The sequence below is a fragment of the Podarcis cretensis genome, assembly GCF_951804945.1.
Source record: "Podarcis cretensis genome assembly, chromosome: 17".
NCBI lineage: Eukaryota > Metazoa > Chordata > Lepidosauria > Squamata > Lacertidae > Podarcis > Podarcis cretensis.
The window spans coordinates 16,498,209-16,641,649 of record NC_137187.1 but is presented as its reverse complement, the minus strand read 5'-3'; the positions used below and the strand labels follow the sequence as shown (position 1 = coordinate 16,641,649).

At 42.9% G+C, this 143,441-nt stretch overlaps 4 protein-coding genes and 1 long non-coding RNA gene across 20 annotated transcripts in view; 3 read left to right on the top strand and 2 right to left on the bottom strand.

The window, feature by feature from the left end:
* ECPAS (Ecm29 proteasome adaptor and scaffold) overlaps window positions 1-38,437 on the bottom strand; it is a 67,599-nt gene extending 29,162 nt beyond the window's left edge. For 2 of the 5 annotated variants that reach the window (XM_079959100.1, XM_079959099.1), the window contains exons 1-24: window positions 37,614-37,766; window positions 31,230-31,360; window positions 30,675-30,791; window positions 29,247-29,365; window positions 22,018-22,167; window positions 21,135-21,306; window positions 19,940-20,079; window positions 19,202-19,283; window positions 18,295-18,414; window positions 17,521-17,606; window positions 16,323-16,401; window positions 14,456-14,505; window positions 12,777-12,843; window positions 12,554-12,676; window positions 11,561-11,664; window positions 9,527-9,650; window positions 8,818-8,898; window positions 7,720-7,939; window positions 6,228-6,320; window positions 4,707-4,798; window positions 3,491-3,625; window positions 2,841-3,006; window positions 889-1,061; window positions 379-480 (exon numbers count right to left, since the gene is read on the bottom strand). In XM_079959100.1, coding sequence (XP_079815226.1) covers window positions 379-480; window positions 889-1,061; window positions 2,841-3,006; window positions 3,491-3,625; window positions 4,707-4,798; window positions 6,228-6,320; window positions 7,720-7,939; window positions 8,818-8,898; window positions 9,527-9,650; window positions 11,561-11,664; window positions 12,554-12,676; window positions 12,777-12,843; window positions 14,456-14,505; window positions 16,323-16,401; window positions 17,521-17,606; window positions 18,295-18,414; window positions 19,202-19,283; window positions 19,940-20,079; window positions 21,135-21,306; window positions 22,018-22,167; window positions 29,247-29,365; window positions 30,675-30,791; window positions 31,230-31,360; window positions 37,614-37,650 — 2,763 coding nt within the window. In that variant the 5' untranslated portion in view covers window positions 37,651-37,766. Of the gene's footprint in view, window positions 1-378; window positions 481-888; window positions 1,062-2,840; window positions 3,007-3,490; window positions 3,626-4,706; window positions 4,799-6,227; window positions 6,321-7,719; window positions 7,940-8,817; window positions 8,899-9,526; window positions 9,651-11,560; window positions 11,665-12,553; window positions 12,677-12,776; window positions 12,844-14,455; window positions 14,506-16,322; window positions 16,402-17,520; window positions 17,607-18,294; window positions 18,415-19,201; window positions 19,284-19,939; window positions 20,080-21,134; window positions 21,307-22,017; window positions 22,168-29,246; window positions 29,366-30,674; window positions 30,792-31,229; window positions 31,361-37,613; window positions 37,767-38,291 lie in introns of those variants that run through there. The other 3 variants (XM_079959101.1, XM_079959102.1, XM_079959103.1) reach the window with 3 other exon arrangements.
* Window positions 38,438-41,806: 3,369 nt separating this feature from the next.
* On the top strand, window positions 41,807-47,503 carry DNAJC25 (DnaJ heat shock protein family (Hsp40) member C25). The gene is made up of 4 exons (XM_079959680.1): window positions 41,807-42,205; window positions 44,544-44,696; window positions 45,114-45,584; window positions 47,203-47,503. The coding sequence occupies exons 1-4, from the start codon at window positions 41,864-41,866 to the stop codon at window positions 47,323-47,325; spliced, it is 1,089 nt and encodes a 362-aa protein (XP_079815806.1). The 5' UTR covers window positions 41,807-41,863; the 3' UTR covers window positions 47,326-47,503.
* A 3,726-nt stretch (window positions 47,504-51,229) lies between these two features.
* On the top strand, window positions 51,230-60,317 carry GNG10 (G protein subunit gamma 10). Its single transcript, XM_079959910.1, has 3 exons — window positions 51,230-51,425; window positions 57,294-57,425; window positions 59,288-60,317. Exons 1-2 carry the CDS (start codon window positions 51,345-51,347, stop codon window positions 57,417-57,419), a joined length of 207 nt encoding a protein of 68 aa, XP_079816036.1. The 5' UTR covers window positions 51,230-51,344; the 3' UTR covers window positions 57,420-57,425; window positions 59,288-60,317.
* A 2,929-nt stretch (window positions 60,318-63,246) lies between these two features.
* Window positions 63,247-109,608, bottom strand: SHOC1 (shortage in chiasmata 1). 11 transcript variants are annotated; one of them, XM_079959115.1, is made up of 28 exons: window positions 109,409-109,608; window positions 107,528-107,600; window positions 106,204-106,333; window positions 105,646-105,733; window positions 101,212-101,384; window positions 100,419-100,599; window positions 99,997-100,108; window positions 98,612-98,708; window positions 98,335-98,439; window positions 97,037-97,426; window positions 90,643-90,747; window positions 89,671-90,060; window positions 88,647-89,117; window positions 82,168-82,293; window positions 80,736-80,912; window positions 79,673-79,780; window positions 78,039-78,223; window positions 77,558-77,630; window positions 76,064-76,133; window positions 75,762-75,946; window positions 74,919-75,036; window positions 73,996-74,107; window positions 72,674-72,795; window positions 71,413-71,506; window positions 69,600-69,731; window positions 68,083-68,232; window positions 65,113-66,052; window positions 63,247-63,591 (listed from the first exon to the last, which is right to left on the bottom strand). In XM_079959115.1, exons 2-28 carry the CDS (start codon window positions 107,570-107,572, stop codon window positions 63,488-63,490), a joined length of 4,983 nt encoding a protein of 1,660 aa, XP_079815241.1. In that variant the 5' UTR covers window positions 107,573-107,600; window positions 109,409-109,608; the 3' UTR covers window positions 63,247-63,487. The 11 variants fall into 11 exon arrangements, with proteins under 11 accessions (XP_079815241.1, XP_079815240.1, XP_079815243.1 ...); XM_079959114.1 differs by lacking the exon at window positions 109,409-109,608 and adding an exon at window positions 107,957-108,031; XM_079959117.1 differs by lacking the exon at window positions 109,409-109,608 and having other exon boundaries at window positions 63,247-63,588; window positions 107,528-107,713.
* A 921-nt stretch (window positions 109,609-110,529) lies between these two features.
* On the top strand, window positions 110,530-117,567 carry LOC307206566. Of its 2 annotated transcripts, XR_013834351.1 has the most exons (5): window positions 110,530-111,815; window positions 113,586-113,668; window positions 116,149-116,250; window positions 116,625-116,900; window positions 117,276-117,567. It is a non-coding gene; the product is annotated as an uncharacterized lncRNA (long non-coding RNA). The 2 variants fall into 2 exon arrangements; XR_013834352.1 differs by lacking the exons at window positions 116,149-116,250; window positions 116,625-116,900; window positions 117,276-117,567 and having other exon boundaries at window positions 110,530-111,138; window positions 111,600-111,815; window positions 113,586-115,467.
* Window positions 117,568-143,441: the final 25,874 nt, after the last annotated feature.

Here is a 143,441-nt window from a genome sequence, read left to right as displayed (position 1 = left end):
AACATGTCACTCAAAGGGCGAGGCAAAACAAGGTGGAGCACGCTTATATAAGTTGCAGGGGCCGGGAACCATGTGAAATGGTCGCCGACTCCCATCAGACATCAAGGAAACAAACAACTATCTGACTTTTAGAAGACATCTGAAGGCAACCCTGTTTAGGGAAGTTTTTAATGTTTGATGTTTTATCATGCTTTTAATATTTTGTTGTATTATTATTATTCAAAATCTACACATACGAAAGCAAGCCTGCTACACCAACTTATCTAAAAAAAGGAATAAAATTTAAGATGCTAAAGCATACCCCTTTGAAAGTGTGACACAAATGACTAAATACCAATCTTAACCCTTCATATTTAATGTATAACATTAGAGCATTACCTCTACAGAATCCATCAATCCTTGTAAGAGTAGCTTCTGGTGGGGGAAGTTTCCATCCCCTACTGGAAAGTAACCCAGCGTTTGTATAGCTCGTTCCTTCATCTAAAAGAAATCAAAGGAATTTTTTAAAAACACCTGTCCATGTATATAGATGGGAAGACAAACCTCCTAACCTCAGAAGTACATCAAGCTAGCTGAATGATCACAAATTCTGCACAAAACATTGAGTCCTGTGCAAATACTGTAAGATGCATGAACAGCCAACAGAAATGTGTGTTTGCCATGAGCTGTACAATTTGCCTATCCAAAAGATTATTCTAAATCCATGCTCAACTGATTTGCTCTCAATAAAAATAACAACATAACCCCCCCCCTTTTTTTATTTGGACATAAGTTTTATAAAAGTCAGTCTTTTATCCATAAGAAGATGGGCTTTATTTTTCTGCCTCCCATGAGCAAACCTATAAACACACATGCATAAAGAAACAATGAACCGTTGCAAAACATTACCTTATTAGTTTCCTTGCCTGAGGGAATTCTGGCTAGCAAACTTTCAACAAGATGAAGCTTTGTAAATCCAGTCCCTTCATTCGGGATGGGCAGAGGCGCATTCCTGCCTATTTCCCCCAGTGCTGTACAAGCAGCTACTGCCAAGAGGGGTGAGGTACTATCCAGAAAAGAACCTAAAATAAAAACAAACATGTCGACTGAATATCTCCTTTAAAAAGATGGTAATTCAAAAATTTAAGGAGGCCTAAAAGACAGTAAGACTTCCAGTCTTCTCCAACAGATATCATCAAGAACGAAGTCAAAATATTCGCCTGGTACAGGCACCCCCAAACTCGGCCCTCCAGACATTTTGGGACTACAACTCCCATCACCCCTAGCTAACAGGACCAGTGGTCTGGGATGATGGGAACTGTAGTCCCAAAACTTCTGGAGGGCAGAGTTTGGGGGTGCCTGGTCTGGAATCACAGAACTGTAGAGCTGGAAGGAACTACAAGGGTCATCTGGTCCAAGCCCCTACAATGCAGGAATCACAACTAAAGAATCTCCGACCGATGGCCATCCAACTTATGCTTAAAAACCTCCAATGAAACGAGAGTCAACATGTTCCGAGGGAGTCGGCTCCACTGTCAAACAACCCTTACTATCAGAAAGTTCTTCCTCATGTTTAGTCAGAATCTCCAAAACTGAAGTAACAGCTTATGTGCAAAAAGAATATTACATCTACAGTGCTTGAGTCGCTTCTTTATCTAGTATCTCAGATGACAGAAGGCTAATTTCTGTATTCATGGGACCACTCAATTTATATTTTAACGGTACAGGCCTTCCCCCCACTTACATGGGGGTTAAATTCTGGGCCCCCACACGCGTTAAGTGAAATTGCATAAAGTGGGGAGCACCAATTAGTTCGCCATTGTAGCCACAGATAATGAGCACTGTCATAGTCTCACGTCTAGAAAAATAATGATACATTTCTCATTTCTAGAATTCTTCCAACTGGAATTTTTTATGTGGATATCTTGGTTGCAACTGGAGAAACCTTGGTTATAGTTTGCACCTCACGCTAAGCCAAACCATAGCTTAGCATGAATGCACAGGGAAGTGGGTTCTGGGAGAGAAGATCTACAGTCTCTTTGCTCCTCCTCAGTTTTGCTGCTGTGCTCTACTGAGCTAAACCATAGGTTGGCTTTGTGTGCTGTCCAAATCCAGGCTTGTGGTTTAGCTCACGGCTGTAAACCATAGGACATATAAAGCTCATGGTTAGCCTGGAGAAAGCTACATGAAAAGCCCAAATTCAGATGACATATTAAGCCAAACTATGGCTTAGTTCAGGACGCGGGTGGCGCTGTGGGTTAGACCACAGAGCCTAGGACTTGCAGATCAGAAGGTCGGCGGTTCGAATCCCCGTGACAGGGTGAGCTCCCGTTGCTCGGTCCCAGCTCCTGCCAACCTAGCAGTTCAAAAGCACGTCAAAGTGCAAGTAGATAAATAGGTACCGCTCTGGCGGGAAGGTAAACAGCATATCTGTGCACTGCTCTGGTTAACCAGAAGCAGCTTAGTCACGCTGGCCACATGACCTGGAAGCTGTACGCCGGCTCCCTCAGCCAATAAAGCGAGATGAGCGTCGCAACCCCAAAGTCGGCCACAACTGGACCTTATGGTCGGGGTCCCTTTACCTTTAATGGCTTAGTTCAGGGCAGCAGCAGAATAACTGGGGAAAGATGAAGTTCCAGCAAGTTCATACCAGTGTATGGTTTAGTGCAATGTGCAAACCAGGCAACATGCCAAAGCAACAAAGAAAACATAGTGCCCATTCCTAAGTAGTGGGTTTAAGATTGCTAACGTGTAATGAGAGCTTTGTAGCACAGCCCCCTGTTTGTCCACACAGTGTGGATTAGAGAAATGGAACCAAACAAGTCAAGAATATAGGCAAAGTACAAAAGGTATAAACTGACCGATTGTTTCTGTCGTTGACTTTATCAACTGGTCTTGTTCTGGGGCAACAATGGTATTTGGATCTTCCAAGTCATGCAGTTCCACCATCCTCATTTTTCTCTTTGACAAATACCGTCCAACTGTAAATCCCAGAGCCAACAAGGATCCATGTTGCATTTCCAGATTCTGCAGATAAAAAGCAACAATCTCACTAAAGTAGTTGTAAATCACTAAAGGATATCTACCAGGGCATCATAAGCTCTCCATACAAATAAAAGCAGGGATGTGACTTTCTATTGGTTATCTAACTCATCTAAAACGACATCCTCCATTAATTCAACAACACTTAAAACCCTTTAATAAATATTATCTGTTACAAACAGAATTGTAAGGATATTTTAAAATATCTGGTATACAATTAAATTAAATTCAAGTTAGTGACATGATGCATTCTGTTTTTTCAAATCATAACTTGCATAACAAAATGATTCCCCTCCCGCCAATTTGTTTGCCTATTTTAATTAGACAAATCACTGCTTTCCAAAATATTGGTTAGTTCAACTTCTTTAGATTAAAAGAAAATCATCTGGGGCCTACAGTACCTTTACTATTTGTCACAGTCATTAATAAAAGTTAACACAAAATAACGGACAAGGAAGACTAAGCTTACATGATTGTCTTTTGCTGTTTTTATCAGGTGCTGAACTGATGTTTTAAATTCGTTTTCTGACACTGTCGACAATACTACTGAATAAAACAGAGCAGCCAGCTCCCGCATCTCTTCCTTATTGGTATTCATAAGGCTCTGAAAAGAGAATGAAAGATACATATACAATTTAACCATGTTACAGTATGTATAAAAACTTCACTAGAATTTCAACAATGAAAACACTGATCCAATTGACCTAAAGGTTCGATTTAGGACAGTTCTTAGGACAATATGTACCACATAGAGACTAGTGACTAGTTACAGGGAACCAGGCAGAGGGCCTTCTCGCCCTGTGGAATGCCCTCCCTTCAGATGTCAAGGAAATAAACAACTATCTGACTTTTAGAAGACATCTGAAGGCAGCCCTGTTTAGGGAAGTTTTTAATATCTGGTGTTTTATTGTATTTTTATATTTTGTTGGAAGCCGCCCAGAGTGGCTGGGGAAACCCAGCCAGATTGGTGGAGTATAAATAAACTATTATTATTATTATTATTATTATTATTACTACTACTACTACTTCTGAATGGCATTTTTTCCAGAGTTGTAACTGCAAAAGCACCCCCCCCCCAAAAAAAAAGCAGAATCAAAGAACCGTGCACCAACATTACTTCTACAGGTAAGTTGGCCAAACCTACAAAGTTGTTCCAATACCATACCTGTGTGCAATTCAGGTAGACCGAATACCAAGTTCAAGAAGACTAAAGACAGCCTAGACAATATAAGTAATCAGTACAGACCCAATCCCTGAGAAGTCATTCTATTCCTGTTTTAATTGCTCTAGAACTGGACACTGTACCATTTTGCCTTTGAAAGTCATTTTTGAACGACTTCCTTAAAGAGAAATTGTCATAATCCCCTTTTGTATTTCATCCTTACTTTGTTTAGAACATTAATATTATCATATTTTCAAGGGCAATGCCATACCAATTTCCCAATGGCAGACCTTTAAAATGAATCCCTAAGTGATTTACATTGATGCCTCGCCATAAACAGATACCGGGCTAGCACGGGTGTGACACAGGTTGCATGTTAACCGTTGTCAACAAATCCAGGCCCCAAGCTTGGAAAACATGCATTCCATCTTTTGGGAGTCATGCAAAAGAGTCTGTCTAACTGGAGCAAAATGCATCATTTCCTGGGGGGGAAATGCACAATTTTCGTAGTATTTTAACATACCTTTATCCAATCCATTTTGTCTACAAATCTTGCAGCTAGCTTTTCAGGGTAGACGGAAACAACCTCCAACAGGCAGTACATCACTGGCAAACCTACACAGTATTATAAAAACAAAAATAGAGAAGTGGCAAGTTGACATATTATTTAAAGTCAGTACAAATACATAGCAGCTTTTGGTATGCTCTCTCCTTTGCTGCCTACAAAGTAAACATGCCAAGAACATTGAAAACAAAATATATAAAGCAACACCAAGGCTGATTTTCTTTTACAGATATACTTTGCATGTCAAAACATTTGGCAGAAATAAGAATACCGTTTAACACCAAAGCTCCTATCAAAGAAAATTGCCATCACATTTGAAAACTTGTCAGGAACTACATAAAAAATAAATAAATCTAGGATTCTTGGAATACTAAATTAAAAGTCGATTAGGCTGCAATCCTAACCCCACTGATCTGGGTTTAAGACCCAATGAAGTCAAGAGAATTGGTGGCACTGGGACGCGGGTGGCGCTATGGTCTAAACCACTGAGCCTCTTGAGCTTGCCGATCAGAAGGCCGGCAGTTCGATTCCCCACAACGGGGTGAGCTCCCGTTGCTCAGTCCCAGCTCCTGCCAACCTAGCAGTTCGAAAGCACGCCAAAAGTGCAAGTAGATAAATAGGTACCGCTCCGGCGGGAAGGTAAATGGCGTTTCTGTGCACTGCTCTAGTTTCGGTGTTCCGCTGCACCAGAAGCGGCTTAGTCATGCTGGCCACATGACCCAGAAAAATTGCCTGCAGACAAATGCCGGCTCCCTTGGCCTGTAAAGCAAGATGAGTGCCACAAACCCAGAGTTGTTCCTTTACTTTTACCTTTACTTTTACCTTTAGATATGGTTAGGACTGTGTTGCTGGTCCCCTAAAAGCATTGAGAACTCAAGCGTGCCAAATGTACCAAATAATGACTAGCAGAAAGATGAGGTGTAGCATCTCGCATGCATAGCGCCAACAGGTGTTTCTAACATCAGGATGCTACAAGAACACAAGAGTCATTCTGCCCAAGAGCAACGCAATACCCATGGGCTGAAATTTCACATGCACTGCTGGCAAGTCACTTCTGATGCTCCTAAATGTTTCAGGCAGCTGAAGTGAAGCAAGAAGCTGAAACCAAGTCAAATGCGACCATTCATGACATGCACCTCACCCAAGTCCAAGCCAAAGAGAGTGAAATGCAACCCAGAGACTAGACAGGATCGCCAGCCTCTGGAGTCCAGAAAGCGATGCCATAAGGTGTCAATCTGAGGTACACCTTGAGATACAACAGATTATTCCAAAACAGCGCAATAGCTGAAAACTGGAAAATGCTTATCGCCAAAGATGGTAATTTGGTAATGCATTAAAAAAATCATGAATTGTGGAGAAAAGGAAAAAAACAAAACAAATTGCATTTCCTTTTCCTCTCTTAAAACGAAGACAGAAATCTGAATGCAACTCTCTCAAAACCGCATGGCAGTTTGGGAAGCCAAGCCACCAAAGACTCACCCAAACAGAACCAGAAAGCAGGAAAGATGGAGGAGTGAGCGGCACAGCTGCTGAAATCCCGCGATACTGGAAGTGATGCCACTTCCGGTGTCGCTGTGATGAGAGGAAGTGATGTAAGATGGGAGTGGGGAAAGCCCAGGATTTAGGAGGAAATGGAAGACATGCTGAACGGTGGAATTACAAAAGGGTCACACTCTGCTTATGTGGGTGGAAAGGCAAGATTAGAAAAGAGTTGTTTTGTTTTTTTTAAAAGGCATCGTACACAAGACAACGCATAAAAAAACAGTAATCACTCCTCCTTGTTCTTCTCTAGGAGTCAGACGTCTCCATATTCTCCCCAGCCCTAACACCTAGCTTAAGGTGACACATCCAGAATTCTTTTAAGACACACCGTTACCTTGATAGTTTAAAGCAAGGAAGGGGAATTAAACTTACGGAATTCCATAATATGTGATGATGGCCAGAAACATAAGATGCATTTTTGTAGGCAGGGGGGAAGAAGCAGAATCATGAGCGTTAGCCATGATACCTACATTGAACCTCTATGTACAACGGTGCTATACCTCTGAATACCAAACAGTGGAGACAGCGAACTGGGAAAGCCCACCGCTCTCATGCCCTGCTCATGAGTACCGCAGGCTGGCAATGGAAACAGAATGCCAGAGCACATGAGCATTGTCCTCCTGATGGATCAAAACAATTCTTATGTTTTCAGGAAGCAAATTTATTTGCTGCTGACCTAGTGACTGACAGCAGTCACTGCACTGACCTTTTCAGTGCTCATTCATTAAGACTTTTTAATGAATTTGGTAACAACATGGATTTATATAGGAGGGGGCCAATGGCAGGGGGTTTCAGACTACGTAAACAAAATGGCCTGAGGTCCAGCTCCGAGGGCCTTCTGGCGGTTCCCTCACTGCAAGAAGTGACGTTACAGGGAGCAAGGCAGAGGGCCTTCTTGGTAGTGGCGCCCGCCCTGTGGAACACCCTCCCATCAGATGTCAAGGAAATAAACAACTATCCGACTTCTAGAAAATATCTGAAGGCAGGCCTATTTAGGGAAGTTTTTAATGTTTGATTCTATTTTTAATATTCTGTTGGGAGCTGCCCAGAATGGCTGGGGAAACCCAGTCAAATGGGCGGGGTATAAATACTATTATTATTATTATTAGATAGTTGTATTGTCTATATAAATTTGGTATAATTAGAGTTCTCTTGAAGCCCCAATCTGGAACAGCATTGTAATATGTATTACCGCAGTTTAGAGAATATGTTTTATATTACTAATTTTATTCCCCCTTCCTGCATTCATACTGTACTACAAAATGTGGACCTAGTATTACTGGATTAAAGGGGAGGTTGGGGGTTCCTTCTTATTCTATACTCACTTTTTGTACTCGCCTTCATTTAAACCTTCAATAGATTAAATCAGAAAGGAAAAGATAGCAAGTGGAGTCTTTTCTTTCAACCTCCGCAGAGCGCTGTTTCTCACCTCCAACGCCAGACAGCAGTTGCTGAAGAAGGCTTATATAGATCTGCACAGGGTTGCTTTCACCTCCCTTTGAGGAAGAGGATGTTATGACGTGTCCAGAGAGGAGGTTTCTAATGTAACGGCCAATAGCTGGAGCATGATCCTGCATTTCGGCTAAGCTCTGAGAGGTGGGCACCACACCAGAACTGTGAGCAAGACACATTCGGAGGTACAGGACGATCTAAGCAGCAGAAGAAAACAAGATAAAAGGTTAGGGAAACAGGCCACTTGGCATTGGGAACAACAATCACTATCGGTCAGAAGGCTTCATTCCCTGAACCAAGATTCCCAATTTAGTAATACTGGCTAGCATTCCTATAGAGCTTCAGAAAGTTCAAAGCACCCCAAATATATTGCCTCAGCTTTGTAAGGTAGGTCAGTATAATTATCTCAGAGTTGCACATGGAGTCTGAGGCTGGCAGCGTGGCTTGCGTGAGGCCACTCAGTGAGTTCAAAGCTTGAGCTGAGATTCAAATGGTGACTTCCCAATTCTAATTAAGTCTCTTGGTTACTACACTATTCCAGCACTCAAATTCAGGCATTTCTTTCTTTTTTAAAGAAACAAATAAAAAAGTCAATATGTGCATTTCTGCAAGAACTGCAACTGTGAAAAACAACATTTTGTATAGTGCCTTGGCGCGAACGCCTGCAAAATTGGTTAAGCAGCCTGCAGCTCAAATGTTAGTCTAAGTATGATTCCAGAAGAGTGTTGTCCTCGTTGTTTCTATGGGAATGTGTTAAAATTAGCTGAACCATTCAGCTGAATCAATAGGACTTTAATTTGTTTAGCGTAGACTGCATCATGCGCAGGGCAATGTTCATGTCAGAACTCTATACAACCACACAGCTTGTCTTCTGAAGGATAAAGTTGGTGCCTCCCTCACCTGTTGGGCAACAGAGCTTCACAAAAGGAATGCCATCTCCCACCTAACAATCCAATGTGAGAAGCCAGAGGACATCAACGCAAATCTTAAATTTCAGGCAGGTTCATGTGGGAGAAAGGTATATGGTTAGAGCTATCAGAACGGACACAAAATTTTGCGAAAGTGATACACATACCTCTCCAAAAGCAGCTGGGTTGAAAGGCATGACTGTAGTCCCTGTCATATATTTAGCAGGTGTTTTCATTCTGTGAGAAGCCTAAAGCAGGGGGGGGGGGAACAAAATATCTAACAGATGTCCAGGCAGCTTGTGCTCAACAACTCAACAACCATAACCTAATTCCTGTGCAATTAAAATGTATCGCCCAACAACATTTGAGCCTTGCAGGGAGGCAAAACAGAAGCACATACTTGACTAGTTTCTAACAAAATTAATTCTAGCCTAATCACATACAGAGAAGACACCCAATGAAGGACTTCCCCAGAAGACCTTAACAAATGAGGTGTGGCCCATAGGACTAATGCAAATTGCTCTTTTTATTATTAGTATCGGAACAGAGCTGGTATCCAAAAGGTAGCAGAGAAACACAATTATCTCAAAGTACCTTGTCCAGGAAGCACTAAGAAAGAGAAACAGCTGTCTTTCATTGGTATTTCTCAAGGTTCTGCTTAATATTTACTGGGCTGGTGTTATATTTATCTTCTTCAGAAAGGCTTGCCAGGTGTTCAGCCATCGAGGCAGCTTATGGCACCAGACATGTTAAGCTTAAGCATCAGTCTTCACACCATTCTCTCTTTTTTGTGTGTGGGCTGTGTAAGTTGCATTATTATGACTAGATTCTGCACAGACTTTACTAGTCAACAGGAGTTAAGCTGAAATTCTGTACCTTCTCTTGAATATACTGGACCATTTCTGGGAAGGAAGGCATCTGTTTACCACCGCTCTCCTTCTCATTTTTGCCGGGAATCGTTCTCAGCGCGCGTTGTGCCTCTCCATGTACTTCTTCCCGTCTTTCAAAAATTAAGGGGGGAAAGCCAGTTTGTGCACACATACACACAGAGAGAGAGAGCAATGCAGAGCCTTTTCAGTGATGGCCACAAATCTGAGAAATTTTCCCACCAAAGAAAGCATGGACTGCCCTGTCAGTTCCCAACCTGTGGGTCCCCAGATGTTGTTGAACTATAACTCCCATCACCCCTAGCTAGCAAGCTCAGAGCTCAGGGATGATGGGAGTTGTAGTTCAACAACATCTGGGGACCCACAGGTTGAGAACCGCTGGGACCAATCAGTTTCAAATGCCCTTAAACGGAGATGAATTTATCAAGATGACAGTTTCCTTTTAGACTTGCTTTTATTGCCAATGTTTTTTATACACTGAACAGTATTTGAAAAGGTTTGTTTACAAAGGTCTGTTTAATGGTCTTTTATATTTATAATCTGTTTCACTCTGCATTCTGTTATTGAAATTAGAGCATGTCTTAATAAAACAGGGCAAATGCAAGACCAATTCTCTAAAACCGTACCAACTGCAAATCTTTGGTTTAACCCCCTCATACCATCTAGCCACGATGTGCAGCTACAATAAAGCTGCCGTTGGCTGCCATCCTCCCTTCTTGCCTTTGCCTGCAGGATGAAATGACAAACATTTTTACAGACTGACCAGCCTCTTATGCCTATGTCAGGGAACTGCCATCAGCTCAGTGGCGAGAGGTGGAAAGGCAGCTGGATTACAGAGAGCCCCTAAAGATCGTGGGAAGCAGCACTTCCTCAGCGGAGGAGGGAGGCCCCGCCTCTAGTGGGGAAGAGCTGCAGGGCTCGGAGGATGCAAGAAAGAGCCAGGACATCGTGCCTGAGCAAAGCGGGGGTGAGGCAGGTCCCCCTTTACCCAAGCCTTCCCTGCGCAGTAGGTTTTCACGCAGAGAGGGGAGGCGTTGGGTGGGGGGTCAAGAAACTACTCTGCTGGGGAAAGTTTAAGTACCGCCCACTCTCAGATTCTGCTAGTGACTGAGGAAGACATGGAGTTTAGGCGTTCTACACTGTAAATGCTTTGCACCAATAATAAAGCCTTTGAAAAGACCAGTGAGGGATCTGTGCGCTCTTGAGCAACCACCCGATAGGCATAACAGCCTACATCCCAATTGACAAACATTTTTTCAGACTGACCAGCCTCTTATGCCTACATCCCAATTCTGAACCATGTCCTAGCAAAAGACAGAGAAGGTGGAAAATAATAGGGAAGAAGAAGAAGAAGAAAATGCAGTCTGGAGAAGAGACAGGTAGAATCCCCTTTAAGCAGAGATGCTCTTGGTAAAAGTTCTAGGACCAAATGGTAGGCTGGTACCGTATCTTTAAAGGAGGAATGTATCAGTCCTAAGAGACCGCTGCACGGATTACAGCAGCCACTATCAGAGTGTCAGCCAGTGAAACTTCGAAGAGATCTGGAAACATGTAGAATTTTTGTGCCACTACTGAAGCCTTTTTGAACTGAAGGGGGGCTCCCCATTCTCTTTTAACTAAATCTTTGAAAGAAACAGACTTTCTTTTTTTTTTTTAAAAAAAAAAGAAAGTAAGAACAATAAGAGACTAGTAGTTGAGGGTAAGTAGGAATGAGATTACTGTATAGAAAAATGCTGAAATGCAGGAACTAGAAAACTGACAGAAGAAGAGATAAAGCAATTTCTCTGTCCAAGGTGAGACAGGGAAGGAAGTTAGTTGAAGGCACATCAGTTGGCCAATCTATACAAACCTTTGTCATGTGATCATGTCCGTCCCTAGAAGGATGGGGGAAATTAACCCATTGTTTTCTGGATGCCTGCTGGATGCCAGCCACAGAAGACAATTACGCCCTTTAAGTGTACCACTTATTATAACAGTAAATCTCTCCTTATAGATCTGACCTGCTGTGTAACATTAAACTTACGGGTCTCCTGCAGCTAAAAGAAGTAAGTATCTTGAAGGAATGTGATCTGAAGGGAACACCGTGCTGGCAAACTTTACAGCCACCTGACGTACTTGGACTTGAGGCTGAAAAGAAGAAATCATAGAACTGGAAGAGATCCCGAGATCATCTAGTCCAACCCACTTCAATGAAGGAATCTCAACACAAGGTTCTCCCCCATCTAATTTGAAACCATACTTCACCCTGCTTAGCTTTGCAAATGTGCTAGCAGTTTTATCGCTGCACCTCTAGGAAGACTACACAAATCACATCCAAGTTGTTTAAAAATGCAGGTGCTTATATGAAATAAACATGAAGCAGAAAGGCAGCTACTAGGGGGGTGGAAAACAGTGGAGCAGAGGCACTCCAGATATTAAAAAATGCTACAAGCTGCCATTTCTTGAGCACTTTTCCCCTTTTTGCCCAGTAAAATGTTTATAGAGGCCAGAAAGCAAAATATCACCAAAAGTGTTGGTATTACAAAGTGTAACACAGTACAACATCAGGTGTCTAGCATAAAGACAGATACCATATGGTCTTGCAATAATGTTCAACCTTTTGGATCGTATGCCAATGTTCATATTTTCTATCCAATTACAGAATTTGCAATACATGAACTCTCTTGTAGAACAACAACCATACTGAATTTTCTCACAGTCGTATGTAAATAATTCAGCTTGTACAAGAAGGTTCTATGGGGTTTTTAAAAATAAATTCTAAATTTCTACTGTAATTGCTTATCGTTGTGTTCAATTTTGAAACGACAGTGAATCAATATTTTTAAGGTCCTGCTAAAAGTAAAGGTAAACAGGATCATTAATAGGCAAACTTTGTGACTACTCTCTGCAGTCTTCACCTGCTACAGAACTGGATTTGAATAATCTCTCACAACAGAAACACTGGATATTTCTAAACACACTACTTTCAAGTCTTGAGGTTCAGTCATATTATATCTCTACTCCTTTGTTGACATACCTTAATTAGGTTTGAGGCCACAAGGGCCTCCATAAGAGTACGCGGGGCTCCTTCTAGATTTGTGTAGGCCCCAACCATCATGGACAAAGCCTCTTGAATAGCAAGCCTGGTGTCGGGATCTTCCTGAAATGAGATACATCCTTTAGTACCCAGCCTTACAAACAAGGAGAATTTTCTAGACAACCTATGTCCGTGCATGCATGTTATTAAAGGAATTACTAACCTTAGAAAGAGCCTCAAAAAACTGTTGGACTAGTGCCAGGTCCTTGGTGAACAGCTGAGGTATTCGGCTGAAAGACAACGTCAGCATTTTAAAAGATCAGTTTTTGAGACTGAAGCGAAATATATACCCTTGCAGTTAACATCTCTATAAAATAACAATATGTTGCCTGGTATTTGTGTACTGCTTTAGAAGCTTCAAACCACTCCACATGCAACTATTCACAGAAATTCTTTTTTTAAAAAAACTTTATTCCAAAACTGAAAAAGAATTACAAACATCAAATTCAAAATCCATATTGGTTTTGGAACATAAGCCTATTACATAGTTGACTAGATTAAAATATACCTAATTGCTATATATAAATGCAACACAATTAGAAATATTATATTAGAAATGTTTATAAATTCCCCTATACCCCCCACTCCCCTTCACCCATGTGTGATCTCTTTTATTTTTAACTTCTTCCATCTTGTTGTGTTGTTGTAGTTTAATAATTATTCATTTGAGTCTTTTATTATTTCCTTGTTTACCCCTGCACATTTTACACACTATCTATTGATATTCCAGTTCCAGAACCATACTTTTTCATGTATTCCTTCACTCCATCCCACTCTTTAATTATTCTCTGATTTGAATGGCCTCTAATGATTGCCATCAATTTTGCCATTTCCACAAACTCACAGAGCTTGCTTTGCCATTCTAATAATGATGGTATCGCTGAAATTCTTACGAACGATCTGTAAGGTAGCCCAGTATTGCTGCCCTTATGCACAGGTACTGAAAAAGCAAGTCCCACTGTGTTCAGTATAACTTATTCCCTAGTAACTGTGTTTGCAATTGCACCCTAGGGCACTTACTGGCATAACGCATGTCAGAGGTAAGATTTCAACCAAAAATGCCTTGGTTCATACCTAAGTGTCTTAGCCACTAGGCAACACTAGCTGTTAAGCAGGGCAGGTAATTACTTTTATAAGTAATCAGAGGCTAGATCTAAATTGCCTGCCTCTACTGGTAAAAGTTTATTTTATCTAATAACCACCAGAGATCATTTTAAAAAATCAAGAAGTTATAGAAATAGGAATTATTATTTTTAATTCAAAAAACATTTATTCAAAAGTTACAATACATTTTCAACCAATATATTCCCTCCACAGACACCTCTGTGGTAACGGTGGCATTAAAATATCCTGTTCTTCTTCAGTAAAAGAGAAAAGGGGAGACCAGAGCGTGTCAAAGGTATCTTTTTTGGAGATGTTTTTGATCAGTCACTGTTGGCATCTCTTCAGATCGTACAAATCTTTCCCCTTTTTAGAGGTAATTTTGATAGGGCATTTGAAGGGTAATTTCTATACACAGAACTTATGAAGCATGCCATCACAAGCTTTGCTCCACGACTACCTACCCAACATAGTTTTAAGCTATGTCAAAAACAGATAGATTTTCAACAATGCCCTTTTTTAAGAAAGTGGATTAGCCCAAGCATTCAATAACCACCCTCCACACCAATTTAACTGAACAGCTGTGGTGCAGTTAGAAGATCATTATCTATTCCACATTCTACACACCATTATGAGTTGTCATGTGATGTGGTAAATTAACTTGCTTGCCCACTGTCAGAGCAACAAATCGTTTTGCAAAAATCAACCAACATCTTACATGTTTCAGTGCATTTCTGTTACCTGGAAAGTTTTCCAACAGCTGAATAGGCCATTGACAACAATTTGGGGTCCTTGAATTATATAAAAAAAAAGCCAGTCAGCATAAAAGTGAAAGAAACAATACACAATCAGGTTTTCATTGCCCTTTATCCCCAACTATTACACTTGCATTTTACATCATCCTTCCCACTTTTTCTCTAACAAGTAAAGTTTCAGAAACACAAAAGTTCCAAAAATACAATAATCATCTACAGCAAGCCATTTGAGTGAAGGAACAGATGGGACTGTGTTCTTCACGCAGAGATGAAAAATCACAACATATGGCAGTGAAACTACTTCTAGTTCCTTTAATTTTATTTGTCAAGAAGGAAAAAGGAGCCTTGGCAAGTGGAAAATTGCAGATACAATAAGGCACCATGGCAAGAGCTTGAAACAGAACGTAGGTTTGGGCAGTGCAATCCAGGAATCACTTGTATAATTTGGATAGAAGAAACACTATTCAAATGATCCAAGGCAGCCCTATTTAGGGAAGTTTTTAATGTTTGATGTTTTATCGCTTTTTTATGATGATGATGATGGGAGCAACCCAGAGTGGGGAAACCCAGCCAGATGCGCAGGCTATAAATACACTATTATTATTATTATTATTATTATTATTATTATTATTACTACTACTACTACTACACTGACATGTGGATCTCTGGTAATCTCAGAGATGGGAGCACCATACCCATGAAACAGGGCAGGTAGTTTATCCTATTATTCCCTAACCATGCATGAGAAGATTGGGCAGAGTACTTTAACACCCCTAGCCATGCAACACAGGCTACAGATGGGTGGCTTGGAGATTCTGCATCTGCTCTGCCCAGCTGTCAAAACCTCCTGGACAGGAAATGACTTCCAAGTACCCCTTGGGTTTGATGGTGTTACACACATGTGTGCTGCTGCAAGGGAGGAGGCCACCAGAGCTGAAAACACCCTGTGGAATTGTGGCTGCAGGTATTAAACACGGGCTATTTACATTAGTGTAAAGCATGTTTAGGGACGCAGGTGGCGCTGTGGGTTAAAGCCTCAGCGCCTAGGACTTGCCGATCGAAAGGTCGGCGGTTCGAATCCCTGCGGCGGGGTGCGCTCCCGCTGCTCGGTCCCAGCGCCTGCCAACCTAGCAGTTCGAAAGCACCTCCGGGTGCAAGTAGATAAATAGGGACCGCTTACCAGCGGGAAGGTAAACGGCGTTTCCGTGTGCGGCTCTGGCTTGCCAGAGCAGCGATGTCACGCTGGCCACGTGACCCGGAAGTGTCTCCGGACAGCGCTGGCCCCTGGCCTCTTAAGTGAGATGGGCGCACAACCCCAGAGTCTGTCAAGACTGGCCCGTACGGGCAGGGGTACCTTTACCTTTACCTTTAAAGCATGTTTATTTTTTTAGTGAAATTTGAGTGAGCCAAACCATACCCAGGAATACAGAAAAAGATGCCCTTGTCAGTCCATTTGTAAAATCCAGGACAAAACCCCAAACCTACTTTCACTAGGTAATCCAGGTGGTGGCAGCCAAAAGAAATGGAGCCAAAATGGAAAGAAACAATTAAAAATCAACAGCCCAATGAAGACAGAGTATGCTCCATAGCTATAGAAAGATGAATGCGCAAAAAACAGAAAGGGGGAAGGGGAGCAAATGGCCTGTTTTGAGAGAATGCATGGCTGGAACCCTAAAGAGGAACATTCTTATTAGGGAGAACACACTGAATTGTTGCACTGCAGGCTTCCCCTCGTTCTCTTTCTTAGTTCTAGCAACAGCAAATATGAAGTAACTCCCCAGATATGAAAAAGACGGGCATGTTGACGGATTCCGCGACTGAAGTCCCTCTTTAGAAATAGCCTTTGAACTCACCTCTTTATACTCATTAATCAGTTTTGTCAATCCATTCAGGAGCATCGGGCCCAGTGGCTTTATCTTACCATCCGGGCAACTGAAATGCAACACATGGAAGAATAAAGGTTTTGATGTATTTTTAAATAAGACATCCTTATAACCATCCTTGATATAGAACAGGGATGGCCAGCTTCCAAGAGACTGTGATCTACTCACACAATTAAAAACTGGCAGTGACCTACCCCTTCTTTTGGGGTTCAGGTCAAAGTTGTTGAGGTTTTTTTTAGGAATACTATATTTCTCACTCTATAAAATGCACTTTTTCCCCTCCTAAAAAGTAAGGGGAAATATGTGTGCGTCTTATGGAGCGAATGCAGGCTGCGCAGCTATCGCTGAAGCCAGAACAGCAAGAGGGATCACTGCTTTCGCTGCGCAGCGATCCCTCTTGCTGTTCTGGCTTCGCTTCGCTGGAGAGGCGCTGCGCAGAGAGGGAGAGAATTTTTTTTTCTTGTTCTCCTCCTCTAAAACTAGGTGCATCTTATAGAGTGAATAATACGGTAGCTTTCCATTTGGGGAAGGGGGTTTCAGGTCAAAGTTGTTGAGCTTCTAGAGGGCGGGGCAAGGGGGCGGGGCTGGATGGGGAAGCCAGCAATTGAAAGCGATCTACCAAAACCTCCCAGGGATCGACACATAGATCAACCTGTTGGACATCCCTGATATAGAACAATATCTTGTGCCACGCCCTCCCAAATGAAAGCTTGACTGGCCCCAGTGACTGCTCACTTTTCGGTAGCCAGTGAAAAGCTAACTCTCCAAGGAAGCATTTAGGTGATAACACTGTACTAATGTGACAGTTTTTAGGTATCCTTCTGCCAATTTCATGTGTTTTTGTTATTTTAATATTCTACATTGCTTTGCTGTGTTTTGGTTTTCAGGTTGTATCCAACTAAGCTTTACTCTCCACCTTAACATAGTTTTAATCCAACTAATATACTCTCTTTTATTTTTCTTATTTGTCAGGACTAAAAGTGAAGCGTATGAAATAAAATAGAATATTAAAATAATAGTAATAAATCTCTCCTGGTGGCATAGTGCCGTATTGTTGCTCAAGAGGACAAAACCCTCAGAAACATAAATCTTCAGGCTTATCTCTATATTCCATTTCCCATTAATATGTTTCTGCATATGGCGGCATGACCAATATTAAAGTACTTACATTACACAAATATGATGCACAAATTGAAGAGACAGGGTTCTCAGTTTTGCATTGGTATTTGCACCAAAAAGTCCATCGTAGACCACCTAACAGAACAAAATAGCTCATTAGAAACAGTCGATATTATTGCCAGTTATTTTCTGAACCTATCTGTCCTATTTATGAAAGGAGGCATAATTAGGAACTGAATGTTTATGGAGCGACACTAAAAAAATCCTCTCAAAGTTTTCTGTGTCTCACTGAAGATCATATTCTATCAAATTATTTTTTATTCTTTTAAAAAATCAGTAGTAGTTCATGAAAAACAGTATCTAAGATAAATTGCTCTTAAGAAAGGTATCCTGTATGCTACGCTTCACTGCACCCAGTCTTGTTGAGCATAGAAGTGCTCTCAGATCCAGTACCCAAAAAGCTTTATTGTACAGCATTAGTCCAAGTATCACACTCCTTGAGCTAGTGTGATATAGTTCTTTGAGGGCTGGACTAGGACCTGGGAGATCAGGGTTCTAATCCCCACTCAGCCTCAAAGGGTGGCAACCTTAGGCCACTCAATGTCTCCCAGCCTAACCTCTCTCACATGGTTGTTGTGTGGATGAAATGGGGCGGGGAAGAATCATGCATGCTGTCTTGGAGGAAAGGTGGAATATAAATGTATTAATAAATAAAATAAAAACAAAACAAAATGATCCGGTAATCGCCATAGCCCATGATGGAAAGCCAGAGTGTTAAGGCCTGGATTCAAAGAGGCTGAGAATTATGAGGTGAAGACATTACCTGAATATTTGCAGGAAATGTTTCTGCAGCTTGCCTGGAGCGCAAAAGATGAGGGACTATCTTTAATTTTACCCGTGTGCTGACTGGATCACGTTTCAATTCTGGTTTCAGAACAGCTCCCTGTTATGAACAAATATGGGGTTACGGGTGACTTCAGGAAAGGCATAAAGATACTGATCGGCAAGGCAATCCTAAGTATGTTTACTCAAAAGTAATTCCCACTGTAGGACTTCATTTGTAGTAAGCATGCTTAGCAAGGCAGCAAAATGCTTCCATGAATTTCTATTCACAACAGTTTTAAGCGATCTCCATACTAGAGGCTGGTGTGAAAAATTCCACTCATTTACTTATTAATCTTGTGAACACACCAGCAGCCATGACTTAGGCCCAGAGAAGCACACAAGAAGTATGTGAAAGTAACAGCCCTTCCCCAGAGTCACTCTGAACTTGGCACTTCCATTACGACCAACAGCTGCCGCTACTTATTAATTTGTCAAATTCTCTTTCAAAGCCATTTAAATTAATAGCGGCCCCAAATTCCATAAAATCAATTGTGCCTTGTGTGAAGACGTAATTTCTATTTCTTGTGTACTGTGTATCAAATCCTTTTAAACTGCAAAATGATCTCATGAGTTCTGACCTTTCCTTAAAACTCATGGGGACGTGACAAATTATTATCTTTTTTTTTTTTAAAGGATTAACTTTCTTCTTGCGGCAACGGATGCGGCTTACATAGTGCTTTATTTGCATCTGGTTCTTTGCACACATGCAAAACCTCCATTCAAAGACGTGACGTTCTTAATAGGGAACGGCAATGTCTTTAATGGCTTGCTTTTTGTATCTAGATGGAAATGTCTAGTTCACAGGAATCAAAAAAGGAACGTGGAGCTAGGAAAGCAAGTCTTACCTCCTTGGTTTTTAGTGGTATGTCCCCAAGGTACACTTTATACATCCTGTTGATGATGGCTGGATTGTTCCAGTCAATCAAACTAAATGTTAAAAAAGGATAAATATTTGGTAAGGTCATAGGATTAATGATGATTACACAACATTTACTTTTCATTCCTCCTGCCTTCATTCCTTCCAGAAGCAGACTTAAATATCACACTTACTGAGTCTGAAATTGCTGTGAGCTCCCTTTCCTACGTCAAATGAGTTCTAAAGGAGCGCTGACAACTGGCTTAGTGGGGTAGGCAAAGCCATTTTTTATTTCTTTAGATACGCCTTTGGTTTACAAGCTGACATGTAAATGTGTAGCAACTCGCTCTTTTTTTAGTGATGTCTCAAATGCCTTGTTTTCAACACTACATTGGTTTTAATTTAATTATTATTGCTGTTCGCTGCCTTGAGCAACCTTAAGTGGAAATGATAGATACAAGTTTAACAAGTAACAATATAGAGAAGAAACTCTCAATAGTCATACGCCTGTAATTTGTCCAGCCTTATTTTCTTCAGAAAGTTTAAAACTACCCAGCTAAAAAAAAGGGGGGGTGGTCCTACAATACAACAGCATCAAAAACTTAGTAAATACCATTTGTCAATGAATGCCATGGTAATAAGCACAATTTTGCAATCGGTGAAAGGAAGGATACCTAATATTTAAGCTTTGGTTCCTATTTTTAAAAGAAAAATTCCAAGCCATTACCTTTGCTTGCTTTTGAGTTCAAGGTCTGCTGCAGTGGCTACACTGTGCCTTGTATCACTGGAGGCGATAACCAGGTGTATGATAGCTTCAAGTTCAGGCACCTGTTCAGCTTCGATGAACTTCACAATGCCCAGTTTACACTGCCCGGCAATGCAGAGAGAGGGAAAGGAGGGAAATCCGTTAGTCTAATGAGGAACATGTTCTTCAAATTGCAATAATGAGGCCTGAGATTCTTTTATGTGTTTAATTGCAGGATGGTAGAGCCAGATAAGGGCGGATGGTCAGTTTATCATAGGCTATGCTATGAGAGTGTTAATGGGGTAAACCATAAAATACCCCCAGTGAAAGTAAAGTACTATTATTAGCACTGGCAAGGTGGTTTAGGCTAGATTTGCAGCTACCAGATAAGCAGGAAGGCTTTCTGAACATTCTTTCTCATAATAAGGTTTAAAATAAAAAAGGTAAAGGACCCCTGGACAGTTAAGTCCAATCAAAGGCGACTATGTGGTTGCGGCGCTCATCTTGCTTTCAGGCCGAGGGAGCCGGTGTTTGTCCACAGACAGCTTTCTGGGTCATGTGGCCAGCATGACTAAATCACTTCTGGCACAACGGGACACTGACGGAAACCAGAGTCCACAAAAACACCGTTTACCTTCCCGCCACAGCTGTATCTATTTATTTACTTGCACTGGAATGCTTTCAAACTGCTAGGTTGGCAGAAGCTGGGTCAGAGCAACGGGAGCTCATCCCATCACACGGATTCAAACCGCCGACCTTCTGACTGGCAAGCCCAAGAGGCTCGGTGGTTTAGACCACAGCGCCACCCGCATGCATGCACTATTGTTTCTTTGTCCCTCTGATATTTTGGGTTGTACCAAACTAAGCCCAGTGAAATTCATGGGCTTGAGAGTTAGCTGTGTCCATCCATTTTAATATATTTGTGCTAGGTAGAGCTAACATTGGAGACAACCTTTTGTATTTTATATGGTCACCTTTGTAACTAGATCACGAGTGAGCCAGGCTTCAAATGGCTTCAAATTCCCCCTGCCGTTAGATCTCACATGAGTGAATGCGAAGCCAGGTTCGGGGGAAGAGAATGCAATCAAATATCAGGCTCCCAAGTTTGCATGCATGCATTTGGCGATATTTGCACCAATTTCAGACACAGACTTGCACTGCGACGCATTTGCTTTACCTGTTCCAGCTGTTCCGGCGTCCATGGGCTGTCCCCGATTACCCGCTTGGCCGCGTAAAAGCTCATTCCTGGAGGAGGCTGAGGGATCCCAGAACCTCCAGAACCACTTGATGAAGAAGACCCCTGTCCAGCTGGGACACTTTGGCGACTCTGGGATTCATTCAACACGTATCTAGAGGAAGAAGGGAAACACGTGAGGACGTTTTTGGGGGAATTTGGATTCCCAGGTCAGGGCTGGTGAGCCAGTGAACGGGCACAGGCTGTGCCAGTAACAAGTTGCTCAGATGGAAAAACTTCGCCAGAGTAGGCAACTTCAGAAGACTCTTTGTGTCACCTGCAACACAGCAGGGGACAGGCCAGCGGTCCCATCCTCCAGCAAACTCCAAGGAACTTATTCCATGTTCCTTTGGGAAGAAAGTATCACTTAAACACATCTAGAGAGCCTACTTTTTTGTCTAATGAATGAAAATGCAAACAAGAAAAGAGACTTACATATACCAAGTGTTACCATAAAACCCTACTGCAAAGTAATTAAACAGCTCAGAAACAAGCACAATGTATACAAAAAGGCAACAATTCTTCCAAAATATTAATATCATTGCTATAAATAAATAAACTTAAAAGTTATCAGGCATCAGTTTTATTTCAAAGTGAAGTTTTAGAGAGCATTCATTGTTGAGTAGTTAATCAACAAGAAACTGGAAAACTCTTGTTATGCAATAGTCTCTTCAACTACTATATAGTCTTTAACCATACACTGTGAAGGAAAGCAATTTAAATATGAGAGTTTTCAAACCCCAGCCCATTTTGTGATTTTGGCAATACTGGCCATACACTTGTATGAGAACAGAAACAGCAAAGGCTGAACTGCAACATTACTTACCCATAAGGCATAAGGAGGACATCTAGCATAAAATCCAAGAGCAGCTGCACAGTCTTTGGTTTCTCGGCAAGATTAAACGGAGAAGCTGCTTTCAGAGGTTCAACAGGGTATTTCATGTGAAAAAGGGTTGGTATTAGAAGGTGCATTAGGCTGAAAAACAATTATATTTACTGCCACTGTGAAACATGCCTTCATGATCTATTAGTTTTCACTTGATACCTATCACAACGAACACTGAGAGTGAAAGCAAATGCTGAGAGTGTTCAGAGGCTATTTTAAAAACCGCTCTTAGTTTGCTTTATGTGCATTTTCTAAATCTAGAATCAGGAGCTTCAAGAAATATAGCCCACATAAAAATTACGCTTCTCTTTCTACAGAACAATTAATCCCAGTGGAACTGCATTTTCAAAACTCCACTGAAATTAACTCAATCCAATGGCCATTTGGAACTCAAAAGATCATAACCAAGATTATGATTAATCCATATAGGTAGAAATGTTGCTTAACAAATGGAGCAAAATCAGTTCTAAAGTCCACATTTCCAGAAGTGCCTATTATGCAGAAGTTGAGTATGCCTCTTCAAAACAACAACAACCACCACAAAAATTTCCTGACTGAGAAAAAGGAGATAATTCTAGACTAAACTCTGTATTGAACTACAAAGTTGTGCTACTAGCATATTGACTCCCACGAGTTCAATAGGTCTTTCCCCCCCCCCTCCTCTCCTCAAGTTCTCCACAAAACAGTTGTGTGGGGGTTGGGCGAACAGCATATGGGGACAGGAGAGGGGAGACGTTTCCATTAGACAAGCAGAAATGACGGAATGATCTCCATAGTGCTATTCTGATTTCTACCCTTAGCCTTCCTCCTATTAGTTTTCTGCACACAAGAGATATTTCCACATTGGGAAACAACCAAACCAATGTCTAATCTTTTTTTTTTTTAATAATATTTTATTGAGATTTTTAAATACCAATGCAAAATTAGTAAACAATGTAACATATTTCATAACATAGTTTCATAACTTCTTTGGACTCCCTCACGTCTCCCACTCCCACTTACATCATTATAAATTTTTGCCAGCAATTTATCAACTTGTTTGCGTTCTTATGTCCCGCTCGTTTAAATATAATTAATAATTCTCCAAAAAATTTACATTTTCCTCAATCTCACTTATCATCCTAATTCCAACTATTTTAGTGGTGCTCAATTGTTTGTGATCTAGCATCCTTATTAACATTCAACCAAATTACAATATTTTTGTAGGTAAATCTTGAATTTCTTCCAATCTTCTTCAACCCTCTCCTCTCCCAGGTCTCGGATTCTGCCCGTCATCTCAGCCAGTTCCATATAGTCTATCAGTTGCATCTGCCATTCTTCCAGTGTGGGTAGATCTTGGGTTTTCCAATATTTAGCGATGAGTATCCTTGCTGCCATTGTTGCATACAAGAAAAAAGTTCTGTCCTTCTTTATCACCCTCTGGCCAACAATACCCAGAAGAAAGGCCTCTGGTTTCTTAAGGAAGGTATACTTAAATACCTTTTTCAACTCATTATATATCATTTCCCAGAAAGCCTTCACTTTAGGGCACGTCCACCAGAGGTGAAAGAATGTTCCTTCATTTTCTTTACATTTCCAACCTTTATTATCAGACAGGTGGTATATTTTGGCAAGTTTAACTGGGGTCATGTACCATCTATATATCATTTTCATTACATTTTCCTTCAAAGCGTTACAAGCAGTGAAGTTCAACCCAGTGGTCCACAACCTTTCCCAGTCATCAAACATGATATTATACCCAATATCCTGTGCCCACTTTATCATAGCCGATTTAACCGTTTCGTCTTGTGTGTTCCATTTTAACAGCAAGTTATACATTCTTGAAAGTACCTTAGTCTTAGGTTCTAACAGTTCTGTTTCCAATTTCGATTTCTCCACCTGGAACCCTAACTTTTTGTCATTTTTAAAAACTTCTTTAATCTGAGCGTAGTGTAACCAGTCTCACACTTTATCCTTTAATTTCTCCAAACTCTGCAATTTCCAATTGTCTCCTTCTTTTTCTAATATTTCCCAATATTTTGGCCATTTGGCCTCCATATTGGGTCTTTTTCGGGCCTTAGCTTCCAGAGGTGAAAGCCACCTTGGAGTTTTGTTTTCCAATAAGTCTTTATATTTTGTCCAGACATTAAACACTGCTTTTCTGACAATATGGTTCTTAAAGGCCTTATTGATCTTAACCTTGTCATACCATAAGTATGCATGCCAACCAAAAGCGTTATTGAAACCTTCCAAGTCCAATACGTCAGTGTCTTCGAGAAGTAGCCAATCTTTTAGCCAGCAGAAAGCTGCGGCTTCATAATACAACTTTAGGTCTGGCAGGGCAAAGCCCCCTCTTTCTTTCACATCCGTTAATATCTTAAACTTAATTCTGGGCTTTTTGCCCTGCCAGACAAACTTATAGAGATGTCTCTCTGCCACTTCCGGATGCACTCCGTCTTGTCCACAATCTGCAGTGTTTGGAACAAAAACAACATTTTTGGCAATACATTCATCTTGATAGCAGCAATTCGGCCTAACAAGGAAAGTTTCAATTTTGTCCAACTATCTAAGTCTCTCTTAATTTCTGACCAACATTTTTCATAGTTATCCTTAAATAGACTCAGATTTTTTGCTGTTATGTTTACCCCTAGGTACTTTACTTTTTTAACCACTTTTAATTCTGTCTCTCTCTGAAACCGTTCTGACTCTGTATCTGTCAAATTTTTTTCCAACACCTTAGTTTTCTGTTTGTTTAATTTAAAACCCGCCACCCGACCAAAGTCTTGAATCAATTGTAATACTCTTTTCGTACTAGATTCTGGCTCCTGCAGGGTCAAAACTAGGTCATCTGCAAAAGCTTTAAGTTTATATTGTTTCGCTCCGACCTGAATTGCTTCCACCAACCGGTCCTCTCTAATCACATTCAAGAGCACCTCCAGGACCAAAATAAAAAGCAAAGGGGAAATGGGGCAGCCTTGTCGTGTTCCTTTTTCAATTTTAAACTCTTCTGTAACCACATTGTTAACTATCAATTTGGCCTTTTGTTCTGAATATATTGCATCAATCCCATTCTCAAAACCCCGTCCCACTCCCATTTCTTTTAAATTTCCCTTCATAAATTTCCAGGAAATATTATCAAACGCCTTCTCCGCATCTATAAAAATTAATACTGCTTTTGTATTTATATCTGTTTGCAGAAGTTCCAAAATGTCAATAATGTTCCTTGTATTGGCGAACAAATGTCTACCTGGGAGAAAGCCTGCCTGGTCCTTGTGGATTACTTCATTTAGAACTTTTTTGAGTCTACTTGCCAAAATGTCTGCAAATATTTTGTAATCCACATTTAAAAGAGAGATGGGACGATAGTTCTTAAGTTGTGTCTTTTCAGCTTCCGATTTTGGTATCAATGTGATAAAGGCTTCCTTCCACGATTCCGGCGCCCTCTTCCCCTCCATAATTTCATTGCTAACCTCCATCAATGGTTGTATCAAGTAGTCTTTTAATGTCTTATAATACTTGGAGGTCAACCCATCTGGCCCTGGAGATTTGCCCAGTTGCATGTTCTGAATGGCTTGTTCAATCTCTTGTCATGTTATTTTACAGTTCAGGATTAATCTATTTTCTTGTGACAATTTTGGCAGTCCATTTTTTTCCAAAAATTGTTTAATCTCAACCTCATCTTGCGGCCCTTGAGTGTATAATTTTTTGAAGTATCTCTGGAAGCACTTTCTAATGTCTGCCGGGTTCTGAATGTTTCTTCCTTCAATCTCTAGATTTGTAACTGTATTTAGTTTTTGTCTCCTCTTCAACTGCCAAGCTAGCAGTTTTCCACATTTATTCGCCGATTCAAAAGTTTTTTGTTTCATTAGTTTAACCTTCCACTCTATTTCCTGATTTATCAATTTAGAATATTGAGCTTGATAAAGTTTAATTTCTCTCAGAATCGGCTGTGACTTCGGGTTTGATCTTAACTTCTTCTCTAATTCTTTGATTTTCTCCAAGATCTTATCTTTTCTCTCATTTTGTATCTTTTTCTTTACAGCATTCTGTTGTATCAAGAACCCCCTCATCACAGCCTTACTTGCATCCCAGATAATTCTTTTTTCCACCATAGTGTTCATGTTTATCTCGAAGTAATCCTTCAAGGCTTTTTGGGCCTTCTTAATAATCTCCTGATCTCTAAACAAGTTGTCATTCATCTTCCATCTAAAGGAACCGGTTGGTAATAGTGTCATATCCATCTTTACTGCGTTATGGTCGGAGCAGGTCTTTGGGCAGATTTCCACCTTTCTGGCCTTGGGTGCCAGACCTCTAGATATCCATATTTGGTCGATTCTTGTCCAGGTCAGCTGGGCTTCAGAGAAAAATGTTCCCTCTCTTCCCAAGGGGTTCTTTGTTCTCCAGATGTCAATCAGATCCATATTGTCTGTCATTTCAAAAAAAGTCTTTGGTAGTCTGCCGTCTTTTGTGACGTTTTGGCTTTGTGACTTATCCATGTTAGTTGATACGACCCCATTCATATCTCCCATCATAATGATGTTGTTGTAGTCCAGATAATCCAACATAGTCTCGTGCAACTTCTTATAAAATTCCGATTTCCCCTCATTGGGTGCATAAATTCCTAATATCAAAAGCTTCTCTCCTTGATGCTGTATCTCAATTGCCAAAATTCTTCCATGTTCATCTTTAAATAAAAATTTAGGTGACAGGCTCTCTTTTGCATATATCACCACACCTCTCTTCTTTACTCTGTCTGAAGATATAAATTCCTGGCCAAGTCTTTTGTTTATTAACACTTTTCTATGGAGCCTAGTCACGTGTGTTTCTTGTAAACAAATAATGTCCAATTGTTCTTTTTTTAATATATGAAATATTTTCCTCCTTTTTTCCGGGATGTTACAGCCATTTATATTCCAACTCAAAAGTTGCAGAGACATCCTGAATAAATCTGGTTAATTTCCTGGGGGTGGTATCTTATTCACTGGATCTTCCAGTTCCGAAGGTGCAGGTACCGCCGGTGCTCCAGGCCCAGGAGGTAATTCAATTCCTTTTTGAAGGTCCTCTCCGTGTGCAATCAGAAATTTGTCTCTATCTTCCAATGTTCTGATTTTGACCTTCTTCCCTCTGAAGGTAAAGGATAATCCTTGAGGAAATTCCCACCTGAAGATAATTAAGTTGCTCCTCAACAGTCTGACCAATTCCAAGTAAGCAGATCTAAGATCCAACAGTTGTTTAGGAATGTCTTTATAAATTTCAATTCTTTTGTCCAAAATGTTCAGTGACTTTTCGTAGTGTAGGCCCAAAATCTTATCCCTTTCCTCCTTTGATCTCAATGTTATCAAACAATCTCTGGGCTTCTCTTTCTTTGCCAGTCTTCCAAGCCTGAAAGCTGATACAGTTTTAAAGTTCTTTTCCTCTAAATTCCAAAACTTGGAAAATTCTTTGGTCAAAAACTCAGCTAAGTTGCCTTCTTCCGCTTCTGGTATCGACCTTATCCTTAGGTTACTCTCCCTATTCCGCAGTTCTATCATAGAGAGATAGGTCTGGTGTTCACCTACTTGTTTGCAGAGTGGTCTTACCTCTTGTTCTAAATTTCCAAGTCTTTGGCTAGTATCCTCAGCCAATTTCCGATTTTCTACTGTGGCCTCCGTCAATTCTCCAATTGCTTGTACGTTCTGTGATACTTGACTAGTTAATCTATTTAGGCATTCTGTGTTTTGGTCAATTTTAGCTGTTTGTTCGTCAGCTTTCTTATCCAAAGATTCCACTCTCTTATCCAAAGATTCCAATTTTTCATAAATTTTCTCTAATATAGAAGCAGTTGCTCCTGAGGCCATATCTTCCAATTGTAATTGCTCAATTTCTCCCTCCCCTGCTTGTGGCAGAGAAGCAGCTTCTTCCTCTGAAGGCAGAGTAGGTACAGATGATCTACGTGTCTGTAAGGCTGAGGTTAAAGTTGTTAAAGTTGTTTGTCTGGTTTTTGGTCCCTTTTTTCTTGCGCCACTCATTCCAGAGTTATCTAAAGTCAAGGTCAAGCTGAGTTGTTCCCATGAGAAAGCAACAGCCCAGATGTTAACAATCAAACAGGAGGCCGGGAAAAGGAAAGTAAAATGATGTCACTGTTATAAATCCCAAATCCTCTAGGGGGAGCTTAAAATGTCTTTAGGAAAGAGATCAGTTCTGGTAAAATTACTAGAGTCAAGTTTAAAATCCAGGAACCTTCAATAACAAGTTTTAAGCAGAGTTAATATTGGCAGTCACAATTGTTTCAGACAGTGCATGCTGGTATTCCAAATGTTACTTCAAAGTAGCAAGTCCAAACTCCCTCAGATTGTTGCAATTTTTAATTCAAAGTGTCCAAATCTGCAAACTGACAGCTCAGTTGCTCAGGCAGCTCCAACACCTGGGTTTCTTACTCAAATTATATTTCTAATAGAAGAAAGGTATCACAATGCAGATAAAGAGCATAAATCAAATGCTTAAAGTCCTTGTTTGCTTACAGGAAAATTCAATGGGTGCTCAGATCAATTAAGTTAAAAATTTCTTTCTTTGCCTCCACTCCTCCAGCTCTTTGCTTTGAAGTTCAGTGACAGCGGAAGACGGACTTCCTGTTTTTACGTCGCTCCGCTTTCAGCCAAATTCAGTAGTTTTTAGTCTCAGATTTTATAAAGTCCTTCTTTACTCACGGGTTGTTGCTTTTCCGAATCAGAAGTTTTCAGGAAGAGAGGTCAGCGCTCACCAGCAGCAGCAGCGCGGCTTCACTCCGCGGATCGCGAAACGACTCACAGCGCCGCTACCCCCTCCACGTTCCGGAGCCCCTTACGGGGTTCCTTCAGCGCTTTGGGGGTCGCTTCTGGCGCCCACCGAGTCTCAAGACCACAGGCTCTTGCTGCCTGTGGGTTTCCAAAGTGGGTCTCCGCTTCGCCGTAGCGGACGACCCAATTCCGCAGAGCTTCCTCCTCACTAGTGGAAGAGGACCGCCATTACCGTTCGCGCCGCCTCCGGAAGTCCCAATGTCTAATCTTGAAGTGGAAGAGCCCCCTAAAGGTTGTACAGCAAGACTTTTCCTCAACATGTAATCGCAGTCTAAAATGCAGTCAGACCCAGTAAAGGACATCAAAGATTTCGGAGTGGGAAGAGAATTAAAATTAAGACAATACAAAAGAAGTTGTATGCTTAGAACATCATACCTGTCTTGTTGGGGTTGAGGTTTTCCTTCCATTGCAGTAAGGAGAGTGGGAGCAAGCTCACATTGCTTTTCCACAGGCAAACGAGGGTAACCCATCTTAACGTATATTATGGTGAAATTCTGCAAAAGTACAAGATAAATCTACATAGAACCACTTCAAAGCAACAGCGACATGCAATGTCTCCACAAAGGTTTAAGAAATCTGTGCAGAATAATCCTCTTATTGGCAAACGCCATCGCAATCCCCATACAGTTGTATCTTGGTTCTCAAACATAATCCGTTCCGGAATTCCGTTCAACTTTCGAAAATGTTCGAAAACCAAGGTGTGACTTCTAATTGGCTGCAGGAACTTCCTGCATTCAATCGGAAGCCGCATCATGACGTTTGGGTTCCAAAGAACGTTCGAAAACCAGAGCACTTACTTCCGGGTTTTTGGCATTCGGGAGCCAAAACGTACGAGTACCAAGGCAGGGCTGTATTTGGCAGTCAACCAGTCCAGTTCATCAGAAGTACTATAACCTGATTCACCTTGAACAAGAGTGATGTGCTCTTAATGGGGCTGATTGCAGAAGCCCATTTCCTAACAGACGTAGGTTGCTAGGAGCACATTACAGCAACACTCCAGGCAAAATTCAAGGTTATAGCTTTGACTGCTAAAGCCCTTAATGGAAAGTGCTCATTAAAACCTAAGAGATTGCGTCCACCTCTGTGTCCTGCCACAATCAACTAGAAAAAGCCCTCCAAACCATCTTTGAGCTTTTACACAGACATTTGGGTGGCTGTGTAACCAACGTCAATCAACTACTGCACTGACTTGCCAAAGTTTCAGCCTCACCCTGAAATTTGTTTTTTTAAATCTGAGAATAATTTTGGCAATGGAATGGGGCAGGCAGTCAAAAGAAACGAATACAGGCAATCATCAGCACTCAAGATTCTGATAAAAAATCCAGGAAGTCTACGAATCTATTTATCTATCTTTAGTATTTAATGTCTAAAAGTTTAGGTTATCAAGCTCTTAACTATGTGTTTGTATATCTTCTAAGTCAACAGGACAGGCTGTAGCTCAGGGATGGAGCACGTGCTCTGAATGCAGAACGCCCCAAATTCAATCCCTGGCATCTCTAGGTAGGGTTGGAAAACACTCCCAACTGAATCCCTGAGAGAACCACAGCTAGTCAGAATAGACAAGACTGGGCAAGACCGACCAGTGGCTTCCTGACAAGTCTGGGTCTTATTTGAATGTTAAAGGTCATGCATGAGAATCTACTGATGTTACTAATTCAATGCATGTCTCCTCCATCCATTTTCAGTGACATAACTATTTGAGTTTTTGAAATGACAGAATAGTTAAGACAACTGGATGAAGTTTCTAACTATAATAAGCCCTCATAATTCACCAGCCGACAACTTTTGAAAGAAGTCACTTACTGTAACAAAGGACACTGCGGAAGGATCCTGGTACTGGACCAGCAAAGTCTCCACCGGCAGCTGGATTTTGGGGCGACTTTTGATACGTTTGTTCAGGTGAACAAGCAATTCCATAACCTGAAAGAGAGAAATAATCATCTTGGATCTGACCGATTTGGGTTCTGCAATTGACAAAGTCCTAGATATAATGAGCTAATAATTTCTAGAATACCAAAGGAAAGTGAATGCAATACCCATATGGTATCTTTTTTAAAAGAATGAGTCCAATGAGTTATCCTTTTCGCCCGCATGCACTATTGAGCCAGAGAGACAATCTGAACCCGAACCCCCCAAAATGAACCAAACATTTAGATTTTTTTGACCCAGAACACATCCCTGAATAATATTCAGGTTGCCAGCCCAAAATAAAAGTTTGACTTTAAAAACAAATCTGATGTGATGCTACACGAGCAGGCTCCAAACAGAATAAATTACATGCATCTAAAACTAACATATGGGAGGATTTTTAATCATTGTCTTTATATGTGCTTCTGTGCCCAGGGAGTCTATACATACCTTCTTACGTACTCCTTCCTGTGTACTGGAAAGCTTCAAAAGAACAGGCGGTAGGAATTTGGATATAATATTCTGCAACTGCTCATCCGTTTCTGCATGGCCAAGACGTAAAAAGACACGCTCAAGCTGATCTATGAAAAAGAAAGGGGGAAGACGAATTAAAAACTAGCAAAATCTATGACGAACAGCAAAACGGACACAACCCACCACTAAAATAAAATGGACCAACTGCATTATAGTACTGTTTAACCAAAGCTCTTTGGTTGTCAAGAATGGATTTATTTCATTATCCCAGTGCAAGAATGCCAGCAAAATATCTCATACAAACTGGGGGCCGATATCAGTAACCAGTGTTTCCACTGCACAGACAATTTTACAGCTCACACTACCACATAAGAATATTTGTGTCAGCAACAAGGTCACCAATGGCCATTTTGATTTATTTGATTTACTTTGTAGCTAGCCAGATCTCAATAAATCAGTGTGGATTAATTATATATATGCACACACACAACCTCCACCTACACGCATATGGGTCTAGCCATAACTAACAGTAGATACCAAAAGCTCCAATGAAGAAAAGCATCTTTCACTGTTTCCAAAGTACAGGCTTTTGGAATGGCTCATTTACAGGTGGGTCAGGCATCTAGAACGCTAGCTTCCTAGAAAATATTGTTAAACTGCTTTTACATCATGTGCTAGCTTTCATTTTTTTGCCCAAATGATGGCCTATTCAACAATTGCAATAAGAGTTTTAATGGATGTCAATGAACTAAAGCACTTGTTGATTAACAATTATAATCAGCTAGGCAATAAATTAAGGACACACTTCATTTTTTAAAGTACTGGTGTACTGATCATCCAACACAACAAGGTAGCATTTTTATTAAAGTTTAAGTTATCTCTGAAGGCATTTATGATTTAATTGGTTAACAGGTGATTCATCAATTAATCACTGTCATACTTATTTCTTATCACATTCCTTATCAACATACTGCTTTGCAGTACACTATTGTTTCTCTGGGACACTGAAGTGAAAATTACTCTCATCTAAGTTTTTCAGTTCTACAAGACAAGAAGTGAAATATTATTATCTACACCCCTTGCTCTTCAAACGTTAAGCCATTCAAATAATATTTCCTATCTTCTTATAGGTTTTTTCCTATACTACTGCACACAGTAATATGTAGTCATACATATATTCCTTACGTTAAGGCATCTCTACATTTTTCTGGTCCTGTGTGCTATGTTACACTGAACACAATACTAGCACTTCCATCAACTTCTTTTTTCAGGTTCTATATGTAAGTTGCTAATCACAGATTGTCATAAAATGGCAAAACAATTAATACAAATCATCCAACAAGAAGGGATGAGCTAAAATCCTGCTGTAATGAAGCGCTTCTGCTATGAATGAGCTGCTTGCTCAATGGCTCCAAACACAGCCTCAGGACACTGGTCTGCAGAAAAGCTTTGTACGTATCATATAGCTATTATGTCAGCAAATGTGATTTTAGGGGTCTGGAGGAACAAGACAAGGACCAGTCTGAAAGAAAGGGAATCCATATTCCATATCCCTTGAGCGGATTATATTCATGTAAAAATTTGGAAGAAATCCCAAATAAGAAATCCTACTTTATTAGAATGTAGCACCTGTTTCACAATTTCATTGTTCTGCATGGGACAATGACAATAAAGATATCGTAATCATATTCGTAGCTTTTGGCTCCTTGAACTTCTGTGACTTCCCCTCCTTCAATACTTTAAAATGAATGCCCTGTAGCAGGCTAGCCATACAATACTAGCACAGGTTCAGCTTTTCACAATGACACCGAAAACTGATACACACAGCACTTAAAAAAACAACAACAACCAGAGTGAAATAAGTACCCTATTGATTTTCTAAAACTGTAACTTCCTCTTTTCAGATATGAACCCCAATTTCAAACTTATTCTTTTTTGACGGTAGCTTGTTCCATTTAGTAAACATGTGTGCAGATGTCTTGCTTGTATCACTTTCTCAAAGTCTGGATAAGAAAGGGGTACCCCAACAGTGAAAGTAATGGCATATAAATGCCCCTTAGATAAGATTTTCATAGTACCACATCCAGATACTTTCACTACATTGTGTTGATACACTGACTACAGAATGGAGGCAGCCGTGTGTCAGGGGCTTGCCAAGCCAGATGCATTTCAGGGTAAGTCTAGTCAGCACAATATTATCTGTGGAATGTTGCCACAAAGAACAGGCCTTTTACACAACAGAATTTTCAACTACAGGGCTTGCAACAGTAATGTTCTGCAAGGTGGTTTGGGATAATGACTTGCATCCAATTTCAAAGTGAGGACATCAATTTGCAAGGGCACTGCAAACTTTAAACACTGTAATCATAGTTGAGAATCCAGCTTTTAAAGGCAGCATAATTTAAAACGCTTCAAAGGAGTAAGGTGTACTGATTTCTCCCCAAAACCTTGTTAGAAGAGCACATTTGCCAGGAAGAAAGAGATGAATTTAGTAATCCTTGTTTGTATTATTATTATCATCATCATCATTTCTACCCATCTTCTATGTTTAAAAACATAATAAAATAAAAACATGGTAAAATAAACACTTATTTTACCATGAAAGGTGGAGGGAGGGGTGGAGGACGATGGGCATCAATAGCGAATGAACTTTCCTGATACAAATGGACCTCCAAAGGTTGTTTTAGTACAACACAATATTTCTGTGCTCCTGGACCAATGTGAGAAGCCCCAAGACACATGATTTGACCCCATGGGGTAGCTCCTTCCTACAACAGTGTTGTACAATTTTCCTGAAGAAGCTACACAGGCACAGGAAGGCACTGAAGGATGCTCTATTTACATATGCCTCTTCATGCTACCCAGGCAGCACAGGAACATGAGAATACAAGAAGAGCCTGCTGAATCAGACCAATGGCCCATCTATTCCAAACTCCAGTTCTCACAATGGCCAACCTGTTACCAACTAGAAGGCCACAAGCAAGACCTGAGCACAACAGCACCCCCTCCTCACCTGCAGTTTCCGGCAACTAGTACTCAGGTAGTAAGATAAAGGTAAGTGGACCCATGGACGGTCAAGTCCAGTCAAAGGCGACTATGGGGTTGTGGCGCTCATCTTGCTTTCAGGTCAAGGGAGCTGGTGTTTGTCCATGGACAGCTTTCCAGGTCATGTGGCCAGCATGACTAAACCGCTTCTGGTGCAACCGACACCGCGACAAGTGCCAGAGCGCACAGAAATTCCGTTTACCTTCCAGCTACAGCGGTACCTATTTATCTACTTGCACTGGTGTGCTTTCAAACTGCTAGGTTGGCAGGAGCTGGGACACAGCAACGGGAACTCACTCCATCATGCAGATTCGAATCGCTGACCTTCCGATCAGCAAGTCCAAGAGGCTCAGTGGTTTAGACCACAGCACCACCCAGTATACTCAACTCAGGGCGTATACTGCCTCCAACCATGGAAGCAAAGTACAGCCATTCAGCACTTAAGATGTGTGTTTTCAGGACCCACCCTATACTCGTGAATGCAATATGTTTTAACTGTTTTAAATTGTTATAAACTGCCCTAAGACCTGCTGGTGTAGGGCAGGAAATAAATGCAATCACAATAATAATAGTAACCACTGATAGCCTTAGTAAGAAATTGTGCTGCAAACCTTCCTGAACTGCAGACTTAACAGATAATTAAATTACAGGGCACACTAGGAAAGAGAAGTATTGCTGGTATTTATTTATTTTATTATCATTTATAAACTGCTTAATATTTCAACAGCTTAACAGTCAGCACTATTTCATGAAGGAATTTTAAAAATTAATAAAAATCATGAGGTGGCGTGTCAAAAGATGTTGTGTCACCTTTCATCAGAGATGTCAAGAGTACTGACCAAATGGTGCCAGTGACGCACACTTTCCAAATCTCGCATGCGATAGGTGCACACCACTCGAGTGCTGGCACGATTCCTCATTTCAAACTTAGCATCATCATGGACTTTCACAAAACAATTGCAACAATCGTGCAGCATCTGTTGTTTTTGAAACCTCTGTCATAGATTCATAGGGACTACAAGTCTAAGCACACTCACCAGAATGTACAGTAATTTCTACAGAACTTAGTAGGTCTCACTTCCCAGTAAAAGTCTTCTGAATACATTGCATGTGGCATTAAGCAATGCATCCCCTCTTGGACTAAGCCAAACCAAAACTAAGTGTGAACAAGCAAGCAGGCAGGTATTCATAAATAAAACTGCTGCCACTTCACTCCCGTCCCAGTCCTGCTACTGCTGCATTATGCAGAAATAAGACAAGGAGGTTTAGGTATGTGCAAACCCACACACATAGTTTGTCTCCCCCCCAAATAAACCATGAGTACAGTACTGGTCAAGAACAAACCTTAGCTACAACTCACAGCTTGTTTGAAGTGAGACAAACCATGGGTCCAATTTCACTTATCACACCGAGCAAAATTATGGCTTAGCTTACGGTTGGAGAAAGACCCAGAGAGGAGCAAAATGATTCAGATTTTTGTTCCGTGTACCCACAGTGTTTCTCTTTCACACTTAGCCATGATTTGGCTTAATGTAACATGCTAAGTGGACCTGTTAAGTTAGGTGACAACCAGGCCACAGATGGGAACTGCATGTATGTGGGTTGCTTTACACGTTTGAAATGTACAAATAATTTTTGTTACACTAAGTCTCCAAAATCAAGTATTAGCTAAGACTGCTTTTAAAAATACTTGCTGAAGGTAAATTAGGCAGAAGGCAGAGAAAGTTTACTTATGCTTTAAGTCAGCTGTTCTGGTGAGGAGCATAACAGAAATGGAATACTTCACGAGCTAAGCATTTCTAAGTACTGTATCATTTCACCTCCCAACATTTTGGAACAAGTACAGAGACAAATCGTGTCATTTCAAACCCAAGAAAACCAAAGGATTGGGGCACGGAGAAGGCTTACTCAAGATCAGACAGGATTACATATCCTGAAGGAGGAAACGGAGATCAGAAGGTTTTATTAAGGGAATGTTTCACCCAAGCACCACAGAAATCACAATTACAGCCCCAGCCTCTGCATCTTTGCTCAAAATAAATATTACATTGCACAACGTGACTTTCTACCAAGTCCCATCACTGTTCCTCTAGGATCTCTTCTTCAGGGACGAAGCAGGAACATGCGGAGATTGTGAAAGAACCATTTTCAATGAGACAAAAAAGAAAAATACATTTCCCAGCTTGCCTCAGTGCCATAAACTGCAGGCATTTCCTGTCACAAAGAATTACTTCCACGCCCCAGCAGAGCAAGGCTTGGGTCCCTTTAACATGGGGGGGGGGATGAAAGAGAGAGAGAGAGAAGCACTAAATTTGGAAGGCAATGGGGGGTGGGGGTGAAGGAGACTTGCACCAGGCAAGCCACGTTGGGAAATCAAAAGCTTCTCGCCCGCTGGCAACATCCTCTTCCCTTCCCCAACATCTCCGCGTCTGAAAGTCAGGGTGTGTGTGAAAGGAAGGTGACCCTTAACAGGATCTCCCCCACCCCAGCTCCCCACCCCCCAAAAAACCATCCCAATTCTAGGTAGATCCAAGAGACTCCCCAGAGCCGGATGCTAACCCGGAAAAGCAAAGTCATTATTGCCGCCCGGCCTGCACTTTTCACAGTGATAAGACAGGAAGAATCAAATCAACCGGGGGTTATGGGGGGGGGCGCTTTGGATTTACTGCCCCAGAAGAATATAAGGGGGGGAGGGCGGCTTTGGATTCGTCAAATCCCCAACGGGAGCATATCTATGGCAAGCATGCCTCGTTTCCATCGAGAATAACGAAGCGCACGTACACACGATTCTTCAAAAGAAGGGCTTATATATATTAAAAAAGCAGGGTGGGAAGAAGAAGGGTGTCAGGGCACCGATATAGATAGATATATACAGTATATTGCGCGCCCCCTCCCCAACCCTCCTCCGCCGCGATGCGTTACTTTCAATTTCCTAATATGACTTTGCACAACAGAGGCCTAGGCGCCCGGCTTCCTCCTCCTCCTCCTCCTCCCTCCTTCCCTTCCTCTCCCCCATCCTTTCGGGGCAAAACCCCCTCCTCCTGCCCCTCTGCCGGCTCCACATTTGCCCCCCCCCCCGTGCGAAACAAGGATCTCCAAAGCGAGCGGGGTGCAGGACCCTCCTCCGGCGCCCACCCTATAAAGAAGGGCCCGACCACTCCCCTGCTCCAGGGGGCCCCACAAAAAAAAAGAGGGAGCCACTAGAAGACTATGGGGAGGGGGAATTAAAACTTGTCAGCCCACCTCTCCCCCCCCCCACCAAAAAAAATCCCTCGCCCCAAACTCCTCTCTGTGCCAGAGCCCCCCCCCACTTACTCAGCTCGTCCTGGGCAGCGTTAGCGGCCGCAGCCATGTTGTCAGCTGGGGGGGTGTGGGAAAAAGAAGGGAGGAGAAGAAGGGAGGCTTAGCCGGTCGCCCTCCGGGCTCCGCACCCGTCGCCCCCTTTCCTTCTCCCCGACGTCACCCCGCTCCCCCCCACCCCCGTATGAGCTTCTCTTGCTGAGAGTTGAGCCCGCGGAGGGAAAGAGAAAGAGAGGCAGAGGAAAGGGCTGCTTTTCTTCTCCTTCTCCTCCTCCTCCTCCCTCTCGTGTGCCTCTCCCCTGAAACGCCAACCACCGTCGAGGCGACGGCGGGGCTCGATGCCCTGCGACTCTCCCCTCCGCGTGTGCATGTGCCTCGCACGCTTGCCTTGCACACCCTTCCCCACCCTGCTCGGGTTTTATATTTAGAAAAGGCTGTGTACGTCGCTCAGCCCGCCAGCTTGCTCTCTTTCTTTTATTTGCCGCCCCACGTTTTCCTCCTCCAAGGCGCTCTCTTCCCTGGCCCAGGGAAGCCCCAATTGCTCCACGCGGAGATGAACTCAAGGTTACGATAAGTCTTAGGTGAGGACACCCTGTTGTGGTGGTGGTTGTTCCTTTCCCTGCGAAATCTGGGTTTTTTTTGGGGGGGACCCCCATGTGCATTCTCATCACAAGACGGCAAAGGAAAACTGACCTGCCTCCATGCTGACTTCCATGGCTTAGTGATGTTCTGTCTACTCTTGTCCTCGCTGACCCGCCGCCCCGTCTTAAATGAGGTGGTGGTGGTGGTGGGAAAACAAAAACCAAAAGCACTTAACAAATAAAAAGGAAAGGAGAGTTTCTCCCCCTATCTGCGGAAGGTGATTGTAGCAGTCGGGATTGTTTCTGCCACGAAAGGTCTTTGAGCGACGTGGCTCATTGTTTTAGAAATTCCCAGATGTAGACTTAAGTAAACCACCTGCAAATCCTAGGACCCCCCCCCCAAGTGTCCCTATTTTCCAGGGACAGACCTGGATTTACAGGAGCCTTCCTGATTTGATCCCGGAATGTCCCACTTTCCCTTAGGGCATCCGTATTTTCCTCAGAGAAATGTTGGAAGGTTATGTGACACTCAAGCAGAGGAGATAAGTAAACATACAGTACAAGCTTTAGAAGACATCTGAAGGTGGCCCTGTATTAGGGAAGTTCTTTAATGTTTAATGTTTTATTATAGTTTTTATATATGTTGGAAGCCTCCCAGAGTGGCTGGGGCAACCCAGTCAGATGGGTGGGATATAAATATTATTATATGGCTCTATTTTCATCGGAGAAATGTTGGAGGGCATGATGCTGTCAGGGTGGTGAAAGATGCCATTTTTAACCAACATTTTCAAGACACTTGAATGAAGGAAATGGGCTGTGAATGTGAAATCAAGGTGTGCAAATTATTCCATACTCCCAAAATGCCCGTAATTATTATTATCTCTCTGTCTGTCTGTGCATAGGAAGGTCTTGCCTATTTCAAGAGACTCCTGGCTAGAGCACAGTGTAACTCCATGCACTCTGCACGCTAAAACATACTGTGCGATGCATGCACGCACCTGCATGATCTCACTCAGTAGGGCCAGGCTACTCAACAGGAATACAGATTAGGTTTTTCTGCCACTGTTTCATGGTTTTTCTCCATAGGAATAAATGTAGAGGTGGTAAAAGTGGTGGTCCAAAACATGGTGCTGCAGTGGTACTTGGTCATGACTGTGCATATTGATTGGCAGGACCCTCTGTGGCCAGATTAGGAGGGCTGGTTTGTGGGTGAAGCTGAGTGTGCCATGGAGCTCTTCAGACCATGATGCTGCCCACGCCAATGTGCCTCTGTTGCTTCTCCCCATGCCTACCTATATCCCCCCCTTCCATGTCCCTGAGCTTCACACATGTTGCCTTCAGCTGGCCCTCATCCCACCACCCAGGTACTCAATGTTGCCATGGCTTTCTGCTGTTGCTCTACACTCCCTTCACTCCCTTCTCATCCATCTGTGCCACCCTTGCAGTGCTGAGAGCCCCCCCCCCCGGCACCCACTGATGTGCACAGTCTGCACACGTTACTACCACCCTTGGTGTTGGGCTTCCACCTGACCTGTACCATGTGTTTGGTGGTCCTCCAGGTTGGGCTACTCTCCCAGCCCCATGCATGGTGAAACATGAGAGGTGCTGGAACCAACTGTTTTTGAGCTTTTGCGGGGGATCACTCAAAATGCATTTTGTGGGAAGAGAGCTTTTGGGGGGAATTTGCCCCCAAAAGGGTGATATTCCAAATCCAATTTGATACTCCAAATCCAAATAATTTTATTATACTAGCCAGTGGTCATGACAAATCTGAATAAAAAATAAATACAAGCAAAAGGGGTGCTGCACCACAAAAAATAGATGCTCAAACATATACTTCCTGATTCTGATGGCAAAACCCTGGACATTTTGCCAATTTTTCAAAATTCCCCCCGAACGCTAATTTCGCCATTTGGATCCCGGATATGTCCAGGAAATTCTGGACATATGGCAACCCTAACCTGCCTCTCTTCCCTCCCGAGGGTCTTCCTGCCCTCTGCAGACAATGGCAGTTTGTCTCTAGCTCTGACTAGGCTGTATTTTCCATCCCACTGGGTTCTCTGTTCACACAGCAAGCGTTTTTGGGAGTTGTGGTCCAGCAGAGTCTTGAAAAAAGTGTCTTCCCTTAATCATCCTCCAGCCTTTTTAACACTGACCTGTGCAGGTTAAACTACAGTTCCCAGCATTGTTATTGGAGGGGGTGTCTTTAAATATACAGTGTGTAACAAGTACAGTAGTGGAGAAAGGGTGTGAAACTTTATAAATGTATTTTGGTGTTTTTATATTGTAAACCGCCCTCTGATCCTTGGATGAAGGGCGGTATAGAAATAATAATAATAATAATAATAATAATAATAATAGTTATTATTTGGACCAGAGGCATCAAGCAACCACGTCAGAATCCAGAGTGATAGGAAAAGCCGTTTTATTGCAAATTAATTGACTGAGAGTGACTTAAAGTCACATGCATCGCCTATTAAGAAATTAGAAACCCTAACTATGCTGAACCAGCAAAGTTAACAGGTAAAGTAAGAGAACCTGATGATTGTTTTATGGGAGCCTTTTTTGGAGTATATAAATATTATAGTACGATGCATTGACCGGCAAGATTTGAATTATGAGCAACAGAAGGAATTAGTGATTATTACATTATTGTCATAAGAGAGCGGTGCTTTTTTCAGGGGGTACTCCAGGGTACACAGAACCTACAGCTCTTTTTTGTGTTAAAAAGTGTTCCACTTACTGTAACTTTATGGTGAGAACCTACACCTATTTTTCTATTTTAAAAAGCGCTGTGAGAGAGAGAAGATGGGGTGCAGAAAGGGGGGAACCCCTGGAAAATGGGGTGGGAAGTCGACAAAACAAAATTCAATTATATATCGGGATGTACGTATATGTGAAATGTGTGGAAATTTAATAAAATATAAAGGGCGGAGAAATGACAACCCCGCAGCCGAGTCGCTTAGTATACACGTCCTCGGTCCCCCGCCGCTTCATCCTCCTCCCTCCCCTTTTTGGTGTTTCCCCTCCAACCCCGCCCACCCTCCTCTCTCATTGGCCCTTCCCGTCGCAACGTCTCCGTCGTCCTGCACGTCCCTTATTTCGACGTCTCCCCCTCCCACCCATTTTGCGTGCCGCGCCACGTCTCGGCCCTCCGGCCTCCCTATTCCCCCGCCTCCTTTGGATTGGCCCGCTCCCTTTCCAATCCCGACCGCTGCTGTCCCTCCCCTCTCTTCCTGACTGACGTGAACAGAAAACCCTCCCGCCTCCCCATTCCCCACCCCTATTCTCGCTTTGATTGGCCGCTCCCTTTCCAATATACAATGATTGACGTGAACAGAAAACCCTCCCGCCTCTCTATTCCCCAAGCTCCTTTTGATTGGCCGCTCCTCTTCCAATCCCGACCTCTCCTCCCTGCGTTCTCTCTCTCTGTGCCTGACGTTAGACAGCAGGGTAACGTATGGTGCCCGCCTTGCTCCTCCTGCTTTCCCTGCCCACCCAGTCAGCGCCCTCGCTTTCTGTCCACGCGTCCATGTGTTCTAGCCCCGCCCCTCCCGAGGCCGAGAGCGGCGCGAGGGAGCTCGCGAGGCGGCGGCGGCGGCAGCAGCGTAAGCGTCGTCGTGGTGGCGGCGGCGTTGCGCGCGAGGCCCCTCCCGCGGCGAGCGGTCGCCCTTGGCTACGGGCATGGCGTGGGCGCGGCCGGCTCCGGGGGTTCCGGAGGGGCTGCGGCCTCCGCCGCCGCCGCCGCTCCTCCTCCTCCTCCTCGTGTGGGTCTCCGCCCTGTGCCTTTTCCCCCGGCCGGCGGAGGCCCTGGTGGAAGGTCTCTACTGCGGGAAGCTGGTCTGCTACGACGTGCTGGGCGTGAGCCGGGATGCCAGCAAGGCTGAAGTGGCCCGGGCTTACCGGCAGCTGGCCCTCCGCTACCACCCGGACCGCCGACCGCGGGAACCCGACCCGGACGGCAAAGGAGCAGAGGCCGCCCAGGAGAAGTTCCTGCTCATCGCCACCGCCTACGAGACCCTCAAGGTGAGAGAGCGGGGCCGGGGCCGCCCCCTCCCTCCGCCCGCCCCGGCCGGACCCCTCCGGTAAGACACGCGCCGTCCGCACCCTCCTCCTCCCCCCCCCCCCACGCACCCAGGCTCAGTTTCTCCCAACAGCACCCACCTCCCTGGCTCCCTTGAGGAGAAGGAGCAGCTGCGGGGAGGAGGGTGACAGGAGCGGCTGGCGCCGGGAGGGCTCTGAACAAGGTCCCCCATTTCGCATCCCCCTCTCAGCATTTCTCTGTCATGCAAATAGGGGTGTCCTCCTATTCCATATGGTTTCCAATATACAGGATACAATATATACTGTATATACGTAATAAAACATTGAAAAGACTTCCCCATGCAGGGCTGCCTTCAGTCCTGTATGTAAAAGCATAATATATAAACATAATGAAACATTAAGCATTGGAAAAACTTCCCCGTACAGGGCTGCTTTCAGCTCTGTATATAAAAACATAATATTAAAACAACATGAAACATTAAGCATTGAAGAAAACTTCCCTATACAGGGCTGCCTTCAGAAGGCTCTGGATCTGTTAACGCCACAACCTCCAACATTTCTGCAATGGAAATAAGGGACATTGTCCTATTCCATCATATTTTTTTTAGTATTCATACCCCTGTCCATCTGACTGGGTTGCCCCAGACACTCTGGGTGGCCTTCAATATATATATAGAAACATAATGGAACATTAAAAAACTTCCCTATATAGGGCTGCCTTCAGAGGTCTTCTAAAAGTTGTATACAATTAGTTGCTTATCTCATTGGCTCAGGGGTTGCATTATTCCATACGCTCCAACATTTCACTGATGAAAAGAGGGACATCCTAAGGGAAAGCTTCTGTAAATCCAGGACTGTCCCTGGAAAATAGGGACACTTGGAGGGTCTGACTTCGTGGGGTGTCCTCCCTCCACAACACACTTCTAGACAGTGTTAGAAACTCAGATATATAAGCTAGGTGCCAAATGGCCCCTTAAACCAAGGTTGCAGTCGCCAAAACAGAATGTATAGTTGCCATTTTCGGGCAAGACGGCTCCAAAGTCATTTTTCAAACGATGGACCAACTGCGATTGATTCTCAGTTAAACATTTATCTAGTTCAGATGACAACCTTGAGGTTGGTTAAGGGTCAGAGGCCTATTCCGACCTCTTTTTCTTAATGGAGACTGCTCCTGCTCAGGCTGAAGAGAAAAAGCAGTTTGGTTCCAGAAATTCCTTCTGATTGGGCAGATAAAATATAATTGATAGAATTCCACGTGGTGGGGTGTTAGTGTGTGAAAACAGGGCTTGCAGTTTATATGCATACACCAATATATTATTGTGCTGTATAATATGCAAGATGTTTGTGTATACAGTGGTACCTCGGATTACATACGCTTCAGGTTACAGACTCCACTGACCCAGAAATAGTACCTCGGATTATGAACTTTGCTTCAGGATGAGAACAGAAATCGCACACCAGCAGCACCGCAGCAGGAGGAGGCCCCATTAGCTAAAGTGGTGCTTCAGGTTAATAACAGTTTCAGGTTAAGAACGGACCTCTGGAACGAATTAAGTACTTAACCCGAGGTACCACTGTATATGTCAGACAGAGAAAATAAACTGGCCCATTAAACCAAGGTTGCTAACGGCAAGTATGCCTTGCCTAACTAGTTTCAGTCATTAGTTTAATGTGTTTGCTTATAACTCCTTTGAGAAGAATAGCTTGTAAGTAGTCAAGTGTATGGGTCACGGCTGGCGCTGTGGGTTAAACCACAGAGCCTAGGACTTGCTGATCAGAAGGTCGGCTGTTCGAATCCCCGCGATGGGGTGAGCTCCCATTGCTCGGTCCCAGCTCTTGCCAACCTAGCAGTTCAAAAGCACATCAAAGTGCAAGTAGATAAATAGGTATGGCTCCGGCGGGAAGGTAAACAGCGTTTCCGTGCGCTGCTCTGGTTCGCCAGAAGCGGCTTAGTCATGCTGGCCACATGACCCGGAAGCTGTCTGCGGACAAACACCAGCTCCCTCGGCCCATAGAGCGAGATGAGCGCTGCAACCCCAGAGTCGGTCACGACTGGACCTAATGGTCAGGGGTACCTTTACCTTTGTCAAGTGTATTGCGTCAGAAGCATAAAGCATAAACACCTTTACTTTTTTCTATTTTACTCCTATTGTATAAATACTATTGATCATTTTATGTTTGAAAATTTAAGTGTTCAACTAGAGATAATTGCCATAAATACAACCAAAAGCAATTCCTTAAACTAAGCGGATGGTGGTTGTTTTTGTTCATTGACATATGGGATATTTCCAAATGAAAACCTGCCAATCATCATTTGCAGGATGAAGAAACTCGTAAGGATTATGATTATATGTTGGATCATCCTGAGGAGTATTACAGCCATTACTATCACTATTATAGTAGAAGATTGGCACCCAAGGTAGATGTCAGAATCGTGATTCTAGTCACCGTCTGTGCCATCTCTGTTTTTCAGGTAAATATCTTTGTCTACAAACTGTTCCATTGTTACCATCTGACCTGGAAAATACTGAAAGACAAAATGTAACATGGCTGGTTTCTTACAAATATTTTCCCTTTGTGTGATCAAGTGCTGTCTGCTCTCAATATTATGCAAGCAAAGGAGGTGGCTAGCCTGAACTTATTACCTGCAAAATAAGGAACATATTAAAAATATCACATCAGCTTTCCCTAAGATTTTTGGACACAATACATGGAAAGGGGATTTTTTTTAAAAAAGAGAGTAATTATGAATGCAAAGCTATGCAAATAAAGAAAACAATAGAACAAGTTTGATATACTGCATCCTATATATATATAGTCTTGAGTACCACAGGGAAGGGTAATTTGCTTATTATCTAAGGCTAATATTGCTTACTGTTTTATATTTTAGTTCTTCAGCTGGTGGAGTAGCTACAATGAAGCTATCAACTACCTAGCAACCATGCCAAAATATCGTATACAAGCCATGGAGATTGCCAGGCAACAAGGGCTACTAAACAGAGCCAAAGAAAAGGGCAAGAACAGGCGGTCCAAGGAAGAAATCCGCAAGGAGGAGGAGGAAATAATCAAAGATGTAATAAAAAACAAAATAGATATCAAGGGTGGTTATCAGAAGCCCCAAATATATGACATACTCTTATTCCAAATCCTTTTAACACCTTTTTATCTGTGCAAGTACATAGGATGGTATTGTTGGTGGATTTATTGTTTCAACATCAAAGGACAAGAGTATGGGGAAGAAGAGAAATTGTATATTATACGCAAGTACATGAAAATGTCACAGTCTCAGTTTGACACTTTGGAAGATCACCAGAAAGAGACTTTTCTTGAGCGACAGCTCTGGATAAGAGAGAACTATGAGGTGAGCGGCGTTGGCACACAGGAAGTGGAAAAAGAACCTAACATATCCTGACTTCTTAAATTATGTTCATACCACACCTAAGCGAAGGCGCTTGCTTGTGCGGTTCCATAGTGTTGGTTCATGAACTTGGGGTCACAAGCAGTGATCAGTGTCCCATACGCAGCTAAAATACACCAGGTATTTCATATTACGGTCGTCCAAACTTACTGTCTTTGTAGCAGTCTTCCCCAGCCTTTATTTATTGGTTGGGCTGTTGCATAATTACCATGCTTCTTTAAGACTCATGGGCAGTATACTAACACAGTAGATGGTTCACTTCAGTGTTTAAATGAACTTCTTCGTTATGTTTATTAGAGGCTGAGTGGCATTGTTGTTGTTTTTTTAAAAAAATGCCTGTCTAAAAATGTGCTATTCAAGTCAGCTTACAGTACAAATCAGTAAAGCAGCACAGCAAGTCACAACACACAAAAGCAAAACACAATGCGGTAAACTAAAGTTAACAAGACTATCATTAGAAAAAAACTGCTCAGATTCGATTTTCAGCAGATGGTGTAGGCTTTGTAAAATGGAGACCGTAATTGTCATCTGAATCTCAGAGGAGGGCCAGAAATGACATTCCTTAGAGAGGATGCTACAAAGACCGAGAGATGGAGAAGGCCCAGTGAGAAACAGTCACAGAACGCTCTTCTGAATATATGTTCTAGGATCAGGGAATATATGTTCTAGGATCAGGGAATATATGTTCTAGGATCAGGGAACCCAGCAGTAAATCAGCTTAGAAGTTCTGCTGAAGGAGAAGAACCATTTTATCTTCCACAACGCAATAATTGTCTGTGTTAAAGCAGGTAGAGCTGTCATTCTTTGTTGTTCTAGCGCCATTTTTAAAAAACCCAACATACTGGCAAAGTCTTGGTGCAGTGTGGCATTTCCAGTCTACTGAGAGAGCTGTCACCAGCCTTGTCCCTTTCAGTGCCATACAAGTAGTATTAGGTTGTATCCAATGATAGTCCTGCTCATAGCAGAAGCATTGAAATTAATAGGCACAACTAACTTAGGTCCGTTACAACCCATTGTGCCTCATATGCTATGTAGAGAGCAGAAGTGGGAAAACATTGGCTTCATTCTGCAGAGCGTGAGTTTGTAAATATTTCAATTAATATCAATTTGAATATTAATTGATACTCAGTTAATGTGTCACCTTAACTATTGGTAATGTACTTTAAAAATAGATGCCAAATGCTAGTCCTACTCAGTAGAACCATTGCAGTCAATGGACATATCTAACTTAGGTTAATTTCACTGAGTCTACTCGTGAGCGGGATTAGCATTGACTCAAATGTGACTATTAAAGTTTAAAGCTGTATTTTTTATTTTTTTTACCCACCTGCATGGTATCTAGCTCTTTAGCCCGTTATGGCACATTTTCAGTGTATCCCCCAAGTACATTAGTTTTAGGATCAACTACTTTTATGCAATCCAGTGCTCCATTTCAATGTCAGATTGGGGAATCTGCATTTTGGGACTGGCCTGTCCACAGTGAAACTGTCAAAGAATCTGTGTTGCTAAAGCACAGTGAAGATTGATGTTGCTTTCAGTTAAATTTTTCCTTCTCTTTTAGCTTTACAAACAAGAGCAAGAGGAAGAACTGAAGAAAAAAATGGCATCGGACCCTCGATGGAAAAGATACAGGCGGTGGATGAGAAATGAAGGACCTGGAAGACTGACTTTTATTGATGATTGACACTTGCTGTAACTTATACGGTCCAGTGATGATTGGCAAGAAAAATTCATACCTAAAAAGTTCAGAGTTAACTGCTGTGTCTCAGCAATGTTCTGAAACTCAGGAAGTAATCAGGCAGAAAACTAGTACAATTTTATGATTTTTATAAAATAAAAGGAAATCTGCTAATCAATCTTAATTGTTTTGCTCCATGGTTCACTTGATGTTGAATTAAAAGCAAGCCTGACAATGGATCTCCTAAAGAGTCTTCATGTAAATGTGATAATGTAACAGGCACATAGGTGGCCCTATTTGGCAGCAGGAGCCAAATCAGCCATCCAAGCCATGCCCATGTTGTTTTGCCTTTCTTGTGTACAGCCCCAAAGCTCAAAGTTGGAGGCTGTCACGAGGCTTCAATCGTTCTTGTGTGATAGGAAGTTGAAAGATTGTAGCCTCCTGGCAGGTTCATGTGGTTGCCAGTTTGAGGTGGCAAAGATGAATTTCCAGTGCTGATGAAGCAATAGAAATACTTTTCAGCAGGCCTCCCCGCTGCTGTAGTAGTCAAAATCCCCTTATAAAAAGCTCCAGAAAAGGTGTGTACAGTGAACACCAGGCTGGCTAAGTTTTATATCAATCCAAGAACCACACTGATGGATACTCTGCACCCCACCCACGATGACAGCTGCATGTCAGTGTTGGAGATGGCTAATGTATGCCTGTGCATGCCCTCGTACACAAACTGTACAAATGAATTGCACATGCACCACATAAACAGCATGCACACTCGCATAGCGCCATATACACAATGCAGATTAAAACTATCGGCATTCCACGTATCCCTGCTAGTGCTGGCTGCAAACGGCCTTTTCCATTGGCTTCCCTTTTGAGAGGATCTCTAAACAGCAGAGGGTTCTTTCACCTCCTGTTCTTATTGCTAAGGGCTGCAGTGCTAATATCCGAGATAAAGCTGCTTGTCTGTTCAGCGTTTCAGCCCACACATTTGCCAGTGGTGGCATGGCAAGAAAGCAGGCAAACAGCATTACCTCTGATCTTAGCGCTGTGGTCCTTAGCGCACAGAATGGGAGATAAAAGAGCAGGCAGAGAAGTCTTGCACTTTGGGAATGAGAGTGGGAGATTAAAGCACTCTTGCCTGCAGAGATCTCTCTCTAAAGAGCTATATCTCCTGAAGCAGCTTGCTGCAACTCCAGTGATTGCGTTGTGTGTTTGCACCTGAGAGTATCCCCTAGCCTAAGTAGTTTGAGAAGGAATTCGTTTAGTTTGGATGGTCTTTTCCAAAAATGTCTGCTGGAAAAACGCTCCCTGCGAGCTGGTTTGCATATAACATCAAGGCAAACCACTGCTTAGTACAAATGGGCGGATTTGCACCTCAGTCCTGTTGCTTTGGGCAGGGTAGTGTCTTCCAAACCTATAGCTTGTGAGCTGTAAACCAAAGGAGAAAAGGGGGAAATCCTGGACTGGGATGGTGAGGGTGCCATGTGAATTATTAATGGCAAGAGAGGCCAAAGCAAATCCACATTTTGTTCTGGTGCAGACAAAGTCATCGCTTTCAAAGGAGCCTACTTCCTGGTGATGGGATTTGGGTTTCATGCACACTGCCGTGCTCAGATGGGAAGAACCTCCGCCATGGGAGTTTACAGTAATTTTTGGGAGGGTGGGGTCGAAACAATGAAAGGGGGCTGGTTTCTCATATCAGAACTGAGAAGAAGAGTGCCAGTACCTATTACCTCATCTCTCAGGTTCTACAAATGCCAGAAACACACACCTTTTTAAGGTCACCAATGCCCCAAGTCCCTACTCTCCAACATCTTTGAGACAGCAGGTTTACATTTCTCCCCAATATAAGAGCCAACTCCTAGGGGCCAAGGTCCCTTTGCCCACGCAATAAAATATTTGAGAGGGCTGGCCCCACCAAAGTTGATGAGCATTGCCTGGGGTGCTAATTTGAATAAAATATTGGGGAGGGGCCAGGTAAGTCCCACCCTGCATAGTAGATCACAAGATGTGGCCCGCGCACACCATTTAAATGGCAATGCTCATCAACTTTGGGGAGTCTGGCCCACTCAGATAATTTATTTGGGGGGCCAAAGGGACCTTGGCAACGAGGAGCTGGCTCCTATGCATGGCCTTAGCCAAGGGCGGGGCAGGGGGGCAGCTGCCCCCCCAAATCCTCAAAAATTATTGAAAAGCACTAAATAATGCTAAGATTCTGTCTCCCAACAAAAGCCTGCCCCCTGCAAAATCCTCTTTGGGGAGGGATTTTTGCCTGCCATCTCCGACAAAAAAGGTGAACAACTTTTGGGGGGGCCCTGACAAAAATCCTGGCTATGCCTATGCTCTTATGGGCATTGCCATTCATATGGTATGTCTGTTTTGCATCTTGTGATCGATGATGTGGGGCGGGGGGGGCGCTTACCTGACACGGCAGCTGCCCCCTAAAGCAAGTAAAACAATAGAAATACTTAACTAACTGATGGATCAAGTTGATTCTGCCCCCCCCCCACAAAAGTCCTGCCCCCCCCAACAAAAATCCTGGCTACGCCCGTGACACCCACCCACCTAATGTTTTAATCAAGTTGGCTGCTCTACTCACCCCAAACTCCTGGGATGAGAGAATGCGGGTTGGGTTTTCAAGGGCAGCCCTCTCAATTTTCAACCCACTTTGCGCATGCAATTTAGACTCGTGCCCTGGCGGGTCTGTAAGTCGGGTCAATTCTGTTTCCAGGGCAGCTGCCTACCAGCTCCATCTGGCATGCAGGCTGAGACCCTACCTGCCCGCGGACTGTCTCGCCAGAGTGGTACATGCCCTGGTTATCTCTTGCTTGGACTACTGCAATGTGCTCTTTGTGGTGCTACTTTTGAAGGTGACCCGGAAACTACAATTAATCCAGAATGCGGCAGTTAGACTGGTGACTGGGAGCGGCCGCTGAGACCATATAATACCAGTCTTGAAAGACCTACATTGGCTCCCAGTATGTTTCCAAGCACAATTCAAAGTGTTGGTGCTGACCTTTAAAGTCCTAAACGGCCTCGGTCCAGTATACCTGAAGGGGCGTCTCCACCTCCATCGTTCTGCCCAGACACTGAGGTCCAGCGCCGAGGGCCTTCTGGTGGTTCCCTCACTGCGAGAGGCCAAGTTACAGGGAACCAGGCAGAGGGCCTTCTCGGTGGTGGCCCCTGCCCTGTGGCACGCCCTCCCACCAGATGTCAATGAGAAAAATAACTACCAAACTTTTAGAAGACATCTAAAGGCAGCCCTGGGACGCAGGTGGCGCTGTGGGTTAAAGCCTCAGCGCCTAGGACTTGCCGATCGAAAGGTCGGCGGTTCGAATCCCTGCGGCGGGGTGCGCTCCCGCTGCTCGGTCCCAGCGCCTGCCAACCTAGCAGTTCGAAAGCACCTCCGGGTGCAAGTAGATAAATAGGGACCGCTTACCAGCGGGAAGGTAAACGGCGTTTCCGTGTGCGGCTCTGGCTCGCCAGAGCAGCGATGTCACGCTGGCCATGTGACCCGGAAGTGTCTCTGGACAGCGCTGGCCCCTGGCCTCTTAAGTGAGATGGGCGCACAACCCCAGAGTCTGTCAAGACTGGCCCCTACGGGCAGGGGTACCTTTACCTTTAAAGGCAGCCCTGTTTAGGGAATCTTTTAATGTTTAATAGGTTGTTGTATTTTAGTGTTTTGTTGAAAGCCGCCCAGAGTGGCTGGGGGCACCCAGCCAGATGGGCGGGGTATAAATAATAAATTATTATTATTATTATTACTAGTAGTAGTAGTACACTATACGCTAGCTGACCCCAGGGTTCCCCTCCAAGCACTAAGCGGCTGCGCTCGCCTTCCATCCGGGCCGGTGGGGGGGGTGCGTGGGGGGAGCCTGCCTGGGCGCTGCCTCCTCCCCCTCGGCGCTCGGTTGGTGCGTCGGGTGCGCAGCTTCGGCCGGCGCTGGCACTGCAAGGGAAGTCGGGCGCCGCGCGCCACAGAGACCCCGAGCGCTCGCGTCTTCCTCGCCGCCGCCGCCGCCGCCAGCATGTCTTCCAACTCCAGCCTCAGCACCATGCAGCGCCTGGTGGAGCAGCTGAAACTGGAGGCCGGCGTGGAGAGGATCCGGGTGAGCAGAGCTGCTTGGCTGGCGTCCGGAGAGCCGGACGCGCGGCGGCTCCGTTTGCTCTCCAGACCCGGAGGCGTCCTTTGTCCTCGGTGTAGTGGAGGGAGGAGACAGCGCTCTCCCATCGCCGCTGAATGGCAAATCAGGCCGTCGGGGAATCGGGAAGCTTTGTGTCCTTTTCCGATGGCGCAGAGGGGCAGGGGCATCTTCCTCGGCCTGCAACAAAACGCGCACTTTCGCAGCTGGCGAGAGCGAGAGAGCCAGACGGGGGGTCTCGTCTGACAAAAATGGGGCTTTATTTGGCGTCCTTAACTGATAAGAGTTAGGCCTCCCTCGGCTTGCTTCCAAGGGTTTTTGTTTTCGTAGCGTTTTTTATTTTCCTTTCTCGCTGCTAGTTTAAAAATAAATAAATGGGCGAGGTATCTTGGTTAGTTTTCCTACTATGAATTGCCAGATGGATTGCTAAACGTGGATCTAACGCTGGTGTTTATTTAGTACTGGATATTGCTAATTAACTTGCTCGTATGCGTTCGGCCCATGGAAACTTTTGATGTGTTTTTAGCGCACTGTTAATTATCTGTTTATCAGGGTTTTATTGCTTTGAACGAACAGCTGTCAGTGTTCTACTGTACAGTTTTGTATTGAACTATTTACCGTAATTGGTTGTGGCCGTTGCATTTAAATCTTACATTTTGTGAAATACTCTGGGCACAGAATATTTGTGGGAAATGCTGAAAATTGACAAACAATGGTTTAATCTTCGACAACCCTTGTGATCATATGTTTGAGAGAATGTGCGACTGAAGCCCATTCTAGATCATCTCATAAATTCTGTAGCGTTTAAGGAGGTTGAGAATTATACTTTTCATTTCTGGCAGCAGCTGAGCTTAAGGCTTTTGCCTGGTTGCTAATTCTTTTGGCTGCCACTCTGGCTCCGCTATTTGAAATACGCCTTTGTTCCCAAAGAGGCGCACTGTGGATAGTAGGAATGAGATGTGGCGCCCCCTAATTTGCGATCACAGAAGAGGCTCGCAGTGTTTTGTCAACAGGAACGGCCTTTGTGTAAATGCCCTCTTGAGTGGATACTTTCACAGGCTCAGAGAGCTTTTATTAGACCAGCTCTCCCTTAGAATTACAAGAACAAAAACCATAAAGTAAACTTTTCAAAACTGATAATAAAACAGGGCAAAGGAATAGACTGTGTCAAGTTGGATGGGAGCACATCAGTGACACAAAATTGATTCAAAGAGAGGATAATGACAGCTAGGAGCAAAATCCTAGCCTTGCAGTTTGCTTGGTAATATTAACCAATTTCTGTAAATCTAATTGAACTCTGAAAAGCACTCTCTCTTTCTCAGCAGCATCTAAAAAGAGAAGACTTCAGCCTTCCCAGTGTGGGGCCTTTCAGATGTTTTGGACTCCAGTTCCCATCATGCCTGACCATTGGATATGCTAGTTGGAACTGATGGGAATTGTAATCAAAAACATCTGAAAGGTACCAGATCCTGAAAGGCTTGTTTAGGCTGCGTATACGTTTCCTAAATTCAGCAGGGTTCTCCAACACATAGCTGATAGGTTTTCAGTCCTGTTCAGGGTTGTACCCTTACTTAGTTTTTAGTCCTTGTCAAACATGGTTGATACTACTGGGTCACACAAACATTAGCCCCAATGTTTCCTGCTGTTAGTTTGCAACAGTTCTTTTGAGGTCTCAGAGAGAGGTGAGTTCTTTTGCTATACAAAGGGACCCTGGCCCCTCAGGGAGGTTTACTTCCAAGTAGACATGCCTAAGTTTTCAAACACATTATTTACTTGAATAAAACAGGAGGTAGAGAGTCAGTTCCGAGTTATGTATCAGGGTGAGACAGGGTAGTGGACTTTGTGGGAACGATCCTCCATTTGATTAGGAATTTGATGGCATTCTGGTGCTTTATTTACTTCCGCCTTCTGCAAAGTTTACTTTTTAGCAGCAGATCCCAGAAATCTCGAAAGCAGCTGTATCTTTGCTAAGTTTTGCCTACAGTGCTGAACCTTACACATCAGCCTTCACCAGCCTCTGCATACAATGGGACTTAAAGGTAAAGGTAAAGGTACCCCTGCCCGTAAGGGCCAGTCTTGACAGACTCTGGGGTTGTGCGCCCATCTCACTTAAGAGGCCAGGGGCCAGCGCTGTCCGGAGACACTTCCGGACTTACTACTAGGTAAATCAGCACAGCAGTTTTTGCCCTCTGGGTGTTTCAGGAGTAAGTCCCATTGAATTCATAGAATTGTACTACATGACGTTCAGTCACACGGTACTTCAAAAGAGGGTACTCCACTCCAGATAGTTTCAAAAATCCATACTTTTTTCAGAGAAATGGATAAAATGGGGATACAAACAGTAGCACATTTGGGTTTTGAAGCTTTAAAAGAGACAATCCAAATGGAGTTGATACGTGACACTTATTTTTTACTGCTTATACCTCCATTTTGATTTCTGATTTTAATTTCTCTTGGCGTGAGGAAAACAGGAAGGCAAACCCACTTTTAAATGCTCTGTTAACACGCAAACAAGCTCTAAAGAGATTCTGAGGAAGTGCTAAGAATGCCCCTTGTCTGAAACCCTGGAGAGCCACTGGCCAGTCAATCTTGGGTCAACCTTGGGTCCCCCAGATGTTGTTGGACTACACATCCCATCACCCCTGACCATTGGCTAGGCTAGCAGGGGATGATGGGAGTTGTGGTCCAACAATGTCTGGGGACCCAAGGTTGAAGGACACTGGCAATAGTGAGCTAGAAGAACCAATTGTCTAACTTGGTACAGGCATCCCCTTCCCACACTTGTGCACAATTGATGGAGAAGAGATTGAAGGTGCAGCAGGGCTTTGTTTAGGCTGCTCCGCCTCCCCACCTAACAGCTGATGTGTGTGATAGCGCAGCAGCTGCTGCCTTCCTGCTCTTCCTCCAGCCTCCTGCCAGCCCCAGAGCTTCAATTCCAGTTGTAGGTATTTTTGGTACAGCGTTTTTGATTTTTGGAGAGTAGCATTTTGGAGAAAGAGCAGCAGAGAGGGTCTCCCCACTTAGGCGATTTTCATTTATGCGTGTGGGGTGCCGGAATGTAACTCCTGCATGAGTGAGGAGTCACCTGCATAAGGCAGCTTCCTATGTTTAGCTTGAACTGTTGTCAGTGGTATATTCAGCTGCTCAGCCATGCTATTCATGGTGCACAATGAATGCCGACGGCCCATCCTCTTATTTCTGCAGGCACAAGTTGGCATGGAAGTGCTGCTGTAAGCTGTGTGAGTTTTGCCGACTTATTAATAAATGCACCTTCCACTCAGAGGTTTTTGTGCCCCGGGGATGCTGAGATGTCACAAACTCAGCTTTGATTTGGCCTGGCAGGATGATGTAGAATAAGGCAGTCATTTGCTTTTGAATAGGCCGCTGGGAAAGTGGAACTGCCTGTATCTGCACAACTAGGTTGTAGTAGTCAGGAGGAGGATGTGGTTGTCTTTTATTATTATTAATCATTTATATATAGTTCATTAACATGAAATATTTATTGGTTGACTCACATGCACAACCCCATCTTGCCTCTGCCATCCGTCCCCTTTTTCTGTTTCTCCTTCCCAACAGTCAAACTTCAGATGGCGAGCTCTGTAGGGCAGAGACCTGCCTGTGCTCATGCTCCCTGTAGGGATCCCAAGTACACCAGGGCTGCTGTGTAGATAATGATGAAATAAAAAATACAGTGGTACCTTGGTTTACGAACTTAATCTGTTCTGCAAGTCCATTCTTAAACCGAAACTGTTCTTAAACTGAGGCACGCTTTCCCTAATGAGGCCTCCCGCCGCCGGTGCCCTTCCACTGTTCGGATTCCGTTCTTAGACCGAGGTAAAGTTCGCAAACCGAGACACTACTTTTGGTTTTGCGGAGTTCGTAAACCGAATAGTTCGTAAACAGGGCTGTTCTTAAACCAAAATACCACTGTAATACGAAGCATTTAATGAACAGTGTACTTCGTCTTGCTGTTCTGTGGAATGAGATTTTATTACAGGTTAACTCTCACTTTAGGAAGAATTTGGGCGGTGGAATTTAATAAGCCATTGGGTAAATTTTTTGAATTCTGACTGGAGGGCATGCGCCATGTCACTGTGGCTCACGAGGAAACAGAACGACATAGATTGCGATGTAAATAACACAGAAGATCCCCATGAATTCTGATGTGAGTCCACACAGGCATTTGACTATAAAAGCAAGCTCTCCCTGCAGAAAAGCTGGATGCAATGAGACATGCTCATTTCTTGTGTTATTGGTTTGTTTTTATTTTTGGAAAAACACCTATTCAACCTTTTTTTCATATAAAACAAATTCAAGGTGTTGGAATAGAAGGGAGGGGAGTTTGGAGTGGCAGGATTTTTCCCTACCGCAAATTTCCAAAGCTTTCCGTTTGCCTTGTATTAAAATTTAATTTCCTCCAATACCTGCGCAAAGTTCAGCCAGGTGCAAAGCAGTAAAATAATTTGCTAATCAGTGGAGCACTTCACACACTCTCCTTCTGCTAACCTTTTTGCAGCTAAAATGCAGCCATCTGCTAAGAGATTCAGACAGAGCTTGAGGGTTATTAATTTATTTTCAGCGTGCTCCAGGGACTTTGCCACCTGCTCCCAAGCTAACACAGTTCAGGCTTGTCTTTTGTCCTCGTAAAAAGCTACAGCTCCTACCCTTAATGGGGCAATGTTCTAAGGCACTAAGGTAGGATTTAGTAGTGTTCCTTATCTTGCCTGGAGCTCCTCTGATGAGGACCAGAACATGTGTGAAAAAGAAAATGCTATTTCATTTATTACAGTAGTCACTTTTTTGAAAAGCTGAACTCAACACAGCTTTTAAAAACAATGATTAAAGCAGAAATAAAACAAGAATAAAACCAACCTAAAATACAATTATATGCATAAAAATAAGCAAAGACTATAAAATTGCAATGCCTTTTTAAACCACGGGCATTGGAAGCATCCCAAATCCAATACGAACAGGCTTTGTATGTCCCAAACAGAATTCCGAGAGTTCTCCTTTAGCTTTTATAGCCAATGACATTGTTAGACCGATTCTGGTTGGGTATTTCTGTCATTCTTCCTATTCCTAGCACTCAGGCTGCAGGTGCCGTTGCTTACTGTACCAAAAGAAGCACCACTGGTGCAAAAGAGGGGAGGTATCAGCAGGCTTGGGTAAACCCTGACGTTTGCGGAAGGTTGGGGGCGGGGCATATAAGAGAAACCCATGAAGACTGAGCATGCTCAGTGGCTGCAGAATGTTGACTGGCTGTTTGGCAGGGGAGATGAAAAAATTGGAGGCGGAATAAAATGGAGTGGTTGCATTTTTTATTGCAAACCTCAACTCTTGTCAGAGGCTATTAGGCACAAAAGCTAAATTCAATATCTCTGTATACCTCTGACTGCTGGGTCCTGGGGAGAACAGGCAGGGCTATTGCCTTCATACCCTCTTTCTGTGCTTCATGGAGCCATCTGGCTGACCTCTGTTGGAAACAGGGTGCTAAACTATATGAATAGCAGGGCTCCACATGCATTCAGTGGTCTCACAGCTGTTCAAGCTGCAGGAGCCCTGCCAGGAATAAACAGACAAACTTACTTAGCCTTCATTTTTTTAACTAGTCCTAAGCATCTATCTAAATAACTGTCATTATGTTCTGCAGCAATAAAATCCGCAGGTAATTATAACACGGTGTACAAGGAAATAACGCCTCAAACCTATTGCCTTTCAGTTTCCGCGAATGACATTCAGGTTTTGCATCTTACATTTGCAGTGAAACAATGTCACGGCGACTTCTAAAAAAGAAGAACCCTTTGTTACATTCTCTTGTGTTTTTCTCTCGTCCAGGTCTCTCAGGCAGCTGCAGAGCTTCAGCAGTACTGTATGCAGAATGCTTGCAAAGATGCCTTGCTTGTGGGCGTTCCTGCGGGGAGCAACCCATTTCGAGAGCCCAGGTCCTGTGCGTTGCTCTGAAGACAGGTATGGTGATCCTTGCAGAAGCTTGCATCTCTCTTAAGAGCATAGGGCAGGATCCAATGAACTCTGGAGAACATGAAACTAAATAGACAAGTTTTGGGGCTTCTGTTTCCCAAAATAGCAGGCACACCCAAATTGCTGCACTGCAAAACATGGGTGTAGCCAGGATTTGGGGGGGGCAGGCCTTTTGTGGGGGGGAGGCAGAACTGATGTGATTGGTCAGTTAGTTAAATATTTCTATTGTTTTACTTGATCTGTGAGGGGCAGCTGTTATGCCCATGCTGCAAAATACTTTTAAAGTTACAGAAGCCATTGCAAAATACTTTTTGAGTTACACAAACCATTTGTAATGTGGCACAAGCAGTTGCTGATCAAAGAAGACAAAAATAAAAATCCCAGAAGCCACACACCCCTTTGGCATAAACCGTATCCTTAGAATCTACATTAGGGTACAGCGTTTTACTCCCAAGTTGTGCAACCAAGTGTGCAGTTCTCGGATGAGGAAGAAAACCTGTTTTTTAAAAGGTACCATTTCAGAGAGCAGGTGGAAGCTCATAAAATGACTTGCTCCTCCATACAAAACAATTCCCTACATATAGGAAATTATCATTTCTCCCATAACTTGGTAGTTTGGGTTTTTAAAAAATATGCATTGAATAGTGTCATTGTAGAGGAGCTCACCTCTGCAGTCCAAAGCAGTACAGTCTGGAAATGAGTTTATCATCTTACCTTCTCCTTGAGAGTGTGTAGGGCTTGATGTATGTAACTCTTACATACACTGGATTCAATTTGAGACGAACAATTTACTTCTAGCTTGGTTCAGAATCTTAGACTTTAGCAAGTTTTAAGAACCCTTGGGTGCTGCCAGATGGCCACTTTTTTCAGGTTGGGTTCAGTCACATAGCAGCAAATTCACGTTGCACAATTAAAGCTGGTTTGGAGCTGCTGTGCAACAAACCTACATCCCCAAAAGACTGGTCTTTAATGCTCATTAAGTAGCCAACATCGTATAATCTCCTTGCAAATAAATAGGGGAGAATAAGCAGTTCGCAAGGAAGCATCCTTGGACTTCAGTCCAAGATGAGATGATGCAGGCAGGACATGGCTTGATCTTCAGAGGCTTGTCAGCAGGGGAAGGCAACAGGTTTTAGAGTCTTCCCACTGACATCCCAGAGTGTGTGAGTGCACTATTAATTTCTCCCAACTTTGGCCGATTCCTTTTTGCTCATATAACGGGGGCAGGAAGCAGGGAGAGTAAACCACTGCAGTTGGGGATCCTGTCTTACGGAGAGCAAAGTATACTCTCCGTCCCTGACACTGAGCAACCCAGCCCCACTCAGTCACTTAGATCTACAGAATTCGCACTTTTACAAGCGCCAGGTAATGCCCGTTCCACACTTGCAAGGCATCAACCCTTCAGTGTGGCAGCCCCTGAATTCTCTGCCCATTTATAATAGGCAGGAACCTTTGCTGTCGCTCTTGGCACCTGCCAAAAACATTTTATGCATCTAATTTTAGATTGCGATTTTACCATGTATAACAGCTTTAAGATTGCTGATTTTATCTGTGTTTTAAAATGTCATGTTAGCTTGTTTTCAATACTTGTTTTCAATATGTGATTGTCCTTGTTTACCACTTAAGGTTGTTTTTTTTTATTAAATGGCATACAAATTATGTTTAAATAAAATGATCAGGGATATCGCGAGTGGTGCACTGTGAGTCTCTGAGGGCAGGCAGATGTTTTGCATGCTGTTTCATGGGCACAAACTTTTGTCTGTTGTAGTGATAGGATTCTTACTGCTGTGATTAACTTGTGAAGCGGAAAACAACCCTTTGATAAAGCTTTTCCCCCTCCTATATTGCAGGGAAGGTTATTGAAAAGTTCTCTTCAGACGTGAGAGGAAATCCTGGCAGCCTTCTTTTCAACAAACATGTCTATGCCCTTACTTCTGTGTGGCCAAAACAGTATCTTTAGATATTTATTAGTCTGCTTGACTATCTTTGTAACTGACTAGATCTTTTACTAATACTTGTGTAAAGCATTTTTTTAAGGAAGAGGCTTTCCTTTTGTAATTGAATCAGCTTCTTTTCTACACTTACTCCCCTGAGATGTTTACATTCTGGAAAAGAAAATTACCAAATGACTTCTTGATCTGTTGTTGTGCCTGAATGAGACACTCACTAGGTACCTCCTTAGTAGCCGCTTTGTGTTTTCTGATAAAAATGTTCACTAGGCATGACCCAGCCAAAGGTAAATCCTTTTCATGCAGCAATGCTGTGCATATTTACCACATTTGGACTTCCTGTTGGGTAAATATGCATAGGATCAGGCTCCATTTCCCATTAATTTCAATGGGACATGTTCAATGGGACATTCTTAATTTCCTTTTTGAAACTGGAGACTTGAAAGTTCTAAATTTTGGCAGGAGTGAACCCATTTTAGTGAGAGTGCCCATCTAACCAGTATGGAAAGAAATATTATTTATAAAACATTGCTCTTTTGCTATTCCTGAAAGCATTGAGAATACATAAATAGCTGGTTCCATCTGCCACATTGATAGAATTCCAAAAATCCCCCATACTAGGTTTAGTGTGTCTTTAGTTTTTATTGTGCTTCTACAGAAAACTGTTTCTTTGAAATGTCTCGGCAGGTAATTACAGACAAGAAGACTACACTACACTACATAAACACTTCTATATGTCACTTTTTCAAGGCTTGCAACATTATTGGAACCTGTACAAATGTGTTTTTGGGGTAGGGTGCCTTTGATTTTTGTTTAGCGAGCACTTTTACACACACACAGACTGTTTACTTTTTAAAAAAAGAATATTCTGTTTACACACCATTGTTTGTATTAATATATTAGAAGCTTAAATAAAAATTTCTTTCCCTAACTATTTGGGACACTCTGTTGTATGGAAAGAGGAAGCATTTTGGGTAACAAACAGAAATATTTTTGATGGGGAAGTTTTCAGTGTAAAATAAATCTGATATCCACTGAAGGAATTCGGAAAGTGTGCATAAGATTGCTTGTTTCTCAACTATAGCCCAGGCAGGGTGTCCTTGCATAAGATTTACCCTCCAAACGTCAGAGAAACAGCTCCGACATTGGAGGGTGATCCTTTGCTGGCGTCTCCCTCTTCCAACACCATCAAAAAGGGGATGGGTGGAAGTGTCCCAGGAAATGGTTTGAATCCAAAGCTGGTCCCCTGGATGCCCCTAAAGCCAGGAGAAATTCACTCATACTCCCGAGTATGTATGTTAAAATCTCTCCTGTTAAAAAATTATTCAGCTTCAAAGTGGAACAATTTAATCATAAAATCCAATTCTTTCTTATCCTAATGGTGTCAGCAAATGACTATTTGCAAGTGGCCTGCTTTATCCTATTCATGGTAATTAATGCAGTAATAATTCCTAATATGCATGCAGAAGAGAAAGAAAACAAGGCCCTTCCGAAGGTGATATTCCTTTTGATTTCCAGTATCGGTCAATCATCTGAAAGCATTCCATGCCAACAGCCGAGTTTGGATTTTTGTACCATGTGCGTGGTCACACAACAATATTTCAGTGAGACCTGTACAAGAGAATTTCCCAGTAGTTGTCCCTGGTCAGACCTGTTTCTGCAACCCTTCAAGTCATCCAAAACTGGTCACCCGAGATAGCTGCCTTACATTGCTTTGGCCTGCAAGGCCGTTTTTCTCAAACCACGCCTACCTGCCCTGCATCTGATGTGATTTCAGGTGGGATGCAAGTAAAGGTGTGGTCAGATGATTGGGGCTAAGAGACAGCACTTTTGAAATGTGTTTCCACTTGGAAACTTCAAATGCACTGTTGCCAACCTGCTACCCTTGGCCCACAGGGCTGGTGGAGATAAGGATTTGGTCCACCAGGCTGAAAAAAAATTCCTACCTATGATTTACAGGGATGAAAAAAGTGGAAGGCAGTTCCACTTGGTGAGGAAAGGAAGACAACCTCAGAAAATACTAGGAAACGGTTTGAGTCACAGCATTCCTTCATAATATGTTTAAGATAAAAAACCCTTATGGGCATCTAAAATCTCTCAAAAAACTATTTTTGTTTTCTCCTCACACATGACATTCTCTTTTTCCCTGTATTTCAAATAAAGAAGTACTAATTATGTGGATTTAAAAACATTGCTGAATTATAACATTGTTGCAATTCAAACAGGAGAGAAAGCCAGTTTTTGTTTTGTGGTTCCTTTTGGAAAGTAAGTTGCAGGATCTGTTTAGAGGATGAGTCAAAATGAGAAACTTAAAAAATCTCTGAAAATGCTTGTCATTTTTTAAAAATGTACCAACCCCTAAGCTGTTTTTTATATCAATATTTTAAACCTTTCCCCCCTTCATGTACTTTTTATAGGTTTGGACTACAATTCTGATATGTGCATAATAAGGGTGAACTCGAGGAAAAGGAGCAGGAATGTTTCTTAAACTGCGAAATTAAGAAAGCTGAAACATATTCCCACCCTGTGGCTGGTTATGATTATATTTGGTATCTCTTAACTCTGAAATAGCAAATTCCTGAGATCAGCAGAAGAACCCTGCCAAATCTGTGGGAATGGAAAATTTGCTGTTCAGAGACCACAAAAATGGACCCAAAATAGTGACGGCTCCAGGCTTGTGAATATAAGTTGCTATGATTATTTATTACTACAGTGGAACCTCGGGTTGCGGAAGTAATCCATGATGGAGGCACGTCCGCAACCCGCAGCATTCGCATCCTGAAGCACCGCATCTGCGCATGTATGATTTGGCACTTCTGCGCATGCGCAAAGCATGATTTAGCACTTCTGTGCATGCACAAGCGGCAAAACCCAGAAGTAACCCATTCCGGTACTTCTGGGTTTCCCACAGTCCACAACCTGAAAACCCGTAACCTGTAGCAGCCATAACATGAGGTATGACTGTACTTCAATGGCCTTTAAAAGCAATGATCCCTATACTGTAGATCTGTAGGAATATTTTTCAGAGGCTGGATTCAATTACAGTGGTACCTCTGGTTACAAACTTAATTTGTCTGGAGGTCTGTTCTTAACCCAAAACCGCTCTTTAACCTGAGGCGCGCTTTCGCTAATGGGGCCTCCCGCTGCTGCCGCGCCACTGGTGCACGATTTCTGTTCTCATCCTGGGGCAAAGTTCTCAACCCAAGGTACTACTTCCAGGTTAGTAGAGTTTGTAAGCCAAAGTGTTTGTAACCCGAGGTACCACTGTATCTAGTGCTGCTAGCGGAAGCAATGGGACTTTCCCCCTCCCCCCCAAACTGAAATTGGCTCATTTTGGGGGGGGGGGGGCATGAGGACAGGAGAAGTACTAGAACACGGAGAAGAGGGAGGGTCATTCCATCTGGCAAGCTGAAAAGCCTGTACTGTCAGAACAATTGGCACAGTGCCACACTGAATTTCTCCCGAGATATTTGACATATTCTAAGACCATTTATTTATGGCCCAATAAAAAGACTGCCCTGGGCAGGGGTGACAAGCTGGTTTCTCACGACAACCACCACTTTACATCTCCCCTTCAGCCTCAAATAAAGGGAGGAGGTCTACATCAACTGGGAGCCTCCTCTCTCCTCTCGTTCTTCCTGGATGCCTAGAAAGAAAGTGCCCCTTTCCCGTCCAGTCTTGAAATATGGACTTAGCAGCAATCGACTGGTAGCTACGGGTGACAACTTGGTCTGTTGGCCTCAAATCAGGACAACTGCCATTTGTCCCTGACAGATGTTCCAAATTCTGCAGGCAGAGTTGAAAATATAGCCCCCCCCCCTTTCTAGAGATGCTCCAAATGAGTTAAATTATACATCATCTTTATAAGTATGCAGTGCTTTATTTTAATCGTCATACCACATCTTTGTGTAATAATTTTCCAGGCTTATCTAACCTATTTTCTACAATCTCCAAAAAACCCACCCTCAAACAAGCACTACAAGAAAATATTAAAAACTGTTTAAAAGTAAGTATACAATAAATTATAACATTGTTTTAAAACTGCTTAAAGTATATCACATATAAACAGAAGTGTGAAAGGTGAGATAGATTGCATTTCCTTTAAAGGAATTTGAGACGTGTTTGACCATCGCTTCTCCCAGGGTCTTTTTCATAGGTTAGACGTCTTTTTTTCAGCTGTGGTAACTGGGTGCATTTTAAACCTGCTGTAGGGGAAAAAAATGTGTAGAAGTGAGCAATTACCTAGTAGGCATTATGCAGATCTAACTCATTAATCCCATCCAGCAGTAAGAAAAAGTCTGCATGCTTAGGCATTTAAAGGCGTGATCTAGCCAAAATGGAGCACTTTAAGTTCCATTTATTTCAGTTTGAGAGGGTTTAGCTTCTATTTAACTCCCATTGGATTAATTAAAGTGCTTACTGTTGGCTACATGGTGTCCTGAATTTCTGTCTTAAAAAGGAATTGCTTGCTAAAGCAATGGTGTGTAACAGCTTAAAATGGAGACAAGGTTACAACATTGAAATGGCATCTTGGATTGTGTAATTATGGGCTTTAACACCATACTATTCATTTCTTTAAGTTATTTCTCTTCCTTTACAAAGCTCAGAGCTGCTTACATGGACTCCCACGTCTGCTAATTTTCAACAATGGTGCAGCATTCGAGTGTTTCTAAGGCATTAACTGATATATTCCTTTGTAAATAAAAGTTTTTAACCAGATTTATTAACGTGTTCAGCTGCACAGATTCAACATTATTAAGGGGGAAATGTTTAAAATGAAGCTTACAGCCTCACATGTGGAAGCATGCATCAAAAGGAAACATGTTAAGATTAATATGCCCAGAGAAGCAAGGAAACAGTGAAGCACAGTAAGAATGTCAGACTGGCTGAATCCTTAAAGGCTTTGTCATAAGAGACTATTTTCCATGGTTAAACACCTAATTAATGTCTGGTCATTCCACAGATCTCAATTTTTTAAAAAGAAATGTGAATTATAATTGAGCATTTCAACACTCAAGAAAGCAGTAGATTTAGGTAGAAAATAAGTATAAAAAGACAGTACAGTGGTACCTCAGGTTAAGTACTTAATTCGTTCCGGAGGTCCGTTCTTAACCTGAAACTGGTCTTAACCTGAAGACCACTTTAGCTAATGGGGCCTCCCACTGCCGCCACGCCACCGCAGCACAATTTCTGTTCTCATCCTGAAGCAAAGTTCTTAACCCGAGGTACTATTTCTGGGTTAGCGGAGTCTGTAACCTGAAGTGTATGTAACCCGAGGTACCCGAGGTACTCAGATCTCAACTTTAATCCACGAGGGCCAGTTGAAAGCATTGTTTACAACTCTCTCATAATCACCCTAATTTCCCTAAGGTTCAACAATATGAGCAACACCACAGATTTCAATTAACTTTTCCTCTGTTCAGAGGAAGCTTCCTTTAATGAAAGCCTGAAGCAGTAAACTGAGAGCTGGCCCTAAAGCATCAACACAACAGAATCAAACACATTCAGGTTAAGAGTTAAGACTAGGTCCAGCATTTCATTCTGTAGGAATGGCCAAATATCCCATTAAACAAAAGGACTGCTCATGGTTCTGAGAAAATTTCCGTAATTTTGAGCAATAGCAGGTGAAAGGGCATGGAGCTGTAAGAAAAAAAAGTAAGGAAAAGCTATTTTTCACTTAATCAGAAAAGAGTGGCAGGAAAGAGTGCTTTATGGTTTTACTCTACCTGCTGAAACGCATTCTCTTGGATTAGATGATAACACATTGGGATTTTTCTTTCTTGTGTACTCTCCTGTTATTGGAAAGTCCAAATTAAAGAATCTATCTGGACTAGATAATTCTTTGCTGAAACTTGAATCATGGGGAGATGAATCCATTGCTAGCACGGATGACTGGTTACCCCAAAACATCTCCTCAAACTGAAATTTTTGACCACTATATCCTGTCACATCAAGTTCTCCTAGAAAACTCTGATAGTTCTGCTGGATTGGACAATCTTCTCTGCTAGAGACAAGATGCCAAGAAGATTTGGAATCCTTGCTAGATTCACATGGCTTTACAAGTGGCTGCTTTTTCACCTCCAGTACATTTTCAATATCTTGATGAGCAAGCATTTGGCCTGCAGCTTTTGAACGGTACATTCTGTTTTGCGTGATATTTTCAAGATACATATTTGTTCCACCCAGGTTGTACACTAAATATGGCATTGTAGCTTCAAAGTTAATATGGGGACGTCCTTTCAGATAATCTGGTGGTAGCAGTGATGAAGTTGTTCTTTTTTCCACTTCCATTTTTTTTGCAAACTGGATGTACTGTTGCCGCTCTATGCCTGTATTATCCTGAAAGAAACAAACTTTTTCCTGGTATGGTACTGAAGGTGCTATTAAGCTGCTGTGCTTTCCACCTGATTTCAGAGGAGTATAGGACTCATTTTGGTAGTAAACTGGGAAACAATTTTTGCTGTTCTGTACTTCACCATAGTTTCCAAAATATTCAGTAAAGGGACTGTGTCCTTGAAAGCCAGATAACACCGCCTTGTAAAAGGGAATTTCAGAGCAAGAGCTGATAGTGCCCTTTATGTTTTTTTGAAGTGACACAGTTTCTTCTGGAAGTTTTGGCTCTGCTGGAGGGTTCAAGATGTACAGTGATGTGATGTCACTAAAGTGCTGGAATGGAAGAAGCAGATTCAAGTCTACACCACTAGAAAGACATGAAGCTTTTATCGCCACAGCTTTTTCAACTATTAAGTGATAGGGAATACACCAATCTGAATGTGCATAAAAATGACATCAACATCCAAACCTTAAAGGGGAAACTGAATTCATATGAAGATTTAATGCTATAGTTCAAGTATAAAATTCTATTGGCTATCAAATCAAGACTTAGGATGGCATTTTGAACACAGTTCTGGTGTATTAGAACATCTTAAGGTGGTATAAGCAGGATTTCATCTTGAAATATCCACTAACATTAGGGTGGCAGCTGTCTGGCAAATGCAACGCAGCATTACCGCATTAAACATTTACACATGAGAAAAAGAGCAAGACAATTGCAGGATTCCTAAAACTATGGCCTAAAACGGTATAGTTTTGGTATAGTTGCCACAGGATAAATCACTGCTTGCATCTGTAATGGCAACATCTCATTGTGGTATAGTTGCCACTGGGAAGTCACAGCTGAAGACCCACACTGTAATGGCAACATCCATAACCCAGTAAAAAGGATGTAGTAAATGAGGTACATCAGGGCTACCAATACAGGTGGGGGAGATGTCTTGTTAACAATATTAACAAGAAATTACAAACATTACTATTGTGGCCTAATTATGCTGTGGCAATTTTTTCAGTGGCAACCAAACTATGGGAACAACACAGAATTAGGTTTATATCAGTGCATGTCTACACTTTTGATATGGAACCTTTTATAAATGGGTTTGCAAGGGGCTGGGTTGGGCCAAGACATCTTGGCTCCTGAGGTGAATCACAAAACAGTGTCTCGCTGCTGCCAGTGAAGAAGGGGTGAGTGAAGATCTACATTGGAAATTGTGTGTGTGTGTGTGTGTGTGTGTGTGTGTGTGTGTGTGTGTGTGTGTTTCAGATCAACCTTACCTGATGGCTGAAGTGGGAATCACAGGGGCAGGAGAAGAAGCCCGCTCATGCTGGGTAGGTGCGGACTCAAGAGACCCCCAGAGGACAGCCCTCACCATTTCCTTCCTAGAGTCAAAGGAGACTGAGGGGCCGCTATAGAGGCAGCATTCAGAGGGGGCCTGCCAAAAAGGCAAACGATCCGGCCTCCAAAGAGTGTGCAGCAGCCACCGCCAATACATTTATTGGAGTCTGGATCTGCTGCCCCTGTGGATCTTGCCACTTGAGGCAGTCACCTCACCTTGCCTCATGGGTGGGCCGGCCCTGGCAAGGGATATGCAGCATTCGCAGAACAGTCTTGGCCAATTTACTTTAAATCGCAGGTTTCTGCAGATGGCTTGCATTATAGATACACATATAATATGGATCAAGTTGTAAAAAAATAAATCCAATGTCAGGAATTTTTCTTGTCACCCTTCTGTTTCAAAATTATATAGGCGGCAACCGTTTTGCACAAGGGTTGCATTTCTGGGCCCTGTGTGTGTCAGCAGTGAGTGCATAAACCTGTTCTACCACACCCCCATTCCTCCCTCTTCCATATCCAAAAGGACCCACACAGTGGTTGTGCATCAATTGGACACAATGGCATAGCGGGGGGAGGGGCATGGGGGCATGGCCCCAGGTGCAAAATTTTAAGGGGACCATCCAGGCATCCACACACAGGCGCCAGCTTCCATGAGGATCCTTGCCCTACCTTGTTGAAGGCAGAAGAGCAGCTCAGGCCCAAAATGAGCCAGCACTAATGGAGGGAGGAGGGTAAGGGGTAACTCCAGTGCAGCCTGGCCTAGCACTCCTCTCTGTGGGTATTAGGGGGATTCGCCTGCCAAGGGTCATGTTGGCCAGCCAGGCTCCCACCTGCATGGGCAGGCAGTACAGTGCAGTGTGGCCCCGCTTGACTCAGGTGAGGCACCCTGGTGGTGTCAGTGGCTTGCTTGCCCTGGGCGCTGCAACCCATGCTATGCCACTGATTGGACACACCTAAAGTACTGGATTCTTGCATAAACACAGTCACACACGGTACACAGGAGATGCTGGTGCCCTGAATATCTGACCTTCAGAACTTTTTCAGGCACTTCAGGCAGAAGCGCATGAAGCTGGTCAAAAGTTGCTGACAGAAGCCACTCCAGTGAAGAGCTTTTCTTTAACATGACTTGAGCCACTAGAGGATTCATGCATGGAAATGTAAACAAGGATTTCTCTTCCTGAGGGGAAAAACCAGAATTAACTTTGTTATGTTTTCAAGGACAGTTGCAAGTGATGTTTGCTTTGTTTTGAGTTCAAAGGTAATAGCTTATGAGTTCGCTAACTGATTGCTGCAAAGTAGGATAAAAGAGGTTTCCTGGGGCCAGAATGCCTACAAATGTACCTTAATGGTTAGCGGGCCAAGTTGGCAGGCACATCTGCTGTTAGAGAGGCTACAAGTAAAAAGATAGCTGAAGACGCCTCTGGAAGGCAAGAACCATTTTGGCAAAGGCAATCCTTTTTATTTTCCACTGCTCAAGCTGATGTTACCTACCTTTGTGAGTGGAAATAAGCAAAGACTGGGCTTTTGAATGGAACAAAGAAAGAAGCAAAGGGCTAATTTTTAGAAAGTGTCTTTTGAAAACTGCCTTTCTGGGAATTCGATGTAGGGCAGCAGAGTTTACCATTTGTAGGAGTTAAACTGCACCTCCACCTATGCCCAAAATAATATAAATTCAAATATTACAAAATATTTTAAGTCCCTCCACTTAGAAGGAAACCAAAATCCAGATGCATGCTGAGCTCCTGGAACTTCTCACCACTCAGGAAACTGGGGCAAGCATAACAATATTATAATTAAACCAGTTTCCAGGAAGCTGGCATTGTGAAAGAGACATTATAAATTACAATTTCAACAAGGCATTAAAAACAGCTTGTTCCCTTTCTGCTCTGCCTGCATCTGCCATGTTGAAAGCAACAGTAATGAAAGAGGATGAATCAGATTCATTTGCCATGCGAAATCAGAGTGTGCCAGTGCCTCCAGCCATGTTTTCCTGGAGTGTCCACCAAGATCAGGTAAGGCAGGGAACATCTCAGTCTGGTCACTTCTCTCATTTATGTGTGTTTTGCTTCAGGATTTTCCTTCCAGAAAGTAATTACATCATTATATAAAACATACATTTATTTACGAATAGGATGGCTTTTAGCCAGCCAGCAGCATACAGCGATTCATTCCTTTCTTTCATAAGAGATGGGCAGATTGCATTTTTCCATCTGGAAGACCCACTAGCAAGGAAGGACCGCAGCCTACCATGTTAAGTGGGTTGCAGTCCTTATCCTCTGGAAGATCCGTTCATGTGCAACAGCTGCATTTGAATAGTGTTTCCTGCTATTGTAGCCTACACACATTAAGGATAAAAGAAATGCAATGGAACAGGAACTGCTTGTCCCTTGTAAGGAGAGAAGAGAACTGGTGGCTTTCCAGCTGCTGCTTCCATCAGCCCCAGCCAACATTGCCAATGGTCAGGGATGATGGGAGGCTGGGAGGTTGTACTTCAGCAACATTTGGGAGGGCCACAGGTTCCCTATTTGTTTAAGAGAAACACACCTCTGACGGCAAGACAGAAAGCCAGGATTTGTCTAGCCATTCCTGAGGATGTCTTTGAGAAGTCATCAGAATGTGGTCAGCAATCTGACGAACCAAAAGGGCTGTCTCTTCAACTCCTGGTGTAAGAACCACCTAAAATGTTGTTATACATTCAGAACAGAGATTACATAAAATGGAACAAAACAACAAGAATCCTTGGCAATTTAATGCCCAGGTTGATGCTGCATGTTAACAATCTCAGCCTAGACACAACATTAAGATAATCAAGGCCTCAGTTACCAATTTTCCAGTAAGCTCTATATGCGGTTAAAAAATTCTACTCCAGCTATTTTGGGCAACAGCCTGAACTAAGAATTTACATTTGCTTTCATTTATTTTCCAAGCAGAACATCAGGAGCTTAATCAGGATTTAAAAAGTTGAAGAAAAACCTAGAGAATTTACATTAATAATGGATTGCTTAATTGTGATAACTGAGCTTGCTGACCTCTAGTGGTAACATGGCATTAGGTACTTCTGTTCAGACCACAGTGTTTTTTCCTACTGTCACATGCCAGAATTATTTGAAACTTATCATGTGCCAGCTACAATGGACAGAGCCTGGGCAGTGCAAACAAGCAATACTTGTGACAATAGATAGCAGAAGCTTGTGTGATATAAATTTGCCACAAGATTTCTCAGTACAGTGATTTTAGAATACTGGCCGTGGCAGATGGTTGACAGGGCAATTTTTCTCCTCCTCCTCCTCCTCCTCCTTCTTTTTCTCCTCCTCCCCCCGCACTCAGGAAATGGGCGAGCTTTGGCTCCTGCCCCAACTCCAAAATGCCCTATTTGGGGACCTTACATAGACTGCTACTGGTAGGAAAGCACAAACAGAAGTGTGCACATCACTGCCCTTTCATCAAGTACGTCAGTGGAAGAACCCAGCAGACCAAGGCAGGAGGTCAGCTCTGCTACATTCTAACTCCCACCAGCAGAATGGAGCAGGGCTTAGAATTGCCCTGTACCTTAACTTATTGAGTGAGTATACCTTTGGATTCCATCTGCGCCTTCTTCCTGCACTTCTGCTTGTGTTTTGTAGCACACATTTGGGAATGTAGGGTATGTCACAAGAAAATTCAATCTGCACTGGTGCCAACTGGCTATGTAAAAAAGGGAGAAATCCAGCACTCCAGGAATCAGGTACTCTCATTCTAAGCCTTCAGCCCCGCAAATGAGAACTGAATTATTGGGGCAGGGGAAGCCAAGTGATGACATAAGAAACACAGCTTTATACAGACTCCATTGAAAACTGTGGCCACGTTCATTTGCAACACAAAGCTATAGTTTGTCTTAACTATAGTTTGTTTAACAAAGCAGGGTCAATATTTGGAGTCTTGTTTCACCTAGTGTTGGTTTCTGTTTGCTAATCACTTTTGCCACATTTCTCTCTAGACGGGTGAGCATCTTGAGGCAGGGCACCAACACTAACCAGGATTATGCTTGCATAGTGAGTTTAGATGCAACAAGAAACCATGATTGGCACAAGCTACAATTCATAAGCCAACTTCAAACAGTGGTTTTATATTCCAATTTGTTGATCACTAGCAAGTCATAGTTCATTGGTGAGGATAGGTTTGGGTGTGCAAACAGACCTTATCTTAGCATTTCATGCAAACCAAGTTACTATCAGATCCCACACATCCTTTGAGATTCCTTTACAGCAGATATTAAAATCTAACCAATTTCCTATCTTTTCTCTGTGCATGAAGGACCAAATATTCTGCTAATAGAGTTTCATCAGCAACATTAACGAATATATTTTACGAAAACTACCTTTACGTCAAAGTCTTCCGACTTCTGTGCAAATGACACCAAGGCTCCATAAATCAAGGTTAGGTGATGCAGAGTCTTTCCAGCTAGGCTATACCTAAATAAAGTAGTATTTCATTACTCTTAATCAATATTTGTGTTCAAAATCTATGAAATATTGAACATTAAGTTACCTGAACTTCAGTAGGTCAATTCCCAGTAAAACTTAGTTGGATCTCATCCACGAGAATCAAAGCAAGATATCTCAGAATGGGTAGCATTCATACAACCCAGACTTCTCTCCATAACCTCACAAGGAAAGAGCATTTAAGGTAGCTATTTCTGTCTGATCTGAAGAAAGTCAGACTGCACCAGGAAAGTGAATGTGGATGCAGAAATGACCCTGTTCTCTTGTAAATAATTAGTGAGGAATAACATCTTTATAATGACTGGCTAGGCTGCAACATTTTTAAGAGGCCTGCACTTCTTAACGTGCTGCTATCCAGCTCCCGAACAGCAGCAGTCAAAACATTTTTGTTAAGGCATGTGCAGCAATCAGACCCGTAATCAACAATTTTGTGGTGAGGGCAACTGAGGATACACAGAACTGGGATAAATAACTTAACCATAACATAGTTAAATATATTTAAGGTTATTCCGTTGTATGAGATATTAATAAAATAAACATTTTAGAGTAAGTGTCTAGTGTTTGCTATATCAAAGTGTTTGCAGTCATTTGCCAGAATGCTGGAAGGTAGGAACAGGTATGTTTTAAACAGGTAAACTACAGTTTCCATACTGAACATTCAGGGGAAAGGTCTAGAGCAGGGATGTCCAACTCCTAAGAGACTGTGATCTACTCATGGGATGGGGGGACTGGCAGTGATCTACCCCTTTTGGGGAAGGTTCAGGTCAAAGTTCTTGAGCTTTTTATAGGGAGGACAATTCCATTTTGGAGGGGTTCAGATCAAAGAGCTTTTTTTAGGGAGGAGAGCCCCGTTATTAAGAGCAAAATGTAAGACGAGTAAAAACTCCGTCTTCCATTCCAGCAGTTATGTGAAAATGGAGGGATGGGGAGCGGCCGGATGCTCTTAGGCCAACGCAAAGGAAAAGGAGCTGATTTACCTGTTGGACATCCCCTGGTCTAGAGGATCTCCTCCATTACTGCTACAGCCTTGGCAGAAATATTGCAAATTTGAGCTTTCACTTTGAGCTTTCATCTTAAAAAAAGATGGCATTCTTCTAAACCTCATGGACTAGGGTCAAACAAAAGATATGAACTTACTCTGAATTTAATCTTTCTTGGGAGTAGAAAATAATCCAACAGGCGCTGTACTGGAGTGACAGCACCACAAGTCTTAACACAATACTATCAGAAGATTTTTCATAACCAAGTTCTTCCATGTTCTGCAACAAAATAAGTATAAAGCAAGGAGCTGATTGTATATGCAAGACTATAGCTATCATCGAAAATGGTTGAAGCACGGGATTTCACTCCTAATTTGGAAAGTGAGTTTCACTTTCTATAAAACAGGGATAATTAAGCTAACGTGTGTTTTGAGATTCATATTACAGATGCCTATTAAATCGTAGCAGAATCAGTGAGTGTGCCTTAAATGTTTAAAATGTCACGAATCTCTTAAACTCTGCAACTAATTCATGCAGGATTAAAATGTGGATTAGAAGAAAAAAAGAACTACCAATATTTTTGCTTCCACCTATTAGAGTATTACCATATTTTTCCGTGTATAAGACAATGGGTTTTTTTTCTTTAAAAAATTAGGCAGAAATTGGGGGTCATCTTATACATGGATAACTAAACAACTCAAGGGTAAGCTCCCCCTAGAAAAGCTCAACAACTCAAGAAATACTTATTTCTTAATTTTGGGTTCAAAAAAATAGGGGTCGGCTTATACATGGGAATATCTTATACTTATTACCCCTCCGTTTATCTGAGGGTTGTAATTTTACAGGCTCAAAAATCTGCTTGACAACCTTCATTAATTCACTTTATAAAGTTTATGCCTTGAGTACCAATCACCCACTTGATCTAAAGCTGTGTTTCTGTACTCGCTTAATTGGCAGACCAGAGTGAGAACTTCTGTGCTCAAGTCCGCCAACCAGGCTCCACCCCCTTTGCAGCCCATGATTGGGCAATTTAAACTTTAGCCTTGGTGGGCTATTCTGCCCTGTAATGTGGCCAGTGAGGGATTTTACAACTGTCGGCCGCTGGGATGTGATTCCTTGCTACGTGGGAAATGGAGGACAACCTGTGAGGGGCTGCCAACACTGACAACCCAGAGCAGGGTATCTGGCCATCTCTGGACTCACTTATCCAGCAGCAATTTTCACTGACTCAATAAGGTTCACTTCTGAGTAGATATGCACAGGATCATAGAGCAAAATACACGATATATATATAGTAGGTATACAACAGAACAATCCCCCCTTGGCTAACAGATTATCAAGATTTACGTATTATTTGACATATTCTCATGTTAACTTATTACTAAGCTGTGAAACATCTTAGACTCCTTCAGTGTCCAGGACAGCATAAAACTATGCATATACGCAAGGGAAAAATCTTTAACTGCCACATATTTTTACCTGAATAACGATAGCAGTGCATTCATCTACAGTCATCACGATGTAACGGTCCGTGCTTCCAAAGAATTGTAATGCCTCACAGCACTTCCTCTCAATAAATGTAATATTGTACCTGTACAGATTAGTCCCTGTTAGTAGACCAGCTGTGTACATTTCAGTAACCCAACTGAAATACTTAAAATTGTGCTCTTCCTGCACTGAATGTCCCAGCATTATTTCTCATGGTAGTCTTCCTTTGCCCATGTCATCTGGCCCTGCTAAGTTCTAAGAGGACTTTCCTCGCCTCTCATGCACCCCACACCTCTGCCAGTTCATTGCCTGCTACTGAATTACCTGACAAAAGGCTAGGGCATACAACCCCCCACCCCACCCCAACTGGAAGAAATTATATTTTGCTTGTATTTTAATGGCGTGCGGGGGGGGGGGGGCTAATTCATACTTCCAAAAACAATATGCAAGCCAGACAACAGCCATCATCTGAAATTCACATTTGCCATATTTTGCAATACAACCAACCTACGTGCTGCATATATTAAGGGGAAATGTGAATAAAAACACATATATTAGTGAAAATAACATACAAAAATGCATTATATTATTAGTAACTGCTTGCAAAAATGTGTATATTAGTGAAAAAATCGATAGGAAAATGTGCTTATTAGGATAAATTTGCACCCAAACGCTGGCAATGTTTTAAAATGCAAATTGCTGAGGAATTGTGGAAAAGTGAATTTAGTCTTGGAAAAATGAAAAGCTGTGAGAAACCTAAACTGACAGATTCCTTCATCCTCAACTGGCCACATTTAATTGAGAAATAGGTTGCAACTGATTATTAACATTCAATCCTTAGAGAACAGGCTGAGGAGGAATTGCAAGCTATGACAATGGAAACACAAAGAGAATACAAGATGCTCACTACTTACTTGGACTCCAGTAACTGAAGAATTTCTGGGGTATTGAGAAGGCCCTCAGATGTCAGAAAAACATATGGAATTGGCAGTTCCAGGAGGACACACCCAAAATTATCTGGAGAAACCTCTTCTAAAGAATATTATTAGTATTATTGTTATTAAGATATCTATACCACCTTCCATCCAAAGGTCTCAGTGCAGTTCATAAAAACACAAGATAAAAGCACAATTGAGTAGTTAAAATAGAAAACAACAACCCCCCTCCCACAAACACATTTAAAATGCTTTAGAATATTAATCAGCCAAAGCCCTGGTTGAAGAGGAGCGTTATTGCCTTGCACCTAAAGATATATAATGGAGACACTATAGATATGCACATACTCATGCTGCTTTTAAGTGAACTGTGAGTCAAGCAGTCCTGGAATAAAATCTCCTGATTTTAGGCAAACTACAGTCTTTCACCTTCAGCTACCAATCTGTACTATGAATACTGACATACTTTACAAGGTTGCTGTAAGGATTACTGAAATAATGTATAAGGAAAAGATTAAGATTGCTGAATTATATTTTTTAAAAACCCCATTTGACTAGCACAAAGCAATATATTTTTAAAATGCTATATTAACACTATATATTAGTTTTCCCATTAGATCAGAGCACAGCACTAGTTCTTTTCTGCCTTTACAGCTGTATAGCTGGGGAGGAAACCCTGGGCACCATCTGATTTTATGCCACTTTCATTTCCAGGAGTCAATTTTATATAACCATTTGAAAAGATATTTGATCACTTTTTATGAAGCATGCCCAAACCTATTTGACTTTTATCATCTATTTAGTATTTAAACATTCACTTACCGATTCCAAATGTTTCCGGAACAGTGGTTATGAAAGTTATGTAAGAAACATTCAGATTTTTGCAAATATCAAGCCAGCAGGATTTTTCTGAATAATTATACTCCACCACTAATGAAAAATGAGTCCAAGGGAAATCAGGTCCAATGTTCTGATTATATACAACCACACAAGAGGATCTTTCCAAACTGCAAACGAAGCAAAGATGGGGGAGTTTTAGGATGACGACCTTCAGTTACATCCTACAAATCTTTTCTGTAATAATCAAGATCCCAGTCTATTTTCTAATAATGAAGTATACTCACCTACTTATTACATCTTGGCTCTCTAGAAAAGTCCCTCTTTCCTCAGAATCTAAATACACAATTTTCAAGCCTGTTGGAAGACAGAGCTACAAGTTAGTGACTCAAGTTAAAAGGTTCATTTGAAGCTGTGGAAATTGTCATACGGCCAATAATAACCAATAATAACATTTGTCAGGTTCCATCAGACAAGAGAGTGTGAAAAATACCAGCATATAGTAATGATATTTACTTTATCTTTAATATTTATATAAATGTGCTGGGAAGTTTTCTGTTCTTTTTACATTTTGTGCACCAAGTTATTATCAATCAATCTTTAAAGGGCAACTTCAGATGATCATCTGTTGTCTTAATGAGATATGAATGAGCCTTTGTTTTCCATACATGCAGGTGTCTCTATCTTGTCCAAAAGGAAACTAAAACAGAGAACTCATCATTGCTCAGAGAACTGCAGAATATATAATAATATTATAGAAGTTTGAGATTCTGATCCAAGACTTTTGAATTGAAATATGCCTCCTGTGTGAGTGTCTGGAGGCAGTTGGGGGTTGGATGGCGGCTAACAGATTGAGGTTGAATCCTGACAAGACAGAAGTACTGTTTTTGGGGGACAGGAGGCGGGCAGGTGTGGAGGATTCCCTGGTCCTGAATGGGGTAACTGTGCCCCTGAAGGACCAGGTGCGCAGCCTGGGAGTCATTTTGGACTCACAGCTGTCCATGGAGGCACAGGTTAAATCCGTGTCCAGGGCAGCTGTGTACCAGCTCCATCTGGTGCGCAGGCTGAGACCCTATCTGCCTGCGGACTGCCTTGCCAGAGTGGTGCATGCTCTGGTTATCTCCCGCTTGGACTACTGCAATGCACTCTACGTGGGGCTACCTTTGAAGGTGACTCGGAAACTACAACTAATCCAGAATGCGGCAGCTAGACTGGTGACTGGGAGCGGTCGCCGAGACCATATAACACCGGTCCTGAAAGACCTACATTGGCTCCCAGTATGTTTCCGAGCACAATTCAAAGTGTTGGTGCTGACCTTTAAAGCCCTAAACGGCCTCGGTCCAATATACCTGAAGGAGCGTCTCCACCCCCATCATTCTGCCCGGATGCTGAGGTCCAGCGCCAAGGGCCTTCTGGCGGTTCCCTCATTGCGAGAAGCAAAGCTACAGGGAACCAGACAGAGGGCCTTCTCGGTAGTGGCCCCCGCCCTGTGGAACGCCCTTCCAGCAGATGTCAAAGCGATAAACAACTACCTGACATTCAGAAGACATCTTAAGGCAGCCCTGTTCAGGGAAGTTTTTAATGTGTGATATTTTACTGTATTTTTGGTTTTTATGGAAGCCGCCCAGAGTGGCTGGGGAGGCCCAGCCACATGGGTGGGGTATAAATAATAAATTATTATTATTATTATTATTATTATTATTATTATTATTATTATGCAAGCAAATATGCAAATATTAGGGTATATACAGTTTCCAAGCAATACGAAAAATAACATTTACCTTGCACTGTACTGATGGTGTTGATTAGTACATCTGTTTCTTCATCAAAACCCATTCTAGTCACAATTACTACCTGGCACATCATAAAAAAAATATAAAATATGCATTTTAAAAACAACAACACAATGATCAGTCTGTATTTGATATTTAAAATATTTGACAATAATTTGAGTGGGAAATATTTTCAGGACTTGAGGATTAATCACAAGAAGCAAGAGTAATTTAGATTAAATGTGAAAGTAGATTAATGGATGTAGAAAAAATAAGAAGCAAGGCTATGCAAAAACTATTATTTGTAGATGCTCAGTCCTAGGTTTTGCTGAGCATACTACCCCTACTCCAAGGGTGGGGAATTATTTCTCCAACACTTTGATAGGTGGGTGAACTTAACTTCCCTGGCAATTCATGCTATGCTAAAAATTCTGTATAATAATTGCAGTCTTGGTTTTCACCAGATATGCCAGCTTTGGATATTATTTACCTTATTCTGATCATCATTCTTATTACTTTGCACCCATTTGGACATTTGATGATGTAGTTCTTTTATCTTGGGATTGACTTCTTGCTTCTGCATGGAAATCTGCACAATCTCCAACAATCTCCAAATATTATCCAGCCTGGAGTCCAGGAAGTCCTTATATCTATCTTTTGCGTTGAACAAATATCCTATTTAAAATTAATTACATCAATCACATGCTTTACAAAATCATCATTAACAACAGTAACAAACTAGTAGTTTGTTTCTTTTTATTGTCCAATACGAAACAATAACAAAGCAACTGTCAAGTTTAACATTAAAACAACAACACCAAAAGAAAAATATATAGCACAGAAACAGCCCTAAGCATAATAAGCATATTTCCTCAAACCATATAAATACTTGATTCATTTGGAGGTGACATACACTGTAATGCTGTAAAAATAAACCAAAAATACAATGTATGCATCTGCCACAGACTTTTAACATTGTTATGGCCCATGATAGTTTTACTGGTAATTTAAAGATAGGCCAATGTCGCCCTTAAAGACTGCATTCTGTAGTGCTGAACCAGCCACCCTCACCCAAATCTTCCAGACTCAACATATATTAACTCTTCCCTTTCAACCTTTAGAAATATTTTGGAGGAGGGAAATGTACCATGCTAGGACAAAATGTAGTACTTCTGTGACGAGTAACAGCCTTAAGTTAATTCAGGCTCTGATGAAATGAATATGATATTGAAATGTATTTAGAAGAAGATACAGGGCTAGCTCTGCAAAGGATATGCTGGGTCCCACCCTCATTAGAACTGGGATGTGGGGCTAATGAAGAAAACCTCAGGGCAAAGTCCCTGAAAGCTTCAGAGCAAAGTCCTAAATTTATTGCCAAAACTTATTGGATACCCAGAGCTTCACCAGGTCTCTAGGTGTTGCAGCGAAGAGGGGACCTCACCTTATAGCTCACCCATCCAATACAGTTCTCAGCAGATTGTCCTTGCTATCTCTGGACAATCTGAAGGAGTGATGCTTTTTCGGGAGATTGAGCGGCTGTAGCCCCCCTTTCCCATTGCCTTTTTTCTCCTACTAGAAGACCTGCTCCCCTAAGTGCTCCTTTCTCTCCGTCCCCATGGTGGCTCCCTTTTATCCCCTCCTGAACAGCAAGCAAAGAGGAGTTGAGCAGTAATTGGCAAGGCAATCACAGTTCCAGGGCACTTCCCAGCTGCTTGTGCCTCCTTGCCGCCAGCTGGATTAGACCACAGATCCATACAAAAGACAAATTCCAGATAGCTAGATTTCTACTCCCAGTAACAGGAAACTAGACTTCCACCACCTATATAATTTTTCCATGATACCATTAATGAACAAATAAAAAATAATTTACATTCAAGACATTTTCACAGCAATTCCCTGCCCCGCCCCCCACAAATATTTACATGTTTAAAAAAGTGAGGAATTGGAACAATAATGAAGAACTGAATTCTCATACAGATCTGTCAACAAAATGATATAAAATATGAATGGATTTTTACAACGTCACTAGTGCCTTAACGATCTACAGTAGTGTTCAGGTATTTTCATGCTGTGTTTTATTAAAATTACAAAGGATTATTATTATTATTTATATAAAAAACTAACCTAATGCGGTGTTCAAGTTACATGTTAGTAACAGGTCTCGAACTGTTACCAGTAAATGAAGAGCAACAGCATGTTTGAATACTGCAATCTCTCTCCCCTCTTTGATACCTATTAAAAAGGCACAGAAATGTACAGTTTACATAGGAGTGTTCCCATACATATTAGAATTATTTGGTAAATATGGGAATAGCATTTCTTACCCTTTTTTAATGACAGAGCTCTATATGGGGGGGGGGGGCATTTAAGGCCCTTAGATTGCTTCCACACTACAGCTCTTTAGTGCTACTGAGTCATTACAATACATTTCTGCAGTTGCAAGAAGAATTAAAATGGTGGTTCCACATGGCATTTCATATACAGCCACATTCCCCTATATTCTCCATACTAATATTCCACAGCCTGTCACTACTGGCATGATCATACAAGGCCCCGTTTCCCCCTCTTCCTGGCTGGTTTATTGCCCTCTTCCTCCTTGCCCCTTTCTTTTACAGTGGTTTCTGTTTCTTGGCAACAGACACATTAATTAACTTATTCCTATTCACTCAGGGCACTGAATTGCCCCTTTCATTAGTTAGTTCCTACTCTATGGGTAAGAGCTTTCATTACTTGCTTCCTCCTTGCATTTAGAGTAATTGTATCTTTTTTGGTATTATTGCAATTGCATATTTTCTATAATATTTTTAAAAACAACAACATCAATGAACTGCTACATGACTGCAATTGTCTTAAAAATGACTCCAGATCTGGTGAAAAAGACAATACAGAAAACACTAGATTGCTGCAGTTTAGCAGCAACATCATTTGGATTCTCTCTAAGAGCCAAGTGAACAAATGATGCCCATTCTGACGGAAGAGGCTATTACAGCATCCTTGGAAATTTCAATTCAGTTCCTAATAACATGAATTAAAATGATTGTGTGTAGAAGATTCTCAGAAAGAAACCCCAAATAATAGTTGCCAGGACAATTATCCCCGTCTGCTAAGTTATAAACCATTACATTTATCCCTGAGTAATACAAAGAACCCTGCTAATGCCATAAACAAAGCATGAATCTGTCCTTACCAGTCACACCTTGTTTAAAAGCATCACTGATCACTTTCTCCTGCTGTTTTAAAAAATATCTGGTGGTGTCAAAATTAAGGGTGCAAAATTTCCATTTAGGCACGCCAAAACTCACGAGCTCTTTCAAAACTGGAGTCACTGCAGCTTCAAGGATACGATATGCTTGAAACTGACTCTCTGGAGAAAACAAACCCCGCCCCCAAAAAATCAGGTTGGCAGAACATGGTTAAATAATGTACAGTCTGATGAGAATGCAAAATGTTTTAACAGCCCACAATACAGAATTTAAATCACAGACTTTTTAAATTTTCTAATGTTGTATTTAGTGAATACTGTACAGTATTTTCCAAATAAGCCTTTTGTTGTAGATAAACACTAGGTGGCATCATTGATACCTTTTTAGAGAACAAATGTAGAACATTGTACAGTAGAAATATTTTGCTTCAGTTTTATCTTTATCTTTTACCTTCGTGCCAGGACTACCAAAGTTTACTTTGCATCTTCAGATGCAGACACTTTAGACATATGGAGATATTACAGGCTCTGCATCAAAACCAGCCCAACCATTAGGCAAAGGGAAGCTGCCCCCTCAGGCAGGGGATTGTGGGAATAGGAGAGCACCAGTAGTGTTGGAGGACAGAGCTATTGGTGCCACACAGCCAACTGCAAGTCTTCTTAAGTGAGCCTGTTGCCTGCAGGTGTACTGTGTTAAAGTAAGATGCAACTTCTAGTCTGAAGGGCTTCTGTAGGTGGCATGAGGAAGCACACCATCTTGTCCTTTGTCTCAAGCAGCAAAATGTCATAGGTTGGACATGCTACATGTAAGCAAAGGACTTATCCACACCTCTATGGGCTTTCTATGTCCATATAGCCATCTTTTAACTCATAAAAATGGCAATTCTACCTTCTACAAGCTTTTCTCTATCTTAAGTCTTTCACAACATCACCGTCATGACACCTTTTAACTGTCTAATAAAATATGCACATAGGAACACCAGCTTCCTAGCATTAATCAGTACAAGCAATTATGGTGCTTCATAAATGTGAATTATATACTAGTGTGCCAATGGTTTTCAGTCTTTCTATGTTCTGGGAACCATTTCTATGCTGATTATTTTTTTGCTAAGTAGCTTGAACAGTATTTTCCTGGAGCCCACCTGGATTTCAAAGGCGGAATTGATGTCCAGGGAGATTTCCAAAAAGTGGCGCTTCCTAAAAACAGCTCAACAACTTCCTGATATATAGCAACCCTACTGAGCAGAATACACCCAAGTATGTATCTAAAGACTGGTAGTGATGAGCTAGCTACCTTTCATGGAAGCTTAACTTGCCATTGTTGATCTTCTAATTCTTTGGAACACTGAAAACCACAGCATAAATACCACCCATAAAATAATCTTTTAACTACCAGGTATCTTAAAATATTCAGTACCTGATGCTTTAATCTGAATGGAAACTATTTCTTCATTTTCCTTTGTTTGCTTTTCCATAGGAACTGCTTCGTTAAGAGGACTGATATTGTTTTCCAGTGTTGGGCTCTTCTCCTTAGCATCCAGAACTTAAGAATTACAACAACAGGGGGGAAAATCCCACAAGTGTTATAGGACAAGCTAGAGGACAATTCAATCCCTTACCTTGAATACTTTACTATTTCACATTCAGGAATTGAGCAAAAAGGCAACTCCCCCCACACCTCCTGTTAAAATCATACTGTAATCTCTGAACAGCCTACTCTTGGAGAACACTTCCAGGTGCAGTTGTCAGGTGAACCAATTCAAAATACCTTAAATCTGGAAAGCCACATGGGGACTATGATGAATCCCAGACTGATCTATGCTAATCCAACTGGCAGACTACAAGAACAGACTAGATCTCACTCAGCAAGTTCCCCACACACTATATAGTAGGACACCTATCATGTAAGGAAGGTTTTAACATCTTAAAGGTAAAGGTAAAGGTACCCCTGACCATTAGGTCCAGTCGTGGGCGACTCTGGGGTTGCGACGCTCATCTCACTCTATAGGCCAAGGGAGCCGGCGTTTGTCTGCAGACAGCTTTCATGTTAGGTGGCGAGCATGACTAAGCCGCTTCTGGCGAACCAGAGCAGCACACGGAAACACCATTTACCTTCCTGCCAGAGCGATACCTATTTATCTACTTGCATTTGACATGCTTTCGAACTGCTAGGTGGGCAGGAGCTGGGACTAAACAATGGGAGCTCACCCGGTCATGGGGATTCGAACCACCGACCTTCTGATCGGCAAGCCCTAGGCTCTGTGGTTTATACCACAGCACCACCCGCGTCCCTGTCTTTAACATCTTAAGAAGCCCTAAAACACTGATACAATGGCAACAATCAATATGCAGATGTTGCTTCAGCTTGAGCTTGCTAGATGATGCAGGAACCAAGTACAGATGTTCCACTCTGGTATGCATAGAACAGAGGTCATCAGTTACTGTGACTCTGCATTTAATGATATTTTAAAAAGCAGGAAAGTGCAATACGGTAATTGATTCTGAATGTTAACAGATCTTAATTAAAATGGCATATGTGCACATATGCACATACTTAGCTAATCCCACTTTCAAACTTGGTCACAAAGAGGTAGTTAGTTGTGAGCAATCTCCCTTTACACTTTTATATACACTCATTTATCTTATCATCTAGGCAGAAACAACACCTAATAACAGGGATTAGTCTATGCCAGTGTTATTTGTTAGGGTGTTTCAGAGAAGGCTCCATAGGGCAGGAAAGAGTAGGGTGGATATGGCATTGCACCAGAGCCTTTTGATGCAAAGGAAAAACAGGATTAGTGCAACTCTATGCTATCATCCCCTTCATGGATCACTGCCTTGCCGTGGCGAAGGGGCTTGAAGAACTCAGAGAAGCTATGAACTATGCCGAGCAGGGCACCCAAGATGAACAGGTCATAGTGGAGAGTTTTGACCAAACGTGATCCACCTGGAGGAGGAACCGGCAAGCCACTCCAGTATCCCTGCCAAGAAAATTCCATGGACAAAGACAACAGGCATATAAAAGTTATGACGCTGGAAGATGAGCCCCTCAGGTCGGAAGGCGTCCAACATGCTACTGGGGAAGAGCGGAGGGCAAGTACAAGTAGATCCAGAGCTGATGAAGCGGCTGGGCCAAAGCCGAAAGGACGCTCAGTTGTGGATATGCCTGGAAGCGAAAGGAAAGTCCAATGCTGTAAAGAAAAATATTGCATAGGAACCTGGAATGTAAGAACCATGAACATGGGTAAGTTGGAGGTGGTCAAAAATGAGATGGCAAGAATAAATATTGACATCCTGGGCATCAGTGAACTAAAATGGACGGGAATGGGTGAATTCAGTTCGGATGACCATCATATCTACTACTGTGGGCAAGAAACCCGTAAAAGAAATGGAGTGGCCCTCATAGTCAACAAAAGAGTGGCAAAAGCTGTACTGGGATGCAATCTCAAAAATGATAGAATGATCTCGATACGAATCCAAGGCAGACCTTTTAACATCACAGTAATCCAAGTTTATGCACCAACTACTGGTGCTGAAGAAACTGAAATTGACCAATTCTATGAAGACTTACAACACCTTATAGAAGTGACACCAAAGAAGGATGTTCTTCTCATTATAGGGGATTGGAATGCTAAAGTAGGGAGTCAAGAGATAAAAGGAACAACTGGCAAGTTTGGCCTTGGAGATCAAAACGAAGCAGGGCAAAGGCTAATAGAGTTCTGTCAAGAGAACAAGCTGGTCATCACAAACACGCTTTTCCAACAACACAAGAGACGACTCTACACATGGACATCACCAGATGGGCAGCATCGAAATCAGATTGATTATATTCTCTGCAGCCAAAGATGGAGAAGCTCTATACAGTCAGCAAAAACAAGACCTGGAGCTGACTGTGGCTCAGATCATCAGCTTCTTATAGCAAAATTCAAGCTTAAACTGAAGAAAGTAGGAAAAACCACTGGGCCGGTAAGATACAATCTAAGTCAAATCCCTTATGAATACACAGTGGAAGTGAGGAACAGGTTTAAGGATTTAGATTTGGTGGACAGAGTGCCTGAAGAACTATGGATGGAGGCTCGTAACATTATACAGGAGGCAGCAACGAAAACCATCCCAATGAAAAGGAAATGCAAGAAAGCAAAGTGGCTGTCCAATGAGGCCTTACAAATAGCGGGGGAGAGAAGGCAAGCAAAATGCAAGGGAGATTGTGAAACATACAGGAAATTGAATGCAGATTTCCAAAGATTAGCAAGGAGAGACAAGAAGACTTTCTTAAACAAGCAATGCAAAGAAATAGAGGAAAGCAATAGAATGGGAAGAACCAGAGATCTGTTCAAGAAAATTGGAGATATGAAAGGAACATTTCGTACAAAGATTTCCATAATAAAGGACAAAAGTGGAAAGGACCTAACAGAAGCAGAAGACATCAAGAAGAGGTGGCAAGAATACACAGAGGAATTATACCAGAAAGAAACGGATGTCTCATATACCCCAGGTAGTGTGGTTGCTGACCTTGAGCCAGACATCCTGGAGAGTGAAGTCAAATGGGCCTTAGAAAGCACTGCAAATAACAAGGCCAGTGGAAGTGATGGTATTCCAGCTGAACTATTTAAAATTTTAAAAGATGATGCTGTTAAGGTGCTACACTCAATATGCCAGCAAGTTTGGAAAACTCAGCAGTGGCCAGAAGATTGGAGAAGATCAGTCTACATCCCAATCCCAAAGAAGGGCAGTGCCAAAGAATGCTCCAACTATCGCACAATTGCACTAATTTCTCACGCTAGCAAGGTTATGCTTAAAATTCTACAAGGAAGGCTCAAGCAGTATGTGGACCGAGAACTCCCAGAAGTGCAAGCTGGATTTAGAAGAGGCAGAGGAACCAGAGACCAAATTGCAAACATGCGCTGGATTATGGAGAAAGCTAGAGAGTTCCAGAAAGACATTTACTTCTGCTTCATTGACTATGCAAAAGCCTTTGACTGTGTCGACCATGGCAAACTATGGCAAGTTCTTAAAGAAATGGGAGTGCCTGATCACCTCATCTGTCTCCTGAGAAATATCTATGTGGGACAAGAAGCTACAGTTAGAACTGGATATGGAACAACTGACTGGTTCAAAATTGGGAAAGGAGTACGACAAGGCTGCATTTTGTCTCCCTGCTTATTTAACTTATATGCAGAATTCATCATGCGAAAGGCTGGGCTGGATGAATCCCTAGCCGGAATTAAGATTGCCGGAAGAAATATCAACAACCTCAGATATGCAGATGACACAACCTTGATGGCAGAAAGTGAGGAGGAATTAAAGAACCTTTTATTGAGGGTGAATGAGGAGAGTGCAAAATATGGTCTGAAGCTCAACATCAAAAAAACGAAGATCATGGCTACCGGTCCCATCACCTCCTGGCAAATAGAAGGGGAAGAAATGGAGGCAGTGAGAGATTTTACTTTCTTGGGCTCCATGATCACTGCAGATGGTGACAGCAGCCACGAAATTAAAAGACGCCTGCTTCTTGGGAGAAGGGCAATGACAGGCCTAGACAGCATCTTGAGAAGTAGAGACATCACCTTGCCAACAAAGGTCCGTATAGTTAAAGCTATGGTTTTCCCAGTAGTGATGTATGGAAGTGAGAGCTGGACCATAAAGAAGGCTGATCGCCGAAGAATTGATGCTTTTGAATTATGGTGCTGGAGGAGACTCTTGAGAGTCCCATGGACTGCAAGAAGATCAAACCTCTCCATTCTGAAGGAAATCAGCCCTGAGTGCTCACTGGAAGGACAGATTGTGAAGCTGAGGCTCCAGTACTTTGGCCACCTCATGAGAAGAGAAGACTCCCTGGAGAAGACCCTGATGTTGGGAAAGATGGAGGGCACAAGGAGAAGGGGGCGACAGAGGACGAGATGGTTGGATAGTGTTTTCGAGGTTACCAGCATGAGTCTGACCAAGCTGCGGGGGGCAGTGGAGGACAGGAGTGCCTGGCGTTCTCTGGTCCATGGGGTCACGAAGAGTCGGACACGACTAAACGACTAAACAACAACAACAACATGCTATCATAATGCCTTGCCTACTCTCCTTGCGGCTTGTAATGACACAGTAAGAGATCTTATGATCCAGCTCAAGTTCCCGCACTCACTACTCTGTGGAATCAACTGTTACAAATTCCTGTAAAGCATGCGCTGTCACAACCGGTGCATCATTCCCAATGCACTTATAAGCCAGTCCACTCCAGTCATATGGTAAGGTTATTAGCTAGGCTAATCACTGAAGCTGTGATTAATGGGAATTAAGCGTGGTGAGGAGGAGATCCACGGAGAAATTTCAGGCTTGCATCAGAATAATCTGAATGGGAATTCACACCCTACCTGCTGCTGAGGGCAGGATTGACTCTGCCATTAGACTAAGTGAGGCAAGCTGCTTCAGGCAGCAGATTCTTGCAAAGCATTAAAGGGAAGCAAATTGTAAGTTATTAAAGGTGAAAGGCCTTATTCATTAATTATTATTATTCATTAATTGCTTTTCCACAAGATCCAGTCAGAAGAGCATGACTGTGCCCAACAACGACAGATATAGGGCAGAGAGTGCATTGCACCCCTTTCAAAAAAGTATTATTTTAAGACACTTTCATACTGGAAGTGACGTGTGACCCACATTTAGGTGATCAGATGTGATAATCACATGCACAGCTTTTTCATTTGGTGTGCATGCCACTGAAAGTTGTGGTTGGTTGTGGTTTCCCAACACAGGCACACAGCAAGAAGTCGTACAGGATAATATCAGAATAACTCTCATGGCTACTAGCCTGCCCCCAACCCCTAAAAGACTCCCAGAAATTGTAGTTTTGCTGGGGTACTGAGAATTCTGTTAGAGACCCCTAATTCTCCTGCCTCCAAATATAACTAGAGCTTGAAGGGTTTCCTCTGGCAAGGGATTGGCTGTTTAGACCTGTAGTGTAGATATGCCCTAAGTGGTATCTGCCTCCAATCACTGTATGTCTCTTTCTGAAAATGCTGGCTTACACAGGCTATACCCGGATGTAGCTTTATTAGATAAAGGAGAAAGGGGGGCACTGATGCTTAACTTTGCTAAGTTTGATTAAATAAAAATATTTTTAAAACTTGGAGGGGGGAAATGTAATTATTCTGGATTAGAAAGCTCTATTTTAACAGTGGTTTTTCAACACAGGGCAACATTTTTTGGGAAGAGAGGAGCTAAAGTAAAAATAGAGAGTGTATGCTATGTAAAAATGCAATCCTTTCCAACTCAGAAGTACACCCCAGATAAGTAGCTATAGGATTGCTGCTTAATTCTATCTTCTTCTGTAGAAATATACTAACTTCTCGGTTGATGGAAAAGATGTAAAGCCTAGAATTATGTCAAGTATGGCTTCTGTGAAAGAGCACTTCGGGTGCAATCCTATGCTATTTGGAAGGGCATCCCAGGGGTCACAGAACAGATCAGATCTGCCAATCGGACAGAGAAAGAGCATTAGCATCAGAGAAGGTTGGGAGCCTCCCTCTCCCATTGGGACAGGTTGTCTGACCCTCTAGCTCAATCCAAATTAGATCTCTGACATCAGAAGGGCCCGAAAGGGAAAATGCCAGGAGGAGTCAAGCATCCTAAAGTCGCTGGGTCTCGTGTCATGTACCCAAGGCAGGTAAAAATTTAGAAGCACTTCTGAGTGTGTCTAAGTCTGCCCCTTCAGCCTTTTCTTCCCTTGGAAACAATGGGAAGGAAAGCTGTTAAAAAGTATTTTTGAATTCCAGAAACCAGTGGAGGAACATTCTCCCCATCTAATTTTGCTCTGCCATCAGAGCCTTGCAAGGTGTTGAATGACATGATTAAACCACCTTGGTTCCCCCTCCAGCCCGAAACCATCAGATCACTGCCTTAAGCTACCTTCTGCTTGAATATCCACATTGTTTGGTTCCTCATTTTGCATGATCATACGTTGAGACCTCAGCATGATAAAGTTGCTCAAAAGGTCAAAATCATCTCTACATTTCCTAGGCAGATCAAATCCACCAGGCATGTTATTTCCTAATGCATTCTTTGCTTCAGTAGATGCCTCCTTGTAACTGACAAGTTGGACTTGATCATTTTCCTCTTCTGGGTTTCCAAAATGCCCTGGTTTTCTTGTTTCAGTCTGCGTTTTCATTTTCCTGATGTTCTCCTCAGTAGGTGCACTGTTGTCACCTACAGTTGATGTTGTGTGCTGTAGATCGACACCTGATGCAGGCTCCAAGAGCATTGGAAGAAGTCTCTCTTTCTTTTGAGGAGACAAACAAGAACCCTTTGTTTCACTACAATCAGGGACACTAGAAGACTCCATTCTGTTGTTAGCAAAGGAACTTGTCTCTTCAAGGCATTCTAAAAAGAAGAATACAGTGGTACCTTGGGTTACATACGCTTCAGGTTACATACGCTTCAGGTTACACACTCCGCTAACCCAGAAATAGTGCTTCAGGTTAAGAACTTTGATTCAGAATAAGAACAGAAATCGGGCTCTGGCGGCGCAGTGGCAGCAGGAGGCCCCATTGGCTAAAGTGGTGCTTCAGGTTAAGAACAGTTTCAGGTTAAGAAAGGACTTCTGGAACGAATTAAGTACTTAACCCGAGGTACCACTGTGTGTGTGTGTGTGTGTGTATATATATATATATATATATATATATATATATATATAAAGTTTTTCTCCCTGTTTCCCATATTTTGTATCTGTAACTCTATTCAGATGTTCATTCAACTGTGCTTCAACAACCAATGTAGGCACACAACAGCCCTGTACCCAACATCACCATGGATGCCAGCCCTGTTGCCTGCTACTATCAACTACAAAACGTAAGACTGTCTATTAAGCCAATTGTTTTTGTCATTTTATTCTGCGGGGGGGGAAACAACATCTGACAAAATGCCCAATACTTACTGTCCATCTGAGAGGTAGACATTTTTGAGACCACTTTGACATTGGTATGAAGAACCTCGTCTCCAGGGCTTAAATCTGTGTTCAGTTCTTCTAAAACACATGGTCTAGCACAAGTTTCTGTTAAATTAGCGCAGTCATCTTTTTCCAGGTGGCTGAACTCCAGTATGTCTTCATGTGCAGACAATGGACGCTCACTGCTTCCCCGGTGAGTGTCGGTTGTGGACCTTTGCTCTCTGCCTCCTTCCTGGCCAGCCAGACCCACATGGTCACCAGCCAAGGGGGAGTTTCCCTTGGCCGTCTCACCCATGGGGGTGTTACCTCCTTGCAAGTAGCCGGGTTGAGATTCTATAGCCGAAAGCTGTTGACATTTAGGTACGGAAGTCTGATGCTCTGTGAAAAATGGGAAAATATGCATTTCACATCAATTCCTAAAAGTGGAGAAAGGTATTAAGGGAAAGAACGCACATTTTAATATAAAGGCAAAGGTATATAAAAACCATCTTCGCTATGAGTCCTGGAAGACCTGCTCTCTCCCTTGCAAAATCTGAAGAGAAGCTAAGATCACTCTGCAGCAGGAACAAAAAATATCTGAGAACAATCACTATTTCTAGTTACATTTATATGAAGCCTTAGAGTTCCACATGAAGAGCTCCATAGATTTTAAATTACATTTTTCTGTCAGCCCCGCTTCAGATATTCCGAATGCAAAAATACATGGTCTTCTAAAACACATGGTCTAGCACAAGTTTCTGTTAAATTAATGCAGTCATCTTTTTCCAGGTGGCTGAACACCAGACATTAAAAACTTCCTGGTACAGGGCTGCCTTCAGGTGTCTTCTAAAAGTCAGATAGTTGTTTATTTCCTTGACATTTGATGGGTGGATGTTCAACAGGGTGGGCACCACTACCGAGAAGGCCCTCTGCCTGGTTCCCTGTATCATCACTAAGATTTGCCTGCCTAGAAAGTCCTACCTGGCCTGCTGAATTCCAGTAGACTTCTGCTCTGACTGGCACAAAGTTCTTGTGGGCGACAATTTTCCAAATTCTCTGTCTCAGGAGTAATTTTCACTTCAAGGTCTGAAAAAGACATTATCATGAAATTGAAAGAACCGTCTTTCTCTGTAGAATAAAGAGAATGAGAATTGATTATTTTGTTTTTACTATCAACTACAAAACGTAAGACTGTCTATTAAGCCAATTGTTTTTGTCATTTCATGCTGTGGGGGAAAAACAACACCTGACAAAATGCCCAATACTTACTGTCCGTCTGAGAGGTAGACATTTTTGAGACCACTTCAACATAAATAATTGACATATTGCGGAACCCTCAGTTGCTTAGATCATGGTGACAATAAGGCCACGGTTGCAGGTTCGATCCCTGTATGGAACAACTGCATACTCCTGCATTGCAAGGGGTTGGACTAAATGACCCATGGGGCCCCACACAATTCTAGAGAGCCCGAATTGCTCGATTGGTTAGAGCATGGGGCTGATTATGCCAAGGTGGGTGGTTTGATCCCTGTATGGAACAACTGCATATTCCTGCATTGCAAGGGGTTGGACTAAATGACCCTCGGGGTCCCACACAATTCTAGAGAGCCTGGATAGCTCAACTGGTCGAGCATAGTGCTGATAATGCCTAGGTTGCTGGTTTGATCCCTGTATGGGACCCCTGCATATTGAACGAGATATTATAATATGAAGTAGGAAGCATCTTTAATACACACACACACATATATATATATATATATATATATATATATATATATATATATATATATATATTTGTTGTTGTTTAGTCGTTTAGTCGTGTCCGACTCTTCGTGACCCCATGGACCAGAGAGCGCCGGGCGCTCCTGTCCTCCACTGCCCCCCGCAGCTTGGTCGGACTCATGCTGGTGGCCTCGAAAGCACTATCCAGCCATCTCGTCCTCTGTCGCCCCCTTCTCCTTGTGCCCTCCATCTTTCCCAACATCAGGGTCTTCTCCAGGCAGTCTTCTCTTCTCATGAGGTGGCCAAAGTACTGGAGCCTCAGCTTCACAATCTGTCCTTCCAGTGAGCACTCAGGGCTGTTTTCCTTCAGAATGGAGAGGTTTGATCTTCTTAATAAATAACACACGCACGCCGCACATGCTAATTGGATAAACTATTGAACATTTAACCAAATAATTGGAAAAAATTGTTATTTATTATAAGTGAATCAATTGTTAATTAGTACATTCGTTTCAGAATCTATAACAGGTGCCTGTACAACCGCTTGTAAACAGCAGCACGTGTTTGTGGCAGTAACTTTAGCGCGTTATCCATGGCTCCTAAGAGGAAGTGCTCTGCGGCGGAGTCAGCTCACACCTCAGGCTGCATGGGTGCCACATGGACAGGATAATAACACCAAACCTATTTCGCACTACCTAAATGCCTTTAGATCGTTCATTGGTGATTATGAGCAGCATTTTTTCGAGCAACCCCTAACCCCATGCCCTCCGCTGCTACCCCTGATATGATACTAGATTCCCAGGTGGTTCCGGAGAGCCTGCCTTTCACCCAGGTTGATGACCTCCCAGGCACCTCTGCTGCCCTCTTCAACGTTTCTCAGTTTTCAGGCGCAGGCCCAAGCTCTCTGGCAGTAACTGCGGCAGTGAAAACTAGGCCTCTGGCCCTCAGAATCTGCATTGGGTCGCCTGTGCGGAGGCCGCCGGCCTGTGTCAATAACCCTGTTGCGTCCAGTTCTTCCGGTTCTTTGCAGAATATGCAGCCCGCTTCCAGGATCCATCTAGCATGCTGGGATCTAATTGAAGATGGCACCTGGTCTGTGGTGGTCGTCCCGTATGTTGAGAAGAAGCCATTAGATTCTTATCGCACTGGTAAGCCGGACCTGAGAAGGGAGCCAAAGCGCAAGGTCAAGGTACGTTGGGAATTCAATAAGGGGTCATGCCAAAGGCAGTCTTGTAGGTATCTGCACGAGTGCGAGAGCTGTGCAGGGGTACTTCCAGCCGTGGTGTGTTACAGAAGGCAGCAGCCCTTTAGGGAAGGCGGGGTGCCAGTGCCAGGGAAGCCCCCGCAGCAGGGAACAGACGATAGGGACCCTCCGGGTCTAGCATTTTCCCTGATCCTGCTCCCTCCTCTCCACATTCTTCGATTGAAGTCTTCGATTGGGCACTAAGACTTATTCGGATTTTTGGTTACGAGGCACTCTTGACAAAGCGTGACATGGAGTCAGCCTTCTGTCTATTGCCAGTTCATCCCAATGACTCTCATTGGCTGGGATTAAAATTTCAAGGGAAATATTACATTGGCAAGGTGACACGTTACCTCGGTGACTTTCTACTCGTTGGGAAGCCCAATACTGGTGAATGTGCCTCCCTTCTGGAGGCCTTTTCAGCTTTGGCCCAGGAGCTGGGAGTTCCCCTCGGTGACTTTCTACTCGTTGGGAAGCCCAATACTGGCGAATGTGCCTCCCTTCTGGAGGCCTTTTCAGCTTTGGCCCAGGAGCTGGGAGTTCCCCTCACAGCAGATAAGGCGGACCATCAACGGATCTTACTTGCCTGGGTATAGAGCTTGACACAGCAGCTCAATCCGCCCGCCTGCCAGTGGGGAAAATGGTTGCCCTTAAGGAAACAATTCGTCAAACCCTTCCTGAAATAATAATAATAATAATAATAATAATAATAATAATAATAAAAAGTCGCTCTTAGACAGGTCCAGTCCTTGCTAGATCATTTCAACTTCGCATGTAGAGTAGTTTCACCAGGCCGCCCATTTCACTCCCGCTTAGCCAGGTTGTCAGCGGGCCTCAAGCATCCACACAATAGAGTAAGACTTCTCAAGTCAGTCAAGGCGGATTTTGAGATAGGGATCAGATTTCTGGAACACCACAACGGAGTCTCCCTATGGCTGGAAATCCTTAATTTAGCCTCTGATTTCCAGGCCCACTCCAATGCGCCTTCTGTGCCCGCCTAGCCAGGCTGTCAGTGGTCTTAGACACCCGCACCACAGGGTCTGCTTCCCCAGGTTGGTCAAGGCAGATCTGGAGGTATGGACGACTTTTCTGTAGAACTACAATGGGGTATCTCTATGGCAGGATGTCTTGAATCTGTCATCAGACTTCCAGGTCCAATCGGACGCGGCTGGGTCCTTAGGCTTTGGCTTGTACTTCAAGGGGCGCTGGTGTGCACTACAATGGCCGACGGCATGGCAAGGTCAGGCCATCACGCGGGATCTCACCTTTCTTGAGTTCTTTCCAATAGTGGTGGCCGTTCACATCTGGACGGAAGATTTTCGAGATCACCGCGTGTGCTTCTGGACCGACAACCTGGTGGTCGTGAACATTCTAGCCAGGCAGTCATCTCGGTCTGAGAGGATCTCCCCCCTTTTGCGGGCATTCGTCCTCCGGTGCCTTGAGTACAACATAATACTTAAAGCCAAATTCGTACCCGGAGCCAATAATGACATAGCCGATGCCTTGTCTCGATTTCCGATACCTCGCTTCCGGTTGCTTGCACCTGGAGCACAACTGTTGCCTTTCCGGAGCACCTGTGGAACGTGGGAGACGCTAAGTGATACAGGGAGTATTGGCGTCCGTGGCACCCTCCACTCTCAGGTCCTACAAGAAGGCCTGGTGTGATTTCCTTGGTTTCAGGTCTGGGTTATCTGGGCTCTCACATGACGTACCTCCTACCACTGACGCTGTCTTGCAGTACCTTTCCCATCTCTATGATCTGGGACGTGCTCCTAAAACCTTAAATATTCACGTAGCCGCCATCAGCTTCTTTTCAAAAGCTACATTTGCTCATGACCCGGGTAGCGACTTCTTGATCCATAGAGCCATTGAGGGTTGGGGCAGGTTACAACCTCACAGGGCCGAGGGCCGTAAGCCGATTTCTTCCGAGTTGTTATCACAGATACGCATAAAACTCAGGTCAATTTGCTACGCTATCGCCTTTTTGGCACGCTTAGAGTTGGTGAGGTGGTGTTTGAAGTTAGTGCACGAGGTTCAACACGCGGCCTCCTGTGCGAGGACGTGCAGTTGTCCGATTCTAACATGACAGTGCATATATGTCAGTCCAAGACTGATCAGGCTAGTAAAGGTGTCCTAGTTAAGCTCACGGCGTCGGCACAGCAGGGCCCATGCTTGGTAGAGGACACTAGGCGGTACCTCTACCTCAGACCGCCCAGCTCGGGTCCGTTTTTGGTCCATGAAGATGGGTCACCCTTGTTGAGGCATCAATTCACCAGAGTACTTCGCAAGGCTATTGAGGCTTGTGGTCTATCCTCCCAGGAGTACGCTGCACATTCATTTAGGATTGGCGCTGCAACCACGGCCTGGGTTGCACCTGGGGCTACTGGCGTACAGGATCAAAGAAATGGGCCGGTGGGAAATCCAATGCTTATAAGTCTAATATGCGACTTGCAGCTTTACCCTACTTATCCGCCTTTTCTTTTCTGTCTTTTACCCCCAGCTATGCTCAGGAGAAGTGTGTGGATTTGCGGCCACAGTATAGTTCATTGGGCCCGCGTACAAGCGGTGAGCTGCGGCCTTGCACACAATCTTGGCCTTCCACATGGTGTTCGAGTTTCCTGGTTGTCGACAAGAGGCATGTGTTGGGAGGAGCTTATGCCATTGCTGTGAGAGAAAGTAGCCAAGTTCGGCCCTCCCGACATCCTTGCAATTCATTTGGGGAGAATGACCTCGCTAACAGAAGGAGTGTGGACTTGTTGTGGAGCATAAAAAGAGACTTGAATGCATTTGCAGCCTTGTGTCCCAGAACAACGGTGTTCTGGTCCTCCTTCTTGAAAAGAACTGTTTGGTATGGCCATTATAAGAACCAGGAAACTCGTAAATCGGGCGGTAGCCCGTTGGGTGTGGACTTGTTGTGGAGCATAAAAAGAGACTTGAATGCATTTGCAGCCTTGTGTCCCAGAACAACGGTGTTCTGGTCCTCCTTCTTGAAAAGAACTGTTTGGTATGGCCATTATAAGAACCAGGAAACTCGTAAATCGGGCGGTAGCCCTTTGGGTGCGCTTTATGTATGGCCGAGTCATTTATCATGACCGTATCCGGATCGGCGACCAAGCTTCATACCGGAATGACGGCATCCACTTATCGGATCTGGGGAACGACATTTGGTTAGCTAGTGTCAGCAAAAGCATCTGGGATTGGTTGCAGCTTTGAAGGTATTGGCGGCGAGCCTTTAGCTCGGGTGGCGGTTAGGCATTGGAATAATGTGTTGTGGTGTGTCGAAGTGCTAGGTGTGGCCATCGCCTATGCCTTCAATTTCTAGGGGTATTCCGTTAATGGAATCTGGCGGTCGTGTATTCCGTCCGAAGCCTGCTTGGCGGGAGGCCATGGCACGACCCTCGGTGACATCAGGGGTGAGCCTATAGTTGGATTAGCATCAACAGGTGATGAACCCCTGGTGAATAAACCCACTTGTTTCGCGATCCAATGCCTAAGCCAATACCTTTTCATTGCTGTAATCAATAAAGTTGTGGCCTTTTCTAGCCCATTAACCTTATATCACGTGTCCCTGTGTCTTCATTTTACTTCGCGGGGGTCGGGTCCTCGAACCACAAAGACTCTCCTCCCTGAAAGAGAGGGGAGTGGTTGTGGACGGGAGCCCGAGCACCGCTCCTAGCAGGGGGCGTTGCCCCCTGCCTCCAGCACACCTGGCTGGCACTCACGCCCCCCCCGGTGGCTGTCCAACCAGGTGCCATGGGGGGCGTGTCCAGCAGCCTTTATGCTGCAGTGCCAGCCTCCCCCCCGGCCTCATTTCTCTTTGTCGTCCTGGGCGAGTCACCCACCCTCCACTCCCTTTGAGTTAGGGCTTAGGTCATTGGCCTTGCTATGGACCTTAGGTTGGTCGCCCCGGTTGCCCGGGGGGCCTGGTAGGAGTTTTTCCATTTGGCATTAGGCTTTTTGGTTTTTTCGCCTACCTCGTAGCAATCGTCACAACTTTTTGGTGGTATTGGTGGGTAGGTTAGGCATTGGAATAATGTGTTGTGGTGTGTCGAAGTGCTAGGTGTGGCCATCGCCTATGCCTTCAATTTCTAGGGGTATTCCGTTAATGGAATCTGGCGGTCGTGTATTCCGTCCGAAGCCTGCTTGGCGGGAGGCCATGGCACGACCCTCGGTGACATCAGGGGTGAGCCTATAGTTGGATTAGCATCAACAGGTGATGAACCCCTGGTGAATAAACCCACTTGTTTCGCGATCCAATGCCTAAGCCAATACCTTTTCATTGCTGTAATCAATAAAGTTGTGGCCTTTTCTAGCCCATTAACCTTATATCACGTGTCCCTGTGTCTTCATTTTACTTCGCGGGGGTCGGGTCCTCGAACCACAACACCTGACAAAATGCCCAATACTTACTGTCCGTCTGAGAGGTAGACATTTTTGAGACCACTTCAACATTGGTATGAAGAACCTCGTCTCCAGGGCTTAAATCTGTGTTCAGTTCTTCTAAAACACATGGTCTAGCACAAGTTTCTGTTAAATTAGTGCAGTCATCTTTTTCCAGGTGGCTGAACACCAATATGTCTTCATGTGCAGACAATGGACGCTCACTGCTTCCCCGGTGAGCGTCGGTTGTGGACCTTTGCTCTCTGCCTCCTTCCTGGCCAACCAGACCCACATGGTCACCAGCCAAGGGGGAATTTCCCTTGGCCGTCTCACCCATGGAGGTGTTACCTCCTTGCAAGTAGCCGGGTTGAGATTCTATAGCCGAAAGCTGTTGACATTTAGGTACGGAAGTCTGATGCTCTGTGAAAAATGGGAAAACATGCAATTCTCCTTAATTCCTACAAGAAGAGAAAGGTATTAAGGGAAAGAATGCACATTTTAATATAAAGGCAAAGGTATATAAAAACCATCTTTGCTGTGAGACCTGGAACACCTGCTCTCTCCCTTGCAAAATCTGAAGAGAAGCTAAGATCACTCTGCAGCAGGAACAAAAAATATCTGAGAACAATCACTATTTCTAGTTACATTTATATGAAGCCTTAGAGTTCCACAGGCAGAGTTCCAAAGATTTCTAAATTACATTTCTTTGTCAGCCCCCCTCCAGATATTCAGAATGCAAAAATAAAAGATAATAATAATAATAATATTTTTATTATTTATACCCTACCCATCTGGCTGGGTTTCCCCAGCCACTCTGGGTGGCTTACAGCATTTATATAAAATTGTAAAACATCAGACTATAAAACTTCGTGGTACAGGGCTGCCTTCAGATGTCTTCTAAAAGTCAGATAGTTGTTTATTCCTTGACATTTGATGTGTGGACGTTCAACGGGGTGGGCACCACTACCGAGAAGGCCCTCTGCATGGTTCCCTGTATCCTCACTTCTCACAGTGAGGAAACCACCAGAAGGCCCTTGGAATTGGACCTCAGTGTGTGGGCTGAACGAAGGGGTGCAGGTGGTCCTTCAGATGTACTATAGATATAGGTGTACTATAGATCTATAGGGTACTATAGGGATCCTATAGGGATGTCCAACTTTGCAAACAAGTTTGTGATCTCCCCCCACCCCCAGGGGTAGATCACTGCCAGTTTTTTATTCTGTGAGTAGATCACAGTCTCTTGGGAGTTGGACGTCCCTGCTATAGATCTATAGCTATTCTCCAAAATATCTCAGCCGTCTCAGATTTGCCTGTCTAGAAAGTCCTACCTGGCCTGCTGAGTTCCAGTACACTTCTGCTCTGACTGGCACAAAGTTCTTTTGGGGGACAAGATTCCAAATTCTCTGTCTCAGGAGTAATTTTCACTTCAAGGTCTGAAAAAGATATTATCATGAAATTGAAAGAATTGTCTTTCTCTGTAGAATACAAAGAATGAAAATTGATTATTTTGTTTTCACCAGTTAAAATGACCAGCAATAAAATAATGAAACTAGGCAATATCAAACCCAAGAACTGGGGCTAGAACACCATTTTCTGTATCCTTACCTTCGCTGATTATTTTAAGATTCTCATTTTCATTTCCTATAATTTCCTGAATTTCTGAAGAGATTAGCCCCAAGCATGTGAGATTCTCACTATCTGTCTAGATAGATTAAAAAAACCTGAAACAGTTATTTCATACATAATATTTCTCAAAGCAGCTTGAAGAGTTTTATATTTGAACTAGCAAAGTATTTTTAAAAGAATCTTGGATAAGTATAAAATTATTCAATAGTGTTATATATTACCTCAATATAAAAGCATTATTTATTAGTTTTACCACAGAAGTAAAACAAATCTAATGGCCTCAGCACATAGATCTAAGTACCTTTTATGGGTGCCAATTGACCAGGAAAAGTGGCGTAGCCCAGGGGTAGAAAACCTTTCCTGGCCTGAAGCCCAGATTACTATTTCCTCAACCACCGGCAGGCAAAATATAACTGGTGGGTAGAATCACCTACTTGTTAATCATCTGACATCGCTATGACATCAGGATATGCTCTCCTTTTAAGTCCCAATTGTCAAGAGCTCAAACAGGAATGCTGGGCTGCTTAAACTGAAAAGGATGAGTGGGGATGAAATCTTGCTTGCTTTGGTTTGCGCGAGCCTTTTCCCTGTTGGGAATAGTCACATGCACCTAATGCAGGATTTAACCCCTCCCATCAGCCTTGGACTGCAGGCCTATTCAGGGGTCCTAATTTGGCCTTCAAGGTCGTTTCCTCCCTAGCAACATCAACACATCCTACATCTCACAGCATTTATGGCATTCCATATTGGCCAGGTAAAGACACAGCTGGAAACAATCTTAAAAGTCACCCTAGATTGTCCCTTAGCAAGTGGGACTTGTGCCAGCACCTTTTAAATTTTGCAACAAATACAAGTTATGTTTGGATTAGGTAACTACAGAGTGTGGCCAACCCCCGCCAAAACCAGGGCCTCAAGTCAGTGCTGATCAGCTGAGACTTCATGCCCCACTGGGATTGGCTTCACTCCAGAGTTTCCAGTAGGCAACTGAGGAGTGTAGCTGATCCAACACCACCTTAGGGATGAAGGAACACAGGATCCTATCCACCAGGATGAAAAAGTTCCCTACCTCTGCTTTGTATGCTGTGAAGCTCAACATTATCACCAGCTTCTGGCTGCACATCGAGCTTTAGAATATGTGAGTGCATAGGATTTTATAAACTACTCTTCAATGCAACCTTTTTATCATGTAAGGTTAATCAAAGGCAGGCAGAAGCCATATATATATATATACAAGGTATCTTTGGAAGCATGGCAAATTATTGTAAATAGTTTGCATGAGTAAATTTCAAAATCATTGCATAGCAGTTTGATAAGGATGATAAACATGCCATTGATTAAATAAAGTAACTTACACACTTACATACCTTTTCATTCTTTAAAGAAACTTTACCAAAATTTTCCTGGTGTACTTTCCCTTTTGCTTCAGATTTCATATTCATTTCAGATGTCACATTCATTTTGAAAGCAAAACACTCTCTTTTAAAATCAAAGCACAAGTAATTGCCTTTTAGTTTTCTGTTTTACAACTAAATAACACATACACATTTCCCCCCTTGCAAAACCAGATAAGCATGTAAAACCAGTTTGTTCTTGGCAGTTTTATAAAAGTTGGTGAATTATGGGTGGAAAGATCAATGAGATAAATTTAAGCTTATGTAAGTCAGAGCTTAGTTTAAAAAGATCAAAATCAGTAATAATAAATATGTGCACAAAAATTATTTGTGGCCAGATATTAAGATATCAATCATGTATATCACCTATTGCACAACATCTAGTTACATAGTACCTGAAGATGTCCTCTTCCGTTATCTTTTCTCCTTGAAAATTTAAAAGGGGTTCCTGTACACTGAAAGGTTTCTGTACATGGAATTTGTTTATTCGGCTCAAGAGCATATGCGGAGTAGGTAGATGTTTAGCATATTGGGCTAAATAGTCCATCGAAACAAATTCATTTTCAATATAAAAACCTTTTTAGAAATGGAAATAAAAATACAATAGTAAGTAATGAAATAGCTTTGCAGATCAATTCCTATCCTGAAAAGTGTCGTAGAAATCTATATCTCTCTATACTGCATTTGCACTAGTTCATCATTGCGAAGCCCCCATTGTAGGATTTGTAGCGCCACATCACATACCTGGATTTGCATAAAGTCAGAGTGTAGCCCCCACCAGAGACTTTTGACTGTCTCACCACAACCCTGGATTTGCATGAAATCAGGGCAGGGGAGGTGTGCAAAAGAGAAGGCAAGTTACACAACGGCAGTAGCTTTCGAGACAGGTAGCTCCACCGTTTTTTAGCCACATAGTAACTGATATATAACACATGGGTGAGCAGGTTCTCTGGCATGTGCAATTTTCACATTTCTGCAACAGATAGCACTGTATTGATAATTACCATATTTTTCCATGTATAAGGTTTTTCCCCTAAAAAATGTCAAAAATTAGGGGGCACCTTATACTCTGGGCCATCTCTCCCCATTTTCTTAATCTGAGTCCCCCCAAAATAGGGGGCGTCTTATACATGGGGGTGTCTTATAGTTGAAAAAATGCAGTATGCGAAGTACAGAATGCTCATTTACCTTCTTCCGGCTCTTCAAGTTCCACTGGAGCATATTTAGGATTTAAATAACTGTCTTCATTCTTCATAAGCACATAAGCATCTTCTATGTCTAAAGGCGAACCAGGATTCGAACTTGGAACAATTTCAATATCTTCATTATGGACATGGAAGAGAGTGCTTGAAGTGGGTTTCCTGAAAAGTGGAAAGTTAATACTTTTCAGTTGATGGAAAAATATATATATATCCATATTGGTCAGCTACTATGGCCTGCTACAGAAGGGGCTGGGACCCAAACACTTGTCATGTGCTGCTGAACTAATCACATGTCCCATGTTGCAGCACAGTAATTTCACATAAGGTCACTTGCTCTTAACTAGTAGAAGGGGGGCTCCGATAGTCCTTCTGCCTAGGCCAGGTATGGCCAAACTTGGCCCTCCAGCTGTTTTTGGACTACAACTCCCATCATCCCTAGCTAACAGGACCAGTGGTCAGGGATGGTGGGAACTGTAGTCCCAAAACAGCTGGAGGGCCAAGTTTGGCCACCACTGGTCTAGGCATTATCTCAACAGCCAAAAAAGCCTCTATGTAGAGACATACAGGAAAAACCACTATAACCTTGTGCATGGTCACTTGTGATAAAAAGACACCAATTATGGGGTTTTTCTAGTAGGCAGCAAGCTGATCAGTTGTCAAGAGGTCCTTGTTAGGTTCCTGCCTTGAGACATCCAGAAGGAGAGCTGTCATAAATATAAGCTTTCCCTTTTTTCACTCAGGATATGGGAACCTGGTGGGAGGAGGAGAGGGCAGGCTGTCTGAAATACTTTGTGGTCACTGTTTCTTTTCTGTTGGGGCTAGAGGGAGAAAGGGGTATCATCAGGACAAACTTGGGACTTTCACATGAACAGCTTGACTTTGTTTGCGCATGGCCATATGCAGTTGGAGACTGTTGCCAGTAGTACTCCAGTTTTGTGATTCAAGGACCCAATCCCCGCTTGGAGGGATAAAGACACGTGGACACCGTATATAAGGTTATATGCAGTTGGAGACTGTTGCCAGTAGTACTCCAGTTTTGTTGGTTTTATCGTTTCCTTGCCGATCTGAAGGTTGAATCCCCACGACGGGGTGAGCTCCCATTGCTCGGTCCCTGCTCCTGCCAACCTAGCAGTTCGAAAGCACATCAAAGCGCAAGTAGATAAATAGGTGCTGCTCCGGTGGAAAGGTAAACGGCGTTTCCGTGCGCTGCTCTGGTTCACCAGAAGCGGCTTAGTCATGCTGGCCACATGACCCGGAAGCTGTACGCCGGCTCCCTCGGCTAATAAAGCGGGATGAGCGCCGCAACCCTAGAGTCGGCCACGACTGGACCCTAATGGTCAGGGGTCCCTTTACCTTATCTTACTGTTAGGGATGTTCCCATGGCCTTAGTCCAGAGAAAGATGCAAGGGGAAAATAGTGGTTTCAGCTAGGATGTGTATTTCAGAGAAGGGTAAGATTTCCTATGTTCATGCATAGCACAGGCTTTTATTGCAACGACTGTATCATTCATTGAGGCTTGTGCTAGTAGAGGCTGCGGGTGACACACAGCAAGAAGACAGAATTAAGTCATTGTCCATAGTTATTTTAAGGACATTAGACCAATGCCAAATTGCTGAAGAGGAAAAATGTATGTGTCTCATAACCCCACAGCACAGAATGGGGCCACAGTAGTGATGACTTAATGTGCCTTTCTGCCTCTGCGCTTTCTAAATTAAGAATCTGATCTAAAGACTACGCCTCCTCCTTTTAAAGTTGCCCTCTTTTACTGACTTTGCCTGTTTCTATCACTGTATGTCTGAAACTTAATTTACTTGGCTCTCTGAGTAAACTCTTGGCTTTATAACAATAGTGTCAGCAGAAAGTCAATACAATCTCTAGAATTAACTAAATGCAGGAGACAAAAGGAACAAGGTCATCCTATGAAAAGCATTAACTGACTCTTATGTGAATGTTATAAAATAACATGTCTCTCATATATCAAACTAAAAGGTATCAACCTGAAGACATAAAAAGGCTTTTTCATGAATGACAAAGTTGGATAACCCCTAATGCACCTTTCTGTAATGTAATTTTAACATACTGATTAAGATTCTGTCCCCCATCTAAGAAAACTTCATTTCATTCATTAAATATATCTTCATTATATTTCATTGAACAAAGTCAACCTGTGGAATGTTTTAATGTTGTAATGTGCTCTGGGACCTTAGGGTGAAGGGTGGGTAAATAATAATAATAATAATAATAATAATAGTCATTTATTTCTGTGGTGCCTCACTTCATTTTTGGGGCTATACTATAACATAAGAGAATGTACATTGGTTTGGGTTTGCTTTCTTTGTACAAAATTATGTGGAAAACTTATGATATAAATGGTTCTTGAGGAAAACAGTGCAAAGCAGCAAAACAGGATATAGTTCAGTCCTTATGCACATGAAGGACAGGACTGCAGGAAGACAAATGTGATGAACAAGGAGGAGAAGCCAACCTGGTTTATTTCTTCCTCACACTTCCTACTTTTATCTACCGCATCCTGCCTTCTGTGTGTGTATGGAGGGGGTTGTTGTGGGGATTAAATGAGGAAGTGTAGAGTCATGTAGACCACCTTGAATTTCTTAGAGGAAAAATTGGGATATAAATGCAATAAACAAGCAAACAAATAATAATAATAATAATAATAATAATAATAATAATAATAATAATAATTTATTATTTGTACCCCGCCCATCTGACTGGGTTTCCCCAGCCACTCTGGGCGGCTTCCATAAAAACCAAAAATACACTAAAATATCACAGATTAAAAACCAAAAATACACTAAAATATCACAGATTAAAAACTTCCCTGAACAGGGCTGCCTTAAGATGTCTTCTGAATGTCAGGTAGTTATTTATCGCTTTGACATCTGATGGGAGGGCGTTCCACAGGGGAGGCGCCACTACCGAGAAGGCCCTCTGCCTGGTTCCCTGTAGCTTTGCTTCTCGCAATGAGGGAACCGCCAGAAGGCCCTCGGCGCTGGACCTCAGCGTCCGGGCAGAACGATGGGGGTGGAGACGCTCCTTCAGGTATACTGGGCCGAGGCCGTTAGGGCTTTAAAGGTCAGCACCAACACTTTGAATTGTGCTCGGAAACGTACTGGGAGCCAATGTAGGTCTTTCAAGACCGGTGTTATGTGGTCTCGGCGGCCGCCCCCAGTCACCAGTCTAGCTGCCGCATTCTGGATTAGTTGTAGTTTCCGAGTCACCTTCAAAGGTAGCCCCACGTAGAGCGCATTGCAGTAGTCCAAGCGGGAGATAACTAGAGCATGCACCACTCTGGCGAGACAGTCCGCGGGCAGGTAGGGTCTCAGCCTGCGTACCAGGTGGAGTTGGTAGACAGCTGCCCTGGATACAGAATTGACCTGCGCCTCCATGGACAGCTGTGAGTCCAAAATGACTCCCAGGCTGCGCACCTGGTCCTTCAGGGGCACAGTTACCCTATTCAGGACCAGGGAGTCCTCCACACCAGCCCGCCCCCTGTTCCCCAAAAACAGTACTTCTGTCTTGTCAGGATTCAACCTCAATCCATTAGCCGCCATCCATCCTCCAACCACCTCCAGGCACTCACACAGGACCTTCACCGCCTTCACTGGTTCTGATTTGAAACAAATTATTGCTGTCCAAGTTCCTTATATGGGATGGTATTCAACTCAGATTAGAGTCACTGAAATTAATCACAGGGACCACAAGGGTCATCTAGTCCAACCGCCTGCAATGCAGGATTTTTTCCACCCAACGTGCAGCTTGAACCCATGACCCTGAGATTAAGGTTATGGGTGGCATTCAACTAGGCTTTGCTTTGTGTCCACCCATTGAAATTACAGTAGGTCCATTAAGAATCAATTGCACTTTTGGCTCTGCTTCAGACACCAAGCTGTCTTGAATTGGCCTTGGCATTTAACTTGTGAAAAAAATAGTTTGTGAAATTGATTAGTTTTTTCTTAAAGAGCGCAGAAACTCATCTAGTCTTTCACAGAATGTGATTTAGTTGAAAACTGCAGGAACAAGACATTCACACCAGGAAATTTCAGTTGCATCAAGGTATTTTTTCATTACGCTCCTGTATATATTGTTACACTAACAACAGGGGAGCTTTCTGTTTTCCAGTTATTAACAGAGCACAATTAAAGAAGAAGATGGACTTCAAATTTATTTTTCCTTGAAAAGCAGATGTCATATATTATCTGCATTTTGCAGATGATACACTGCAGTCAACCTCCAGAACAGTGAACACATACTGCACAGCTCAAGGTCCACTACTTTAAGACACACAAGATAGGCAGTAATGTTGACTCTGTTTTTTAAAGCCCATGCATCCCATCTTAAACACATTTACTTGGATACAAGCACATCAACAACTACGTAATGATAAACGAAGAGGACTCACTCCTCCAAGAAGTCTTCTGTGCCAAGATATTTATTCCAGAGATCAAGCACAGGACGATCCATAGCAATTTGAGTGAGGTCAGGTGTAACTACAGCAAAACAAAACAAAAACAGTTAAGAAACAGTATGAAAATCATTACGAAAAATCCTTGGTTTCTTGGTTCCGGATTTGCTTTAGGAAAAACTTGGACTTTTCCCTCCACATACAGTAATTGGACTATAAACCTTATTTGAATAATTGGATTGATTGTGAATAGCATTCTGTGCCATTCAGTTAGCTAAATCAATCAGTGTTCACTGCCACAAATACAACACAATATGGGTATGATAGCTATTATGTCTATGGTGTGCGAACAATTATTTTGATCATTTGATTGTATTGAATTGCTGTGATCAGTCAAAAGGATGCTTACAATGGCTAATGTATTTCTAACACAAAACAGTTGTCCACATACATTTTGTAACTTTGCCAAGTTCTCATTATCCTTCTTTTTCATCTGTAGCTGATTGTATAATTTTTAAAAATTTAATTTAAATGTGAAAGCCAGATACAACATACCTTTTGTCCAGGGTCTCCTGTATGTATCATCAGCCAAGTTTCCGTTATGACAATAATTTTTATCCTGATATAAACCAGAAGGGATGTGAATTGAGAACAATTCAAAGGAAAATCTCTGTCTAGCCACTTTCTGCACAAGAGAAATGTATCATATCATTATGAGTGCAACTACAGTACTCCACTTTTGCTCATATTAAGTAGTACATGGCTTCCCAATTGGAACTATTCAGTGGTTTTATTTGGAGTTCATTCTATTCTCCCTAGTATACAGTCTCTTTACGTGCATGCACATTTAAACTGATAAAAACCCAACGCCTACATTTTCAAATTTTACCTTCCTAAAACTCAAGCAAAGATTCACTGATTTAAATAGAAGAGACCTGAGCACATGCTAAACATTCCTACTGAATTTTATAGGGATTTCTTAACCTTAATTGGATTGTTTTGTTTATTTCAAATCATTAAACACTGCAAAATGCCATAGTGGGGCACTGTAATAAAGCAATAGAAATGAAACAAGTTAAAACAGGTTGAAAAGTTTTCAAAAACCACATCAGATGCTGCTGGCAAATCCATTCACTTATGCCAAGGAAGTTTTTAATGGTTGATGTTTTATTGTGTTTTTAATATTTTGTTGGGAGCCATAGAGAGTAGCTCCGGCAATATGGGCAGCATATTATTATTATTTTATTATTATTATTATTACAATCAACACCACTATGTGCACATTAAAAGTCAAATTAAGTAAATTGTAAAACATACTAAACCACAAAAATGTATTCCTTTTGCAAAAATGGATTTTATGTGCACGCAGGAATCTAGCAAAAAAAAATTAAAAATCAGTAAACTGCCTCAGACTGTTGGTTTTTTCAGATAATTGTGTTATTTTTATGCCTCGACTTAAGCGATAAAGCCACATCGTAACCACTAGCAGGTGTAACTTAGTTCTACATCTGCTGAAACATACAGATAATATATAAATTCAATAAATAATAATAATAAGCCGTATTTCAGTTGCAAGCTGCCCTATTAATGAGCGTTCTACCCATAAGCCATTCTAAATATAAGTATTAAGCAAGTCTGCGGTTACCTAGCCACTGCAACCTTGCGACCTTTCGAAAAAGCAACATTTTTATTTCTCACAGTATGAAACGTGAGCAGTTATTTGTTTTATTTCTTTAAACCCATGCTGTCAAAATAAAATAAAAGTAAATTGAAACAGTCCAAATACTTGCTTTCTGTGACTTAACAAGTGGTCTTTATATTTAAACGCAGCTATCACACTACCGAGAGAGCAAAAAATGTCAAGCTTTAGCCATTGTACCTCATGTAAGTAGTCTACTGCATGGTACTTCAAGGCTGAAAACATGATGTTTTCTGGTCAAAAGTTTGGCTGCCTGAAAGCAAAACAAAACAATTCCAAGTCTTCAGACAACTCTGCTAGTGATGTTAATTGCTTACAGTAATCTTTCAGATATCGCATAAATTTACTCAGAAAGACTTGTAATGAGAAATTTCCTATCTTTAATGAGTGTAATTAGAATTGGAAAATGTAAAAAATGCAAAGATATAAAGGTTAATTTTGAAAGCCGTGAGGCGGGAGGGAAGGAAGCTGATAGGCTCTAAGAGCCAGGGCGGTATAGTGGATAATGATGATGTATTAAATGGAAAATAAACTATATATATATATATATATATATATATATATATATATATATGGAAAGCAAAACAATTCCTTAAAAGAACACTCAACGCTGCAATCTCCACCCCTGCGGCCTCCTTTTCTCAGAGCTGGATATTGGGCACTGTGGGCCCACAGCGGGTGCAGAGCTGAAGGAGCGCAAAATGGAGAAGAACCACAACCCAGAAGATCCATTTTGGAGCGCCCAACATCCGCCATATTGCAAAAGGTGACCAAAGTCTCCTTTTCTCTTGTTGCACACGGGAACAAGAGCGGCGCTTCTCCCATCCCGTCCCCTGGATGACCGAATGAAATCTCCTTGTTCCGATTTGTATTACTGAGAGAAATAGTGGAGCGTATACCTGAAAAGGGACCTTCATATCATCGCCTCACCCCTTTTCTCCTTAGCACAAATGGAGTGGGTGGGTGAATTTCCTCACAGCGAACAAATAAAAATTAGGCCCCAGCATGCTCTTTTTCTTTATTAACTAGTCAAAAAGGCCAACAGGGGGCTTTTTGAAGCCTCCCTCACACCAGGCAGGAACGTGTTGTCTTAAATTAAGTAGGATTTGGAAGCAGAAGCCATTTTGGTTTTTTTGACCGTAAGCTGGGAGCTCATCCACTTATCTGTCGCACCCAAGTTCAACCAGGTAAATGTTACAGCCTGAAGGAAATTTCCCTCAGCAGAGGGATTTTTTCTTCTTCTTCTAGAAGGGGAAGAGCGATGTTGTTGTTGTTGTTGTTGTTAAAAGGTAAAAATTCTCAGGAAGGAACACAAGGTGGAAATGGCCTGGTCAAGACAGCTGGTCAATACTTGCAGACAGTGCCGGATTTACATATAAGCTAAACAAGCTATAGTTTAGGGCTCCACCCTCTTGGGGCCCCCAAAAAAAATTAAAGGGGGGGGGGACTGGATTTACATTTCCAAAATATAAATAAATAAAACAAATAAAATAAAACCTGCATACAGCAACAGTGTTTTGTGTTGTGTAGGCTTCTATGATGTAAGTAATGGTTGTATTAACTGCAATTGCATTGTGCAGGTTCTAACACTTAATTTCATATTAAAAGAGCTATTTATAATTATTAGTAGTTTGTATCATATATCACCTATTATTATTTCATGTTATAGCAAGTTTCTAGAGACTAGATTATGAGTTATTTCACTATTAATATACTTCTTAATTGTATTTCACTATTAATATACTTCTTCTTAATTGTATTTCAGTTCAACAATTACTTTTCCCACCAAGATCCATATGATCTGTTATGGTGGCAGTGTTTAGATCAGAGGTAGGGTACATGAGTTGGGTGCATTGCCTTTACAGAAACCATTATGACTGCATTAAATACATGTTTGATTAATACATGCATTTGATTAAATACATGTTTTGTTATGTGCAAATGGCTCTAGATGCTTATTATTAGGTCCATAAATTGCCATATAGCATATATTCAACACACAAAAACAGCAACAATTTGCTGTTGACAAAGGACAGCTGGACATATAAAGGGCCCCACTACCTTCAGTAGCTTAGGGCCTCATCAAACCTAAATCCGGCCTTTCCTGCAGAGTGGCGCCAAAATGCTTTCTGAGTAAAAAAAAATAAAATTATTCTGTAGTCATATAATGCCAGAGGTTTGGCTTCTCTCTGTGCTCCTCAGCCAGTAGTTGCATTTCACACCATATAGCTTCTCTTAAAGATTCCTGGGAACTAGCTGGCGAAGGACGCTGGGAATTGTAGACCTATGAGGGGTAAACTACAGTTCCAAGGCCATGATTTTTTTTTTTTTGGGGGGGGGGGATCAGAAAAGGTCAAGGAAAACCAGGCTGTTTTCACTTGATTTGGTAATGATCACTATTTAGTGTTCCGCACCAACTTGAAAATAATAGAGTATATAATACTTTATTATATCCTTGTATCTCACCAGTATACTGATATTTCTGTTTTTTGAGAGTTGCATATGAATCACTAATGTTTTTGCAGAAACAGCCTCCATTAAGTGTTTGTGCTCTTTTAAAGAAAATAGCCTCACCATGAACTCTTTTTGTCTGTACATAAACACAGTTGGGAAAGGGGCTGGCTTCCACTTTAGCATCTATTGTGATTTTTAAAGTAACCCCTCCAGTTTATTGAAATCCCAAAGCTTGGATCCAACTGACTGTTATAATTGCTATAAGCTTTTCCCACCAAGAACCATATGATCTGTTATGGTGGCAGTGTTTAGATCAGAGGTACGGTATATGAGTTTGGTGCATTGCCTTTACAGAAACCATCATGACTGCAGTGGAATTAATTGGTATAACATAGGAGATGTTCTGAAACCTTGAAGTGCCTTTAAAAAAACAAAACAACTCTCTGGATTCCAGAAATTAAACTTTTGTGTTGTTCCCTGCCTGCCTGTTGCCAGCACACAGAGATTCTCAGCATCCCGTACAATGAATGCAATAAAACAGACTGTGCAATCTAATTAGCCATGCATCACACCAGAATAGGCAGCCTCTGAACATACCATACTTGGGAGTTCCTTGACAAAAGAAAAGAGATAACGTCATCATGAAATTGCCTGCATGGTACAAGGGAAGGAAGCCCCTGGGCATACGTAGAGTGCAAGATAAGTAACTGTACCTGTGATATGTGGGCGTTGAAAGGGGGAGGTAGGAAGGAAACTTAATGCACACTAGCCGCAGAGGACACTTCCTCTGTGTGTACAGATGTTGCCCACATAGCGTGCAGGTATGACACTTGCAAAGTGATGTCTATACAGTATTTAAAACCCCAAACCACAGTAATTCAGAGGCCTTTGCAGCCTGCGACAGGCCCTGCTCTCAGGGTTTACCGTCATTTCCCTACAACCACAATCTGCGGCCTGCACAAAGAAGTTAAGAAACGTAAATTATACACAAACTTCTTCTTTGATGAATGCTGTTCTTCTTTCCATGGAAAGAGGAAGAAAATGGGGGAAAGCCAGCACCTAGCACTCCTAACAGTTTTTTTAAAAATGGATTGCCTAATCTAAGTAAAACTGTGCAGATTAGTTGCTGTTTTAGAAGTTTTCTTAACTCTTTTGTACTGTATATGACTCTCCCCCCCCCCCGCCGCCGCCACTCTTTCAGTGCACATTTATGTGTGGAATGGGATTGTTGCATGGAACATCATTCTTCCAGTGTATGTTTTCTTGGAGATAAATCTATTGAGTTCAAGAGCACTTATAAATAAATGCATGTTGGTATGCAGTCTTAAGTCTTTCAGGTGATTTAATATTGATTGGATCGTAGACATAATTTGTAATTTAGGACAAGTTTCTCAACAGATTTTACTGAGTGAAGATATCAGTGCAAGATCTACTTTATCCCTATAAAGACATTGTGACTGATGGGAGAGCAGGATCCTCCCTTTCCTGTGTTCCTGCCCAATTTTGCACATTATATATTATGTTTACATGGGTGCCAGCATGTTCAGAGCCCAGCTCAGGTAGATCCATGCCACTGGTACACTTTGGTTTTGTAGATCACTTGTAACCAATGCAGGCTCGGTGGGTTGGATGCAGATTAAATTGTTTGCACATAGGCTGTAATGCTAAACTAATTTATGTGGACTGGGAGGAAGCCCCATTGCATTTAATGGGACTTATCTTCTGAGTAAACATGGTTAGGGTTGTGCTGTGAGTTCCCACCAAAAGTCTTCACTCTTCACAACTGATTTCATTGCAGGCTCCATTGCAAACATGTGATCATCAATTGAGATCATGGGCTGATTGGGTGGACCAGTTTGATCACAGTTCTGGACCACGTGCACATTGCAAACATCTGCATAAAGCCTTCCTTAGATGTGACAGCATATAGAGGACTTACGCCTGGTTTGCTCCCTCGATTTGTATGTTGTCCTAATGCAAGTTAACCAGAACATCCACCGAAGCGTGAATATATGTAAATATTTTATGAGTAATTCATCATGTGCACAAACCAGGCTTAATACATCGAATATAAAAGCAGATTAGTCTTCTGAGGCAACTCTGCAAAAAAAGCTGACTAACCATGCAGAAAAACAAAGCAAGTAGAACAAATATGATCTCAGCAATATGCTTCACGGGTAGCATATATTCATTCCTCTCATAGGTAGTTTTTGCCTTACACTGTAATTCCTGACAATTATTACTAAACTATGCATAGCCTAATTGGTCCAAATTTGAAAGCTCTTTGAAAGAAAGAAAAAAATAGATATAAGTGTGCACTGAAAAATAATTACGGAAAATATTTTTTAAAAATATTTCCTGTTAAACTTTTTCATGTCAAATAGAGATTCTTAATTATTACAGCTCTCTTCATCTTTGTCACGTTAGTTGTCACTGTCTTCCCAGTTTCCACACAATATGTCGCCTTCACTACTATCCGCTGCAATTAAAAGGCAGCACTTTTTGAAGCCACAGATTCAGGAGATATTCTTTGCCATGCAGTTAAAATCCAGTGGCATAGCAAATTCACCAATGGTTTTTTTTAATTTTTATGCTCGGTGAGACGGCATTATTTCCTGACAAAAACAAATCAGAGTCCTTCCTTTGGAGAGCTTATTCACAACCGCATCAAGGGCTTGTAGCTGTGATGCCGTTCCACCTGGAACAACTACTAAATCTGATTTTGATTATCCATCTTCTTAACTTTTGGGGTAAGATGCCATCTAAATGCATCTACCACTAGCATTGCCCCCCCTTTTTTTTACAGAATAGTCACTATCCACCCTCTTTTTGGGCATCCCACAACTGTTCTGGCGGGGAATGTTTCTTTTGGAAGTATTTTCCCTCTCAGTACAGTGGTACCTCGGGTTACATACGCTTCAGGTTACAGACTCCGCTAACCCAGAAATAGTTCCTCAGGTTAAGAACTTTGCTTCAGGATGAGAACAGAAATCATGCTCTGGCAGTGCAGCAGCAGCAGGAGACCCCATTAGCTAAAGTGGTGCTTCAGGTTAAGTACAGTTTCAGGTTAAAAACGGACCTCCGGAACAAATTAAGTACTTAACCTGAGGTACCACTGTATAACATATTGCGATGAGTTGGTGGGGGAGTAGGCTGCATGCCTTGGCCCTGCCTAATTCCTGGATCCAGCGTGGATTTAGTTCCTGGAACAGGCAGGCTAGCTTCCTGGTGAGGTAATGTATGGGCCACTAAGGTAACAAAGGAAGTGGCTCTGTGCCAGATATCAAATGGGTGGGCCCTCCTCTCTCAGCTCACTGGTAGGTAGAAAGACAAAGGTAGAGCTGACAGTTGAGTTATGTGAACTAGAAGCTGACAGGCTGGAGGCTGGACAGCTGGGAGACAGCTATGCTTGATTTCTGTTGGGATTCATGGCTGTGACTATGGGGGAAGCAAGTCCCTCTTGGGGTATTTATGCTGTGAAGACACCACAGCCTCTCCTGTCCAAAGTCTCTGTCCACAGTCTCTCTCATTCCAAAGGAAACACAAACCCTGCGTAACCCCTGGAATATCACACCGCTCTGAGATTGGGGTGGCATGCAACTATTACAGCTACCACTGCTGTAAGGTGCATCCCCCCCCCTCCCTGCCCATTCTTCATGGTCTTCACAAGGACAGATTTCACTCCTTTCTTTTTCATGATCATGTTGCTTGGCATATCAGAGAACATGGGAGTTTTGTCAGCATTTCCAATTTGGCTAAGATAATGGTTGTGTTTTCTCCTCAGGCCAAGGACATGCCGTTGGTATTGGACGAACTTCTCACTGAAACTGGAAGACAACCACTGAGCAAATGATGTCCCACATTTAAGTAAGAAGCCACTTCTTTGCACAAATATCCCGGCACCAATTCAAATGCTTTGCAGCTGATTGGCATTCCATTTTCTCTTTGTTGTTTTACAATGGAAAGTACACACTCATCAACCTCATAACGTCGACCACATTTAAGCCCTCGAAATGTTTTTTGCATGGAGATGGGATTCTGAATTTTTTCTTCTTTGATCTCCAATGACACACATTCTTTTTATCAGCACCATATTTCCTTCCTGTTTCTCTATTGTTTGTCGCTTCAGCATAGTTAATAACTGCCATTTTGAAATTTGTCACGACTCAGCCCCCAACTGATAGATGTTTTCCCCTGACATGGACACCCATATTTTTACTATCTAAAAACACGTGCTACCTCACACGATGAATAACTCACCAGGCAACTAGTGCCACCTGTCAAGAATGATGGGTGATTCTTTTACAAAAACAACCGAAGTATATCAAAGTTCTGCATGGTTCCTGAGTCATCATCTTACATTACAGTTTCTCTACCTTTACTTTAGGCCACACTTAGGCTTATACAAGCCAGATTTTGAGGAGGAATGCAGCCTGTATTTGGACTAATACAACAACTTCGGGAGAATAATTTAGAGTATTAAATATATTTTCTTAAGTACATTTCAGCTATAGATTCACATGTATGCTTGTGTTTGTGCGTACTGTATGTATATTGCTCTGTTTTACTTTTGCACTGGCTTTATTAGTTCCATTTTTAAAATGGACTTTAAAATGGCATTTTGAGTCACGTTGAGACAAGCTATAGCTGTAATGATTACTGTCAAAGTATGGTTTGGTTGTGCCAGGTTCAAATCCCCACTCAGCCATGAATTCACTAGGTGACTTTGGGCCAGTTGCCATCTCTTAGCCTATCTCCCCTCACAGGGTTGTTGTGGCCTGTTTCCCATGATAGCTGTGAAGGAGGACAATGTACACTGCCCTGAGCTCCTTGGAGAAGGGCAGGATAAAAACGTAATTAAATGCATGCACAAGATGAACAACAGTAGACAACATACCATAGGTTTTATGAGTTCGAAATGAAGGGCTTGCATTTTTTTCCTCCTCTCATAATAAGGTTACCAGATTTTTTTTCAGTGAATCCAGGGACACTTTTCAACTTCCTGCTAAATAGATGGATTTTGTCAGGGAACTGATTTGTAAACCTGGGGACTGTCCCTGAGAAACAGGGACATCTGGTAACCTTATCTCATAAACCAACTGAAACGAACATACAAGTCACTGCTCACACAGTCAAGAATCGTCACTTGTAGTGTGGAAGCTTTCAGAACCTCAGGTATTAAATTATTATACTATCATGAAGCTTTCCCTAGTAAAATGCTTTGAGGATTAAGTGCATTTCTGGGGAGTCTTCAATCTTGTAGATGCAGTATCCCTTATTCCTTGAAACATAACAGCTTTGATTACTTCCAGAAAGCTGCAGTTACCTGTAATTTGAAGAGGGAAAAGAGTTTACTATGGATAACAACTATAGCTTTTCTGTTTCCGATAGCATTGACCTAGTAGGGGACAGATAACAGCTGTCTTGGGGTAGAACTAATATATTCTGGGATAAAAGCTGAAAAAAACCATACTGTGTTCATAGTCTTTTCTAAAATGGAGCAGATTAGACTATTCACAAATCAGCAACTCTGGGTTAGTCTCTTGAATTATTAAAAAACAACACCACAGCAGCACAACTTTGGGTGCAATTTTCATGATTGCATGTGCCAAATTTCTGTGGATTTTATCTCCTCTGCAGTTCTGTTAGCTGAACTGTCAAGTTTACTTTTTATGCTCAGGAGATTAAAAGTAGTGCTGAAGGTTGCAATCATGAAAATGGACGTTCAAATGCACATTGTACATTATTGCCTCTTGTAGGGTTACACCCCTTTAAGTCCAGAATGTTTCTTTTTCACAAACTCAAATGCCCAGTGTCTAGATATGTGGTGTCATCTTAGTTGTGTTTTGTCCTGTAGAACTTTAAAAGTCTAAGCAGCCTTCCCCCCTCCCCACTCACAAGACTGTCTCCCCCCCCCACCATAACATTTGCTTGACTGTAATTGAATTTAATTAGTATAGTCCACTTTTAATTTCTTTACAGTGAAGCCTGCTGGCTCACTCTAAATACGGTGGGTGTGGGGTGAAATGAGAAACACAAAACTCACAGCTGTTTTTGTCAGAATTATTTAATGTCAATGAAATGGTTTAGAATAGAAGATACCTTGTTTTGTGACAAAATAGAACTTGGTGCATAACTATCCTGACCTTTGCCTCATTTATTTGCGGAGAAATAGTGCCAACCATTCTCTTTTCCACAATGATAGCAAATCATTCCCAGTTAACAGTGTGAAGGACTAGCAAAGTCCAGTGGCTTCCAAAATGGCTTCCTACGCCAAACCCATTGGCTGCTTTTCAGTACTACCTTGCTTTGTAGCAGAAATCACAATTCCAGATTTCTATTTATAGGTTTTCCTGTGTAATAAACAAAGGGCTGAAACTGCCGAAACTACCTAAAATGTCGGACATCTGTGATTTGATCTTTTTGTCTCTTTAAAGGTAAAGGTAAAGGTACCCCTGCCCGTACGGGCCAGTCTTGACAGACTCTGGGGTTGTGCGCCCATCTCACTCAAGAGGCCAGGGGCCAGCGCTGTCCGGAGACACTTCCGGGTCACGTGGCCAGCGTGACATCGCTGCTCTGGCGAGCCAGAGCCGCACACAGAAACGCCGTTTACCTTCCCGCTGGTAAGCGGTCCCTATTTATCTACTTGCACCTTGAGGTGCTTTCGAACTGCTAGGTTGGCAGGCGCTGGGACCGAGCAGCGGGAGCGCACCCCGCCGCAGGGATTCGAACCGCCGACCTTTCGATCGGCAAGTCCTAGGCGCTGAGGCTTTAACCCACAGCGCCACCTGCGTCCTTTGTCTCTTTAAACCTGCATAAAAAGCAGTCAGTGGGAACTCTGATATAGATTGGGGCTACTGTTTGGGGGAGGAGAGTTAATTCTCTCCTCAGCTGCTGTTTGTCCTGTTAAAGCAAAGTTCTATTCAGACACCAGGGAAGTAGTACAGATGCTGAAACACAGGTGTAAAGTATTCCTAGCAAACTACCTTCTCAAAATGTCTCCTAATACTGTAGCGTTCAAGGGCAGTTCTACACTAAGAATTCTATGTTAAGTTTTAGACAGATCTAGGTTAAGTTTTTGTAATAACTAGGTTTCAGTGTAAGGTAAAGGTAAAGGTACCCCTGCCCGTACGGGCCAGTCTTGACAGACTCTGGGGTTGTGCGCCCATCTCACTTAAGAGGCCAGGGGCCAGCGCTGTCCGGAGACACTTCCGGGTCACGTGGCCAGCGTGACATCGCTGCTCTGGCGAGCCAGAGCCGCACACGGAAACGCCGTTTACCTTCCCGCTGGTAAGCGGTCCCTATTTATCTACTTGCACCCGGAGGTGCTTTCGAACTGCTAGGTTGGCAGGCGCTGGGACCGAGCAGCGGGAGCGCACCCCGCCGCAGGGATTCGAACCGCCGACCTTTCGATCAGCAAGCCCTAGGCACTGAGGCTTTAACCCACAGCGCCACCTGCGTCCCCAGGTTTCAGTGTATTGTGCATCAAATATGACCTACACATATAACTTTTATTATCACCACTATACACTATAAGCAAACTTTTTTTTATCTCTAGTGCTTACAGCGATAAGTAAACATGCAGATGTCAATAGCGTTTCAGGGTTAGAATGCTTTTTGCTTTGTTCATATCAATTGCTGTATAATACTAAATATCTAGAATGCTGCCCAGGCTTCAGTCAGCTTGCTAATCCCTCTTTTTCATTAAATCAGTATTAGCAGAGACAATAGCGTGTCCTATCGTCTTCCCTTTTCCACATTGCAGTAAGATATCTTATGTAGATACATGAATTCCAATGAGATTTGTCCTCTTTGTATTAATAAAACAGACCTACTGCTCTGACACGTTCTTTGGTCTGGCTGATTTCATCTTAAGCTGAAGTCTCCTGATATCACTTGGGCAGCAGCTTGATGTCTGGAAATTGATTTTCCAGATTATTTGTCATCCATATCTGCATAAGCTTTTACTGCTGTTTCCTCGTTGCCGCTGTTAGTGAAGTGGTAGTCATACCTATGGAAGTGTAGGGCAGGGGTCAGCAAGGTTTACCTCACATGAGCCGGCTCACTCCAGCGGAGATCCCTCCGTGGGCCGGATCTCGTGCGTGCGCGTGATTTCCAGCGTCTGCGCAGATGCGATTTCCGGCGCCGCAGAAGCAAGTCCCCGCACTGCACTGTGCCGGTTTAGCACAGCGCACAGGGACTCGCTGAGTGGGTAGCTCGGTTCAGGGGCCGGTTAAATGACCCCTGGGGGCCGCTTGTGGCTCGTGGACCTTAGGTTGCCGACTCCTGGTGTAGGGCAGCAAACTGGGGAAAAGACAGAGCAGGAGGGAATCCCTACAGACATGGGAGATCTCGAGCATGCTGGAAAATTCTGGGTGGTTTTTTTTAAGCTGTGCTCCCCTAAACCAGCAGGGCACACAGGCAACTAATGTCTACTGCTCTCATGCTATCTACAGATGCTGGCAGCGGAAGCAATCAGCTTGTGGCAATTAAGATGGTTGCTATTTTCAGGTGAGATTCAGTCACATGCTGGCAAATTCAGGTTGCACAATTAAGGTTGGCTTGGCCCTCTTGTGCCACAAAACTTCCCCTTCCTCCCCAAAACATACCCACACACATTTTGTGTAAGGAAAGTGACAGGAAAATGCACTGGCAAGTGTGGGCGTAATAATTGCTGTGACACAATGCCATCTCACCTCCCTAACAACAAATGAGAATGAATGCTCCTTCAGTGACAAATAATCTTTCTACCATCCTGTCAGGATGTCTGGTTCCCTAAAGGTTGTCTGGTTCCCTAAAACAAAATCCAGGAATCGAGAATTGAGTATCGCCTCCAACAGAAGAGTTCGTACATTCAGAATGCCTTAGGCGTAATAATAGAAAACTGGGGTGCTTTTGCAAATAATTTGTTTTGAAACCTCCCTTTTTTCTGCATTGCTTTGTTGTTGTTGTTTAAAAAAACCAAGCAAAAAAAAGTCCCTCTCTATTTTAAATTGACCCCTGAAGCTGTTATTTACTTTGTGGGATGGTGGTGGTGGGGCAGACGGTATCTGGACGATAGCTATTGCTTGTAGTATTTATTCCCCACCTTTCAATTTAATAATTCAGTTATGCAGCTTGTAAAAGGCTATGAGATGGTTTGCAGATAACACGAAGTCAAATTATGGTTCAGAGTGAACATGCAGGTCCCCAAAGAAAATATTGTCACCACTGAGTTCCTCCCTCCAGTCCTGCTGCTTTTGCTGCAGTGAGCTAAGCCATGGTTTGAGTCAGGGACTTGTGGCTTGTGCAGCTCTGGACAAAGCAAAGTTAGTTCTTGGGTTTATAGATCATGGTTTGTCTAGAGGAAACAAACCATGAACCTGGGTTTGGGAGTGGCTCTCCTGGTCAGTCAGAGCCACAGTGAGAGCTTCCCAGCAGCAGCAGCAGCAGCAGCATCACCACCACCTCCTGGGAGAAGCAAGGTAACAGCAGTGAGGTTGGGGCTGTGCAAATGCACAGTTGGGCTGCCAACAGGGTATGCTGTGGCTCCGCCCCACTAGGTGAGTGGGGATAGAAATATAATAATGAATGAATAAATGCCATTTCTGGGGTCAAAGCAGTTGACAGAGGAGAAGAAATGCAAAGAAAAACATACACTAGAATAGAATGGATGAGTGTAGATATGTTCAAAGTTATTTAGTTTGGTAGTTGGCTATTATTATTATTATTATTATTATTATTATTATTATTATTATTATATTGGATTTGCTACCCATCCTTCAGCAGCAGATTCCAGGGCTGGTTACATTTAAAACAACAAGCCGATCTGTTCTCATATTCTCTTCTCTCCCCACCCCCCTCAATTTATGTTTATTTAATAATGCATAATGCACTTGTTAAAGTAATTCATATAGCCCGGAGCACTGTTTCTGCTCTGTGTCTCAAATGCCATCTCAGAGCCTTGAGGTACCCGTTCTACTTCTGCAGTCAGTTATGAAAGCCTTTTTTGCATTGTCATCTTGCCAACACCAGAAGTCTTCCTAATCAGTCATCTTCTGAAAACAAAAGAACGCTGGTTTACGTGGCAACAAAACTGTATTCGGAACGGAAACCTCACGCTCAGTTTTGATGCTGCACAAACCAAAGTGTGTCCTTTTGTTTTTTTTAGCTGATGCCTGCAGAAGCATGTCTGGTTTGTATCTTTGTATGCATGTATGTTGACATGTGTTGTGTTGAAAGTTCTGGCCACAGAGTAATATTAACTGTGGTATCCCGATGTCCTCTCTACCATGTGCAACAACCATTTATGTATTCAGCTGAATAGACAGCAGTAGCCATAGAAGTTGGGACTGTGGGACTGTTTCTTCATCAACAACACTTCTTAGCACCTGAGGAAAACTGGAAAGGCAACGTATGCCTCATGGAATAACAAATAAAAGTCCATGCTAAATGCAAACCTCAGAAGATGTGATTTTCTTGAAAATTATTTATTAAAGAAGTGTACTAAGAGAAGGGGCGTAGTGGGGGAGTGTCAGAGGGGCCCCCGGCCTTGGGTGTGGACTTTTGAAGGGCCCAAAGCTGGCACCCCCAGGCAAGTGTAATGGGGAACCAACGCTCACAGAGAGGAGCATCTGGCTAGGCCTCACTGGAGGTGCTGTTGTGGGAGCACCTGGTTCACACCTGCTAAGTGGCATGTCAGCTGGCCGGCTTCCCCCTGTATGGGCAGGCAGGAGGTGCAGCGGAGCCCTGCTTTGCTCTGGTGCGGGACAGTGTCACTCCAGCGATGTCAGTGGCGGGAGCTGAGGTGCTGCAATGGGCTCCTTCACCCTGTGTACCCCCCCTTGTATGTGCCTCCCCCCCCCAGTGCCCCGGGCACCATGAGCGTTGATATTGGTCAATGTTGCTGACCAAGAGGACCTTTAAAGAAAAAAAATATTTGGGATAAATAGTATTTCTAAAGTACAGTAGAATAATGGGAAGAAGAAGAATGGAAGCCCATAAGCACTATCATGTCAGTTTAACAGCTTGGAAGCCTTTATAGGTAGATATAACATCTGCTTTATACAGTTTGTAGGAACAAGTTTTAGCTTGTTTTCAGAAGTGATGCAGAAATAGATTGTTTTATTGATGTTTGTTTTAAACAAATCCTTCTTATCATTTATCATGAAGAAAACTAGCCAATGTCAGCCTTGGCTCACACAGCAGTGCAGTTGAGAGGAGCAGTTTGGAAGCTTTCACTTTCATTTTCAGTTCGCTGCAGCTTGCATTTCGTCTCAACCTGACAAATTGTGATTAAGCTTAACCATGTATTGTTTGAAACAATATGCTTTCAGCTGGAGGACTATGAACTAAACACTCACCACTTCCCCGGTGGGCACCGGCTGCAGACCCTCGCTCTCAGCCTCCTTCCCGGTCAGCCGGACCCATGTGGTTGGCGGCCAATGGGGAATTCCACTCAACCATCGCAACCATAGGGGCATTACCTCCTGGCCCATAAGCTGGGTTCAAATGGGCCAATTAGGGCCCAAGTCTTGGGAAATTACCTTGCTTTCGGGCTGGGTGTTGGCCACAGCAGTGACATTCCTTGCTGGCTAAAGCCGGGCAGGGCAGAGGAACCCCTCCAGACCCCATCCAAATTGCCCTTCACAGTGGATCAGGCATTTGGCTTGCTCTGTAAAATAATAAAAGGGAGCAAACATATCCCAACCTCCATAAAAGCAGAGACCAAAATATTAAGCTAAATATTTAAAAGATATTAAAGATGTCAAAAATATTAAAGTGATGTTAAAGGCCTGGAAGAACAAAACAGTCTTCCCAGCGCTGAAAAGCCATCAGTGCTCTTTTGCCTGTCTGCATGTCCTCCACTTGAGGCTCAAAAGTGCTCCATATCAGCTCAAACAGATTTAGAAATAATTACGATAAGACTTGATCAAGCTGTAGTAACATAGAGAGGTGGTGGTGGTGGTTGTTTTTACCATTTTTACCACAGTTGTTCACTGTGCAAGGACAAAACCTAGTATTTAACAGCACTCGATACCTTATGAAACATTTTAAGGGTCGACACTTTTCAGGCCCTTTTAAGATGGTATGGGCAATGCCTGGTGAAATCTTGAAACGCAGAATTCACTGAGCAGTTTCCAGTAGATGTTTTGATTGCAGAACTTCAGTGGCCTGCAGAGGGCAGAGCCTCAGTGCACAATGAATTGCTGCTGCAGTACATCATGACTAGTAGTCATTACTATCATCTATGTATTTGTCTAATCCTCTTTTAAATCCACCCAAGTTGGTGCATTGTGGTAGTGAATTTCAGCTGTACCTCACAGATTTCTGCTTCTTGGCACCAGCATTTGATATTACTTTATGATTATATATTTTTAGAGCAATATACTCTAACTTTTCTCATCATCTGTATTACATTTGTTCGACTGAGGTGCCTAATCCATGTACCTGCTTTGCTGTGAAGTGGGTTTGGCTGAGAGAGAGAGAGAGTTCTCACTTGAGGCAAACAAAGTAAATTTCATGGCTGCACAAGAAATCTGAATCCAGGTATAGGCGGCTTCTCTTGCAGTTTGGAAGCAAAAATGCTCAAGCACCATGCATTCCAATGCCAGACATCCCTGACTTATGCATTCTTCCAGCATGAGTCATCCCTCAGTCTTAGGCAATTCTTCTTTAAGTATTCTGTTGCTTCATGTACCTTTAGAAAAAAACATACATCCCCTGCCAAAAAATCCTAGGTATGCTATGATCTACCAACGTGTTTAGATTTACAAATCAAGACTGCACACTTGGGATTTCATAATAGGCAAGGCATCATGAATATGAGCTGAAGGATCCTGCAAAGGCACCCTTGCATAAAAAGAGAAGTAGTATGTTGCTGGATCAGAGCAAGGTAGACCAGAGCTGGACCAGCTGATTTGACATAGATTGTCCATTTGTCCATCACAGGGTGGAGGTATGCATGTATCAACCTCTGATTCCCCCCTCCCCCCATGGCTGGAATACAGCCTCCTGTAAAAAGGTAAGAATCACATGCATGACCTGTTCATTTTTTCCCTTTGGCTCCAACCATGTTGCCTCTTGATAGTTGTCTTCAAGGAAATGTAGCCCTTGAATAGAAAAGGGCTCCCAACCTTTGCTGTGCAAACTGTGCTCTGATGAGCATTGTCTGCTTCAAATGCTATTTATGAGAAACATTTTTTTAAGCCCGTCTTTTTACCTAAACACAGAAAGCACTGAGTTTTCTGCACAGAAAACTTTTCCGGACACATTACTGCCTACTTCAGGCGTTGATTAAGGTAGAAACATGTGGAACCTGAGCTCAGGATCAAGCCCACTGATCCCACCTATCTCACTTCCTGTGCCTGCAAGGGCTGTTTTTGCACAGAGCCGACATATGTACACCATTGCCCCATTCCTGTCAAAACAAGAGCTAGTAGGCCTGAAGTCATGGGCTTATGAGGACATAAAGGAGCTGTCCAACTAGGCGAGAAGGCTAGCTTTGAGGCCAGGGTCCCCGACACCATTGCTGAAACATCAGTAGTGCTGCCCACAAAGGTAACTAAAGCACAGACCAAGAAACTGGATATATTGGGTGCTGCACCAGCCAGGCAGCAACTGAGGGTTGCTGTATTAAGCCTTGCAGCCATACCCTTTCTAATAAATTATTAGAGGCTCTGATCCCAGAGGTACATAAATCAGGTCTCATCCTTGGGACCAAAGGTAGTGAAATGTGTCATACAAACACTGTACTTTATATGATGGCTTCTATCCAAGTGTTTCATCATATTTGTTCTTGGGGTCCAGAAGATGATAACTGGTGGTGGTGGGGTGTCCTGGTGCACAGAGGAAGCCTAGACCTGTGGCAAGATATATATCATGGAGGTCCAGTGGTTGAGTGTCCTAAGTAGCAGCTGCCTTGAATAGAGGCAACTCCTTCCAGTTCCCTTACCTCTTCCAAGAAAGTCCCATCTCTCAGGCTTTGGAAGCTGGCAGGTGCTGGGTCATAAGCTCCCATGGACACATTATTTTGGTTAGGATATGGATTGTATGTGTATGAACCCATACATATCCAGGGTAGTATGATCACAGGTTCTGTGCAAATGGCTCACTGAAAGTGTAAAGCTCAGGGGGACAGTCTGTAAGCACAATCCCAATTCCTGCCTTTGTTTGTTAATTTTGAATGTCAGAAAATCTCAGAGTTTTAGGAAAAAATGTCGATACTGTTCTTTGTACACAACTAAATTCTACTCAGAGTGCAACCAGTTTGAAGTGGTTTACAAAACATAAAAACTGATTGTACAACCCTGTTAACATACAAAATAATTAAAAATACCCCACAGTGAAAATACACAATAAAACAATCACATTAAAGCTTTAGCACATAAATGACTATGTTTAAAATAGGCAATAAAACAATCCCATTAAAACAACACAGCAATTAAAACAGCAGTTAAATGGACCTAAGTCAGACGTGTTGATTTTTAATGCATCTGCTTTGAGCAGGACTGACACTAGGTACAGCCTCTGTCTGGATCTCATATACAGTTATTAGACTCTTGTCTATCCATTCTTTTGCATATCCAAACTGACACTCAGGGGTTTTTAGTGCATGTATATGCAGGAAAACAGATGTCTGTGTGCTTGCTGTCCTTGAGTATATTTACACAGGTGTGCAGAAAGTGCACATGGGACACCTGAGACAGCTTCTTTTGAACCAGACGGAGCCCCCCCCACACACACTTTTTCCAGATGTATCACATTTTTTCATTGTCAAATATACTACTTGTGCTTTTTTGGGGGGTGGAAGGGAGTGGGCATGTCAACAGAAGCTCACAAAATATTGTCAAAATAACTAGCCCTTTTAGTGCTTGCCATATCTTTTTGTAAGCAGCAAACCATTGTTTTTTGCAATGAGCAAAAAGTAAAATCTCTGTAATATAATTATACGTTAGAGTTATGGGTGTCACGTGCCCCCAGAGAATCCTGTGTCTCCTCCTTTTCTCTTCCCTGTCTCATCTAGTAAGACCTAAGTCAGTGCTGTGGTGTTACCATCTTTGAATTTCCTGACTCCATTTGTTTGGCAGTCATTTGCAGGGAAGGGGGTGGAAACTATCTATTTTTCTTTCTATTTTGCCAAGGGAGTAGCTTAATTTCCCTCCAGTGACATGTAAAAATGCCTGCATACAAGCTTCAGGTAGTGTTATGCTTCTTGGCAGACTAGCCATGGTTTTGTGTTGGGTGAACACTCTCCATTGCAAACAGTGTGTGATGTGTAGGTTGCCTAGTCCAAAGACAAATGTTTCTTTCTTTACATAGTTCTCACGCCCTACAAGAATGTGACTTTCCTGACAATCCAAGAGGAGATGCAAATGGGACCTCACCCATGGGAATGTAAATGTAAACTGTAAACAAGTGGCAAGTCCCTGGTGAGTCAATATTTAAGGGATGTCAACCTGAGCCAGGGTTAGCGAAGGGGCAGAGTTCCGTTGACTTTAGCTACTTCCCATTATCCTTTAACCCAGTGAAGTGCAGCAGTGCTACATGGCAACAGTGTTCAGTGAACTTTACCCATTGTAAAGTCCCTTGGAATTTCCCAGAATGCCCCAGAATGATACTAAGTCAGGGGCATTATAGGAAATCAAGAGTGGCTAGATGCATCAGTCTGATGCTGCTTGGAACACCAGACAAGATAGAGAGAATTAACAGGTCACGGGGACCCTGGTAGGTGCCCAGAGTTGCCATGTGCTAATTGTGATGAGCTCCACACTGGGGGGCCCTGAAGCCAGATTTCTGAATTTGGCATTTGTTTTCATTTTGTTGATGTCGGGGATTGCTTGCTGAGATGTCTTAGGAGGTAGAGAGCTATATTCTGCTATCTCTAAGTGGCGGTATGCTACCCAGTTCTTTTTATCTTAAAATGTTTTGCTGACGTCTATTTTGGACTCCACTGGATGTAGAAAACAGGCAGGAACTTTTGCCGCTTCCAGGAAAGCACTCAACCCTCTTAAACATGCTGAAAAGTGTTTCTCATTGTGGTCATTAACGGGCAGTCAGGCTGCAGCCAGCATGCTTCCAAGATAGCAGCCAGCAGCACTGAAGGATGGCAAGCCACATCTGTTGATTCCCAGCTCCTTGGAGTGCTTCTTTATTCCAGCCACCATCTTGATACAGAAGGAGGGGGGGTACCTTTCCTCACTCCTCCTCCTCTTGAGTAAGGGGCCCGAGGCGATGACCTCGACGGCGCCCAGCTCTGCCGTGACTCCTGAACCCCCACACTGTTGCACAAGCACCACACTATACCCCTTGACTTTATAAATAATATCCTTTCCTTCTACATATATCCTTTCCTTCTATATACGGGCGAAATAAGCCTTTCCTTAAGTCTTGTTCGCCCTATTTCTAACATGAGTAGACCGTATCGTACTGTTTTCCCCATTGACCATAATGGCTGCGCCTTAGCCAATCAAGAACGTGCATTCCCCTGCAGGAGCTAGCTCAGGGAGTTCTTGCACACCTCATTTAACCTCCTGACAAGTTGTTGACGACTCCCCGCTGCTAGAACAATGGAACCGAAACTAGCGACCTCGTAAAACTGTCAAAGTCTTGTTATATTGTATCCATTTGTTTCCGCTTTTAATATACAATATACACTTGACCGGCAAGAAGCTGAAAACTTCAGAAAATAATATAAAATCAGCCAAAGCTTCGATCTTCTCCATTTTAACGTCATTCTACTCGATTCCCTCCGGACTCCATGATGCTACTCCCAGCGCCATAATCCTCAAACCGACAGGTCACGTACCCAGGAAAACCTTAATCCTGTCAGATGGTCCAGTCAAGCCCTTCCTCCGGGCAATGCTAGGTAATGGGCGATGCATAGCTGTGCCATTGTCTTGCCATCACCTGTATTCAGGAAACGTTTATGCATATCTCTTTACTCTGTGCAATCCCTACCTTACTGAAGTGCTGATCTATGTAGTCCCTACCTTACTGAAGTGCTGATCTATGCAACCTCTACCTTGCCTACCTTACTGAAGTGCTGATCTATGTAGTCCCTACCTTACTGAAGTGATGATCTGTGTAAACCCACCACCCACTTTCCTGAAGTGCTGATCTGTGTAATCCCACCTCTTGTGATGTATTCGTGACGTTTTCTGCACTGTATTCTGGGACCTGGAGGGAACTTTTAAAAGTTTATGTCGCCCCACTCTCGGGGTTCAACCTCATCTTGAACCTATTGTGCAATAAACTCGGATCTCCGCATCTTGCTCCGTCTCCAGCTGAACTCATTTCTTCCGCTAGGACCCGCGGACTCCGTCCGACGAGCTGGGTGGCAGGGCAACTCCGCACCCGGAATTTACCGTAACAATCTCCCTGAATCTTGCCGGAGCCAAGTTGGAGCCAACTGGTTTGCATCCAGGTTTCTATTTCTGCCAGGCAGCAGAAATAGTGAGAGAGAGCTTTATCTAGGACCAATGGGAAGTAAGGCTGATTGTTGTCATCAGCATACTGATGATGACATGGCTCGTAAGGGCCACAGGAAGTTGAATGAGGGGCTGAATGAATCCTAAACTAAAACAGTGGTGGTGATGACAATAACAATGCAAAGTCTGTCTCCCACTAGCTGTGATGTAGTCAGTTTCAGCAGAGTCAGAAAAGAAATATTGTGGTGCTTCAAAGCAGGTATGAGGAACCCTATGCTCACAGACCAGATGTGACCCTCCACTAACCCTCCACGCCTCTCTTTGTGGCCTTTGTGACTTTCACACCCTTCCCCAGCCCTGCTTCATACCTTCAACTGGGTGCTTTTGGCTTGTGCCTGGCTGAAAAGCACCCTTGGACTCTGATAGTTTTATCTTGCTTGTCTGGATGGAGCATGCATGAAATTAGCCTACCATATAAAGATTAAATTTGTATCTGCTGCTCCCCCCACATTTGCCTGTGGCCTTGCCCACCCCTGGCATATGCTGCTCCCCTCAGAAAGTAATGCACCCCTCTTCCCAAAAAACTGTCAGGGTGCTGTCTGTGGCCCAGGAAAGTATAAGACAAGGAAAAGTTTATTACAGTCCTTTTTATCCCAAACTTTACAGAGAGAGGCTATAGAACCCAGCATCTTGGATAATGGCGTTGTCCCAAGTTAATCTCCACCCCCACCCCCGTCTCTCCCACTTCCTCATTCGTCACGTCTACGGGTGTTGCTACGTGCCCTCTGTCTCTGAGCTCTTTGCTCTCCTACTTTTAAGGCTCACCAGGTTCTAGGAGATGGAGGGTCAGGGATGCTTTCTAGTGACAACGTGTCAGCCAGGTGTTGCTCTGGCTCTCCCATGATTTCCCAACTTTCCCTCTCATCTGCCTCTGCGCTGTGACTGCCCTCAAACCCCTGTTGTAAATCTATACTGTCTTCCTCTTCCTCCTCCCTGGAAGGGTCAGGATGGGGAGGCTGTCTCCACCATTCCTCCTCTGCCCACCATTCCTCCTCTGCCCAGTCCCTGACCAGGATATTTCCTTATAGGCATAATAGGGACAGAGGTTCCAAAGAAGATGACCAACCTATGGATGTATGTGACAACAGCAGCTAGAACATTATATGCACAGAAATGGAAAGAAGAGCAAGTTCCAACAAAGGAAGAGTGGCTTTTGAAAGCAATGAGCTATGCAGAAATGGCAAAGCTGACAGTGAAATTAAGAGATCAAAACGATGAACTTTTTATAGAAGAATGGAGGCCTTTTGTGGAGTATTAAAAGAAAAATACTATAGTCAAATGAAATCGTGGGCAGGATTTGAGATAAAAGCAGCGGAAGAAAAATTGTAATAGGGAGACGTTGTAATGGAGAATTTCCCACAATTCTCTCCTTCATTTAGAAGGAGAGAACATTTTTACCAATCTCAGTTGGTTTATAGTTAATTCCTCCATTTTGTAAGACGCTAAGCAAAACATTAAAATTTCCTTCTTGCCCAGGACTCCAGCTCTCTGCCCATATTTGAACTGCCATTCCATTAATAACACCCACATTCCCCATCCTACATCCCCAAAATCAAAGAATGCTCAAAAAGAGAGTTCGGCAGCAGCTTGGGGCAAAAAATCCAACCTGCACTAAGTTTGGTATGTCATCAGCATTAATGTGCATCAATTGGAGCTGGAATTCAGTGCAGATGACTAAGAAAGGAGCTGCCGTCGTGTGATACCTACTTTTTCTGTGGTGCAGTCCTGTACAATTGAGTGCTGCCTTTGCCCAAAGCAGATTATGTAGTCTCCCCCCCCCCCCCCACCACACACAGAGATGCATGATCAGGACCTTTCTGGGAAGCAATAGTGAGGCAATAGAGAAAAACCTGTGGGAGGAGCCCTACCCATGTGGTTGCGTCATCTTCATGCATTCCCTGTGGGATTGCAGCAGGGAAGAAAGCACCTAAAATGTTCAACGGCTGCGTGTGAGATTATTGTAGAAGCCAATCCAGAAGTGTAAATCATGTTTAGCCAAGTCTTAAGCCATTATCTGAGACAGATAAGCAGGCCAGATGCAGCTTTGTCACGCTGGCCACGTGACCCGGAAGTGTCTCCGGACAGCGCTGGCCCCTGGCCTCTTAAGTGAGATGGGCGCACAACCCCAGAGTCTGTCAAGACTGGCCCGTACGGGCAGGGGTACCTTTACCTTTTTAAGCCATTATCTGAGACAGATAATGTAGCAGGAAGCACCATAAAGATCTAAGTGCAACCATCTGGCCCTATTGATATCTGGCTATAAATCCATTTTCATTTTCATGAACCTGATTATGTGCAGAGTTCCATCCAAAATGACAATATCTTGGCAGCCTTCCCCCATGGACTTTGTGACAGAAAACTGTAGCAGCTTATGTAATGCTTATTTCATGATGTGTTTAGCAATAGTGCTGCAAAATCTAGGGTCGTTTGGCCAAAGCTTGGTCATTCTAGCTTTTCTGAAATAAGAAGAACTGCCTTGGCAAGAAGTTCCAGGCCTTAATTCAGCCAATAGGTTCTGGAGCTGTTGAGTTATCTGGGCCAGATTTGGGTCACTAATGTATGCCAGTGCAAAAACTTCCTCTAACTCAGTGGGGCCCCACTCTTCTCCCTGTATGTCCCCCAAATCTGCTTTGGAGAGTCAAGAGAACCCCCAAAACGGGGGGGGGGGGGGGGGGAGGAAATGCTTGCACTGATGGAATAAGTGTCATAGCAAGAAACTGAATTCCATCCATTGTCCCAAATTAAAGCATGCTCAGTTCTTAAGGTCTCAGGACTTATTTGCCAAGTTTTCTGGTGTGAAGTTTTACAGTTGCTTTTGTGCTTTTTACTGCATTGTTACATAAGCAAATGTCTTCAATTCTGTGTTTCATCACTATAAATCTTTGGCCAGTGCCATGAGCTCTGCAATAAAAGCAGGATTCAAAAGTTCCACAAAAGATGGACAATAACAAGGCAAAACATTTTTCTGCCCTTAACCATTAACAGGAATTAACTTAGGGCTTACTTACTCTACACTCAAACCCATTTTTTTTGGGGGGGGGGGGGTTGCAGATATTTGTTTCATCCCTTCAGTTCCTTCCCACACAAAAATAGAAAACAGGTCAAGTATTGGCTGTTGTTGGAAGATGTGGAGTAATTATTTAGATTTATAGTTTTCCAGCTTTGCAAGACTGAAGGTAATGTTAGCTCCGAAATTGACTCAGTAATTTACCTCACAACAATCATATGAAGCAGGTCACTAAAGCCTTGAGGCAACATCACAACACTAGTCTTGCTTGCAGGTAACATTGAGAAATACCATGGTTAGGTGTGAGTGGACAAGTGGACAGAGAGCCAGAATCACAGCTGTTTTGCTCCTCCCCCGTTCCTGCTGCCACTGCACTACCCATAGCTAAACCATGGTTTGATTTATCATTACATGCAAACTTGGGCTCTTGGTTTGTCTCCTCCAAGAAAACTACAAAATGTAAACCATGAACAAATGTTTTGCTACAGCTCATGGGTTGCTTGGAGCGCAACAAACCATGGACTTGGAGTTGTATACAGGTTTAGCCCTGGGTACAATGTCAGCAACAGGTTGGAGGACAAGTGAAGCAGGCACAATTTTTACACCATGCGCCCAAATGTTTGCTCATTTGGTTTAGTACTATGTGCAAACCATGGGATTAGAAGAAAACTGTAGTCCAAAAATCTAGATGTACAACTACAGCGGAATATTCTTTGTTTCAACATTTGCATCAAATTTCTAGACAACATAATTCAAGTCTTCCAGTGTTGAAAACCCATCACTGGCCTGGTTCATTGGTGGTTTGGCTACCAGCTAAGCCCTGTGGCTGGCTTCCACATCACAATATGAAAATGGCCCCTTATGTGGATGAACAAGATCAGGTATGTGCTTCTGTGAGCATCAGTGGACTTGATCAAGAGGTGGAATTGTTTTGGGAAGAATGCACATGATCCATACATGTGAGAGGGAGGTTTTCAACCATAGGGGGGCATTTTACAGTGATAAGAATACCACCACCATGTCACACATACTTACAGAAAATGTGATTAAGAACTTTATGTAAACCAATCATTTATATTATAAAGTATTCTACCGCTTGTTACTTTTTCTGTTGAGTGTTTTTTTTTTCAATCCTCTTTATCCTTCCCAATACTCTGTACAAGAGGCTGACACATTTGCTTTAAAAAGCTCATCAGGAAAGAAAATTGAAATCAGGTTAGCATGGAAACCGCATTTACTATAATGTGAGTTAAATATAGATGCATGGCTTTTGCTTCGCTTTTGAAAGACTGCGCAAGCAACAGAAACTGTATATGCATTTCAGAGCTGTGACAGTGACAACTATGGCTCTGTGTATAATGCAAAACTGTGGTTTGGCAATTTGGAGTGCCGCTATGGCAGAGGTGGTTAAACCCAAGGCATTGGAGCCAGATCAGCCCCTGCCCCAGACCCCACCAAATTTGGAGTCAATGGCAAAAGAACCTCAACAGACAGGCATATGATATCAGGCTTCCTCAGACTTGGCCTTCCAGGTGTTTTTGGCCTACAACTCCCATTATACCTAGCTAGCAGGGCCAGTGATCAGGGATGATGGGAACTGTAATCTCAAAACATCTGGAGGGCCGAGTTTGAGGAAGCCCGTATTATGTGATGACCAGCAAGGGGTGTATACCCCTTTCCCTTAGTTGGCTTGCATGGATTACCTGGGTGAGTGGGTGCCTGTTTATGTGTGCATATTTATTTTATATTTCATAAAATGTATATACCACTTGATTGTAAAAAAGAGGGGGGGGACCCTCAAAGTGGTTCACATGTAATAGAATGTAGGTAGTTACACACACTGCTGTCCTGCAGCCCCTAGAATGTTGGTCAATGATAAACACTCCTGAACTATGCATCCCTCCAATGCATAGGATTTTTCTCCTCTGCTTCCTGTTTTTTGCTATCCATAGTTAACACCAACTTCCAAAACACAATTTGCCAACATAACTTTGCTAAGTTTTGCTGCCTGTGCAATTTTTTTTTTAACTGGTATATGGAAAAGCACATGAATCTGACCTTTGGAGAGTTTGTAAGTAAACCATTTTTAAACTTTCCAAACATGTGGTCTTTTCCTGTGCTGGAGGAAGAGGAAAACTTTGGAAAGGAACTTTTTAAGGGGACATTTTGGAACTTACTTGGAATGGTACATTTTAAAGGTTTTACAGTCTATATTTCCATACTTTACTTTGTTGCATCTCTCTCTCTTTCTCTCTATACCAGCATATACTAGGTTATTACCCAGTACAGGAGTAGACAATATGGTAATCACCAGATATTTTTTGGGCTATCAGCCCTGACCAGTTGTGGCTAACGGCCAGGGATTATGGGGTTTGTGGTCTCCAGCATACGGAAGGCACCACAATGGCTACCACTGACCAAGCTTTATTCCAAAAGCTTTTTTAAAAAGGTACTTTGTTTAAAGTTTGACATGGAGGCCAACTAAAGTGGTTTTTGAGGCTGCATCTGGGCCATGGGTCATCTCTGTCTTACAGCATGGGTGGCTATTAATAATAAGCCATCATTGCAGAAATTGTCTTGACTGAAACCCTTGAATGTCACTGACTCCCTTAGAAAAGTGAGCATGTGAAAAATTACATTTGAAACCAGCTTCTTGTATTGCCACAAGAAGCAAGACCTTCAGGAGGAAGAGCTTCAGAGAAGGGAGCCTGGCATACTCTTGCGGGAATCTGCGCTGTTAATGTGTTCTTAATGGGACGGACCCAAATACTCAGGTTGCAGATACCAGATTAGGGCCGAGCAACTGCTTCCTGGTGGCTCTTAGTACCGGGGAGCTTTCAAACGCCTGGATTCTTTCAGCACTGAGATCATATAATTGCCAGTAGCTTTTTGCCTGAAGGGCAACATGCTGCTATGCAGCACATGGCTTTCCACTATTCCTGCCGTGCTAAGCAAAACCAAATATTGCTTCAGAAAGGGGGCTGCACAGTATGTGAAGGATGCCAGAGATGTAGATTAAGAAACGACGCTTTGACACTGCCTCAAAAGCAAGAAGTAAAAGAGCTTCACATGCATTAGCTCTTAATGGCCTCTGTTTGCAGCCGCAGGAATTAAAAGGACCCTTCTCTGTGGGTCTTTCTGTAGCTTAGCTCTCTCACATTTACAGTAGGGCTACTCACAGCAGTCAGTCTTCCTCTGCCGCCACCCCAGAAATGCCACACTTTGTTTTATATTGCCTTAAGCAACCGCCCAGGAGTGGTGGCACCATTTAATGTGTAAAAAGGTGAGTGTTGTTTGGACTTCATGTCAAAGCCCTCTTTAGTATACCACGTGACCTAGCTGTGCTTACTCAATAGGTACTAGTTTTTATTTACCTAGTGAACCACCCTGGGCGTTTAACTAAACCGAAGGGCAGCTGACAGATCGATAAATAAACAAACATGAGAAAATGAGCAAGGAACAGCACCCCTCCCATATTCAGGGGCATTCTCATTAGCCAAACTGATAATGTGAAGGGGGGAAAGTCCCACCTACCCTATATAAGAGCAGCACCAATATACAGGGTTGGGGTAGGAAAGAGCTATCAAATTAGGCCCAGATGCAGTTCTAATTTGGCCCATGAGTCCAAAGTCCAGCTGCCCCATACATGACGGCAGTTGCAAAATCAGGAGCCTTAAAATGCATTCCTGATTATTCCTTGGCAAGCAAGGCTGGCAGCCAGCATTGACCAGTTGATGGGTGCTGGTTGCAAGCTCTGCTGGGATTCCACTGCACTCGAGTGTTTCCACTTGAGCTCCTGGCAGCTGATCCCTGCCAAAAGCAGGGCTTGTACCAGCCAGCAAGCCCTGCTGGCATCAGCTGTACTTGGGAGTTCCTTTGCAGCCTTGTGTTTCCGCCAGCCCCGCACCTGATGTCATATGCCACTAAGGCATTATATTGCCTTGATGCATTGATATCACCTGATACAAGGTCAAAGTCCTGAGTAACACTGGCTCTGCCATCCACTTGCTACGTAGTACCAACAAGGTTCTATTGCCATAGATGAGGCTGCCACAAATCGTGACTCATCAAACTGAATGGAGTCAACCAACCTCAGGGTGAAACTCACTATGACCTTGACAACCCCCTGCCCTGTTTTCATAGTCCCAATGCTGTGTACATGCTGTACAGTGGTACCTCGGGTTACATACGCTTCAGGTTACATACGCTTCAGGTTACAGACTCCGCTAACCCAGAAATAGTGCTTCAGGTTAAGAACTTTGCTTCAGGATGAGAACAGAAAATGTGCTCTGGCGGCGCAGCGGCAGCAGGAGGCCCCATTAGCTAAAGTGGTGCTTCAGGTTAAGAACAGTTTCAGGTTAAGTACGGACCTCCGGAATGAATTAAGTACTTAACCCGAGCTACCACTGTATCTGTAATGCACATTCAAAAAACATTTTCCTCTCAAAAGCTGGGCATGATATACTCTTGGCTTAGAAAATGGGAAATAAATGGGTTTTATCGCACTCATGAACTACTCCCCAACAGTAAAGCTACCACTAAGGCAGGACTTCAAGGGGAAACTAAGAGGCACTGGCTGGTTTCGCTTGCTTAAGGTTTGCAAAACACCTAGCGAGAGATAGCACCAACTCCAATTATATTTTTTAATTCATTCTATAATAGACCCTGAACAGGGTAGTCGCAGTGATATACAATACTGTCATAGATCATGCTATGGGGACCCTGGAGGTCTCAGATAGTTATGGGAAGTGGGCATTGGTGGAAATCACTGATGAAAACAAATGGGATGGGATCTGGCTAGGCAACCCGCCCATACCCCCCATGAGAATGATCTTGATGAGACTGCAAAAAGCATCCCTTGAGGTCATTCTCAGGTGGCACTGGACCCCATCTAGGTTTGCTAAAATTAGCAATATCATCTGCCCTATGTGCTGGGCAGAATATGGCGACATGGGCTTATTTCTCTGTGCCTGGTTGTGGGTGCAAGATAGTAGGTGTGTTCTGGGACAATGTATTTAAAACAATTGCTAAAATCGCAAACCAATCCTTCAAACCCAACCTGGCACTTCTTTCTCTAGACATTGATATGAATAACCCTCTTCAGCACAAGAAATTATTATGCTTTTTACTGACCACTGCTCGTCTTGTAATTGCACAGCATTGGAAACTGAAAACCAAAATTCCTTTTTGCAGTCAGATCAATAATGCATGGGAAGTGGATATATCAGATCGCTTCGCAAGACACAGAACAGCAGCAAAAGGGGTCACTAAAAGAGATAACTTTGGTGAGCTGTGGCCACCTCTCATTGCATTCGTCAATAAAGGAGAAGGCTTGTTTCCTTCTCCTGCTCCTCAAGAATGCTTGTGGAGAGGCTCTATCAATGAAGAACTTACCAGGAGTCGCCATCTACAGCACCCATCTTGCAGCCCCAGGTGCAGTGAAGATACAAATGGTGGGGGACAGAACACAAGAAGATGCAGTAATAATAGGCCGATCAATTTTGGATTAAAATGGGCCACTTTACTGATGACAGATGTCAGTAGGTTTCGGCGTGAGCATTAGGTGTGTACCCTGAATCGTCCAACCTGTCTGCTGGTTGATTATTGGGCAGGGTTAATCCTAGGTTAAGGATCATCACATTGGAATGGCCCCTCCAAGATACCATTTGGGGGTTGTTGTGGCCTGTCAGTCCCCGCCTGGGCATCCCAACAGGAGTACCTTCCTCTGGACTTCTTGAATGGGGTACCTTGATCCCTTGGAAGAGCTCCCAAAGCCCCTCTGTCCACCTTGACTAAGGATCCCACTCAATGACTTGTCGGTCCATCCCTGACAGCCCGTTGCCAAACCACTCACGTCAGCAACCAATCCGGAAGACCATTGCACTTATGCAGCAACCAAACCTCATTGCCCATTGGTGACAGGTGCACTCCATTGGGCCTGTAATTGGCTTCCTGGTGATGGAAGCCAAGGCTGCCCTTTAGCAGCCTGCACATGTGGAAGCAATCACAGGAGTTGGGGAACCATTGGAATTTGCTGGAGACGGTGGTAGCAACTACATGCAAGGACATGGTCTTGGTGGCTAACTCCTGTTCCTTAATGGACATGTGGTATTTCAGAACATCCTCTTCCTGAGCAGGGGGTGAGGGGAGTAGGCCAGCCCTGAGACCTAAAGACTTTTTTGAAAGAGGACCATGCCCTGGAGTATGTTCAGAATTGGTGGGGAATCCAACTGCCAAATGAGTGCTGGGTCCAGCCCCGGCAGCCAAAATCGCCAATGGGGGAAGTGATGTCCTCTACTAGCCACGTGGAAGCCAACAGACTACCTTTGACGCCACCATGGCCCATGCCAGACTGCAATCGCCACCCCCATCAACTGAAGGTAAGTGGTCCTTGAGAACTGATTTCTATTACATGACTTGTATGGTCTGGATGTAAACCTGTTTTAGGTCAAAATCTTTGGAATGTTTGTATTGTTGACTTCTTGTTACTCTTCCTAGAGAGAGAGAGAGAGAGAGAGAGAGAGAGAGAGAGAGAGAGAGAGAAATGAAGGTCGGGCATGATGGAAACAGGTAACAAGCCAAAACGTGAACTTTGCAAATGTTTACACAGCATGCCTAGTCTGGAGATACGGTAGCTTCACTTTGAGAGTTAAGGAACCATGCCTGCTTTTGTGCACGTGTACATGCTGTCTGGCACGTAACATGAGCCCAAGTGCTTAACTGCACATTACACCCAAATATACAGAACAGAACAAACATTTGTTTGGAATTCCATAGGGGAGGGTGAGTAGCTTGGGGAAGCCAAGGAAAGATTTAGCCACCCCTCCTTCCCCACTGCTTCTCAGCTCTAAAAATCTCCTCTTCCCAAAGGGGTGTTTTTCCTGTTCAAAACAAAAATCAGCTGGGGTTCTCTTACATACCTTTGCCCTAAGAAATGTTGAAGGCTGGGTTAGGAAAATAACTTGACCTTACTTTACACAGTATAGTATCAATGCTGCCAAATCTTCCAAACAGAAATGACACAATATTGGCCTACAGAAATGTTTGTCGGAGGGTGGCTGCGGCGGAATTAAAAATCTTGTCCTTTTTTGGCCTCAGAGAAAACCTTCAAAGGTGTAAGTTACCTGGTGGCCCTCTGACTTGCTGATTTGAGCTTTTATGTCGCTGCAATCTGAAACAGAAATGTTTTAGTAAAATAAAAGAAGAGCTTTATTGAGTAGACACTATTTGTGGAAGAGCTGGAGCTGAATCTCAGCAAAGACTCAAGTATCTACTATCAAAATAATTTTTAGGTGGTGCTATACATTGGTGATTTTTTTGCATATTAATCCCAATCTGTTCCCCAAAATGCTGGCTACACACACATGGTTCCACACATGGTAGCAGCTCTTTTGGGGAGATGGTTTTCCCGGAAATTAATTTAACAAAATAATAATAACTGTCAGGGGTTCAGGAGCAGAAGCACAGGAGCAGAAGCTGTAATTTATTGGCTGCAAAAACAAGAGCAAAGCCTTTACTCTATCATTGTCTCCTTGCTGATTCTCAAAAAGAAATATCTTATATGAAAAAAGAGAGTAGAAGCTTGTTATGATTGTATCAGAAGGTTGTATAATCTTAGAAAGGGGTGGCCATCATGTAGGGACTGTGCACTTTTGAAATAACTTATACACTGCTGCTCATGACTAAGCCCCATTGAGTTCAATTAGGTTTGCTACCAAGTATGTACTGTACTGAAAAGGGACGTGGGTGGCACTGTGGGTTAAACCACAGAGTCTAGGACTTGCTGATCAGAAGGTCAGCGGTTTGAATCCCCACGACGGGGTGAGCTCCCGTTGCTCGGTCCCTGCTCCTGCCAACCTAGCCGTTCAAAAGCACCTCAAAGTGCAAGTAGATAAATAGGTACCGCTCCAGTGGGAAGGCAAATGGCGTTTCCGTGCGCTGCTCTGGTTCGCCAGAAGCGGCTTAGTCATGCTGGCCACATGACCCGGAAGCTGTACGCCGGCTCCCTTGGCGAATAAAGCAAGATGAGCGCCGCAACCCCAGAGTTGGTCACAACTGGACCTAATGGTCAGGGGTCCCTTTACCTTTATGTACAGTATATACAGCAGCCTTCACCAACCTAGTGGTCTCCAGAAGTTTTGGACTTCAGCTCCCATCAGCCCCAGGCAACACAGCCAGTACTCGGGAATGGTGAGGACTGTGGTCTACTGATACAGTATCTGGAGAGCCACAGGTTTTCCATCTGCTGTGTAGACAATATTGGCCTAGATGGGCCAATGGTCTTATACAGTATAAGGCTGCTTCTTACGTTCCTAAGACAGGCTAAATAATGTTAAATGACCTACTAGATAAAATGGAGGGGACCCAGGTGGCGCTGTGGGTTAAACCACAGAGCATAGGACTTGCCGATCAGAAGGTTGGCGGTTCGAATCCCTGCGACAGGGTGAGCTCCTGTTGCTCGGTCCCTGCTCCTGCCAACCTAGCCGTTCAAAAGCACCTCAAAGTGCAAGTAGATAAATAGGTACCGCTCAGGCAGGAAGGTAAACGGCGTTTCTGTGCGCTGCTCTGGTTCGCCAGAAGCGGCTTAGTCATGCTGGCCACATGACCCGGAAGCTGTACGCCGGCTCCCTTGGCCAATAAAGCGAGATGAGCGCCACAACCCCAGAGTCGGTCACAACTGGACCTAATGGTCAGGGGCCCCTTTACCTTTACCTTTAGATAAAATGGAACACTTTTTGGAAGCAAAAATTCACCTGAAGTTTGAGCATTTCTTGTTCCATAGAGCAGGTCTCACTTTCAGGAATCGAATGTTTGAGAGGTCTAAACTTCAAGGAGGAAACAGGCTTTTAAATGCACTCGTTTGTTTGCTAAGTAATCATTTGCTCCTTTTCATGATGGCTGGTCCACTCAAAGCCATTCGCAAGCAAATAACAAAAACACAGTAAAACAGCAAAATCAAAATATAATTGTAGAATCACACATTGTTTAGGATTCTTAACAGTCAAAAGCAGGCAGAGGAGCATTAACAGCAACGACATCATAGTGTCATAACAATCACCCCACAACCCCAATACACTAAATTTAATCAAAGCAAGTGCAATATTAGCTTGAAAACGTCCACATTTGAAGGAAAGAAGATGGCAGCTGGTATCCAAAGTGTGTAAATGTAGGCAGCCATCTTTACACTAAGCTCTTTCGGAGTCCTGTTGCTTTTGCCAAGAGGAATAAGATTATTGAGTTGTATATTGATTTTTCCGGCAGCTGAGCAAATACTAATAATCTAAGCCTAAGGAAAACTGGAGAAAAACATCATGTGGATTTTGGATCCCTTAAAGAAAGACTCTTGAGTATGCTGTGGTTAGGAGAGTGATCAGAATTCATTTTTAGTAAATGCAAGAGCTACTTTGTGGGAAAGGCATGTTATTTCCTCAAGGTATTCTCATGCCTTCGATTTTAATATATCTATGTGTACGCTGTGTTTCTCTAGGTGTCAGGGCACACTACAAATATATTCAGAAGGGACTATCAACTGCACTGTTTGTTTGGTAGCTAGTACAACAAAGCTGTGTTCATAGATAAATCCTGGGAGCTTATGAAATGAACACAATAATAAAGGCAAAATTCCATACTACAGCAGTTCTCTCCATTTATTTAAGGCCTACCTCAAAAATGGAGCTTAGGAAATATACTGCCTTGTTTTTCACCTGCATTTGATGTAGAGAATATTCTTCTGGCACAACCGTCTCCTATTCAATTCCTGACATCCCTAGCTGAAGGATCTGAGATAACAGTATTCAACTGAGGAGTTCAGCATGGCCTGCAATTATATGACTACACTAAGCATGCTCGTTTGAAGCAAGTTTCACAAAAGTTGTTGTTTAGTCGTTTAGTCGTGTCCAACTCTTCGTGACCCCATGGACCAGAGCACGCCAGGCACTCCTGTCCTCCACTGCCCCCCGCAGTTTGGTCAGACTCATGTTTGTAGCTTCGAGAACACTGTCCAACCACCTCGTCCTCTGTTGTCCCCTTCTCCTTGTGCCCTCCATGTTTCCCAGCGTCAGGGTCTTTTCCAGGGAGTCTTCTCTTCTCATGAGGTGGCCAAAGTATTGGAGCCTCAGCTTCACGATCTGTCCTTCCAGTGAGCACTCAGGACTGATTTCCTTAAGAATGGATACGTTTGATCTTCTTGCAGTCCATGGGACTCTCAAGAGTCTCCTCCAGCACCATAATTCAAAAGCATCAATTCTTCGGCGATCAGCCTTCTTTATGGTCCAGCTCTCACTTCCATACATCACTACTGGGAAAACCATAGCTTTTACTACACGGACATTTGTTGGCAAGGTGATGTCTCTACTTTTTAAGATGCTGTCTAGGTTTGCCATCGCCTTTCTCCCAAGGAGCAGGTGTCTTTTAATTTCGTGGCTGCTGTCACCATCTGCAGTGATCATGGAGCCCAAGAAAGTAAAGTCTCTCACTGCCTCCATTTCTTCCCCTTCTATTTGCCAGGAGGTGATGGGCCCAGTGGCCATGATCTTCGTTTTTTTGATGTTGAGTTTCAGACCATATTTTGCGCTCTCCTTTCACCCTCATTAAAAGGTTCTTTAATTCCTCCTCACTTTCTGCCATCAAGGTTGTGTCATCTGCATATCTGAGGTTGTTGATATTTCTTCCGGTGATCTTAATTCCGGCTTGGGATTCATCCAGCCCAGCCTTTCGCATGATGAATTCTGCATATAAGTTAAATAAGCAGGGGGACAATATACAGCCTTGCCGTACTCCTTTCCCAATTTTGAACCAATCAGATGTTCCATATCCAGTTCTAACTGTAGCTTCTTGTCCCACATAGAGATTTCTCAGGAGACGATGAGGTGATCAGGCACTCCCATTTCCTTAAGAACTTGCCATAGTTTGCTGTGGTCGACACAGTCAAAGGCTTTTGCATAGTCAATGAAGCAGAAGTAGATGTCTTTCTGGAACTCTCTAGCTTTCTCCATAATCCAGCGCATGTTTGCAATTTGGTCTCTGGTTCCTCTGCCTCTTCTAAATCCAGCTTGCACTTCTGGGAGTTCTCGGTCCACACACTGCTTGAGCCTTCCTTGTACAATTTTAAGCATAACCTTGCTAGCGTGTGAAATGAGTGCAATTGTGCGGTAGTTGGAGCATTCTTTGGCACTTCCCTTCTTTGGGATTGGGATGTAGACTGATCTTCTCCAATCTTCTGGCCACTGCTGAGTTTTCCAAACTTGCTGGCATATTGAGTGTAGCACCTTGACAGCATCATCTTTTAAAATTTTAAATAGTTCAGCTGGAATATCATTACTTCCACTGGCCTTGTTATTAGCAATGCTTTCTAAGGCCCATTTGACTTCACTCTCCAGGGTGTCTGGCTCAAGGTCAGCAACCACACTACCTGGGGTATGTGAGACATCCATTTCTTTCTGGTATAGTTCCTCTGTGTACTCTTGCCACCTCTTCTTGATGTCTTCTGCTTCTGTTAGGTCCTTTCCACTTTTGTCTTTTATTATGGAAATCTTTGTACGAAATGTTCCTTTCATATCTCCAATTTTCTTGAACAGATCTCTGGTTCTTCCCATTCTGTTGTTTTCCTCTATTTCTTTGCATTGCTCGTTTAAGAAGGCCTTCTTGTCTCTCCTTGCTATTTTTTGGAAATCTGCAATCAATTTCCTATATCTTTCACTATCTCCCTCGCATTTTGCTTGCCTTCTCTCCCCCGCTATTTGTAAGGCCTCGTTGGACAGCCACTTTGCTTTCTTGCATTTCCTTTTCACTGGGATGGTTTTAGTTGCTGCCTCTTGTATAATGTTACGAGCCTCCATCCATAGTTCTTCAGGCACTCTGTCCACCAAATCTAAATCCTTAAACCTGTTCCTCACTTCCACTGTGTATTCATAAGGGATTTGACTTAGATTATATCTTACCGGCCTAGTGGTTTTTCCTACTTTCTTCAGTTTAAGCTTGAATTTTGCTATAAGAAGCTCATGATCTGAGCCACAGTCAGCTCCAGGTCTTGTTTTTGCTGACTGTATAGAGCTTCTCCATCTTTGGCTGCAGAGAATATAATCAATCTGATTTCGATGCTGCCCATCTGGCGATGTCCATGTGTAGAGTCATCTCTTGTGTTGTTGGAAAAGAGTGTTTGTGATGACCAGCTTGTTCTCTTGGCAGAACTCTATTAGCCTTTGCCCTGCTTCGTTTTGAACTCCAAGGCCAAACTTGCCAGTTGTTCCTTTTATCTCTTGATTCCCTATTCACAAAAGTTAATATGGCTTAATTATGCTCAAATGTTTTTAAGATACATTGCCTCTAAGCAGAAATCTCAGGGTCAATCTTGACAGGAATATAGAAATATGGGTTTGCATCTAATGCACAGGTTTTTAAATGTTATTTTCGTTGTGCCAATGTTTTTATGCATCAAGCGGGAGGTGCATGATAATTAATAAAACCAGAGTAGGTGTGGTGGAGGGATTAAACCTTTTCCTCCAGAGTAGCTGAGAAAAACTCCACGTTTGGAAATATTCTCTCTCCAGGCCTGCTCTGATTCCATTAATTGTCATTTCCGCCAGCTGATGCTATGTGCATTTTTTTAAAAAACCTACATATTAGCTACAAAAACATATTTAATGACATGTGTATGCTGGCCCTTCCTTGACCAGGATCGGGGACTATATTTTGAAGGTTGTGTGGGACTGCCCATGGAATAATGCTAGCTGTCTGGATCTTATCAATCTGAGAACCTTTACAAACAAGTCGGATAAGAGCAAGTTATTATGCAAAGTCACGCTGCTTGCAGTACCTGTTGACCCTCTGAAACCTAGTATTAATGCTAGGACTAAGCCACTATTTTCCTTGGTTGAAAAACAGCTCACTTTGTGGAAGGATGTAAATAAGGAAGAGTGGGAGAGGGCCTTTATTTCCCTTTTTTTAAAAAAAGAATGCTTAATGGGGTATCTTCAGAGTCTGCTAATAAAAACAGTGTATCTGAAACGGGTATGTTGTTTAGTAGATACGAGAAACTCCCTTTACTGTGTGGTTAACTGCTATTTAATTTAGATTGCCAGAAAGAGCACCAGTTTAAATAACTGATTTAGAACAAGTTTACAATTCTTTTATTATTTTTAAAAGGTCATATTTCCTGGATAAGTGT

Bases quoted from the DNA above. Each gene is read 5' to 3' on its own strand.
- DNAJC25 (XM_079959680.1), top strand. From the start codon at position 41,864: ATGGCGTGGGCGCGGCCGGCTCCGGGGGTTCCGGAGGGGCTGCGGCCT. The intron at 42,206-44,543 runs GTGAGAGAGCGG...CATCATTTGCAG, and splicing joins CCGCCTACGAGACCCTCAAG to GATGAAGAAACTCGTAAGGA. The intron at 45,585-47,202 runs GTGAGCGGCGTT...CTTCTCTTTTAG, and splicing joins GGATAAGAGAGAACTATGAG to CTTTACAAACAAGAGCAAGA.
- GNG10 (XM_079959910.1), top strand. From the start codon at position 51,345: ATGTCTTCCAACTCCAGCCTCAGCACCATGCAGCGCCTGGTGGAGCAG. The intron at 51,426-57,293 runs GTGAGCAGAGCT...TCTCTCGTCCAG, and splicing joins CCGGCGTGGAGAGGATCCGG to GTCTCTCAGGCAGCTGCAGA.
- SHOC1 (XM_079959115.1), bottom strand. From the start codon at position 107,572: ATGTTTTCAGCCTTGAAGTACCATGCAGTAGACTACTTACATGAG. The intron at 79,781-80,735 runs GTAAGGACAGAT...CCTTTTTAATAG, and splicing joins TTTTAAACAAGGTGTGACTG to GTATCAAAGAGGGGAGAGAG. The intron at 75,037-75,761 runs GTAAGTGAATGT...AATATTCTTTAG, and splicing joins TCCGGAAACATTTGGAATCG to AAGAGGTTTCTCCAGATAAT.